This window comes from Pomacea canaliculata, linkage group LG3, assembly GCF_003073045.1.
Source record: "Pomacea canaliculata isolate SZHN2017 linkage group LG3, ASM307304v1, whole genome shotgun sequence".
In the NCBI taxonomy this organism is placed as follows: domain Eukaryota; kingdom Metazoa; phylum Mollusca; class Gastropoda; order Architaenioglossa; family Ampullariidae; genus Pomacea; species Pomacea canaliculata.
Genome location: NC_037592.1, coordinates 6180158 through 6303618, shown reverse-complemented (window position 1 = coordinate 6303618; position 123461 = coordinate 6180158). Strand labels below are relative to the sequence as shown.

The 123461-nt window shown below is 38.7% G+C and overlaps 9 protein-coding genes and 1 non-coding gene across 23 annotated transcripts; 2 read left to right on the top strand and 8 right to left on the bottom strand.

Moving 5' to 3' along the window:
• Nucleotides 1-10300: 10300 nt before the first annotated feature.
• Nucleotides 10301-10372, bottom strand: Trnae-cuc. Its single transcript has one exon. It is a non-coding gene; the product is annotated as a tRNA-Glu (tRNA).
• Nucleotides 10373-10566: 194 nt separating this feature from the next.
• On the top strand, nt 10567-20175 carry LOC112559888 (E3 ubiquitin-protein ligase Siah1-like). The gene is made up of 7 exons (XM_025231364.1): nt 10567-10652; nt 11697-11818; nt 12471-12629; nt 13069-13201; nt 13575-13681; nt 13958-14150; nt 14463-20175. Exons 2-7 carry the CDS (start codon nt 11716-11718, stop codon nt 14644-14646), a joined length of 879 nt encoding a protein of 292 aa, XP_025087149.1. The 5' UTR covers nt 10567-10652; nt 11697-11715; the 3' UTR covers nt 14647-20175.
• Nucleotides 20176-21375: 1200 nt separating this feature from the next.
• LOC112560516 (telomere repeats-binding bouquet formation protein 1-like) lies at nt 21376-31886 on the top strand. 8 transcript variants are annotated; one of them, XM_025232429.1, is made up of 15 exons: nt 21376-21543; nt 22449-22522; nt 23118-23178; nt 23477-23517; nt 23762-23872; nt 24281-24409; nt 24848-24976; nt 25242-25302; nt 25497-25606; nt 25870-25992; nt 26329-26481; nt 27585-27716; nt 28123-28245; nt 28628-28779; nt 29578-31886. In XM_025232429.1, the coding sequence occupies exons 4-15, from the start codon at nt 23511-23513 to the stop codon at nt 29803-29805; spliced, it is 1458 nt and encodes a 485-aa protein (XP_025088214.1). In that variant the 5' UTR covers nt 21376-21543; nt 22449-22522; nt 23118-23178; nt 23477-23510; the 3' UTR covers nt 29806-31886. The 8 variants fall into 8 exon arrangements, with proteins under 8 accessions (XP_025088214.1, XP_025088216.1, XP_025088209.1 ...); XM_025232431.1 differs by lacking the exon at nt 23118-23178 and having other exon boundaries at nt 25873-25992; XM_025232424.1 differs by lacking the exon at nt 23118-23178.
• Nucleotides 31887-34861: 2975 nt separating this feature from the next.
• On the bottom strand, nt 34862-53097 carry LOC112558726. The gene is made up of 3 exons (XM_025229330.1): nt 52821-53097; nt 46910-51692; nt 34862-43672 (listed from the first exon to the last, which is right to left on the bottom strand). Exons 2-3 carry the CDS (start codon nt 51668-51670, stop codon nt 36881-36883), a joined length of 11553 nt encoding a protein of 3850 aa, XP_025085115.1. The 5' UTR covers nt 51671-51692; nt 52821-53097; the 3' UTR covers nt 34862-36880.
• Nucleotides 53098-57496: 4399 nt separating this feature from the next.
• Nucleotides 57497-76411, bottom strand: LOC112558725. Its single transcript, XM_025229328.1, has 3 exons — nt 76317-76411; nt 69130-75987; nt 57497-63176 (listed from the first exon to the last, which is right to left on the bottom strand). Exons 2-3 carry the CDS (start codon nt 75648-75650, stop codon nt 57638-57640), a joined length of 12060 nt encoding a protein of 4019 aa, XP_025085113.1. The 5' UTR covers nt 75651-75987; nt 76317-76411; the 3' UTR covers nt 57497-57637.
• Nucleotides 76412-79736: 3325 nt separating this feature from the next.
• LOC112559066 lies at nt 79737-81924 on the bottom strand (the record flags this gene model as incomplete). Its single annotated transcript, XM_025229958.1, has 1 exon — nt 79737-81924. A coding segment is annotated over one exon (1347 nt), but the record flags the coding sequence as incomplete, so codon positions are not given.
• LOC112559062 (serine/threonine-protein phosphatase 6 regulatory ankyrin repeat subunit A-like) lies at nt 81839-86458 on the bottom strand. 3 transcript variants are annotated; one of them, XM_025229950.1, is made up of 3 exons: nt 86422-86440; nt 85471-85526; nt 81839-85297 (listed from the first exon to the last, which is right to left on the bottom strand). In XM_025229950.1, exon 3 carries the CDS (start codon nt 85273-85275, stop codon nt 82567-82569), a length of 2709 nt encoding a protein of 902 aa, XP_025085735.1. In that variant the 5' UTR covers nt 85276-85297; nt 85471-85526; nt 86422-86440; the 3' UTR covers nt 81839-82566. The 3 variants fall into 3 exon arrangements, with proteins under 3 accessions (XP_025085735.1, XP_025085737.1, XP_025085734.1); XM_025229952.1 differs by lacking the exon at nt 86422-86440 and adding an exon at nt 86026-86410; XM_025229949.1 differs by lacking the exon at nt 85471-85526 and having other exon boundaries at nt 86422-86458.
• A 1330-nt stretch (nt 86459-87788) lies between these two features.
• Nucleotides 87789-95124, bottom strand: LOC112559061 (putative ankyrin repeat protein RF_0381). 3 transcript variants are annotated; one of them, XM_025229947.1, is made up of 2 exons: nt 91949-95124; nt 87789-90857 (listed from the first exon to the last, which is right to left on the bottom strand). In XM_025229947.1, exons 1-2 carry the CDS (start codon nt 94620-94622, stop codon nt 90700-90702), a joined length of 2832 nt encoding a protein of 943 aa, XP_025085732.1. In that variant the 5' UTR covers nt 94623-95124; the 3' UTR covers nt 87789-90699. The 3 variants fall into 3 exon arrangements, with proteins under 3 accessions (XP_025085732.1, XP_025085731.1, XP_025085733.1); XM_025229948.1 differs by lacking the exon at nt 87789-90857 and having other exon boundaries at nt 91944-92136; nt 92348-95124; XM_025229946.1 differs by having other exon boundaries at nt 90717-95124.
• Nucleotides 95125-95134: 10 nt separating this feature from the next.
• On the bottom strand, nt 95135-97749 carry LOC112559065 (putative ankyrin repeat protein RBE_0921). The gene is made up of 2 exons (XM_025229957.1): nt 97397-97749; nt 95135-96600 (listed from the first exon to the last, which is right to left on the bottom strand). The coding sequence occupies exon 2, from the start codon at nt 96472-96474 to the stop codon at nt 95644-95646; it is 831 nt and encodes a 276-aa protein (XP_025085742.1). The 5' UTR covers nt 96475-96600; nt 97397-97749; the 3' UTR covers nt 95135-95643.
• A 7625-nt stretch (nt 97750-105374) lies between these two features.
• LOC112559060 lies at nt 105375-118114 on the bottom strand. Of its 3 annotated transcripts, XM_025229944.1 has the most exons (4): nt 117815-118114; nt 116869-116946; nt 116427-116534; nt 105375-114906 (listed from the first exon to the last, which is right to left on the bottom strand). In XM_025229944.1, the coding sequence occupies exon 4, from the start codon at nt 114867-114869 to the stop codon at nt 108012-108014; it is 6858 nt and encodes a 2285-aa protein (XP_025085729.1). In that variant the 5' UTR covers nt 114870-114906; nt 116427-116534; nt 116869-116946; nt 117815-118114; the 3' UTR covers nt 105375-108011. The 3 variants fall into 3 exon arrangements, with proteins under 3 accessions (XP_025085729.1, XP_025085728.1, XP_025085730.1); XM_025229943.1 differs by having other exon boundaries at nt 116869-118114; XM_025229945.1 differs by lacking the exon at nt 116869-116946 and having other exon boundaries at nt 117815-117825.
• Between the last annotated feature and the right edge of the window lie 5347 nt (nt 118115-123461).

Genomic DNA, 123461 nt, shown 5'->3' with positions numbered 1-123461 from the left:
GATCGATTCTCTTTCATATCCTGTAAGTTCATCTCTCGGCCACCTCCTGACGCACTGTGTACCCTGTCGCTGTAAAGAACCTGGATACAAACACAAAATTATTCTCAAGAGGAGGAAGGGTGTTGAGAGGATAATCTTTCAAAGACAAATACTTATCTGCAAGACTGGCTGACCGAATCTCCGTCACATCTAATAATATGACAAACACATTTGGAATTATGGTTTAAACGGGTATTTTACAATATTCTCAGCTTAACGCTCTACCACTTGTAACTATGTAAAAGTACTACTTAACCCTGTCTGCCTGTATCTCTCTAAGAGGAAAAATAAAATTTTCAAATAACACTCCAGCTTGTCCGATAATTAAATATATTTTGTCGATAGCTGTTGGGTTTTTTTTTTATCATAACAGCAAGTATGTCACAAGACTTAATATGTCAGATTTCTGGGGTTCAAACCCGTCAAACGCTTGCAATGTTATATTACTGAAGGTGAAACACTTTATCTGGTATGTTACTTGTTGTCTAGAAGTGTAAAACACTTTATTAGGTAGATCACTGGACAATCACAAGCACAAGATTCTTCACGGGTGGGTGACTGGGTGGCCGGCAGCGTTCTTCGTGACACGTACCCGATGGCAGTGCTTCATGTCGTCATGGAGGTCAGAACAGTTCACAGGTTTGTGAATCTGAGATGCAAGTTGTTTCTTTTTAAATTTATCAGTGAACACTATGTTCTAGTTTTGAATGTTTGTGTGTGTAGTAGAAATCTACAAAATACATCTTTTTCTTCATTTTTCTGTTTGTATGCACGTGCGCGTGCGTGTGTATGCAATCTCACAATGTCTTGTGAAGAAATCGTTGCACGTGTCCACTATGCCATCACTCTATTGCCAAACTATTGAATCCACCACTCATCACCACCCAGCCACTCACACCAAGCAGTGGGAGATGTCAACAATCCCTCTGTCTGTTTGATTGCTAATGCTCACCTCCCCAATTCCATCCTCACAACACCTCTTTACAAACTCGCCCAGCGTGTGACTATAACCACGAGGCTGTAATTCATGTCTTATCACGTGTTTGATCTTGCGTATCACTGGAGTGAGTCAATCTTGAAACAGCTGGAGACAGCAGCAACAGAGGCTGTTGTATACTCCTGTACGCTCCATTTTATTTTTTCTTTCTTTCCTTCCAGCGGACGGGGGACTTTCCAAGGTAAACTTATCAGGACGGAGTCGTTTAATTTATCGGCTCTTGTCATGGAGGCAGCGAGCAACAGATGTGGAAGATGACTGGATGTTAATCAGAGTGGGTGGAGGTGCGGCCGCGTGTCGTGCCTGCTGCTGCAGTGCGCGTGCGCAGGCACGCAGAACGTCTTCACGCACATGCACGCGTGTGTTTGCTCGCGCCATTTCTCGTATTGAAAGAGTTCGTCTCTGAAAGAAGGCGGGTGCACGTGTCCTGGATAGATGCATGGGTAGCAGGGTATGATTAATGTCCTGCGAGTAAACAGCGCAGGGAGGTTGGCCAATTAATCGGGTAAAATACGCCAGCATCAAGTGCTCCGAAAAAATAATAACAACCTGAGAGCGAACAGTAATGAATGTGCAGATGCGCGGACTAATATTAAGAAAATGTTGCTTTAAAATTTATTTCCTAGTAAAATTATTAAACACGGATAAAACATTTTTAATGTTTTCCAGCAGGCATGAAATTTTTATTATTTCGTATAATTAATAAAGCAGGATTAAGTTGTGAAAGATTTATTAATTTTTTTATTTAAATGTACAATCAATATCGTTGACTTTATTCGGTTGTTTCCCCCTCCCAAACAACAAATATCAGCGGACCAGGATATTTGTTCGTCAGTTGGTGGCAGACAAAGGATGAATAATGGCTGATGAAGATGGACATATAGAGTTTGTACGCCAACACTGTCAAATGTGGAGAAACCACAATTTCTTTTCTTCTCCTTCCTTACTTTCTCTCTCTCCACACACACTGTCGGTCGGTCGGTCGGTCGGTCGGTCGGTCGGTCTGTGTACTTGCCTTAATACACTTGTGAGTGATAATATGTGAAGCTTCATCGTTGCATGATGAAGGGTAGACCGTAGATAATTGCACCTTCATCCCTTTGAGTGCTCGGTCTCGTTCAGTAACTGTTTTTCAGAGATTGAAGCGAAGTTCTTCTCCTGTGTTTCGTTCATTGATAACAAGATGCTAATTTTCAAACAAAGTGTGCGTAGTTCTGTGAAGTTGTATTTCTTAGAGACTAATAATCTGGCAAGGAAAAATATTAAAAATAATGGTTGTCGCTTTAAATGTTATGCTACTCTAAAATTTTAGTCTATATCGCTATTTTTATAAAGTTTCCCAACCGTATCGGCACAAATGTGTCAAAAACTAGTTAAACAAACTCACATAAAAACAAACAAAAAATCCCAAAAGATGACAAAGCAAACACAAACTTAAAAATAAAAAGTATGAAATAATCAAACTAGAGGTTTTATGCAACAATTTTCAGGCATAGTCACATTTCCACGGCATCACATGTTCACATTCCCACATGCTACTTTATATGTGATGCTGCTCATGTGATCTTGCCGAATCATTGATGATTTGTGGTAATCTTTCTCAGATTCACCAACATGTTCCGCTCATATGTGATACAAATGCAAAATATCATTTAGTAAATCTGAGGCCAGTCCATTGTTGATAAACTTAATAATCTAGAATGCGCAAACAATAAATAATTGTAAATACTAAATACTACTACTACTACTTAATAATGAGTGATAAATATCCATGTTACATAGTTGATAACTAAACGTGGTATATTTAAATCCCATGTGCGGCTGCAGAATGGAAGATGAATATGTACAAAAGTGGTGATTAAGAAAAAATATATTATTTACAAGAGTCCTGGAGTGTTGAGCAGTGCTGTTGACTTGCTCCAATGCTCTTTGTTATTTACTCGTTCACTGACGAAGAGTTTTAAACAAGCCTCGTCACGTGACCGCGCGCACACGTGAGTTTTTCTTCGAACTTCAGCAATTTCATCGCCTGGATTCTCTTCGTGTTTAATTTTCAAGTCCCTGTTTCGTGCTGTATCCAGCACCTAACCCTTCTTTATCTTTCATCTCCCGTCCTTCTACCACCACAAGACCCTCCAACCCCCACCCCTCGCCACTCCACTCCGATGTCCCCCTGCTTTCCTCCCATGCCCAAACCATCCGGCCCCTATCGTCTGACCGGACTAGACACTCCCCCCATCTCTCCACTTCCCGCACCGCCACCAACTCACTTCTTCCCCAATCCACTAGAGAGTCTTCAGTGCCGACTCATCCCCCGAGAGAGAGAGGATGTTGCTACACCTGCATGGCTCCCACGGGTTTCCTCCCACCACGTCGCCGCCTTCGGCGCTGCGGCGACGGCGACAACAACTGCAACAACATTGAGGACGAAGAAGGCTTTTGTAAGGTAGATGGCCGCGCTAGGCAGACAAGCACAGATGGAGGGCGTGGGAGCGATCAGGGAGGGAAACCGGTGAAAGAGGCGACAGTAGATGAAAGACGGTGTCGGTAGCAGAGAGAGAGAGAAAGAAGTGCGCGCTCGTGCGTTCTTGCCTGCACGAAAGTGTCTGCTTGAGAAAGAGTGCATGTACGTTCTATGTACAAAATAGTGTACACCACCTGCAATATCTTGCTGTAGGCTCCTCATAAAACTTCTTATTCAGCGTTTGTTTCCTGATATGAATCTATTTTACACTTTAGGCGAGAAGGTCTTATTTATTTCGTCATCGTCGTCATCATCATCATCTTCCACCTTTATTTTTCAAGGAAATATCTTGCTGCTTTATAATAAGGATTCTAAACAACAACAACAACAACAACAACAACAACAACTAAAACAAAATAAAACAAAGCTAAACAAAGGGGGTCGTGTCGTAAAAGATGAAAGTACACTCATTGTCTCTTCTTTAAGCTTGCAAAATTAAAAAAAATGATAAACTAATGACGAAGAAAAATTAATTATGGAAGATGCCTATTATTTATTAATGGCAAACTGACCAAACAGCGAGAAAAGATCGATGATTGCTTTGTATTCACAACACTGACAAACCTCTACCACTAAGATTTTCCTCCCACGGGCATTTCAACGAAACTCAGAGACAGGTCAGTCCTCACCAACCAACCAAACAACAACAAACTCTGGAATGTTTTCTAGGTATGTTAAATTTTCTCTAGGCTGTTGAAACCAATATAAGAAACTTATTTTTCTAAACTGTGTAGAGTTTGTGCGTGATTTCCCACCCACCCTCTCTCACCTGTATATAAAAGAAGGAAAGATAACACCTGTCCGACATTTTCCAGTGCTCATTCCGTCACGTTAAGAGAGTTAAGTGTTCACGCTTCTTGTTTTTTGACAGTTCCATCAGGCGGATAATTCCTTTTCCTCTCCAAACCGTGCTTTGTGTTCCCGCAAATGGACGTCTGAAAGCAGACGTGGTGACGTCAGCCGCTTAGGAGGAGCTCACCTGTGAAGGGAGAGAGCCGGCTAGGTATTCAGAACATCCCTGGGTCTCGCAGCCCTGATGAGTCCTTTTAGAGTCTGCAGGAGATTTAATCACTCCCAGGAACTGTCATCTGGCCGCTAATTTGGCGATTTAGGCGACTAAATACTCCCAGCTGCAGAGCCGACGCAGGGACCGGGTGTTGCTAAAATCCATACCGGGCATCGACCCGCAACGAACTTTTTCTCCCGCCTCTCCAGAGTTTTAGTTTCTTCCTTCCTCCGCGCTAATACGGAATATCGGAAGCCTGCGAGTGGTCTTCGATCTTGAAATCCTGGTCTCTAAACGCTCCCCGCTCCAATTTGCCAAGGGAGTGTATCCAGAATCGATGAATTTTGAACGCAAGACCCCTTCTGTTCTCTCCCCTTCTGAATATGCGTGAACCTCTGTCTCCAGCAGCTTCTGCAAGGCTCTCTCTCTCTCGCCTTTCTCTCTCCCTCCCTCTTCTTTTTGTTCATTCTCTCTCTCTTCTCCCCTCCCTGCTTTATTGTTTCTTCTTTTTCTTCTGCGGGACTTCAAGTATCTGCTGACGCATTTTCTCCACGTCTCTTCAAATCCCCGCCCTCTTCAATTTTCTCTCTCCCTCCTCCCTCACTCTTTTCTCAGCTTCTTACTTTTACATTATTGTTGTAGAATTATTTTTATATGTAAATCATTGTAACCATCTCGGTCCTAATTTTCATAAACTGCCCATCCCTCTGTGTGTGGTAGCGTCTTTGAAAGTCTCTTTATCATTTATTCTCTCTTCGTGTCCATCGTTGTTTTCACCTTGTTTTTCTTTTCTTCTTCTTTGCGAGACCTTGTCCCGTGGTCTACTTTGTTGTGATAGATTCTTAGCATTTTTAATGAGTGTGTTGAATGAGGTTTACTTTATATATGAAAGGCGGCTTCGCAGTTTTTAAGTAATCCCTGTGGAAAAAAAAAAGTTTTCCTTACACCAGGTCTTGACCGGCTTCTTAGTAGGTTACTATGTCGAGGTAATATAAAATAACCCTGTCTCTCAAGCGCATTGAAAAGCTATCCCAGTTAGGTTTTCTGTCCATCGCCTTTACAGTTCAGGGTTTCCTGCTTCCTGCTTTCCTGCTTCCTTGTCTAAAAGATGTATTGTTTTTTTTTAAACTATAAACACGAGTAAATTAAATTACACTTTACGAAAAACAAAATGTTTTTACGCTCACGAGATTCAACCGGTTTGTGATGAAAAATAAACCCTACCATGCTAGAGACAAATCCATTATTTGCATCACAAAGTCATATTCTGCAATATATGCCATTTTTAGTACATAGTTTTCTCTACAAGTAAATGAAGCCAAAATCAGTTTTGATTTAAATACATTGTGTTGCAAAGAGAGAACTAGAAATGGAAAGCTCAACCAAAAACTGAAAGCAATCATACAAGAAGCAAAAGAAAACATTACAACAAATGTTCTGCCTATAAGGCTAGCTAGTCTTATGGCAGTTCCACCGGCATTGCTTACAGATTTATTCTCGCAGTCGCCACTCCCCCAGGTTCTAATGATCGTTTCGCTCCCGCGCCAACGGAAGAGGTCCACAATTTACATTTCCCCAATCTCTATTAAGACTTCCGTTTTGCCACTGCGCCGTGTTTTCGCGCCTTTATGCACTCCGGAAAGTTCTCACAGCGACAATGGCGAAGCCATGCATTAGTCGGGGCATAAAATTCCTGAGCGCCTGTCTGTGACTGAGGGTGGACCCGAATTTGCAGTACTCCCTCGTCGAGATCCACAATGAAATGAGCGATTCGCTGCCTCGGAACACCAGCTTGTGCTCTTGGAAATTCTTCGGGGAAAAAGTAGGACTGGGCTTTTTGCGGGCTGATCCGGCGTCTAAGCCTTTCCTTTAAGGGAATGCCACTAGCAGGTCAAGTTACTGCACTGTTCATGGAGTGACTCTGTTTCTGTAGTTATTTTATTATTTTATTTTATTTTATTATTAACAGTGGAACCTCGAACGACTTAGGAAATAAAGGAAATAGATTTAATTGGAACTCGCTAATATTTGAAAGTTACAGGGTAATGAAAACTGTGACATCTGGTGAGACCACACACACACATGCGCATGCATTGCCTATTAACTCTTTTCACAAAGACGTTATTATAAAGAGAGAAGAACAGCGTGCCGACAATAATCTTAATGATTTACTGTATATATGAGATGACAATAGACTATAAATAATATATCACAGAACTGGAAATAAATCCTTGAGAGAATAAAACAAAACAAAAATAACAACCCTTTTTCATCCCACCGAAAAGAGACCAAAAACAAAAAGGAACGAAAAGAGTTGGAGTGAAAAAAGAAGGAAGAAATGAGACAAAAGGAAAATACAGAAATGGGTCAGATGACTGCAGAAACTTAGCGCCTGCAGAGACCAATATGCAGATTGGCAGATCGCAATTAGTGCGGTTAAAGGAAGTCAAAAAAGGAATAATCAAAAGATTTGTTGAAGTAGAAAGTGATTCGATGAGCTTAGTCTGTTCTTCTAAAACATGATTTGTTTGTTTATTCATTCTTTTGTTTATTTATCTATACTTGTAATTTATTTTATAATACTTCCACAAAGTCATTTAACACCATTAAGTCAAATCGTTCTTGGTTACATGAAAGCAAAAAGAGAAGAGAGTGGGTGGAAGTCTCACAAACAAACAAATAAATACTTACAATCCAGCTCAATAAAAGGTCTACTACGGTATAGTCGTATGTCACAGCACTGTGGTAAACACATTGAGGTGCATCTAAGTCTGCTTTTCTGTTAACTAAAATATCAACAGGAATGATGAAAGAAAAGTTAATAAAGACACAAAGTAAAAAAAAATAAACATTACAACTGTAGAATTATCGTTTAATTTCTCATTTTGTTTGTTTGTTAATTCACATGTTTGCTTTGAACGCTTACGTTTCGAGAAGTTTGAAGCAGACAATAGCTATATGAGGAATATATATATATAGCTATATGAGGAATGTGTGCAAAAGAGATGTTATTCCGACCTTTTGACAGAGTTTTCCACTGCATTCTGACTTGTGGATGATTAAAGTGTGGACATTGAACAGTTTTTCTGTCTGCAAACTATTTTACAATCTAAAAATTTTCTCTTCATTTATTAACACAGAGTCGTTAAATGCATCTTATCTTGAAGCATCGCCATTTTTGTGCGAGCGTCCATTACCAAACATGGTCATCTATAAAACCTTCGTTTAATTCCTCGGCAAAGTTGCGAAAATGATAAAATAGTACGGCGACAGGCCTGAGTTCTTGTGAAAGAGTCGATGGCTTTGCTGGGTCCTTCCGGTAAGGTGCGCGCGCACCCTTTACCTGCGGCAAAGAATGTCATGAAACTGCAATTTCGTCTGCAAAGAAACTGGGGAGCAATGGAGGGTCTGGCCAATCGCCTTCCAAACTGTTGAATATTAAATCTAGAAATGAAAGCCCCACGAAGGGCATTTATTATTCACGGCTGCCGATAAAGGCAATTTTTATCCAACGAATTTCAGCACAGAGGCCATCTTTTGTCTCGCCCTCCACAGTGCGCATGCGCTGCACGTGCTGTCCACGTGCCTCAGCTCGCCATCTGTTCTCGACAGGAAGAGTAGGAAGATGAATGACAACAGTAGTGTCTTTCACCTTGCTGCAGGCTTTCCGGTCAGGTCGCTGAAAGAGACGCGCGTCTTTTAATGCCGGAGTTTGAGGTCTCTTTCCTGTCTCCTTTCTCGCTTCAGTTCAAGCTGGTGAGATTGTCCTCGCCCCAGTGAGCCCCACCGCTTCCAAAGGATTATTATTTTTTTTTACGATCTGACATTATTTTAGCACCATTTCCTCCTCGCCTCTCCATAACAGCTACTGCAGCAAACATCATTAATCCCAAACCATGGTGCGATTACGCTCACAAGTGCACGGTGTGTGTGACAGTGTGTATGTGTGTGCGCGCGCGCGTGCAAGAGTAACAGATATTAAATTGCAGTATTGATGCATTTTCGTAAGTTCTTCCTTAAGTATAGTTTAACCTATACTTAAAATAGTATGTTATTGAAACAACACAAGATTTATTTTCACATCGCCACTGAAGCCGGCAGCAATATAATTTTTAAAGGAGTTTGGCAGAATGTACAATTTATTTTAATAATATTCCTTGAGGTAATAATGTTTACAACTAAAACAGAATATATTCTTCATTCATTTTAGGACTTAACACACAACAAGTGTGTCTCCTCTTGCGCAAATAAAATAAATGATAATATTAGGATTACTAAAAAAGAGAAAGGGGAGATTTATTCTTTATTGCTGGCAAGTGCATAGCTGCAGCGAGGGTGTGAATATAGAGTAAATACACAGAATTATTATATACATAAACCAGTTATAAGTAATGCCAGTTAAAATCGACTTGCTTAAATATGTGCACAGTGAGCTCTACACATACGTATGAATAAACATCAAAACACAGCATCTAGGAATATACCCGCTCTCTCTCTCTCACACATACACTACTCATACACAATCACCTCAACAATATATATAACAAATCATTACATCGTAAAAGACTAAACATCCTCATGGCCATAGACCAACAAGAGAGAGAGAGAATTAGGTAGTCAGGCCTGACTAGAGGAGGAGGACAGGCGGGTCTGGTGTACCCGAGCCCGGCCTTGGTCAGTTGATTTTTGCTCCTTCTTCATTTTCTTTTAACGAAATGTTGGCGAAATATTTCTCACTGTGAATTTTTTTCTTTGGAGTGGATACTAGAAATTTCATTCTTTAACGCCAGTTTTCCTCATTTACTAACCACTCACGTGTAAACAACTCTATGTTCAAGTAGTGATGTAGATTCTGTTTGCAGTCTATGTTATTGAATGAAATGTAGATATTGACAATCGAATTGTAAGCATATTGTTATATACTGGGAAAATAATTTACTGTTAGAATTACAAGGGGCCCAGAGAGGTCGCCTGGCCTAGGACCCGTACTGGCTCTCGGTGGTCCTGTTAGTAGCAGATTGTGTTTAGGAGTTGTGCTCATGGAAAAGATGCATTTCCAATGCACATATAGAAGACTCAAGGGTGGGTACGTGGCGGATATGAATATATATATTGTTGAACATCTAAAGGCCCACATTGTCTTATTCGTCTACTCCTTCCAAACTCCTGCTTGAAAAAGACATATTCCAGCTTCATTGGATGTAAGTATTTGTCGCTTTAGATTTTCCGTGGTTTTTTTTAATTTTTATTTTTTTTATTTATTATTATTTTTTGTGTGTGACGCCGTCATGATTATCTGCTTAAAGTTGACATGCATGGACTGACTAGACTTGACAACTGCCAAGGAAAACCTTCACAGAATAGTAAGTAATGTAAGGGAAACTAACCAAGGAAAGAGAAAAGCTTAAAACGTTGTAAATTACTCTCCCTTTTATTTGTACGCATGCGCGCGCTCGCGTGATGTGAGTGAATTTTGTGCTACTGTACATGATTAGTATAGTAATAAATATTTTATATTCATAGTTTGAACAACGAGGAGCTCTTGTAATTGTTAAATTTTTTTCCCTCAAGCATGCTATCCTGTATTATTATTATTTTTTATTATTTTTTTTTATTTTATTTATTTTTATTTATTTTTTTTTTTTTTTTGTGGGGGTGAGGGGTGTGCGAGCTTGTGTGCGTTAGATAGAGAAAAGGAAAAAGATAACTTAAAAACTAAAACAAAAAACAGTACTTCCCAAGCGGGGAATCGAACCCCGGCCGTCGCGGTGAGAGCGCGAAATCCTAACCACTAGACCACTTGGGAGGATTGATCGTAATCGTCTTTATTTTGTATATATATTAGTATTCATATTTTCGTTCCTCATTTAATTCTGTTAGTTTCTACAGCCCTTTATTTACAAACTTTAGAATATATTTGTTTTAGTGAACTTATTTTAAAACTTTGTTTAAATATTACTCGACGTTTTGTCAAGTTTCTTCTTTTCCTCAGACAATTCACCAATATCAGTGACGTAGTACACAACAGTTAATGTCGATAGGAGTTGTTAAGTATCTCGAGTTGAAAATCCCAATTGGCTTCTCAGGTATTGCACTATAATGTAGTAGTACTGTTTGATCGTTAATTATTTTATCTCTAATGCAAAATCTAAGTTTTTGTATGGAAGACAACACATTATCAAACATGTAGGTTGAAGCATTGACATCCAAGAGTGTGTTGCCAGTGTTGTACCTCGGTTAAGTTACCAGCCGATGTCGATGTGGTGTTTTTTTTTCTTTCCAGTTTTAACGAATCATCCGATGTAGACAGTTGTGTGTAGTTAAAGATTGTAACTATTCAGTCGGAACAGTTTTATTTTGGTGAGATTTGAAAAGATATTTAGATAAATGGCAACACAATATTTTCCAGTTTCTTAGTTTGACACAGTGTTTCCGTGCACTCTCTTTCGTTTCTTGATGTTTTTAATGTAATTTTTTTCAAAATAAGAAAATAATAGCAAACATTACGTTATATTATGATCTGTCATGTTGAAGTCCCGATATTATGGCTTAAGACAACAAATTTCTTTGTGCTACATCGATACGTACAAAGACCTGCCTTCTGTTCTTGTTCTGTCCACTTTGTGTGTGGATATGTTAGTACACATGTGTTTATATATGCGTATGTGGATCTGTCATTATTATGTCTGAATTTGTATGTGTGTCTAGGTGCTTGTAATATGCTTATATCTCTGTGTTTGGATGTAATAATGTGTTTACGCATCACAAATCCAAAGACTATTCTTTGTTGCTTTACTGTACTTATTAACCATATTTCATTACTGTTATTATGGGCAAAAATTCAGTATAATCCTGACTATAGTATACTGACTTCAGTATAGTGCATGACACAAGAAGGCCAATGTCATGCATGCTAGCTAATCAAACCATGTCATGTCATCCATAATTGTCACCCTTTGCCTGTTTTGTCATGGAGTCATGACAGTAAAACTGTACTACCTTCGTGTCATTATTATTGTCCAGTCTATTTTCTTTTCCTGGGCCACCCAAGTGCATAGATGTGTTTATTCAATTGGAGGATATATGCAAAGGTTAATTCTTTAATCAGTAGGATTTTGTTTATTTTGCAGTTTGCCAACTATTTTCCAAATGAGCCGCCAGCCAAACAGCAATGTGAAAGGGAGGGGTGTGGTGCCAGTTCCTGGTGCTGGGGGCCCCAGTATGCCTCCTGGGGAACTTGCTTCACCAAACTGTGAGATTATGGTTTTGTTTATGATGTTATTAATGTTTTGAGGATGAAATCACCAGTATGATAAAGATAAAACTTTTTAAATTCTGTAAAATGTTCAGTGAATTTTTAATGAAGACTTCGGAAACTTAACGTTATAAGCTGATGCATGGTATTCTAGTGTGCAGTTGCTTAAGGAGTATTTTGATGATTTCACAGAATCCAGCTGTGGTGATAGCAGTAGCTGTTGTAATAATGAAACAATAAATGTTAAACATTTATGAACTTTGTTTTCAGTCTTGATATGATATATTTTGAGCAATTGTTAAAATATTTGATGCAGAATGCATCTGTAATATCCAATACTCTTTAACTTGTCTCATTTGAATTAGTAATTTATAGTTGAAAAACTTAGCAAGAAACCTTCAGCTATTAAGAGTTAAGTAATGGCTTAATGAAAAGATAAAATACTGAATTAATTTTCTAACTCAAGATAACCATGAATTGAAAGTCCTTTAAATATACAATTATTTGTCATCTCATTATCATGATTATCTTTTTGAATTGAGCTCTGTATTTTGGTAGGTAATATTTTTATATTATGATTGAGGGAACAGCAAAGAGTTTTGTTTGCCATGCTTTGTGGGTCACCTGAAACAATTGGTTTTCTGAACAGGGCCCACTGCTCCTAACTCAGATCTGGCAAGCTACTTTGAATGTCCAGTGTGTTTTGACTATGCACTTCCACCCATCATGCAGTGTCAGAGTGGACATATAGTCTGTCAGTCCTGCCGCCAGAAACTTGCAACTTGTCCTACTTGTCGAGGTCCACTTGGTGAGTACAGCTATGTCAACACTTTTGGTTCCCTCTGCTTCTCCCTCTTCCCATTTTGTTTCCTACATTGGACATAAGGGAAGGATTATTATTAAATGTTGATGTCTTTACAGTCCTTACTAAAAGACTGTGCTAGACAGTTCTTTTAGTATTTGAATGGTACATTTTCAAACTATGGTCAACACCATGCCTCAAGAGAAAGATGAGACTTCAAAACACCTTTCTGGAGTGGATCAAGTGTAAAAAAAAATTGAAACATATTAGGCCTTCTCTTTCCCACTGCTGTCTGTGCATATGTTGGGGAGGAGAGCATTATGTAGAGTTTAATTTTGTTTCATCATGTTATTGAGTGATTACTTGATGTATACAAATGAAAGCCAAAATATCAGTTTACAAGTGTCTACTTTTTAACCTGCCATTTCCATCTGTGCCCTTGTAGGAAACATTCGGAACTTGGCAATGGAGAAAGTTGCTGCCACAGTTCTTTTTCCCTGCCGATACTCAAATAATGGCTGCCCACAAACTATGCTTCATACAGAGAAAGGGGAACATGAGGAGACCTGTGAGTTCAGGTAGATGCTGCTTTTTCCCCCCATGGGTCAGCACTCATCATTGTGTGGACATATGTGATAATACAGGAAAGCAGTTTGGGCTGATGTTTCTATGTTTCTTCTTGTATTAGTGATATTTCTATATATTCATATTTAGATACATTAATACTTCCTGGTACTGTATGAAACTTTATTTATGAAAGAACTTTATTAGGTTAGTCATTCATAATAAAATTTCTGATTTTAAACTAAATTTCTTTCTCAAATCTCCTTTTAATGTACATATGCAGTTGACACATAGATTTGTATATCCATGTGCAATCTTCTGTCCTCATTATTAACTAATATGTTAATCATTTTTCCCATATTCTGAGAATCTCACATGTTCTTCCAGACCATACACATGTCCTTGTCCAGGAGCATCGTGCAAATGGCAAGGTTCTTTGGAGCAGGTGATGCCTCATCTTATGCAGTCTCACAAAAGCATAACAACACTGCAAGGTGAGAAAAATGGCAGATTCCTTTACTGAACTGTATTCATAAAAGTTTTATAAAGCTCCCTAAAATAAAGAAGAAAGTGTCTCATTTATATGTTTTCTTGTCTTTATTTTCATAGTGCTTGTTTATGTATGTAGGTGTTTGCAAACAGGCATACAATCATATAGTGTTGAAATTTGAAACTGATGTTGGAGTGATCATTCAGGACTGATAGTGATATTGAATTAATGTTTTGCTTTCCTACCTGCATAACAAAATCTTTTACTTCATATATTGCAGGAGAGGATATAGTGTTTCTTGCAACAGATATTAACTTGCCAGGAGCAGTTGACTGGGTGATGATGCAGTCTTGCTTTGGTCATAACTTCATGCTAGTCTTGGAGAAGCAAGAAAAGTTTGATGGCCTTCAAATGTTCTATGCAATCGTGCAGCTCATTGGCACTCGAAAACAAGCAGAGAACTTCATATACAGGTATCTGTATGCTGACTTCCTTCATCTGTGGTCTAAGTTAATTCTTGTATGCTGACTAATGCATGGCTTAAAATTTAAAACTAGGATTTTATGTCCAGTTAATTAAACTTGAGTCTGAATTGAGGGAATCCGTTGTTTCACGGCCAAGATTTGTTGTTGGTCGCCTTGCAAGATTTTCTTTTAAATTGAACATTTTGAAATTTTTTTAGTTTATTATAAACTTTTTATATGCAGCTTTACATCTCAATCATCATTCTGTCTGCAGGAGGAAAATGTTTGTTAAACAATTAATATTTATCTCTTTTGAAACAGGTTGGAATTAAATGGTCATCGCAGACGGTTGACTTGGGAGGCAGCGCCACGCAGTATCCATGATGGGATCCAGTCAGCCATAATGACCAGTGATTGTCTTGTCTTTGATACAAATATTGCCCAGCTGTTTGCTGACCACGGAAACCTTGGTATTAATGTGACCATATCTGTTTGTGAAAGATAAACCTCTAGAACTATGCATCCTTTCGATGACATACAGGTGAAAAGGGAGAAGGGCAATGTTTTGCTGGCAACAGACTTTTTCATGAGTAGGACTTTACATACAGAAGACTGGAGTCTGGCTTATATTGTTTCTGATTTTAGTCCTTGCATATTAGCATGACCATTGAACCCTGAGGAGTGATAGGAAGTCTTTGGGTTCCCAAACTCAAGCCTTTTTTTTAAGACAGATATGATCCAGAAAAGAGAAGAAATGCCTTTGTGGCAAAGACACCTCCTCCGGTGCTGACTGGGCTCACAGCGAGGTGCAAGACAAGAGGATGGAAATTTAGGGTCTAGAATGGACTGTCAGATGACCAGTAAATGGAACCGAGGGAAAATATGTGAAATGTGCTGATTTTTTGTGCACATTCTTCATTTTGATAATGTGTATCATGCTGCACAGAGGGGAAGAAAAGAGCACACCTAGCAGTGAAGATGAAGGAGGAAGATGAAATATTGGATTATTTGATTTAAGGATGTCTTAAAGAGGATGAATGATGCAGATTTTGGTAGTAAAAGAGCAAGTATCAGACACGAAAGCAGTGCAAATCATGACAGATCCTGCTAATGATATGTAGTGTATTTCAGATGGGTTTTTTATGGACAGATGCATAGGATTGAGGCTAGAAAATAAGTTTAATGAACTTATCATCAATAAGTGTATTGAAAAATAATGAGTGAAATGAATATATTGAATAGTTAGGTTTAACTGGTTTTGCATCCCTTTGGCATAGGGTGATTAAAGCATTTTAATGACAATGTAACTCTGCTATTTAAAATATTGTTATTTTATGATTGTAACTCTTTAAATGAAGTGCTTAGACTTTCTCTGTTTATTTTTTTCCTGCAGTATTCACTGTAATAATACTTCAGAGCATTTGTCTAACCGGGCACTAAACTATTTTTGGGTTGGGTCATGTGTCCATCATTATAGCCATCAGTATTTACAATTCTGTGATGGATGATAATTTGGTTTAACTCTTGCAAGTACCCAATACCACAGCAAGGTAGAAACAGCTGATTCATTCTTAGATTTTTTTTTTTAAAACAGCTGCCCTCAGTGTTGGTCACAAAGGAGAAGGCTATATTACCAGAAATTCAAGTAAAGCTTTAGTATTGGTCTTTTCGTTTGATTATTCCTCACATGAATGGAATTAAGGTAACAACTGTCATGATAATGTAAAGACAATGTCTATTGGTAAATGTTTATGTGGGTTTTCATAACCAAACATTGTGACAGTTTATGTTCAGAAACAAAATTAGGTTAAAGAAAATAACTAAGGCACAAAAGCAGAATTTGAGTTCATGATCTAGCAGTTTGCAGAGGTACCTTGATTTATACATTCAGTTTGCAATTTGTTCTATTTAATACAAAATTAAAGATTTGAGCAAGTACTTTTTTACTGTGTTATCCCCAACAGTGAAGGTAATGGGCATGAATGATAAAGGTGGTCATTCAGTGCACATAATATGTACTTTTCACTGCAATAAGTTAACAACAAAATGAAAACAGCTGTCCCACTTTTTCAATTGGATGCCTGTCATTGCTTGAAACGTTGATTGCTGTGCTTGTTTGGGTTTGAACATGGCTGATAGTAATATGTTTTAATTCTTAAAACGTGATCAGCTGAAAGCGGAAGTGGCTAGTTCAGATGATAATGATGATTTCAAGATGAAGATTACTGTTGTAACAGAGTCTTTACTTCAGGCTTCTTTGGTGTTAATGGAGAAAATTTGTGAAAAATCAAATTACAAGAAAATTCAAGGGGAAAAAAAGATTGGTCATTGTCTTTGAGCTCTGGGGTCAGTTTTAAATTGAAAACAAGTAAAAATGAACTATAGTGAGAGGTTTATTAGAGGGTTGAGTTTCTAAGATTGTCAAGACTGTTATTAAAGTCATCATCTTTGTTAGTTGAATGTTTAAGACTGGGGAGTTTTTGTCCTAGAAAATAAAAAGACTCTTTCAAACAAGACCACTGAATGCTGAGCAAATGCTATGTGTTATGTCTTTGAAATGGGTAATGGCTGCCTCATGAGCACATTTTACTCCAAGTGTTTTTATGCTCTTTCTCTCTCTCTCTCACATACACAAACAAGTACAAAAATATTTTTTCAAAAGCAGATTTGTAGCAAATCAGTTCAGAGTTTCCTAAAGTAAATGCTTGTGGATGTTATTTTGCTATCAAAATGGATCTTTCAGTGAGGACAAATCTATCACATAATGAGTGTTCTTTCTACCATCAACTGATCAGGTAACATTTTGCCTTGTTCACTTAGAAAAATATTCAAGCTAAAAGAATGCGATAAGCAGAAATAATATTAGGTTGATCAATTGAATATACAGTTTTGTACATATAAGATTTGTGCTAATCTGTTTATGTTCATTTGCTTCTTGAATTTCTGAAAATACTTTGCGTTTGCTGTGTAGATGCTAATGACTATATTTTGGGGATACTATGAAATGATTATGGACAGGGAAAACTTATGGGCACTGCTTACACTAAAAGTTTTACCAAGATTTCTTAATATAAACAGACGTAATGTTAATGCTTGCTTCTAACCAGCATTTCTTTTTTTTTGGAAGAAGGAAAATGACATGCAACAGGCATTTACTGTTCATGCAAAATTTACACCTGGTTTGAATGTTTATTAAGCATGAATTGTTTGGTAAGGTGAATTTCTGATGAACATTTACATGGTATGATTACATACCGTTTGATTAAATTAATTGATTACCAAGGTTGCACATTGAATACTGACAAGCATGGCAAATATTGTGCTTGTTTACTCAGAAATGCAGCATATTTGTGTATGCATGTATGTATGGCTGTCAGCTTATATATGCACATGTATGGTGTTCATGCACACACGTGCATACACACATTTACACATACACATACATGAGAAAATTCTAAATATTTTCCATTTATTTACATGATTAGCAAATGTTTGCAATTATGTAATTGTACATAGTGATACAAATTACTTTGTACCAAGTCCTATATTTCAGGATTTGCTACCTCTGTGTGTGTTGTACATCCCTTTTGATGTTCTAATCCTGATGGGCATCTAGAGGTTTATTGAGTCTGTATCAGGAGGCTTGTTCAGTCACTCAGAACCTAAAGACAGTGAATGTAAAAGCTGAGAAACCCTTTAGAGGATATGCTGAAATGGATACAGTATACAGCAGTTTTCTCAGCATGGTGGTAGACAAAGCATTTTATCTTCGGATTGTTTGATGGTATACTTTGTGTGATGAGTAATGAGTTGTGATTGTAAGATTCTGATTTATTGTTTCCATTGCCTTTGTTTAGATGCTTCACTTGCATCCAGAGTTTAGGTGTTGACCCCTTGAGGTAATTGCTGATGCTTTGCGGTTAAGATTTTTTTGTGATTTCCTCCTTTTACCCCTTCCACCATGTCTCTTCTATTTTACTTTTTCTCAAGTTTCTTTCAAATGTGATCGTTTCTGCATACCTTACTTTCACTTCTCCAAGTTGTGTACACAGTCTTGTTTCCTCTATAAGAAGTTTTATGATGGAGACTTTCACACAGTGTGTCCTGGACCATGAAGAGGTAAAGAGATTATCAGATGGATTAGGAGACAGGGAAATCTCACCGGACCATCCAGTGAAACTCACCACTTGAAAATCTTTAGAGATTTCTCTTATAAAGCCTGAGGGAAACTGACTTAAAAATTTAACTGTGAAACACCTTCACTGTAGAGCTAGAGCAGACCTGGGCAAAGGCCGGCCCGTGGCTGGATCCGGCTCGCCTCCTGTCTCTGACCAGCCCGCCCGCTGGCCTGCCCGCATACAGTATTGGGTAAAACTGAGTTAACTATATTAGTCCGGCCCTCTAAAACCATCCCAATTTCTCATGCAGCCCCTTGGGAAAATTAATTGCCCACCCCTGAGCTAGAGTATCCTTTTGTGAAACAGCTCAGTTAATGCTCATATCTTATATTTTCTTATAACTTAACACTCAGATTGTGCTGAAGATGGAATTGGATGTCACATCTACAGAAAAGACACTGATAACCTTGCTGTCAGAAAATTTGGTTGTTGATGTTCATTTAGAGTAAGCATTATGTTGGTGGGTGCCTGACAACTACACTGGTAAATGACCACATATTGGTGGATGTCAGATCATTAAGTCAGTGGATTATTGTTCATTGGCTCATTCTTTCAGATTACATCTGTCCAACCTAAGCAAGAGATATAGGTAGGCTTAGCCTTTTTTCAGAAGCTTCTGGTCTTCAATAGGAAGATTTAGTCTTAAGTTCTTTCAGTTAAAATCTGTGTGTAGCAGTATGTAATTAAGAACAACAGTATATTCAAATATAAAGTTGAGAAAGGTCTTATTAATGTAAGCTTTAGCTACATTGATCTTTGTTGTTATTGTACAAGACAGCTGATACTATAGTTTTAAAACTATAATAAATCTTTCTAAACATGTTTAGAGGATTATAAATTTATACAGCTGTAGATATTGGTTCTTTGGAATGCTGTTTAAATCACCCCTAAAGTCATTGATTTTGTATGTGATCAGTCTTTTGTTACTTAAAAAAAATTCACAGGCCTTTTTCTATCCCTTACTAGGATTTTGGTTACCTTCACATCCGTATATAAAATGCACTTGTATAAATATTACCAATAGATTCTCGTGTTGATGCCTTTGGTCCTGGTTCTTTTGTTCCATGCCTACTTGCATGAAACATGAATGAAATTTTTTAATTGTTTGTTCCTTGGTAGCCTGCAAAATCACAGCAAAAATTGACTGAAGGATTAAATATTCACCTATGATAATTGTACTCAAAAGTGGATGAGATTTCATGTTTCAATTTTGACACAAATATGTTATTCTGCCACTATCTGTCTGGCACATGTTGGGTGACAGGTGAGGATGACAACATAAACAAGAGACTATGGAAAAAATCATCTCCCACTAAGCATAACTAGAGGCAGGGTTTGGATTGCAATTGTACAGATTAAACTGGAAGAGTGTTTCCATGATATTCTTGTTACAAGTCCAAATTGTTTTATTTTTAGTTCATTATTTTGTTAGTCATGATTGATTTGGGTTAAACAGATTTGTGTAAACAGATGTAGGAATAGTCCTTTACATTTAGTCTTTTTTGCAAACATTTTAATGATGGATTTTGTGAAAGAAAATTTAGGATTAGAATTGGATCTGCTAGTGCTCTCACTGAAAACACTTTTTTTGTCTTTTCCAGACCAGATTTTGCGTCATATTTTACATTCATTTTATATTGTATATTATTAGCAGCGAGGTAGAATGGTAAACTATGATTTGTGATACTGTTGTTCTGCAATAAGTAATGTGCAAAATTGTGTTTACAATCATTTACAAATTAAGCCATATTAGTAATAAAAATCACACATAAACATGCAGACCTCGTGGATTTGTACAGATATTTTGGAATCATCTCTTTCCTTATGCTTCAGCATTAAAATTTGTTTTAAATTTTGTTGATGGATCTGTAAGGATGTTACAAGGTGGTGGTGTCACTTGTTCTGCCCTGTCACTCATGTAGCGTATGAAGTGAAATACCACACAGAATAAAGCCAACGGGCAGAAAATAAAAGGACATATGTTACATCACAGCTCGGGCCTCACATAGGCAACAGGTGTGATATCGCTTGTCGCATATAGAAAAATGTATTCTAAGCTCTGATAAAATCCGATCACAAGTGACTACGGGCCTACACCTAACCTTTGCAGACGAGACACGACTAGCCCGTGCTGGGGGTAATAAGCGTGACTTTACTTTTCGACTAACAAAGTCGAGGCAAGGACGTCGGAGGTGCGTGATAATTGGCCTCGATCTTTTGAGTAGAAACGAACTTTCAACCAAATGCGCAGATTAAAAGATGGGCTAAATCACTAATCAAATCTGCTGATGGCTACAACACCAGCAAGACTGTTACAGAGCCCTAATAATGTGGGGGAAAATATTGCAGTAACCTTTTTCTTTTTCTTCTTTTCTCTGAGTGACGAAGAGAGGGCCGGTGGGTGGGTGGTGGGATTGGTGTTTTACGCCGAGCCAGCAACTAAAACTATATCACGGCAAGTCAGCCAGCCCTGTAAACAGATGAGTGAGGGAGAGAAAGTGGCAATTGTCGAGAACATGCGATCTGCTGCGAATGTATCTTGCCTTAGCGCACGTACTTGTCCTATATAGCTGCGAGTGAATGAACGCACATTCGGTGAGATAATGTCATTGTTTCGAGTCCTATGTATTGTTTATGCAATAATAATAATACAATAATCGCACTCAAGATCACGCCAAAGAATTTTTATATACATTTCGTGTTCTCGCAGAATTGCCTTCCCTTGTCTTGTAACACACATGAATCTAGCTGTCTCTCTGGATGGTTTGCAGACGATTTTTTTTTTTTCAATTAACTCCTAGAACAGGGGTGGGCAATTAATTTTCCCAAGGGGCCGCATGAGAAATTGGGATGGTTTTAGAGGGCCGGACTAATATAGTTAACTCAGTTTTACCCAATACTGTATATATAGTATATATACTGGCGGGCGGGCCGGTCAGAGACAGGAGGCGGGCCGGATTTGCCCAGGTCTGTCCTAGAATGAGGTTATTTACAGAACAGCTTCCGGGTTTGCCTTGTTTCAGCTCAATTACTAGAACGAGGCTGGTGTGTACAAAGTTTCCGGTTTAGTCACATATTCATGCTTTAGGCTCGCCGAGACTATAGCCTTGCAGAGCCTGAGCTTTGGTCTCGGCACACAGTCAGCCGCCCACCTATACACGTCCGTGGTAACAGACGACAGCTTCGGCCATTCGACTTTTTTAAGCATTAAAATAGGATTGAAGGTTTGTCAAAGCTTTTTCATTGAATTATGGAGTTTTACAACTAACTTTTACAATTTTATATTGCGAAATTAAAAGTAGCATCAAAGCACGTATCATAGGGAATCGGAATGGGTTGATCGAATTCCGAACTGTTATATCACTGGTGGACTTGCCACAAAGTTATAGGCGCGGAATCTATGATTTTGAGCTGCTTTCACCTATAAAAAGTAGTCACACAACTAGAAAGAACAAACGAAAAAGTATTTGTAAATTGTGCATTGAACTCGAAGATTCTCTTACATTATTTTTTTTAAAGTTTAGGCGTGTATAGTTGCAGAGCTGTCAATATTTATCGCTAATAGTTGTCACTAGCTGAACGTGCTCACATACACATACACGTACCCAACCTGCTCAGACACGATTATTCATGCAAAGCAGCAAGTATATATTTCACATGATACACAAGCAGTGGCCTTAAATTAAAAGTATTAAAATAAATGCTGTTTCATATATATAGTTCTCACATAATATGCATAGATAAAAGGAGAAAATTGTTTCTTCATGACAGATTATACTAACATTTGGTTTTATGCATTGTAATGAACATTTTAAAATGAATAGTGATTGAGATAGAGATAATCAAAGAATATAAAAATTGCTCTTTGGCCATCAAATCAATTTTGATACTTTGCGAACTTTAAGTGAGGATCTTGTCACTTGAATATCATTAAAGCTTTTTTTAAAAAAAAATTATTCTATACATTTGAAATAGCAAATTTTATGCCTCAGTTGTGTATTGCTGACAAAAAGTTTGTGCTCAAACTTATGATTTGAGCTCTACTGTCATTGAGGTATAACAAGTTGATGTATTTTGAGTACATGCTGAAAAGTGTACGGTTTTTTGCTTTCTTAATTATTGTGTTAAGACAGATTACAAAAATACATTTTGAGACTTTGATGATTTTGCTGAAGTCTGATGAAGTCAATCACTAAAGTATCCGTAAGTTGAGTAAATTGTGTCTTACAGATGTGATTTGAATACCTCTTTAGAATAAAAAAAATATATCTAACAAAGAAAACATTTTGAAGATTTATGCATCTTACAAAATTTAACTGCAATAATCTAATTTAACAGAGCTCTTATATATTGTGTGGCATCACGCTCAAAGCAGGTCACAGGTAGTGACCTTAAAGGTGCTAGCTAACAATAACATGCTATGAGACACAAAGCCTTAGGCTAAAGATCGAATACACATGTAATAAAAATGAAACTTAGAAATTAAGTATAAAAGTACATTTGATTCATTAAATATGATGTAAAAATGAATTACATTGCTGTATAATACCAGCAAGATTACTACAAAAATATCAAACAATATTTTTTAAAATCAAAGTCAAATCAAATCAGACTTTATTGTCTGTCAAGGATACCCAAGGCAGAAATTTTTCTTTCTTTCTTTTTTTTTTTAAGGTTTTTGATGAGAGTTTGATATGGTAGAGTTTTATGTGTACAGTTACAGTTACTAAGACAGTTCTTAGTAGATGGAATGAATAGAATGCAAGAGTGAACTATTTAAAGATTGTTAATTATATAGCATGGACATCCAGCAAGAAGGGAGTTAACAATAGTCTAATTTGGATAGAAATAAAGAACATGTGAGTATTCTAGTAGTTTGGATTGTGAGAATATAAATCTGATGAGAACCCATGTAGAATGTGTAGATGCCCATAATCAGGTGGTTAAAAAAGGATGATTTGATGATTTTGCATATGGAAAAGATGTATTCAAAGGCTCATGCAACTCAGTACAGATCTAGATTACTTTTCGACCCCGTCACACAAAATATTACAAGTGGGCACTATACTTCAGAACTATATAGAAGAATATTTACTGTAATATCAGTGAAATTCAGGTGTCATTAAGTACTGATACTTTTTTTTTTAAACTTACAAGAAACTGAAGACGGAAAAAAGAAAATCGAGTGACGATGGAAGGTAAATCAACATGTTAGTAATAATATTAAAGCAGTAAAAATAATAATGCATTCAAAATGAGTAAAGTGTATTATTGTGCTGATTTCTTGAAGCATAGCAATAAGCTTTTCAGTCTTAAAAATGAGGTGTTTTTTGATGGTGACATCTGTAAGCAGTCTAAGCTTAATTATATGCAATAAAACTTAAGAATGTTTTTCATAGTCAGATATATGTTGTTGCTGTCAAAGTTTTTAATAATTGTCAGAGACAGAGACTGATATTGAAGTTTTACTGGAATGCCTGAAATGTCAGAGAAATGACGCCATTGGGTTAAAGAGAACTCTTTCCACCCTTTTATCAATATTAGGGTCAGATGGTGAGTGACCTTCGTGTATTTTTTTCACTCTGTTGAAAATAGATTTTAAAATTGTGTCAGATGTAAAATTTATTTACAGAATACAAATGCTTACTACATGGCAACCAGGGAACCTTGTTACCCACTTAAGCTGATACATTTTCTATAAAACAAAATCAGTATAGTATTACTCTACACAAGGCTATAATTTTTAATTTTTCAAACTTTAGAAACTCCTACTGGAGTGAACATAACTTCTCATTTATCCGTTTCAGAAAAGTGCTTGTTCAGTGTGTGGGAAGATTTTGTAATGCAGCAATTATTCTAAGATTTGTGCATAAACAAGAATGATAACGTCGCATAGGTTCTTTGTCATTTAATTATGATCATTGTTTTGGTTGTATACTGGTTTTTATTTCTTGAGCAAAGAAAACACCCAGGAATACTTCCGAGAATCTGGTGGGCTCCATGATGTACAGAATCTGTTCTCACAGAGTATTTCAACTGAGGTGCAGCAAGCTGCTATGCTCTGCTTGGCATGTGCTGTTGAAAATAATGGTTTGTTGTTTAGCATTGGAAATCCATGGTATAAAGTACAAGTATATATTTGTGCATGTGTGTGTATGCATTATCCTTAAAAGCATGTATGTGGACTTATTTATATAACGAACTGTTTTGCAGTGGTGAACAGTAAGTGTATGTTCTTCTCTTTCAAATAAAACAGAAATTTTGTATAACTTTGACTTTTGATATCTTTTTCCAGTTCTTGTAAAAGACTTTTAGTTTTTATATTTATCTTATTTCTTTACTAGTGCTATAAAACAATTGTGAATGGATCTGTTTTTAAATAGAAAATTCTGTGGCAAGAATGGCTATTTTGTTAACAAGTTTTTTGCCTGAATATCTATATTTTTGTCATGAATTTATTAGATGCTTGAATGAGTTGACAAAGTTTATAGATACTAATAGTGTCATTGCTTTAATACTATGTTGCAGTCTTTAGTCAGAATGCTTTGGTAAATGCTGAAACATTCTCCTACCTTCATCAATGCTTATCAGAAAAGCACAGCCGGCAGTATATACAAACAGCTTCATATTTTCTAATGTGTTTAGTTACAAATAACAGTAAGTTGTGTATAGTTTAAGGTCAGGTACATGTTGTACAAGTTAGCAGATGGCTATTTTAATTTTCATTTAAAGTATATATATTCAATATTGTGGTCTAAATTTATGTAAGTTGCATCACAGAAATACAGCATTTGCAGTTCAGTTTACACCAATGGCTGCTACATTCCAAGATAGCTGGGTCAGTGAGGAAGAATATTTGATCATGTCAGCTCTTTCTTGATTGCATCTATTTTTTATTTTGAAGATTGTTGTTTATTTACAGGTGTAGGTCAGAACCTTGCACGTGAATCTTCATGCTTGTCAGATGCCCTTCTTCTGTTCCGGTCAGTCATTTTTATGGTTCATACCTGAAAGACCTTGTCACATGTTGCCTTAATTTAAACACATTTTCTACCACTTAACATGTGTCTGGTTTATTTTTGCTGTCTGAGAAAGAGTGATAATATGATATACTATTATCTAATGTTATTAAAGCATTTTTTTGTATTTTCATGTATTGTCTATATGATCAATTTAGTCAGTGCTCAGAGGTAAATAGAATGACTCATGACTCTTATGAAGAAGTTCTGCTCCTTTGGACTTCACTAACTGCTGCACTTAATGGGTGTGTGAATAATCCACAAAATGGTAATATTTGTTTCCTGTATTTCCTCTACTTAGACAAAAGGTTTATCATTTGTACTGAAGAAAACAATTTTGTGATAATACATTCTTTTTGTTTAAATACTAAAGTGAAGTATTAAAATATGAAAGTCACCTCTTAAGTGTATGAATAATTGTGAACAAGGTACAATGCATGCCGTTTTCAACAGCTGGTGCTATTAGCACTGGTGATTTAGAACATCTAGTTTATTGTTTTAAAAAAGTGAACTAGAAGTAATCTGTTCCAGAAGCAAACCAGAGGTTGTGCTCCACTATTTTGCCATTGTGCTTCAAGATAATAGCTGAAGAAAACCATCATGAGTTGTGTGGTCCTTTGCTGTTATTTGTGGGACTTACAGTTTCTGGAAATAGTGCGTGCTATTCTCAAATAACATTTGTTAGATATCATGTGTTCTGAAACAACATTTCTTGGATTTGCTTTTTCTAGAAGTGTTGTATAATAAGTAATTCTTAAGAAAGATCTTAATCAGTTTGGTAAAAAAAAAATGTTGGAATTTGTTTGCACTCATGCTTTTTATGTGTGATTGAATCAACATACCAAATTGGATACTTAGCAGGAAATCCACAAAACATTTCTCACACACTAAACAAAATTTCCTTTTTAGGTAAGCATCATTTAGATAAAGAATATTGTGTGGGTGGGAAAATGACTGATATTGCACATGAAGCATAAGATTGTAATACAGAGTTGAACCAAGATCGTGTAAGGCAATCAGGTGGCTTGGACACCATGCTGAACCACTTGCAGAAAAGTCTCAATAGATTGGATCTTGGATGGAGAGATGAACAGCATGTGTTGCTGATTTCCAATGCTCTCAGCAGCAGTATGACAGACAATGGTTTGTACTTTCCACTCTAGGGATTTGTGTGTTTGTGTGCCTTCCACTTCTCTGATTGTCGTGCATCACAATCCGCTTATTGTACAGAATTAAGAGTCATTTTGTTAATTACATCATTCTGGATCCCTCCTTCCAGCTTTATTTCTTTTTGGCCCAAACCCGTTTTTAATTATTTTTAACGCATCTTCCCTATCAGCTCTGGGAGTACTGAGGTCACCATTAAGTCAATTGTCTCCCATATGGTGAGCGCTGCAAGTCCCTTTGCAGGATTTTTTTAGTTACCACACTCCTCATCCAGAACATTGTTGCCTATCTGATGTTCTAGATGCATAAGACTGATCACCAACCTCACCCCTTACACAAATGCAATTAACTTTGCTATAAATACCCTGCTCTAAATTTAGTTTTCTAAATATTGTCAACAAATCCATATTACAAAACTTAAAAACAACTTCTAAATGCTTCCCTTCTGTTCTCAGATAGTACGAAAGATACTATTTTCCCCTAATCTAGTTGAATATGCTTCTTCCATTCTTAAGACGAAAACATACCCATGCACAGAAAAAAGGTCAAAATCATTTGGTTTTAAAAAAGTTTACAGAACATATATTTCCAGCTCTCCTATTAGCTGAGGTCTTCACAACATAAACATATCCAATATGCACAATCCTGATGTCTGTGGTGTTGACCTTTTCAGTGCGTGGTGATGTTTGTAGGTGTTTATCTCAAGAACAGGAGATGAGTATTCACTTAGATTTGCACCAAGCTTTTTCTTTTGTCATGCTGTCTCTGAAACTAACTCAGTTGGGAAAGATGTAGAAAGTGATGCAAAGTTACTTGAGATATAAACGTTGTCAACTGCAGAAGAAAACTAGTGCTGATTTCGCTTTGTGGAAAGTACAGGATGTGGAAAAATGGAAGTTTTTTTTTCTGATTCCTCAAACAGAATAAGATGTCTAACCCTTAAATAATCAGTTCTTAACACTAAAACTTTTATTATGTGTAAGCAAAAATTGAGAAATTTATGAAATAATGTATGAATTTAGAAATCAGCAATGTCATTATTCTTGTGTTTACTCGAAGGCACATTTTTATTCACATAGAACGAAATATCCATTTCTTTTTGGAACATGGTGGTCTTCATGTTCTATTTTCTCTGTTGGAGTCACTTGATATGGCATGTGATGGAGTACTTGGCGTTGTCATTGCCATTGGGCATGTCCTTGAATTTGCGGGTAAGGTCATTTTTAAGCTTTAAGTAGATCCTAAGCAGAATTAACTAAAAAAAGTACAATGCATTGCTATTAATATTTAAAACATTTAGTTTCTATAGATAAAAAATTATATTAAAATATTTAAAACACTGCAGCTGATATTTAGCATTGCATAACTGTCATCATCATTGCTATTGTTGTCATCATCATCAAGAACAACAAGCATTAACTGCTTACATTTGGTATAAAATTTTTGAGGAACTGATCCACCAAAAGTAAATGTGCCAGAATAAAAGTGGAGAAAAAATGTAAACACATATGGGCAAAAAATAAGAAAAGTCAGAAAGCATTAAGCATTACATTTTCTGGGAACATAGGCATTAGTTAATGCACTAGCAAAAGACCATAAACTGTTGTCCTCATGCAGAGAACAGGTTTGCAGCTCTTACCTCTAAAGAGCAGGGGAAACTCATCAAGCTCTTGACTGAAACACAAAGTGAGGAACTTGTTCATGCAATAAAATATGTCCTCAGCCAGTGCCAGGAGCTTGGTATGTATAGTCTTTAGTGCTGTTAATGTACATTTATTAACTTCTCTCTACGCATATTTCAAGGAAAAAGGAGCCAGCAAGTAAAGTTTTGCGTTACCAGTATGCGTAATCTTGCTTCTATTGTATAGTTGCTGGGGATATTATGAATATTAAGATGCACAAAAATGGAATTATGTCGTAGTGTTGTATACCTTTAATACCTACTGTTACTTTGAAATTGTTTGTCAAGTACACATCTATCTTGTACAGCTGAAAATAGAGAGGAAGAGCAGATGAAGATCAGAAATAAGATTGATGAGCTTTTGGCTAGACTACACCATATAGAAGAAATGGAGTGTCCTAATGTTACTTTAATATTGTATGCCTTGTATCTCTATGATAGCTGATGGTGCTGAAAATAAAGAGGAAGAGCAGACAAAGATCAGAAGTAAGATTGATGAGCTTTTGGCTAAAATACAACATACGGAGGAAATGGAGTGTCTTGACGATGGACAAACTTTATGCAGAAAGGGAGAGACTGCTGAACTGAGACAGGTGAATTTGACAAAACTGAGCAAAAAATTGGAATGGAAAATAACGCTGTACACTTACAAATATTTCTTATTGAGTAATTCACCAGTTTTGGACAGCTAGAGTATCCATATATATGTATATATACATCTCAAGATAATTAAAATTCTGTCCAGCAATTTTTCAGCATACAGCTGGGTGTAGAATGAATATTCACATACTTCATTTATTGTTTATGTTTTGAAGTAAAGATTACAATATAAAATAGAATTACATTTCTTAATGAATTTTAACATTAAAAAGTAACAAAAAAATGCTTACAAAGTTCAGCGCTAAATTAGGAAAAGATAAAATCTCTTTTGAGATCCCTCTACAAAACTTTTGAGAAGTTTTTTAATGAAGATTTGCTTGATCTTTTTAATCTTTCTTATATATTTAGAGCAACATTGACAACAATGATGATGATGATAAGGAGGATAACAGCTGTAGTTTAATGCTTTATTATAACAGTAAGATAAAAGTGTGAGAAACTGATGCATCATCATACAGTGTCCTGTATTTCGCTCAAGGTTTTACCAAATATTCAATAGCACCTTCAGTGGTATAGAGACAAAGTGTTGGTATTGAAAGAAAATGTTCCTTTCAACATGCAGTTTTCACTTAATCAAGTTGCTGAGTGAATGATAGACAAGAATTGACAGTCTTACTTTTCATTCTTGGAAGAGAGCTGTTTTCAGTCGCAACTGGAATAAGCTTAGAAACTTATGTTCCTTTGAATTACACAGATTAACACAGTTTATGGTTTTCTGTTAATCTACACAGACTAAAGACTCTCTATCAAATCATTTACAAGGACCATCATCAAATGCTCAAGGACAAAGTGTAATGTCCAGGATCCATCAGCTCTGCAATGAGCATGGTAAATCATTAGCTGAAACGCTTCATGGGCAGACCTTGAATGGGCAGCTTTCCAGTACTTCAAACAGGTTATGTCTGAGAAATGCCCTCTCTTTGACCAAAAGGAAGGTGATGCCAGTCATGTCAGTATAATGTTACAAAGAGATGGTTGCAAGAATTCTGAATATGCCAGAAGTCTTTCTCATCAGCAGCCAAACGTTAATGACCAGACTGCAAAGTGTCGGTCAAAAGTGATGAAATCTAACATAATAAGAGAATGTGGCAGTTGTCGGCAAATAAAAAGTAACGGAATGATCAATGAGGAAAAACTCTGCAATGAAAAAGATAAAAACTCAATGTCAGGTAAGATTTCTGTTTCTGATGATCATGCAAAGTCTGAACATTCTTGCAGTTCTGAGAATACAGGGCAGACAAGACCATATTGCTCAAGAGATTTAGTACAGGAGGAAAACAGGCCTAGCAATTCTAAAGTGTATAGGAATCCCAAATGCAGATGTAGCATCAACCTTGATGGCTGTGTTATTAATAGAACTACAACAAAGTGTATCTATCATGATGGTGAGGCGCGTGCTGACACAGATACACAGATACTAGAAAATAACTTGTGCTTGGAAGATCACTCTCAGAAAGTTTGCTGTTTTGTTGATATAGCAAAGAACTATACAGGGTTTGAAAAAGAACAAACATTTCATAAAGTTATGAATTGTCGATCTAAAAAGACTGATCTGACTGACGTTAAATCTCTTTCTGGAAAATGTCCACACCAGGCTACAAAGGAGATTCCCCGATGTATCCATACGAAAATGCGAAACAAAGCAAATGCTTTGTCGCCTCATTGTATTACAGGGTATCTTGTTAGTAGCATTGGGAACTCAGAAACAGAGGCTGTTCTCAACGCATGCAAGTGTGCTGTCAATCATACTGGAAAGCATGTGTATTTAAGGGATGAGAGTCAACCATGCGACGAAGAATCAACATTTTATAAGTGCTGTAAATGGCATAAAAGTTCGAGAGAGTTGGGGTGCTTGAAGCAAAAGAACCCTCACGAGTCCTCACGAATACACACTCCTTGTAAAGAATCTGAAGCCGCTGGATCAGCAGAAATAGGATTGTTACAGAAGTTAAGCCAAGGAGAATTTCAAAGCAACAACGAATGTTCTGTTTACTTGATGAATCCCGGATGTCGTATTGATTCACACCATTTTGTACCTGAGACCTGCATAACACCACAAGGCGATAGAAGAAAAGGTGTGCAGAATGCTAGCTGTCCTTGTTCCTGTCGTGAATCTCAGCCTAACACTACCAGCATTCGGGGGAAACTGGACGTCAGCAATAGCAACTTCGAGTCTTCCGGCACTTCGGAACAGCGCAAGATGGTGAAGCTCAGGATGGTTTAATTGTCAGTATATCTGAGGAGAAGAAGGCGTCTCCTATCAATAACAAATCTTATGCAAGTAATCATGGCACTGAGAACCCTCAAACTACAGGACAAACACATTTAACTCACGAGGAAATACAGAACAGCATCTATTTTACAGAGCCAGATGGGGGAGATGCTGATATTCAGATTGGATGTTTGCTACCTAAATTTAAATCCAGAATTCAGAAGACTGAGAGAGATTCTATAAACAAAAAGAACTTACTGCGTAAAGCAACTTGCTCGGACGTCAATGTATCGTATCCCGTATATAACAACAATGGGACAGGTCGCGCAGAGAGGAAAGAAGAGCATGAACGGGGAACAGCGACAGAAACTGGAGACCATAAAGTCAGAAGTTCAGTTGATTTGCCGTCACTTCTCAAGATGCAAGCAGAATCTCCAGCACATTCAGAGTTTGATATAGCGCTGTTCAGAGCTACAGCAGCGACTCGCAAGACTGACAGCAAAAGTGCTGGAACCAAAACGGGGTTGGGAAGTATTTTGGATGTCAGGAGACCTGCTGTACGACCCTCACCAAAATGCTCAGCGATGGATGTTGGCCATGATTCGTTCTTCAGGGATAGCGACAGAGATTCGCAGCCAGTGATGTGGGCTCATGGCAGCGAAACTCGGCATGAATGGAGTACCGATGATGCAGAATGTGAGACGCGCAGTATGTCAGAAGGATCTGCTACGTCTCCCCTGGGAAGCAAGAATGGTAGTGGTCTGAAAACAACTAGAAGAGACAACACAGACGGCATTCCAACTGATGATAAAAATACAGGGGAAACTGCAGACACGTCGGACACATCTGGTAATTCTTCCAAATTTGTATTCATATTGTTTAATTTATTGTGTACACAATTTTATGTTGAGGTGGATGGGTAGGTGGGTTGTGCACGTGAATGCGTGTGCAAGTTATAAGTCTGAAAACCCAGTTTATCTTACTTAGAGGTAGACTTTTGATTTGGTATGCACATATCCTCGATAACAGTTCTGATGTTTATCGAAACCTACAAATGCAGAGTTCATAAACTTCTGATTCAGGGATAACAAAATGTATGTTTCAGAAGTTTACAGTATCTTGGAGGACAGTCCAGGAATGCGCCAGCTTGTACAGCATGTGAAAGAAAGAAAAGAACAGAAATGTCCAGGTTTTTTTAGATTCATATATTTCAAGTTACTTTTTATAAAACGACATTCGTACGTAAAATCAGAGTTGTTTTGAAAGCTGAATTTAAAAGCTAGCGGAAGATGGTGTATCTTTTAGTTCATATTTTAAAAATATGATTTATCATGTTTCAGGGTGCTGTCCATCTGAAAGTTCGTTAGCCTTAAACAGTCGTAGATTCAACATTGTCCTAGAAACTAGCAGCCAGACATGCCAGGGACACAGGAATATCCGCCAGGCAGAAAGGGACTTTATTCTCAAGAGATCGATACGGTTTCCAGCTCAAAACAAACTTTCCTACAGGGTTTGGAAAAAGAAACGGAGAGAGCGGGAGGAACCTTCTCAAAGCTCGGAGAAAGAGACTTTAGATTCCTTAATGCAAAATCACTACCGTGTATGTTCTCCAAGCGTCTACAACTTTTCCAGCTCAGATAGCAGCGAAAGTGGAAAGATAGTGAGTGTGAGACGATAGGCTCTAATTTTCTCGTAGTTTGTACTCGGGAGTAATCGGTAATTGACTTGGATGGAAAGCTTGTCCGCTGTTTGAGAGGTGAGTGAAGAAGGAGAGGGGGTTCTTAGACTGCTGCCAGTCCTCGAGTCCTTTATGCTTGTTGCGTCAGTCTTAGCGTTTGTCTTTTGCATATTAGCTATCGTTTTATATTTTTTTTCCTTGTGTTGGCTTTTGTTGTTAAGGAGGTTATATCACCTGTTTATGTAAAATTACCTTTTCTCGCCATGATATAGCCTTAGTTGCAGGCACGGCTTAAAACGCAAATCTCAGCATTCGTCACTACGTATTTCTGATGTATGAACGGCGCGTGTTGTGGGTGGATAATGATCTTGCTGAACTAATATTCGTTTTGGGCGAAGAACAGCAACAAAGAACTTGTATAAGTATTGTTTTTGATACACAACTGATGTTGATACACATTTCTGATACACAACTGTTGTTTTCCTTTATTTATTTCAGACAGCAGAATCTTTGAATTCTATTCAAGTGATATCATTTTCAGACGTGAAATGTCACGGCAGTTACGGGCTGTTCAGAAAACGAAGTATTTAAACGTAACGGATTTGTTTTCTTTTTGTAGATGGTGTCTCCGCCATCAAGAAGCTTGATTAGCAGTAAGGACAGACAGAAACATTTTTGGGAGAGTCTCTTCGAAGACAAAGAGTTGCGTATAGCGAAGAGGAATTAAAGTGGCTGGTAGACGGAGTGAAAACTATGGGCACGAGGTGGCGACAGATACGTCATACTTACCCCTTCCACCCGTCACGCACTCCAGCTGACTTGAAGGAAAAATACCAGCGATCAAGGTGAATTAGTGTGTTTTCATGTATGCCATAGTATAAAAAATATTATCCTAGTCGTAAACGCACAGAGGTAATTTACTAGAAATTTAAATTTATTTTAAAATGTTTGTATATCAGTGAGTTGCGATTAAAAGATAATGCTGAATATTTATGCTTGCCTGTGTACGTTCCTGTGTGCGCAGGATCTTGCATGGGGGCACGCGCATTTAAGCTTGAAAATTTAGTGGAATCTGCAACTTTTCAGGACAGTCAAAGGTCCACCTCTGGTCAGAAAGTGTTGACTCACAGCAGTACTCGGAGTTTACCTCTGTCCATGTGTGAAATCCGTCGTCTTAAAAGAGGGGTCGCGACCATAGGCCACAACTGGGCCACCATCTTGCGCTCACATCGATTCGCCCCAGGTCGTACAGCCGAAGAACTTCGAGAAAAGTGGCGTGTGATGAATAGGAAGAAGCACATGTAACTGAAACTATTTCAAGTCTTGAACACTGGTATGAACTAAAGAACTAAATCATTTATTTCTTTGGAACTAAAGAACTAAATCACTTATTTCTTTGTGATTACTAAATTTTAATTGCTAAATGTATATAAAATACGATCGAACCCTGTGTTTATGAATCTAAGAAGAAATATTTTCCAAGCCTTGCTTACAGATAGTCTGTAAAAAACTTCGACATGACAAAAAACAAAAAAAATCTGTGGTCTATTTCTGAATGTGCATCAATAAAACCCCAAAATCTCTAGTCAAAAAACAATATGGTATGCAGCTACATACATTAAAGTACAATAATAAAAAGTACGAAGAAGAAAATTATTAAGTATATAGATAAATCTGTTTCTTTAGTCGGGCTGAATCTGGACGTTCACACCCTTGCTGTAAATAAACGAAGGTTGAATTATATAATCTTTGCAGAGGATGGTAGAAGTTTAAAAGTAATATAATTCCACTCTCCTAGTTAATAATTTATTTTCAATAATAAATTGATATTTCGCTGGTGTAACGGGAGATGATTCTGTCAAACTGCTTCATGTCTGGTATTGTCTCCTTGTTTGAGTCCGCCTCATAATACTCATAAAAGTGTGTTGTTTTTTTTTTAAAAAAGTCTCTCCCCATCGGGTTCTTCTCCACACACACAAACTGTCTCTGCAAGTTGTCTTCACAATGCCGCGTTTATATAAAGTCTTTACCTTCCTCTCACAAAACGCACACACACGTATGTACACAAAACTCGCGCACATACGATGTTCACATAAAGTTAATGGAAAGTAAAGGAAATAGTAATGAACGTATTTTTATTTTTTCTCAAAAAGCGCTTTTCTCCCTAATGTAAAACTTACTCTGAGAAAATAAGCGATCTGAAGTGATTATTTGATTACTCTCATGATAAAGTACGTGATAGCATTCAAACATTCTCGCCTTAAACCTAAATATAGGAATTTGGTAACATTTGCATGAAAAAGAACAGCGTCATACAAATACACTTTTTCTCACTTCGACTAAAACTACATTGAAACATGTAGGTAAAGAAGCTGCATGAATGATTCTGCGAGAGAGAAAGAATAGGTAAAAAGTATTGGTAATCAATACAAGTAGAACATTTAAGGCAAATAATTATAAAGATATAAAGCAGAAAGGCGGAAGTTTGGTCATAATATTATAAACAAAAACGAAACACTCCTAACTGACGAGGCTTTTCCATTCACAGCCATTCGGAACAGTTATTAAATATTGCAATATGTTTGATACGCATCTTATATGTGTCCCCTCCAAATTGTCACGGACGCTGCCTCTCACCAGAGCAACACACGACTTCCATACGCGGTCTTTCAACACACAAAACGATTGTCTGACGCTGTCCACATCATGTTATCAATTTGCTCAGGATTTTACGGAATAGAACACAGATAAGTATATTCATACAAAAATACCTCACCACAGTTCTTTAGGGAAGATGGTGAAAACCATCAAAGATAAGTAAACGTATGGTAATGGGATAGTCTCTACTCTTAATTATATATATATATCAGTCCATCAGTTCATAGCTTACAAAAGTTTCCAATGTTCTAGTCCTCGATGTGTCAGTTCATGACCATGCATACTGACTCACCAACACGTACAGTCGTACACCCTCTCTAAACTTCTCAGTAGCTCTTCAAAATGCCTGTAACCATACAGTTCGGCGCCTAACTAGCGTAGGGTTGTCGCCCTTCGCGTCTCAGTCAGTTTGAATATGAATAACACAAATCACACTTGTAATCCATTCGAAGTGGTTTTTCCTTCCCCGAGGGGATAGGAAACTCTTTGGTCGCTCCTTGTAACTCAGCGACGGATGACACTCCAAGGCCGTACACAATAGCCGTGTCGGGGAAGGGGGGAGGGTCCCGCAGTCAGAGCAGCGGTACACCACGGTGACGTCACGAGGCCCACGCGCTGCTGGGTGTTGGACCGAAGGGATCGAGGAATAGTCTGGGGAGGTGATTCTTCCTCCTTCAAATGGGCTCCAACTCGATTAGCCCACACCGCACACAAAAACCTGTAACTCCAATTTACGCTATACTACTATTCTAAATGCTCACACAAGACGGCCAACACAATAGGCTTCAGAATTAGTAGACAAAATTGCATATAGGTGAAAACAGCTTGGTGCAGGCATAGGAGAACTATCCATGACACAGGTAAACTGTACAACAAGAAGCACAGATCAACAAAAGATAGAAAAATACTCCCAGATCCACGAATGAGAAATAAAGATACCAGTCCCGCAGAGTCGGTTAACGAAGGCCATCACACGTTCTTGCAATCGCTAGTACAAGAAAGTTTGCCATGAAACAGTATATGTAATGATTATGACGATGACGATAATGGATGGTGGTAGTGGTGGTGATGATGATAATAATAATAAGCAATGAAATATTCATAAATATTTTACAACGTGTACAATAATACGCAGCTGCTGGTATTTACACAGATGATCAAACGACCAATGTTAGTTCTATACACCTTTTTTAAAAAATAAAACTTCAAGTGCTTGCAGGGATTTTCAGCTTACTATCTTAGGTCACACGTAGCACGAACTTGTATCACTGGACTGCTGGCAAACGATTTTTTTCCAGTTAACTACTAAAACGAGGCAGGTGTATACAAAGCTTCCGGTTCAGTCACATTCTTTGTTTAGGCTCGCTGAGACTAACAGCGAAGAACTTCGCAAGATGCTAAGTGTTGGTCTCGGCAGACAGACAGGAGTGCGCCTATACATGTCCGTGGACGTAGCCTTATTGTAAACACTATCTCTTAGCGTTCGTTACGCAGTGACAAAGTTCTCTTCGCTATGATCACTCTCATTGTCACTATAGTCACTGCTGGTGAGCTCATCGCTACCATTATCTGATGAGCTGCCATCAATAAAGATATCTTCAGGCTCATTGAAGTCTGAGTTGCTTTCAGAGAGGGAGTCCGAGTAAAGGTCACGAAACAAGACGAGATCTCTCATTTTAGAAGGAAGCAGCGCATTGAGTTTGTCCGTCCTGTCAGGTCCACAACCAATGCAGCGAGAAACATTTAAACGACATAGTGATTGAAGTGAGCGAGGTTCACTGGCGGCCATGTTCAACACCTCAAGCAGCTCTCTAATATTGTCATCAGTGTCTGCCTGTCCTGCCAGCTTCACTTGGTATTCTGTGTTCAGGCGAAATAACTCTGCATTTAAGCTTGAGCCTGATTCTATCAACAGCTTGAGGGCGAGGACATTCCTGTCCAGGATGACCTTTTCTGTTGGCGAGGCGAGTGGCGACTGGATCATGGCTTTCGTAAACCTTGGCTGATGCGTCGTTACTCCAACCGGAAGAAGTTTGTTCAGTGCATTCAACGTACGTTGTCCACCAAGGTCTACTACCTTTCTGAGTAGTGTCATTCCATTAGAGTCGACTAGCAGAGGATTAGCTCCAAGTTCGAGCAAAGAATTAAATAAACAATTGTTATCAGAGTCTTCAGAGCCCAAGCTTTCGATTGTCGCTTCATGGAACAACACTCCTGATCCGTTTTGAAGCTTACTGTTGATGTCAAGTTGTTTTGAAATCAGTAAAGCAAGAAAAGAAGCCCATGTAGTGTATTTATCTTTCGAATACTTCGACATCATAAATTGTAAGAGTGGTTTACCTTGACAGACCCAGTTTACTTCCGCTCCACAGTCTATCAAGGCCTTTGCCATCCTCCAGTTGGAGTTTCCAACACACATCTGGAACGCAGTCTCTTCGCCACTCGATATCTGAAAAGTTCTGTTGATGTCAGAAGCATCATTCGTAATGTAATTTATAAAACGATTTAGATTCTGCTCTTCAACATCTTTCCATTTGAAGAGACGGAGATTTCCTAACGAACTATGCTTTTGGCTGTCACTTAGCTCACAAAAGCCCCCTAATTGAATTAGCCATCCGATCACTTCACAGCTCCCTATGCTATACGCTAGTCGTAAGGCATTTTTATTTTCTGGTCCTAGCCTGTTGACATCTGCCCCATAGTCTACCAATGTCTTTAATATGTTAAAGTATGATTCATCAGCTTGATCAAGCATTGCAAACTTATAAACCAGATAGTTCCCTTGCCTGTCGGGGGTATTTGGATCTGCTCCGTGCTCCACAAATGTTTTAACAATTCTCCAGTTCCCTTCGTCAGCTGCCACATGAGCAGGTGTATCACCAACTCTGTTTTGTAGGTTAATGTCCAAACCACGGTTAATCAGGAGGCGCGTCGTCTTTTCCACATCATGGTAAACGGCCTTAGAAAGTTTATGCAGAAATGCTGCTACTTGGACAGGTGTAATCCCAAAACTGTTTAGTAAGTCAATGTCCAAACGACGGTTAATCTGGAGGCGGGAAATCTCTTCCTCATCATGGCCAGTGACCTTAGCAAGTTTATGCAGAAATGCTGCTACTTTAGCAGGTCTAATCCCCAAACTGTTTAGTAGGCCAATGTCCAAACCACGGTAAATCAGGATTGGGGTAATCTTTTCTTCATCATGGTAAGTGGTCTTGCTTTTAGCAAGTTCATGCAAAAATGAGTTTCTCCGAGGATTGATGTTTAACTGTGCTCCACAATGTAGGAAATGTATGAACAGTTTCCATTTTTCATTTGAGAATGCCAACTCTGCCGGGGTCTTTCCATTTAAATCCAGCATATTTATTGAAACTCCTCTACTTATTAATAATTTCAATAACTTCAGTTGATTGTCAACATGAAATGTTGAAAGCGAACATTGTGTTAATTTGTGCAAGACATAAAGCTGTTCCAAAGCCGTCACATCAAAATGTGCATCGTTCCTCAACAGCAAGTCTACCACAGGCCAGTTGTTGCTTCTGACTGCAAGTTCAAGAGCTGAATGACCGTCTGTCGAGCGGAGGTTGATGTCGACACCTTTCTCAACCAGTCGTTTACAAAGAGAAAGACATTTTTCTGAGGGCGTTTGTGATAATCTCAGTAACACGGTAAGCCCATCGCTGTCTCTGGAGTTGAGATTTTGAACCTTGTTAATAAGTCGGCCAATGCCAATCAGCCTATGTTTTGCTGCAATGTGTAGCGCTGTGTTACCCCGAGGGTCTGTAGCGTCTACATCAATACCAGAAGAGAGGATGACATTTAGAGTGCAACTGTCCTGATTCCACCAGCTCTGAAATGTGTGCAAGATGGAAAAGCCTTTACTGTCTAACTTTCGACCACTTGCACCATTTTGTATCAAGTGCATCACCAACTGCCAGTTACCTTCCCTTGCTGCCAGGTGAAGTGGTGTATCACCGTCACAATTTTCAGCATTTACAGACAATCCTTTCTCAATCAGGAGATCACATATCACAGGGTACATGTCTCCTTGGTAACTAGCAGCCAAGCGATGCAAAAAGAAATTGTTGAGTTTTGTGATTTCAACCATGTCACACTGAAGTAAATAATTCATCAGGTACCAATTCTCATGTTCAGCTAAAATATCCAAAACGTTCTCACCACGTTTTGAAGGGATATCCCATAGAGCACTATTTTCACGTGAAGGTATAGATAGTAAATAATTTGCTTTTTGTACCTGTCTGTGGAGGATAGTGTATCCCTCGAAGTCCAGTTCGTTGACTGCCGCCCCACACTGTATGAGTTCTTGAGCTACATCCCATCTCTCATGTTGGACAGCAAGATGAAGAGCTGTGTTTCCATGGGGATCCTTTTGTTGGATATCTGCACCAGCATCTAAAAGTTCCTGAACAAGCTCTGATGGCTGCTTCGAACAACTAGCCGTTAAATTCGTGGGTAAAGTTGGCGGAATACTTGCTAATCTGTGTAAGACTGACTGACCATCCAAACCACATATATTAGCTCTAGCTCCGTGCCTCAGCAGCAGGAAGACAATCGACCAGTTGTTACATTTAGCCGCTAAAAGAAGAGGTGTTTCGTTGTCTACAGACATTTCATTTACATCTGCTCCAGATAGTAACAGATAGTTTACGATATTTTCATGCAGAGACACATCATCGTTGGGAATTATTTGAACAATGTTGTGCAGGAGAGGGAGGCCATCACTGTCTTTAGAAAAAGTTTGAACAAAGCAATGAAGGAAAACAATAAATAGAAGATTTCTCTTCTTGGCCGTCACTTGCAGTACAGAATTTCCAAGTTCATCTTTTGCTGTGACAGTGTGCTTTTTCTTGCTGATAAGTTTCAGGAGATAATCTGACTTCCTATAGTCCACAGAACTGTCTGAAGCTAATGCATGCAGGACACCGAGTCCTTCGTCGTCCACAAGATCTGTGTCAGCTCCACATTCCGCAAGATGTCCGACAAGCCACAGCTTTCTCTTAACTGCATGATGCCAGATTGTATATCCACAAATGTCTCGTGTGTTGATACTTGTGACTTTGGAATCCTCGTCTTGTAAAAGGCCATAAACAGCCATTTTATGTGCTATGTCTTTCAATGAGTACTGCTTCAACATGAAATCATGAACCACTTTTGAAGCTGAAGGCGGCTTTATTGCTATCATATATTCCAGTAAATGTTTGACGAAATTCCAATTGTTTTGTTTTGCAGCAAGAAGTAAGCAAGTATCGCCATCTCTACTCAGGCAATCTAAGAAAATGATTTTTTTCTTTAAATTTTTTTCTAGCCATTCTGAGCCGTTGTCAGATTGTGCCAGACTGTGCATTATGCTGTAACCATCGCTGTCAAGTTCGTCCAGGGAAGTATCGCCATCTCTACTCAGGCAATCTGAGAAAGGGAATTCTTTCTTCAAAATTTTTTCCAGCCATTTTGAGCCATTGTCAGATTGTGCCAGTCTGTGCATTATGCTGTAACCATCGCTGTCAAGTTTGTCCAGGTCAGCGCAATTGGTTTCTTCAATGATGTAATAAACAAAGGACCAGTTGTTGGCTCTGGCGCCAAGATGTAGCAGAGAGTCACCATTAGGACAACATATTGTAGGATCTGCACCCTCGTTCACAAGAAGCTGAATAGTATACTGATCAACATCTTTGCACATAGCCAGTCTCTGAAGGGCGAAGACACCATCACTGTCAGGACCTTTAACGTTTGCCCCTTGCTGAGCTAAGGCTGTGATCATATGTTGATTATTACACTGAAGAGCCAACTGCAGTGCGGTATTGCCGTTAGGGCATTTGTCTTCTAAACCTACACCCTTTGTAAGAAGATCGCTAATCAATTGTACAATGTTGAAATCTATCCCTTTACAATCTTTAAAACCTGCCCCTTTGGCTAAAATGTGCAAGAGATTAAAGCCTTGAAAGTCGTCTTGGTGGATGTTGACTTCTTGATTTACCAGATAAAGGACCGATTTCCATTGACCACATCTCACTTCATCACACAGAAGTGTATCAAGTACTTTCCTGCGGTTTTCGGTTTCTATGTTATTTATTATTTGTGTTAGTTGATAGTGTGTAAAAGATGTCCTAGCCATCATCTGAAGAACACTGGTGTTCTCGCTGTCACAGCCGAACACATCAGCTCCGTGCTCGATCAAGGTTGTGACAGTTTGCCAATGTTTATGTTGAGCCGCCAGATGTATGGCTGTGTCACCATGTTTTGTCCTCTTGTTCAAAACTTGATTATTGGCTAGAAGGAGACGAAGTATACTTGCATCTTGTATGCCCTGTGCTATTCTGTGAAGAATTAGAAATCCGTCACTATCTGGGGTGTCCGTCTCTTCCCCCAGTTGTACAAGATATTTGACAATCTTCCAGTGACCGTTTCTGGCAGCCAGGTGCAGCACAGTGTCGCCTTTTTTATCTCGACAGGTGTAGTCAGCGCCGAGCTCAAGGAGGCGACTGAATAATGGAAACTGTTCACAAGAGTTGCTGCTCATAACAAGTCTTTGTATAACAGTCAAACTTTCAGAGTCTACTTCGTCTATGTCCTCACTTGCTTCTGCCAGGCATTTGACCATTGACCAGTTGGCATGTCTAGCAGCCAAGTGTAAAGCAGTTTCTCCAGCCGGTGTTTTATTGTCGTAGCTGAAGCTGTTCATTGTAAAATGAAGAAACGTATTACATTTCCTATCTGAATCTGTTTGATTATCTGGAGGGGGCGAACAATTCCCATTCTCTACCATTGCCTCTCTGTGAAGAACATTAAAGCCATCGCTATCTGGTTCGTGGAATATTGCGCCTTGCTTTATCAGCAGGTCCACAACAAACCAGTTGTTATTTTTTGCAGCAATATGAACAGCTGTATCGCCGTACCGGCATCTTGAATTTAGATCCCCAAGTTTGTCTGAAAGCCGAAAAAATAAATGTTTATAACTGTTTGATGTTTCCATCGCAAATCTGTGCAGAATGTTGAAGCCGTCACTGTCGGGCTGAGAAATGTCATCAACATGTTTGAGCAAAAAATCTACCAATTGCCAGTTGTTATGTTTAGCTGCAAGGTGTATCGCTGAGTTGCCATCACTGTCTGTTTTGTGAACATCTGCACCTTTCTTCACAATCAACATGTAACAGGTTTCCCACTGCAATGAAAATGTCTGAGAATTCATCCCTATCATGTGTAAGACTGTCTTCTGTTGATCGTTAACACAATCAGCACGAGCACCGTGATATAACAATTTCTTTATAAATGTTATGTTACCAGAGACTGCTGCCAGATGTAAGGCTGTGTTACCTTCCTCATCTTTTTTGTTGAGGTCACTACTGTTACAAAGTAAAAACGGAAGTATCTTGTCAAGCTCAGACAAGCATTCAAAATCAGTGTAAGAAGCCAGAATGTGTAACACGGAGCGATGATCGTTATCAGCCACATCAGTGGTAGCCTGTCGACTTAATAAAGCCTCCATCATCATCCAGTTGTTGTGTTTTACTGCAATATGTAGAGGTGTGTCACCTGAAGTGTTCTGTAGGTTGATGTTTGCACCTTTCCTGACGAGGAGGTGCAGAAGACGGACATGGTCCTCGCTATCAAACGTGGCCACTCTGTGTAACACGGCCATCCCCTCACTGTCTACAGAGTTCACTTGTTGTTCTGTTACAAACATTTCACGTACAAGTGACGTGTGAAACGTGACTGCCAGCCGGACCAGTGTGTGGTGAAGCTGTTTGTGACAGCTGTGTAGTGCTGTGTCTTGTAGTCTGTCCCACAACAGTTTGACAACAAGCGCGTGCATATAAGGCGTCTCTTGTGGTTTCCAGTTGTTAGTCAGAGTCTGCAAGAAAGAACACACGTGTGTTACATTAGGTGGTAGAGCTGCCTGTCGGGATAGAAGCTCCATCACCATCTTTGTGTTGTCACATCTGGCAGCCACCACGACAGCTGTGTCATTGTTTGTATCCACCATGTTGATGTCGACTTTGTGTTTCAAAATCTTTGTCAGTATATCTCGTGCAAGTGAGAGGCTGACTTCTGGTGCTGCTGCTAGCTTGTGGAGAAGACAACTCTGCTCTATGTCACACCTAGTGACGTCACTCAGCAAGTCATCCACACAAGTCCAGTTTCTAGAGTCAGCAGCGGATTTTAGTTCTCTCCACATTTTATTTTTTGGATGTAGATTCTCCTGCATGCTGACGAAACCTGAGGAAACTTCATTGTGTTGATTGGTCGCCATATCTGTTGTTGACTACGATCTACGTTTTATGTCCGAGTGTAAGCTGTAAAACTAAAGGTAGTCACATAACCTTTTCAGGTCACCAGGGGCTTAACACTCGAGGTCAAGGAGGTAGGTGTCCATCTCGTCTCCCTAGCTACTGTCCAACCAAATTGAGGGTTGGGGAAGGTAGGCAGGCCTGACGAGAGGGGGGGGGGACAGGGGGTCTGGTGTACCCGGGCCCGCGGCTGTCAAGGGGGCCCGGCCTTGGTCAGTGGATTTTTTTTCTTCTTCTTCTCCTTTTCTTTGACTGGGAAAATAATTTACGATTACAAGTACAAGGGGCCCGGAGAGGTCGTCTGTCCCGGGGCCCGGGCTGGCTCTCGGCGGCCCTGAAGGTAGGCAACGATTCTAAGCTGTAGTCATCCCTGTTAATGAACGAAAAAAATAAATCAGATATTTACCCTTTGTTTGGAGTTCTAGTCTATATCTGTTACTTAATACTCTTTGTGATATTATATTACTGCATTGAGATACATTTAAAGATCTTGTAGGGTTTGTTGTTTGTTATTCAGAGAAAGAGGTCGAACGCGTGACCTCACATCTGTACTCAGGTGACTTATCATAATGGCCACAGCTCTCTTTGGTGCTCAAAAAGTTGACAATGCAATGTATCCACACATAATCCTCAGGTCTGAGTTGCTGACCTCTTAGTGTCTATGGTAAGTTTGAACAAATATCTGTACTTACGTTCTTAGATAATTTCATCTGACGAAAGACCTTCTCGGCTCGGCTGCTGACTCCTACGAAGTTTCTTTAAAATCAAGGACCACCTGAAGAAGGATTCCACTTTCTCTCAAATTAATTTTGAAGACAATTACAAATACGATTTACCCAAGTCACAAAGCACTAGTGCAGAAGAAACACTACTCTATATGCCTAGCGACCGTGGGCTTGTTGATTTGGTTGCTAATAGTAACGCCCACACCGTCAATCACCTTGAGGAGCAATGGCTCTATTCTTAGTCATTGTATTGAAGTCCATGTACACCTGCAGTTGGCATACATTTTACTGTCTGTACGATCAGCTTTATGATTAAATGTGGAATAGAATGTTTAGCTGATCTCTTCTCTTCAAAACCTCTTGAAAGTGACCAGTGATTTTGCACTTTGGCGAACATCAGTCTAGTGGGTTGTTGTAGGAAGGTTGTAAGATAACAGTGCACGTGTCCTTCCTTTCAGTGTTTCTCGAAAATTGACTGGTCTCAAGATCTTTTGTGTACCAGTGAAAACAAAAGTAGAAGCGGGTTAAAAAGAAAATACACAACAGTTCCAAGAATAATGTGCAGGTAACTTTCGTGTAGATTAGTGTAGTCTACTAATGTACAGAAATAGAGAAGGTTGTTTACAAGCGGACTTTGGTAGACACAAGGACTACTGCTGCCTGAAGACACAAATAGATATCTACAGATATAGCTTTGAAGAGATGTTAAAATGGAGGTAATGACCTTCTTTGTCAGGAATCGTTCTTTGTACCTCGTCGACAGGACAGTCAGCCATGTTTTGCAGACTATACCTGAACACCTGAGGTCAACGGCAAAGATCGTAGGCAGTTTTTTGTTTTTTAAAATCACAAATGATTGTTGGCCTGTAACTCGACTCGACTGGTGCGTGTGCATAAACTTTATCGTTAATTAGTAGTTGAAGAAGTCACTTTACCTGAATAGGTGAGGGGCTGCAGGTAAGTAGTGTTGTCATGACTACTGCCGACTGACAATTTGACAGAGGGCAGTAAAATTTAGTTTCGTAATTAACAACAGTAACTCAAAAATAAAGTGCCAGGTCCCAGCTGTAGTTCAAAGAGTGACCAGAAAAGGAAGTTGATGGGGCTGTACCTTTTACCCGTCAACCTTATTGGCTACGTAACATTTAGTTTTTGTTGTGTGCTGACGAAAAGAGGAAACCTGATTCTGTGGATTCGTCGTCATATCCGTTGTTGACAATTGTTTATGTGCTACATCATGGTTCCCAGTCTGAGCTGTAGTCACAACTGTTAATAAAAGAAGTTAACAAATCACATGCCTGCCATTTATTTTATGTTTTCTACCTGTTTCAGTACACTCATTACAACATTATACTGTTGCATTAAAGAACAGTAAAGATCTTATGAGGACCATTTCGATTTTAAACAGAATAAGATGTTAACTCGTGCGCAGATACAATGGCTACAGCTGTTAGTGATTTTGACCATGAGCGAGGTTCATTTTTGACAGACGATATCAAAGAAGGTTATAAAATAAAAACTTCTGAGAACGACATTTGCCCTTAGACATTCATCGCAAATCATGCAGCCGGGCTCAAATGAAGTGGCCAGAATTCACGTATATCAACATCGTCTACTATACCTAGTTGTAGGGTAAGTTTTTGTACCTCAAATCAAACATGAGATAAGTAAAACGTTTCTGCCAAAAATTAAAAAACATGAACTATTACACACTTGAGTAATAGGATTTTATTTATGACTGACAATTTATGCAGAATATGAAATACAAATTATCATTTATAAATGTGATTTCCATTTAACGCAATGCACATTTCACAGAAACTTCTGGAACCATGGATGATAACTGCCAATGATGGATCTGTCCAGTCTGCCCATTGCACATGCATGGCAAAACTTTCTGAGACCTACAGCCATGTAGGAGACATTCATTTGCATAGGAGCTTTCACCCAGCATAAGGAGGCAACTCCAACTGACCTGCATACATACTGGTTATTCCCAAGTTCAAAAAAGCTTGACACTGAATTTTTAAAAGTTATAGCAATAGACTTGATGTCTTCACAAGCCAACAAGAAGAAGCGGGAAAGTTGTTCGCAATAGCCACTTAATAAGGTTGCAGTGAACCCTCCAAAAAAGCAAGAACAGAATGATTTTTTTTGGGGTTAAACTACACCAGCACCATACAACTCCACAAATTTGTCCAATGATTTCCAAATATTTAAGTAATTTCAAAAGAATTAACTGCAAGTATGCCACTAGACCTAACATTGCTATTTGATAAATCATTAGTTAATATGAAGACTTTATTTATGATCATTGCAGTGATTGATGTGTTTCTATCAGATCAAGCAAAGCTGTTTGAGGAAAAAAACTTGTGACCAACATAAATCCTCCTTGTGGTGTAAGACCAGGGCTGGGAAAAGTGGTTACGTGCAGATATACTCAACCTGTCAGCTATCCACAGTCCAAATTATTTAATGATTTAATTAGTAATCATCATCACATGATGATGAAGACCAAATCTCTGAGTCAGAGTCATCAAAAATTTCATCTTTATAGTCACTATTGCTACTGAAGTCATTACTGTCTTCTGATAAACCAGAATGAACATCTTCATGTTTTTGTGACAGAAACTCTGGTAACAGTAAATCAATAAAAGAGATAAGACTTTTCAATGAAGAAGGAATTTTCAAGTGCTTGATTTTGTCTGGTCTGCAAGACCCACAACCAAGCAAATGAGAGACAGTCAAACGACACAGTGATGTGAGTGAGCGAGGTTGACTGGCAGCCTGGTCTAAGACTTCCAGAAGCTCTCTAACATCCTCATTTGCATCTGCCTGTTCAGCCAGCTTCACTTGATATTCTGTGTTCAGGCGAAATAACTCTGCATTTGAACTTGCACCAGATCCAATCAACATTTTGAGGGCACAAATATTAGAGTTTCGTATGGCCCTTTCTATTGGTGAGACAACATAGTTAGATGAGAATCTTTTAGATTGTAAAATGGCTTCTGTAAACTTCGGTTGATGAGTTGTCACCCCCATTGGGAGGAGTTTTATGAGAGCATTCAGTGTACCGTGCCTATAGAAGTTCATAACTATATTGAGCGGTGTAAATCCATCATAGTTCGGAATTGAAGGGTTAGCTCCCCTCTTGACCCATGCACAAAACAAACATCTGGAGACATCTTCTTCATGGATTAAACTTTCGATGACTTCATCACTGAAAAGAACTGGGGATTGATTCTCAAGTCTGGTGTTGATGTCAAGCCCTTTAGAAATCAACAAATCAAAAAACTGTGTCCAGGGTGTGTGCTTACTAATCGAAGATTTGGACATGATTAGCTGTAAGAGTGCTTTGTTTTCAAGAATCAGACTCACTTCTGCTCCACATTCCACCAAGGCCTTTGCCATCATCCAGTTGCACTTCTTTACACATTTTTTCAGCAAAGGGTTTTGGTAACGTCTATATATTTTTTTAAATCTATTATTTTCGTCAGATTCTGATACATTTTTTGTGATGTAATTTATGAAAACTTTCAGCTTTTTCTCATCTCTCCATGTCAGGCAATGAAGATTTTCAAAAACAGACAGCTTTTCCTTATTAGTGAGTATGCAGTCAGCACCTAATTCAACGAGGGCTACAACCATTTCCCACTCGCTGTTACTAGCTGCTAATTGCAAAGCGGTCTTACCATTGGGTCCTCTCCAATTTATCTCTGCACCATGCTTCACTAGAGCCTTTACAAGGGGAACACTATTTTTCTGATTAAGATTTCTAACAAATTTGTGAAGGAGACACTGTCCTTTCCTGTCAAGTATGTTTGGGTCAGCCCCATGTTCCACAAGGGCTTTTACAATTTCCCAGTTTTCTTCATTGAGAGCCACATGGACAGGTGTATCACCAGCATTGTTTTTTAGGTTGATGCCTGAAACACGGTTAACAATAAGATGTGTAACTTCTGCTGCCTCCTTTTCGACGAATTCATATTTAGCAAGTTCATGGAAAATTGAGCTTCCTTTACTAGGAGTGGGATTTAATTGTGCTCCCAATTCTAAGAGGTATTTCAAAAGTTTCCATTTCTCATGTTTGATTGCGAGCTCTGCTGGTGTCCTTCCACATGAATCTGGCATAGTAATGGAGAGTCCCATGTTTGTCAACAGTGTCATCAATCTGAGTTCATCACTACGACAATAGGCCGAAGTAGAACATTTTATTAGTCTATGTATGGTATACATCTGTTCCAAATCCTGCACATTTAACTGTGCACCTCTGTTCAGCAGAAACTCTACCACAGGCCAGTTGTTGCTTTTGATTGCAAGGTTAAGAGCTGATTCCCCATTAGTTGAGCAGGTGTTGATGTCAACACCTTTCTTCTCCAGGTGATAACAATGGGAAAGGCAACTTTTAGAGGGCATCTGTGATAATCTCAGCAAGAGAGTAAAGCCATCACTGTCTTTAGCATTTGGATTTTCAGCTTCATCCATAAGACGGTCTACAATGTAAATCAGTTTACGTTTTGCTGCGATTTGTAAAGCCGTGTTACCCTGAGGATCTGTTGCATTTACGTTGACACCAGATGAGAGGATCAGATATAGAGTATGGTGGTATTCTTCATGACCCAACACATCCCTAGTCACATCAGTAACAAATCTGTGCAATATAGAAGTTCCTGTACTGTCTAAAGTTCTGCCACTTGCACCTTTTCGTATTAATTGTTCCATCAATTTCCAGTTACTTGCCTTAGCTGTGAGGTGAAGTGGCGTGTTACCATCATGATCTTCAACATCAAGAGACCAACCTTTCTCAATCAGGAGGTCACAGACATCAGTATGCCTATCTCCATGGGAGCTGGAAGCCAAACAGTGCAAAAGATATTTGTATTCATATGCTTTAAACGCAGGTGTACCGTGCTTAAGTAAACACTCCATCATGTTCCAGTTTTCACTGTCAGCAATAATATCACAAATGGTGTCACCCTGGTATGATACTATATCACATCTAGCTCCTTTTTCGAGCAGAAGCTGAGCCAGCGACAAGCAAGCATCCTTCATCTGTACCAGTCTCTGAAGGATGGTGTACCCTTCAAGATCAAGGTCATTGACTTCTGCCCCACACTGAATGAGCTCTCTAGCCACGGCCCAGTTCTGATGTTGGACAGCAAGATGGAGGGGTGTGTTCCCTTGAAGATCCTTTTGTTTCATGCATGCACCACATTGCAAAAGCTTTTTAATATTAATAATATTCCGTGAGTAGGAATCCTTGCCTGCTAGTGCTGCTCTGTGAAGAATCGAAAATCCCTCACTGTCAAGCGTGTCTGTCCTTACTCCAAGCTCCACCAGGCATTTGACAACCTCCCAGTGGCCATTCTTGGTAGCCAGGTGCAGCACAGTGTCACCATTTGGATCGCAACGGGTATAATCAGCACCACGCTCAAGAAGATGATGGATCAAAAAATGATGCGTAGAATACATGTCAGTGACTTTCATAACTAATCTCTGAATAACTGTCAAACCCTCAGAATCTACCTCATCAATATTTTCTACATGTTTTACAATGCGTTCTACTTCAGACCGCTTACCATATCTCGCTGTCAGATGCAATGCTGTGTCTCCAACCAAAGACTGGGTGTTATAGTTAATGCTCTTTTCTAGAAAAAAGGGAAAGAAAAAATCTTGTGTATTTTCTGCCATTGCAAATTGTTCAAGAACATCATATCCTTCATCATCTATTTCATACCAAGTAGCACCTTCTTCTACTAATAGCTTCACAAGCCCCCAGTTTTGACCCTTAACAGCTAGGTCTATGGCTGTATCACCAGTCCGACTTCTTGCATTTATATCAGCGACCTTCTGAGACAGCTTGTAAAACAATACATTCATCCTGGCAAATGGCTTCTTCATTGCAAATCTGTGCAAAATGTTGAAGCCTTCGCTGTCAGGCTGAGTAGTATTGTCTACGTATTTCAACAAAAATTCCACCAGAACCCAGTTTTCATGGTTGGCAGCAATGTGCACAGCTGAGTTACCCTCACTATCTACTTTGTCAACATCTGCCCCTCTTTTTAAAATCAACATGAGAATGCTCATGCACGAATCAAATGTTAAAAAGATTTTGCTTTTGGTCATAGCTATCATGTGCAACACTGTCTTTTGTTCGTCATTAACACAATCAGCACAAGCACCACCATCTAATAATTTCTTCATAAATGTTATGTTACCGGCAAGTGCTGCCAGATGTAAGGCTGTATTACCATGACCGTCTTTTTTGTTGAGGTCATTATTGTTACAAATCAACAATGTAAGTATCTGGTCAATTTTAGAAAAGCATTCAGGATCAGTGTGAGAAGCTAGAATGTGTAACACAGAGCGCTGATCGCAATCAGCAACATCAGTGGTAGCCTGTCTTCTTAACAAAGCTCCCATCATCATCCAGTTGTTCTGTTTTGCTGCAACATGCAGAGCTGTGTCCCCTGTAGTGTTCTGTAGGTGGATGTTTGCCCCTTTGTTGATTAGAAAGTGAACAAGACGAACATGGTTATCGCTATCAAACATGGCCAATCGGTGTAATACAGCCATTCCCTCACTGTCCAGAGTGTTCAGTTGTAGTTTTGTTAAGAACATCTCACGAACAAGAGACACATGAAATGTCACTGCCAGCTGGACCAGTGTCCCATGAAGTAGCTTCTGACAACTATATAGAACTCTGTCTTTTAGTCTGTCCCATAACAGTTTTACAACAAGCACATGCATATAGCGTGCCTCTTCTTGTTTCCAAGTTTTTGTCAGAGTCTGCAAGAAAGAACACACATGTGTTTCATCCTGTGGTAAAGCTGCCTGTCTGGATAAAAGTTCTATCACCATCTTTGTGTTGTCACATCTAGCAGCAAGCACGATAGCTGTGTTTTTGTTTTTGTCCACCAGATTGATGTCAATTTTGTGTATCAATATTTTCGTCAATATATCTTTTGCAAGTGGTAGACTGACTTCTGGTGCTGCTGCCAGGGTATGGAACAGAGAGCTCCATTCTATATCACATCTGGTGATGCTGCTGGAACTCAACAAGTTGTGGACAAGACTCCAGTTGCCACATGCAGCAGCTGCCTTAAGTTCTGTTGCCTTTGCACTCAGCGGTGAGGTCTCTTCAAAGTGAAGTCTCTGCGGGCTTAAAACATGGTCAGTAGACTCCCAAGGCTCTGGATCGATATCCATGGCCATTACCAACATATCTTGCTTTTGGTCCACTTCCATATCTCAAGGCTGTTGCTTCCTTCTGATTATAAAATTTAAAAAATAGTTATTGTTACAGTAAATACATTTTTCATTTTTCAGTATTAATGAGCAGTATTCTAAAATGACACTGCACTAAATAGTCATATTGCTGAAGCAGACATCTGTACTTGGCTAAGATAACCATATATTTAAATTAACACAAAAGATGCTTACCAAGAATAACTTTTTATAGAAAAATCACTCCATGCTTTCATTCTGCTAAATCAGTTCTGACAAAAACAAAAACAAAAAAATCTTGGAATATAAAATACAACTTAAATTCTTTAGTTAGGGTATCCAAAAAAGGTGTATTAATGTGGCTTTAATAGAAATAGCAGCAACAGATGTCTGTGACATATCTGTAGAAGCCAGAGATTCGAGAGAACACATACTTCGAGGTAGTTGTGGACTGAAAACAGCTTGAAGCTCCTCTTAATGCAAAAAAGTCACAAACGCTGGGTTTAATTTGTATACTTATGACTTGCATTTGGTCCATCAGTACCTCTTCAGAGTGCTCCTTTTATAAGTTATACGATACAGGTATGGATCTTTTGGATACTTTCGCATTTTACATGCTGTCTTATTTCAAGTATGTATTACGACCCAAGGCATAACATATTAAATACAGGGTATTTTTAAAGTGGAACGATTTACAGAAGCAGAGCAGATGTTGCTTTGGGTTATGATTACTTAATACTGTTGGCTAAGGTCGTATTTCTTGAAATTCCTACAATACGTACAATTTTTTTAGAAATCCATCTGATTGTCCATACGGCTATGTAACTAATTTCGCTAAAAGGTCACAATTAACTGAACGGATAATTATAAACGTCGAATAAAATGAACATTTGAAAGATCAATGCAGATAATGTGAACACCACCAGACACACACACATGTGTTAAACTGAATTTTAAAAAATAAGTTAAAGGTAACAAAAGTAAAAGAAAAAAACGCCAATTACGGTCCCAGGTAATTAGCAGCGTGCGAAACGTATGTCTCAAAGAAAAATAATCTTGATTCTTTAGAAACTGTTAAATAATGAAGATATAAATTTACCATGCTAGGCGTGATACCTGTAATTAAAACAAACAACTAAATAAAAATAAAATAAAAATTTCTGGCACATACTTATAGAGTGGCGCGGAAGTTCAAGTTTCAAAGTTGAAGGACCTTGGAGATAACTCTAGTCAGATAAGAGATAACTCTGAATTGTTGGAGATAACTCTGATGTCAAATGTGAATCTTCATTACGCCCCCTGTTTCGAAAGACGCGAGCAGACTGTACTCATGTTCATATATGTGTGTGTGCAAGCACGTTTTTATGGATTCTGTTGGGATCGCAAGCACAAAGAGTTAAGCTCTTCCTAGCGGTATTTGCTTTCATTGTCATCCAGATAGTAAGTGCAGGCTGATTGACCATGAACGTTTTAATTAATTCAAGGAACGGTTATTCTGTTTGTTTCAGCACTCTGAACACGACAGAATGTTTATTTACTGTAGTGATGTATGAAATAAATTATTTTTTCTTTGTCTGCGTAGATCTTCGGGGGATACTATAGTCGAAATGATAGTTAGAGTCCAGACATCAAAGAGCCAAAAAAATCAATCTGAAGAAAAATAATAAAATTACAAATCTGCAGGACAGTCCAAAAGTAATAAATAAGCTTGAAGCTACCAAACTGTGTTATATTCGAAAGTAGTACCATTACAGTGATATTTTAGCTGGGATAATTACACACGTTGTGTCCATGACAAAGAAGAAGTTCCTCAGCTTAAGCTGTGTCTTAATATTTTTTTTTTTCACTAGCTGTGCCATGCGAAATCCCTGAGGAAGTTGCATCCATTCTGTTGTGAAAGAGTCTTTTCTCTGTATAAATTGGTGGATTTGAAAGAGTGGATTGAAGTAACATGTTTTCAAAACAGCTTTAGTGTAACTTCTGGTTTTAAAAAAGCCTACCTTGGACACAAACGTACTTGCACTCTCCATTTCCCTCCAAGTCCTTGAGACAGTAGTTCTTAAAGTGATCAATGATATCCCCTCTGTTCTGGATAAAGGTGACATCTCATTACTTATCAATTTAAACCTTTTTGCTGCTTTTGACACAGCTGATTGCACCACCCTCATTGATACTTTTTATGGTATCACTAGCTTGATTTCTGTCAGGGCTCAGCATAGTAGATGGCTGTGATGCACCAGTCCCCATTTACTCTGGAGTTCTCCAAGGTTTGGTACTAATCTTATTCCTTTTATCATGTATACCAAACCATTCTCTGCTCTTATTCTGGCTGTAGAATCTAATTCGTCTTGTCGTGTTATTTTCTTTCGATGTGTTACACGTGTCGACAGCCAACCTTGGAGTCCATAGAAAACCCTGCTTTATTCTAAAGTGTTCTCTTTGATGTGATGTTCAATTCTGGGATCAGATGACTTCTCAGTCTTGTCATGTGTACTTTGTGTTTCACAACTACCTCTAGTATGCAGTGGATGATACTGATATTGTTCGCCAAGGAACTGTGTTAATTTCTTTCATTCAACAAGGACAAACATGCAATGCACAAGTATTTGTGCTCTCTCTTTCACAGTGACAAAGAAGTATGCAATTTAAATTGGATTTATTTACATTATTTACACAGGTGTTTCATTTCTATGCTATTGCACATATATATATATATTGTTAGATGTCAAAGCAGGTTTTCATATTTATAATTTTAGAAACCTGTTGTATATTTGTTCTTCACAATCCACTGAATCACATCAGTGAGAAATGAGGTTACATACTGTAATGCTTATAAAACAACAAAGTGCTTATGATAAATTTTGTAAAATAAACATAAACTTTTAGATTAACATACACTTAAAAAAATAAATCCTCATAGATTATTCCCTCAAAATATATTTAAAACTAATATTTTACGTACATTTTACAATCCTGGACAAAGAGTTTTGTTGAGAAAGCTCATGAAAGACTCCTGCACAAAACTATAAAACAGAGGAATGAAGGAAACATAACGTTAATTAGAGAATCTTTCTTGAACATCCCAAATCAGAAGTCTAATATGATAAAATACATTAAATTACAACAATGAAATGTTTGCAGTTTCCTGTTTTTCTAGAAGTGAAACATCTTGCAGTAAGCTGAAAAATATATTTGTTAGCAATAGCACGTTAGTTAAATCTAAAAAAAAGTTATTATCCTTAGGTCAAACCTTTGAAGCAAGACAAAAAAAAAAAAGGCAACTTAACGGTATGGACAAATACAGACGAAAAGGTGACTTGTACACGCTTTCAGACACACACATACACCCTCTTTCTCACCCTCCTAATATAAAAAAAAAATGCAAACATTAATAAAAGTTGTTAGGAAATATTGTTTAAAGGTGTATCATAAACATGAGAGATCATGTCCAAAATGAACTTATAAAAGAAAAATACAAAACAATTTTCTCAATGTAGAAAATTAATTACAAATTAGTGTAAACAGCTAAAAACATTGTAAGTTCTAGAAAAAAACACATTTATATCTTGAATACATAGGTCTTAGATGAAAGATAAAAGTGTCTCGTCAATGTGTGTTGCAGTTTCGATGGTGTGGTGTAGATAAGTAAGCAGCGTCTGTTTATTTTCCTGCTGATACTCCATGTTAATATGCACTGTATAAATCTTCAATTATTATTAAAAAGAATATGTTGGTAGCCGTTGGGTTGAAAAGGAACTAAAAAATAAATAAAAGTAAAGTAAGTGCCAGAATATTTTAACTCAAGATTTTCATCTGATTATTATAAGTGAAGATCACAAAATTCTTTTTAACCACAAGAGATAAGCACTAGTCCTCCGTTAAAGAAAACAATATTCCTTGTAATTTTTACAATCCTGGTCAAAGGGGTTTGTTGACATGTCAATGCCAAGAAAGAATTCAATAAGAAGTATTCTGATTGCAATATTAAAGACTATACGAATAAGCGTTACTTGTCAATAAATACAACCACAGACACAAGGAAGTTCAGTGATATAGATTATAGATATACATACTGTATAAGAAAACAACAAAATAAGGCACCATTACTATTGAGAAGCTGTTGCTTATTTTGTTTTTGAAACTTGATGTACATACAGTTCTGTAGAGCTCACATTGCTTAGACATTGCGTAGACAAGCTGCAAAAATCAGATGTCACACTATGCACACAATTGTTGCCTTGTTATTTTCCCACCCAGGAATTTCAAAAAAGTCATCATAGTTTACATATTCAGTCACAGTGACTACAGGACAGTCATTATGGCTAATCAGAAATATATATTATAGACATTATAGTATTCAATATATAAGCCTTCTTTTTGTGACTTTTATCCATCCGTCTCTCCTGCCTCGTGCCCCAACAAAGGAAAAGAAAACAGTTCCGATGTTGAAAAGATTATACAAAGCAAACGTAATTTATTTGTTAGCTATGAATCCAAAGTAATGAGTAATGAGCGTAGCCAAGACATTTGAAAAATATTTTTGTGAACGAGTTAAAATTCCATAGGATATGATAAAAAAATTAAGCAGAATATAAACATATGTTTTTGATACGTGTGGTTATTTTTTTGCAAAAGAATTTCTTTTCTGTAAGGCAATATAACCACTATACTACATTTCTACAAAAAACTAAAAAGAAAATCAGTATATTTTCTAAAAAACGACTTAGCTAGGAGAAAGCTTGTTTCTTTGGCTGAATAGGTCTGTCTGTAGGAAAACTGGGAGGATCGCGCTCATGTTAAGGCTTTAGTTTGTAATTTAAGGCCACATATATTTTTCTCCTGTATCACTTTTTCTGCTGGCTAAGTTGTTGTTCAGAAAACACTATGATTGTAAAACATTCCTGAACCTTTGCTGATGTGAGGTCAGCCCACTAAAATGGAAAAACTTTTCTCAGAGCATGCAGCGTACGCTGTTTACTGAAGTCCACGACTTTCCTTTGTAGCTTTAGTTTTCGAGTCTACGAGAAGAGGATCAGCTCCTCCCTCCACAAATATATTAAGTAAACGATTGGAACTGTAATTTCCTCATGTAAGCTTTTCAAGTTTGCTTTGTGAAACAACACTCCTTGTGAGGCAGTATTGCTGAAAAATATATCAGATAAGTCTCCAACTTTTGCATTGGTGTCAAGTCCTTTAGAAATCATGAAATCAAGAAAAGACTCAATTCTGTATGAATATTTTGTGAATATCTGAACACCATAAGCTGTAGGAGTGATTGGTCTGTGTATCCAGGTCTACATTCGGCCAGTGCTTTTTCCATCTCTCAGTTAGACGTTTAAAAATTGTTTGCATTCCTTTTTGCGTGTGTAAATATCATTATATTATTCACAAGGTCATTTATAAAACTATATATCTTGATTCCTTCGACATTTTTCTATGAAAAAAAATGTAGGTTATTTAAGGCAGGACCGTCGAGAGCCAGCAAGAGCCCCGGTGTAGATCGCCATCTTTCCGGGACCCTTGTAATTGTAATGGTAAATTATTTTCTCAGTATATAATGATATGCTTACAGTTCAATTGTCAACATATACATTTCATCAAGTAACTTAATATAGACTGCAAACATCAGGACAATTTCACTAGGACCTACATCTCTACTTGAGCATTGAGTTGTTTACACCTGAATGGTTAGTAAATGAGGAAAAATGACGGTAAAGGATCGGACCCCACTTAATCACAGAAAAAGATTTCCCGGAGTGAGGAATGTCAATCGTATTTTTTAAAAGAAAAGAAAAGAATGCAAAAAAACAAACAAACAAACAATCAAACAAATCAAAACAAAACAAACAACAATCCACTGACCAAGGCCGGACCCACTTTGACATCCGCGTGTCCGAGTACACCAGACACCCTGTCCTCCCCTCTCGTCAAGCCTGGTTTAATGCAAAATGCACTTCTGCCTGAGAGAGTTCGTAAACAGCTCCCAGTTCAGTTGACATCTGCCTTGGACTGCACCAACGTACATAACAATGCAAAATTTGATTCACGATATTCATTTCGCGAAGGAGGGTGTAAGAGTTTATGGTGCAAACTGTACCCATTTCTGTCAGGTATATTTACATCTGCGCCGTGCTCCACAAAGATTTTGACAATGTCCCACCTGTCTTCGTCCGCTGCAACATGTACAGGTGTCTTACCATAACTGTTTTTTAAGTTAATGTCCAGACCATTTCTAATCAGAAGACTTGTCGCCTTTACACCATCGGAACTGTTTTTAGCCAGCTCGAGAAAAACTGAACTTCCTGGTCGTTCGCTGTTATTCAGACGGACACCTTGTTCTAGAAGGTACACCAGGACATCCCACTTTTCGTGTTTGAATGCCAGATCCGCTGGTGTCTGTCTGCTGGAATCTGACTTATTTAAGGACACTACGCTGTTTGCTAACAATGTCACTACTTTCAGCAAATTATCAAAAGGAATCGCTGAAGGGAGACATTTTATTAGATGATGCAAAACTTGAAACTGATCCATAACCTTCACATCAAAGTGTCCACCGCTGTGCAGTAGAAGGTATACCACAGGCCAGTTGTTGCTTCTGATTGCAAGCTCAAGAGCTGATACCCCACTGGACGAACAGGTGTTGATGTCAGCACCGGCCTCAACCAGACGCTGACACACGGGCAGACATTTTGGATGAGGTGTTTGTGACAGTCTCAGTAGTACAGTAAATCCTTCACTGTCTTTGATGTTGATATTTTGAACGCAGTCTAGAAGGCGGTCCACCATGTCAAATAGTTCACGTTTTGCTGCCATGTGCAAAGTTGTGTTACCCCGAGGGTCTGCAGCGTGTAAAACACCAGAAGTGAGGATAACTTCAAGACTAGGACCGTCAATCCTCTTAACATCACTAAAAAATCGGTGCAAGATGGAACGGCCATTCCTGTTTACCGTTCTAACACTTGCACCTTTTTGTATCAAGTGTACTACCAAGTACCAGTTGCCTGCACTTGCTGCGAGGTGTAGCGGTGTGTTGCCATCAGGATCTTTAGCATTAACAGACAACCCATTCTCAATCAGCAGTTGACAGACATCAGTGGAACTATTTCCAAAGGTACAAGAAGCCAGTTTGTGCAAAATAAATTTCCTTTTGAGTTTTGCTTTAGCTAACACTCCTTGTTCTAGCAAACACTTCATTATCCACCAGTTTCCATGTTCAGTTACAATGTCAAGAATGGTTTCACTGCTGTTTGAATAGATGTCACATCTGGCGCCTCTGTCAAGTAAAAGTTGAGTTAGTGGTTGTGGTTGACACTCGAGATCATGATTGTCCTCTATTTGTGCCATTCGGTGGAGGACAGTGTAGCCTTCAGAGTCGACTTCTCTGACATCCGCCCCACACACAACGAGCTCTTGAGCCACATGTAAGTTACTATGTTGGATAGCAAGATGAAGAGGCGTGTTCCCTTGGAGATCTTTTAATTGAATATCTGCACCAGCATCCAAGAGTTTTTGAGCTAGTTGTACCTGACTTCCCATAAGAAGAAGTTTTGACCAATCTAGACTCGCATATCTGTGTAAGACTGACTGACCCTCTGAATCACACATATTAGCCTGGGCACCGTGTTCTAGTAACAGCCCGACAACTGACCAGTTGTTAAATTTACTCGCAATTTGAAGAGGCGTTTCATTGTCCACAGACATTTCATTTACGCTAGCTCGAGACATCAACAGATATTTAACGATGTTTATAAGCAAAGACATATAAGGATCATTTAGGGGATTAATCTTCACAATTCTGTGCAGAAGAGGAAGTCCATCGCTGTCTTTAGAATAAGTTTGAAAAAAGTCACGAAGCAAAGTAATAAATAGAAGATTCTCCTTCTTGGCAGCTACTTGCAAAGGAGTATTTCCAAGTTCATCTCTTACAATGACATGCCTTTTCTTGCTTATCAATTTCAAAAGATAATCTGCCTTCCTATAGTTCACAGAATTGTTTGAGGCTAATGTGTGCAGGACACCGAGTCCTTCATCGTCGACAAGATCTGTGTCAGCTCCACATTCCGCAAGATGTCCGACAAGCAAAACTTGTTTCCTGACTGCAAGATGCCAGACTGTGTATCCACACAAGTCTCGTTGGTCTAGGTTTATTTTGTCTGTGACAAAAGGGTCTTTATTTTGTAAAAGACCTAGAAAAGCGATTTTATTTGTTATGTCTTTAAAAAGATCGTGTTCTGGCATGAAATCACGAAACTCTTCACAAGGTGATCGTGGATTTTTTCTTAAAATAAACTCCAGAAAACTTTGGACAAAAGTCCAGTTTTCCTGTTTTGCAGCCAGAAGTAAGCAGTTATCTCCATTTCGACTCAGGGTATTTAAATTAAATTGCTTTTTTAGAAATTTTTGTAACCAATCTGAACCGTTGTCAGATTGTGCTAGCCTGTGCATCACGTTGAAACCATCACTGTCAAGTTTGTCTAGGCCCAGGTCATCTGTCTCTCTGATGATGCAATGAACAAAAGACCAGTTGTTGGCTCTGGAACCAAGGTGAAGAAGAGAGTCGCCGTTGGAGCAACAAATACTTGCATCTGCCCCACTCTGGAGAAGAAGCTGAACAAGCTCAATCATGCTCTCATGAAAACCTTTGTACTCGGCCAGTCTCTGTAGGATGAAAATACCGTCGACGTCCGGGCCTTTGGTGTTTGCTCCTTGCTCAACTAAACATCTGACCATATCCCAGTTATCCAATTTAGCAGCATTCTGTAGCGCGGTGTTTCCGTTTGGACATCGATCTTCTAAGTCTGTTGCATCTGTACCTTTTTGGAAAATAAGTTGTTCAAGCTCAATCATATCTTTATGAAAGTCTTTGTACATGGCCAATCTTTGAAGGACGAAGACACCTTCGCTGTCAGGGCCTTTGCAGTTTGCTCCTTGCTCAGCTAAGCATTTGACGACATTCCAATTATTGAATTTAGCAGCCAGTTGCAGGGCGGTGTTTCCGTCTGGGCAACGATCTTCTAAGTCTATACCCTTAGTGAGAAGCAGATTAATTGCTTTACAAATAGTTTGGTGTTCATACCGAAACTGCCTCCCTTTAGCTAACATGTGTAACAGGCTTCCCCTCTCTGAGCCCTCTTGGTGCATCCAGACTCCTACACTCAGCAGATGATAGACCACTTCCCATCTTCCACATCTCGCTGCATCATACAGAAGTCTTCCAAGTGTTCTGTCGGTGTTTTGGTTTGTCGTATTTGATTTTGCTTTGTGAAGTATGCTTATGCTCCATTCTAAGGTAGATGGACTCTGAACCATCCTCTGAAGAACGCTTGTGTGCTCAAAGTCAGTGTCGAAGACATTGGCTCCGTGATTAATCAAGGTCATGACATCATCCCAATGTTCATTCTGTGCTGCCAGATGTACGGCTGTGTCACCACGTGTTGTTTGCTTGTGTATAATGGAACTGTTGGTCAGAATAGAAGGACCTAGATCACGAAGTGGAGAGAGTGCAGATGAATCTCGTCTGCTCGTAGATGCTGCTCTGTGAAGAATTAGAAAACTCTCGCTGTCAGGTGTGTCTGCGCTTGCTCCACGACTGACAAGGTATTGGACAATACTCCAGCGCTCATTTCTAGCAGCCAGGTGCAGCAAAGTATCGCCATTTTGATCACATGTGCTGTCAACGCCGAGCTCCAAGAGGTGACAGAATAATGAGTGTTGTTCACATGCCTTGTCAGTAGTGCTCGTCACAAGTCTTTGTATGACAGTCAGGCCCTCGGAGTCTGTCTCGTTTATGTTTTCACCTGCTTCTGCTAGGCGTTTGACCAGTAACCAGTTATTATGTTTAGCAGCTAAGTGTAGTGCGACTTCACCAGCTGGTGTTGGGATGTTGTAGCTGATCTTCTTTCTTCGAAAATGAAGCAGCAACACATCTTCAACGTATTCAGAATCACGACTGGGCAATGATTCATATTCAGGGGCCAAACCAGTCCAATTCTCTAACTTTGCTAGTCTGTGAAGAATGTTTAAGCCATCGCTATCTAGTTCTTCAAATATGGCGCCTTCTTTTAGCAATAGTCCTACAATCTTCCAGTTGTTATTTTTCGCAGCAAGATGAATAGCTGTATCACCAGTCTGACATCTTGCATTAATATCAGAAACATTCTGAATTAGTTCGTGAAACATATCATATTTACTTGAATCTGACCCCATGGCAAATCTGTGCAGAACGTTGAACCCTTCACTGTCGGACATATTAACATCGGAGTATTCTAACAAAGCTTTCACCAAGTCCCAGTTCTCATGTCTGGCTGCAAGATGTATAGCCAAGTTGCCATCTGAATCTTGTTTCTGAACCTCTGCGCCTTTCTTTATTGCTAATAAATAATTGTTGTTATGTGTTACAGACAGATCGCCACTTATCGCCAACATGTGTAACACTGTCCTCTGTTTGTCATTAACAACATCAGCACGGGCACCATGATCTAACAATGGCTTCATAAACCATGTGTTACCGGCGAGTGCTGCCAGATGTAAGGTTGTGTTTCCTTCTCTGTCCCTTTTGTTGATGTCGCTGTTGTTATGGATTAACAATGGAAGTAAGAGTTCTATTTTATAAGACTTGTCACGATCACAGTCAGATACCATAATGTTTAACACTGTTTGCTGTTCATAATCAACCACATCGCTGTTAGCCCCACTGAACAGCAAAGCCTTCATGATCGTCAGGTTTTTATGTTTTGCCGCAACATGTAGAGGTGTGTCACCTGTCCTGTTCTGTAGGTTGACGTCTGCTCCTTTACTGATCAGAAAGTGGACGACACGGACATGGTCCTCGCTATCAAACATGGCTAACCTGTGTAACACGGCCATCCCCTCACTGTCTAGAGAGTTCACTTGTTGTTTTGTTACAAACATTTCACGTACAAGTGACGTGTGAAACGTGACTGCCAGCCGGACCAGTGTGTGGTGAAGCTGTTTGTGACAGCTGTGTAGTGCTGTGTCTTGTAGTCTGTCCCACAACAGTTTGACAACAAGCGCGTGCATATAAGGCGTCTCTTGTGGTTTCCAGTTGTTAGTCAGAGTCTGCAAGAAAGAACACACGTGTGTTACATCAGGTGGTAGAGCTGCCTGTCGGGATAGAAGCTCCATCACCATCTTTGTGTTGTCACATCTGGCAGCCACCACGACAGCTGTGTCATCGCTTGTATCCACCATGTTGATGTCGACTTCATGTTTTAAGATTTTCGTTATAACATCTCGTGCAAGTGACAGACTGACTTCCGGTGCTGCTGCTAGTCTGTGGAGAAGACAACTCTGCTTTATGTCACACCTAGTGACGTCACTAGCACTCAGCAAGTCATCCACACAAGTCCAGTTTCTAGAGTCAGCAGCGGATTTTAGTTTTCGCCACATTTTATTTACAGATTTTGTTTCCAAAGCAGCTTCTGCTGAATGTTGACGAAACCTGAAGAAACCTGATACTGTGGATTGGTCGTCGTTTACGTTGTTGACAATTGTTTCATGTGCCAATCATAGTTCCCAGTCTAAGCTGTAGTCACAACTGTTAAAAAAGGAAATAAACAAATTAGATACTAATTATTTCGAGTTATAGCCCGTATCTGTTGCATTAAAGAGCATGAGATCTTGTGGGGAGCATTTTCTTTCTGTTTTATACAGAGAAACTCATGACCTCAAGTTTGTACCCGGATACAGATAGCACATACATATGTTCCTATATACCTGAAGTGGTCGAAGATTTGACAGTACAAGTATATGACAGTGTTACTGTATGCATGGACGATCCCCAGGTCTGTGCTGCTGACCTCTTTATGTCTATGGTGAGTTTTCAACAAACAGCTGTACTTACATTGTGAGATCATTCCATCTTCTGAAAGACTTTCTCAGCTCGGCTGCTGACACCTACGAAGTTTCTTCCAAGGGTCAAGGAACACCTGCAGAAAGATTCCACTTTTCCTCAAACCGATTTTTCAGTCACACCACAACGACCTTGTACCGCGGTCACAAAGGTTTTATACAGAAGAAACGCTCTTTATTTTTATCTTCTGGAGAATGACTGTAAGGAACATGCAAGGGTAGAAATGAAAGGTTTCCATTCCCCTAAAAATGATGTTTTGTCGTTCACTGTCAGTATAGAGTTTGCCTCCACCTTCCCCGAAACCGAGCATCTTACGAGTAAAGTGTCTCACTAATCTTACCTGCGGAAGTAGACTCTTGTTTCTCAAACGATCGTGGGTGTGTCGACGTCTGCGTCCGTAATTATGAAGCAAGAGTCGATCGTTTCCCAGGAAAAAAACGGAGAGCGCAAGGGAAAAGATCTTGTTTTCTTAGTTTCAATGTTATGCCGACACCCGGCAGATCATTAGTTTTTGTTTCTTTATTCCAGAGCATCTTTGCTTCCGCTTTATAACTAAGGCACGAGGGCTAAAACATCCGCAGAGTCTGAATACCGCTTTATAATTTCGGAAACAAGAGTCTTTTCCTGTCGTTCCCCACACGTAGTCCCTTACCTTGCTGCATAACGACCTGGTTGCTAATAGCAACGCACACGACGACATTCTCGTGGAGCAAGCGCGAGGTTCTTATTGAACGGAATGAATAATATACTATTGTGTCTTTGCTCTCAGCATTACTGATTCATGAGGCTTGTATTGTAAACCACTTGAAACATAATACAGCAGTTCGTGCTATTTTATATATTATATAAAACCTTACTTTCATGATAGTTTAAAAGCCTGCTCACAAAAGGCAATAAATACACGAGTATAAACCCAGCAAAGGATCACTAGGAGAGAGGATTACTTGTTGAAACCCAAGTTACATCTGCCACACGATACAAAAATCATTGTTACGGCGGAGATATACCATTATGAATGTGTCACAGTCGTCGGTTGTACATGACCAGTCAGTAAACACACTGACTATAGAAGTCCTAGGAATTCCAGGTAAACACATATCTGACGGAAGTCAGACAGAGCACACCTCGCACTCAAATTGCCCATTGGGACAAATAAAGTCGGTTATTGTATTGTATAGAGCAGTGTATACAAGTAGGTGTCGTAGAGCAGCATATCCATTCTCTCCCTGTGGGTAGAATAAAATGTATGCTTCGAGTATTAGCACATATCAAGTGTGGATGCAAGAAAACATGCGGGTGTGAGAGTGAGTGCTTAGCACATTTTTGAGATTGAATGACAGTAACACTGTTGCAAAAATATGACACAGAATGTATTAAACTAGCTACTGTGACAAAATACTCTTAAATATGAATAATTATTTCCCCCTGGCTCAATAGATGCAACGTTCTTAACAGTAACTGAATAACTGGTAACCCGTAGTTCCTTTATAATGATCAGAAAAAATATTTACTTTCTAAACAATATGCCATTTTTATATATTTGTATCTGTTTTGTAGTTTTAGAATTGCAAGAAACATCAGTGACCGACTAGTAAAATAAAATGACCTCAATAGGTATTTGAAACAAAAAATTCGGTTATTCTTAGTATAATAAAAACATTAAGCTCGTGAAATGTAAAAATTAATAGCATTATTAGCTCACCCAAGTACACTTCCAAGTTACGACTTTGAAAATCTCAAACTACACTGTCCTTGAGGCTGCATGTTGGTTGATTTAGTAATTTCCTTGTTATTCGCTGTTACTGGCAGATACTTTATAGCACCAGTCACTTGAGTCATTCTGAACAAAATTTACGACAGATGTAAACTTCATTGTGTCTAGTATGTAACCCTTGAGACTTGTTGAGTACCAGCAGAAGTGCACTTAAACTTGAAACCGTGTAAACGTGCGCACATCTCGTCAACAACTGACAAGCACCAGATGTGATGAATACCGAAGGCGGTTGTAGAGGAATGGGCCTCGATCGCCCGAGGGGAAAGGGGTCACTGTGGCTGGCTCGCTCCGCCCTCTTTCACCCTCACACTCAGACACCCGCCCGTTCACACGTCCACACGCTCACCGACTGACAGTCGCTCTCGTCGAGTGCGCAAACACACAACTGACAAGACAGTTGTACAGATTATATAGTTATAATTAAACAGAAAGCAAAACAAAATTTTAGGTTGACACAAATTTGAGCGCAGACTAAACTTTAGAGGTTAACTAATTGGTACATACGACAGTATCTGTTCATGTGTCCTTGCCTGATGACGTGAAGTAAGTGTGACTGGCTGTACACACCCGTGGACGTCGTCGCTTGTTGTAACGGTACTGACTTCTTAACTAATGTGTAACACTATTAGAACAACATATACATGTATATATATTGTGGTCGAGACTACTTAATATCTCAAAAAGTTCTAAAAAAGGGACACTAGTCAAGAAAATAGTTATTTTATTTCTTAGTGTTATTGTTGTCATTATTATTAGGAATATTAGTAGGAGTGGCAGTAAAAATAGTAGTATAGCCGTTGTATTGGAAGTGTTGACAATATTCTTGCGTTTGTCGTAAAACGCGAGACAGGACCCGGATGAAGGGGTCACGTAGGTGACAGTTATGATATAACATTCACCGCCCACGTCCACCTAATTCTACAGGGAATGTCATATAAATAATAATAATGTTTTTTTTATTATCACAAATTTATATGCGATGTGCTTTCTGGGTTTCGTTGGGGTAACGGGAGATGATTCTGTTTCTGATTCAAGTCTGGTGTTGTCTCCCTTGTTTGATTCAATCTGGTGTTGTCTCCCTTGTTTGATTCAACCTTTGTCTTTACCTTCCTCTCTCACAAACACAAACTCGCACACCTACGATGTGCACATAAAAAGTTAATAAAAAGTAAAGAAAATGATGACGAATGTGTTTTTTAATTTTTCTCGAAAAAGCACTTTCTCCATAATGTAAACTTAGTCTGAAAAAAGTGATTTAAATTGATAATTTTATTACTCTCAATAGTAAAGTACGTTGACAGCGTACAAACAATTCTCCCCTATATTTAGGCTTAAGGCAAATATAGGGGATTTGGTAAGATTTTGCATGAAAAAGAACAGTGTCATATAAATACACTTTTCATTTTTTTGCTTCCACTAAAACTGCATTGAAAACATGTAGGAAAGAAGCTGAATGATGCTGCGAGAGAAAAAAAATAAAAAAGTTAAAGGTGTTGGCAATCAATAATAAAAGTAAGTGGCACATTTAAGACAAACAATAATAAAGATATAAAGCAAAAAAGCTGAATTTTGAAACTATAAACCAAAAAAGAAGAAAAAAAAATAAAAAACAAACAAACAAAAAAAAAAAACCCACAACCCAACTGAAATATTCTTGAATAATGAGACATTTTAAGAAAGAAAGAAAAAAAATACAATTGCTTAATGCACCTACTAAATCCGTTTGCTCATGAAAATCAACAATAGCATTCCAGAAACAGCCATGATCTGAATATGAATGAAACGATTATTGCATGATATTTTCGGAACAGTTATCAAAGAAAAAATCGCAATCACTAAGACTGCCAATTGATTTAAAGTTTAATTACAATAGAAATAATTAATGTCAGAGGCTGCTTAAGATATTTAAGAATTTTCAGGAACTGGGTAAGCTGGATTAAAAACTTCAGTGCTTTTATTAAATACACATCGACATGGAAGCTGATTTATTTTTTTTTTAATATTCACTTTTAGACTTCGTATATGAAAAAATGTATCACCTTAAAATGCTGTTACTACATACCTTTCTAATTGCCCGGCGAAATATCAACAAGCTGGTCTTAAAACCTCAGTATATAGTGAATGGATATAAAAATCGAAATGAAAAAAAAATCTCACACATGAAAGTAATATTTTATTTAGTAAAGCTCCAAGCAAAGGAATTACAAGTTTGCGGGCCGAGGCCGGATCCAAAAGAAACATGGTTCTTAGCAAATTCTCGATAATTTATACTTTAATAGCAAAGAAAGTCTACATGAAAAAAAGTCTACAACCAGCAACATGAAAGTTGGTAAATAGAATGGTGAGCGAAATCATACTTCTAGAAAAAAATGTCCTTAAGACGGACATCACACCACTTGCAAATCAACACAACATTAAAGCAAACGAAGAACAATCTATCAAATAACACCGCAAGTAGGTTTTGTTGTTTCGTTTAAACAGAGCATTAATATCTGTCATATTTGAAAGCTATTATTTCGTTTCATAGCTCATATAGAATATATTACACAACAGATACCAGTTATTGCAATATGTTGATACACATATTGTACTGGGTGTACACAAATTTAAAGAAAAACTATATACAAATTTACATGCCGTGAAATTAATATCAGAATCTTCTTAGAGAACAACCAGCGAAATACGTTTTATTACCATCACCCTTCCCTTTATCATATGCAAAATGTTTAAACTTTTCTTTGATGATTATTCTTGATATTGTAACCAGCACTTTTTTGTCTGAGCACACTTCCCGAGTGTAACTGCCAGCTGGGACTAATAAAGTTGAACATTCATTGTAAGAAGCATTGAAAATTCTAGGAGAAAGGAAAGGGTGGTACAAAATATCTATCATTTGGAGTTTAGTCAATACCATTTTTATGACATAGAAATAGAATCAGCGAAAAATGGAGCAATAAACACATGGTCTGCTTACAAGAATAGTACAATCAGTAGAGATGATTCATCCACTAGACTTCAGAGTTAGTGGACAAAATTGTATAGAGTGGAAAACAGCTTGGTGTAGGCATAGGAGAACTATTTATGTCTTGTATGACAAAGGTAAACTGTACAACAAGAAGCACAGATCGACAAAAGATAGAAAAATACATGCAGATCGACGATTGGGAAATCAAGACAAAAGTACTGTAGAGCTGGTTAACGAAGGGCAATCGCCATGAAATAATTCATTTCCTACTCTCAATCAATAATTTCAGGGCTTCTGCTTACGCCAAAAATTGCGTACAGTACGCATTAAAAGTTCGGAGGACCCCTTCAATTTTCGTCAATGGGGTCCCATTCAAATCTGGCCGAAGAAAAGGGACCCCTTAAAAATCTGAAGAAGGGGTCCCTGGGACCCCAAAGAATTTAGCCTTAGCAGAAGCCCTGAGTCAATAGCTTTAAAATCTTAGTACCACATAACGATTAGTTTATGTGATGAAGAAGAAGAAGAAGATGATGATGACGACGACGACGACGACGATGATGATAAAACAATAAAAAAATTATAAATATTTTATAATGTGCGCACATGAGTACAGTAATATACAGCTGCTGGTATCTACACAGATTCCGTTAGTTTACAGATGATTATTAACAGAAGATCAATCGACCAATATTATTTCTATACACTTGTTTTAAAACTTCGATTGTTCCCAGCGTCTTTTAGCTTATTTGTAACTAAAGAAATGTCCATAAAATAGTGTTTGCAGTTCAGAAATACCTGTGTTGGAGTTAATCGGGCTGGGTTAGTATTATTGTGGAACCAGAAACGGAACTCAAATTTGTCAAAGAAGCATCATGTTAGACTTAGCTTTGATGTGCATCAAGTCTCTTAGCATTCGTAACGCAGTGATGGGATTCCCTTCGCTATGATCACTTTCGCTGCTACAATAGTTGCTGTTGGTGAGCTCATCGCTACCATCATCTGATGAGCTGCCATCAATCGAGATATTTTTAGGTTCAATGGAGTTTGAGTTGCTTTCAGAAAGGGAATCCGTGAAATGATCACGAAACAAGACGAGATCTCTCAATACAGGGGGAATATTCAAGCTATTGAGTTTTTCCGTCCTGCCAGGCCCACAACCAAGACAGTGAGAAACAGTCAGACGACACAGGGACTGCAGTGAGCGAGGTTGACTGGCGGCCATGTTCAACACCTCAAGCAGCTCTCTAATATTGTCATCAGTGTCTGCCTGTCCTGCCAGCTTCACTTGGTATTCTGTGTTCAGACGAAATAACTCTGCGTTTGAACTTGAGCCTGATTCGATCAACATCTTCAGGACAAAGATGTTCTTGTCCTCGATCATCTTTTCTGTTGGGGATGCAGTCTGTGCGGTGGAACCACTTTGTGACTGCAACATAGCCTCAGTAAATCTCGGCTGATGCGTGGTTACTCCAAAGGGAAGAAGTTTCTTCAGAGCATTCAGTGTACGCTGTCCACCGAAGCATACAACTTCCCTGAGAAGTGTCTGTCCTGCTGAATTTTCTACCAGAGGGTCGGCCCCCCTTTCCATTAGTGCATAGAACAAAGAATTGGCAAAGCCTTTTTCGTCGGAAGTTAAACTTTTGATGGTCTCATCGTGGAAAAGTACTCCAGATCCATTTTGAAGTTTGGAGTTGATATCAAGTCCTTCTGAAATCAACAAATCAAGGAAAGAAGTCCATTCCGCGTGCTCATTCTGTGAATACCTTGACATCATTTTCCCCAAGAGTGATTCTTGTGTATTCATTCCGCACCTTTCTCCTCTACACTCTACCAAGACCGTTGCCATTCTCCAATTGGAGCACTCGACACATTTCTGTAAAACTGTTTGTAGATCAGCGGAACGGCGGTTATCTTGAAAAGAATTATCAGTATCAGAAAGATCGTTTGTGATGTACTCTATAAAACTTTTCACCTTGTTCTCGCTAACATCGTTCCATTTGAGATTATGGAGCGAGTTCATTGTCGATTGCTTTTCCTGTTTACTAAGTGAATATTCAGCTCCTGTTTCAAGAAGCACTCTGACCACCTCCCATCTTTCTCTGTCGACAGCCATTTGAAAGACGGTTTTGTTTTCTGGCCCTCGCCAGTTGAAATCTGCTCCAAATTCTTTCAACGTTTTTATAAGTTTTACAAGTGACTTGGGCACTAATTCTGTTCTTTCTAAATTTTCCAAATTTGGATTAAATAGCGCCTGATAAAACATTGCTAAGTCTGGCTGAGAAAGTTCTGACGTCCAGTGAAGTATGAACTGAATGCCCGATTCAGGTGTTACAATTGGTTCCCATATGAGTTTATGAATAATTTTATAAAGAAGAGATTTTCCCTTTCTGTCAAGCGTGTTTGTATCTGCTCCGTTCTCTACAAATGTTGTAACAGTGTCATAGTTGTCATTATCAGCCGCCACATGGACAGGGGTATCACCAGCACTGTTTTGCAAGTTAATGTCTAAACCACGGCTAATCAGAAGTCGAGTAATATCTGTTGAGTGGGTGGAGGCAGACATGCATTTAGCAAGCTCGTGAAAAACTAAGAGCCTCTTAGTAGGACTGTTATTCAAACATGCTCCACATCGTAAAAGAAATGTGAGAAGCTTCCATTTTTTGTGTGTGAGTGCCAACTCTGCAGGTGTCTTTCTACAGAAATCTGGCATGTCCTTAGACACTCCTTTGTTTATGAATAATTCCATTATCTGCAAGTCATCAAAATCAGATGTGAATTTTCGACATCTTATGAGTCTATGAATGGCATAAAGATTCTGTAGAATATGGACATGGACGTGTGCACCCTTGTTCAACAGGAGTTCTACCACAGACCAATTGTCGTTCTTGACTGCAAGTGTAAGGACTGAGTCCCCGTCTGTCGAGCAGGCGTTGATGTCAGCACCTTCCTGCACTAAATGCTGACAAAGAGAAAGATTGTCTGGTGTTTGTGATAATCTCAGGAGCAGAGTAAAGCCGTCGCTGTCTTTGGTGTTGAAGTTTTCAACAGTGTCTATAAGTCGGTCCACAATATCCAAAAGCTGCCGTTTTGCTGCTGTCTGTATCGCTGTGTTACCACGAGGATCCTCAGCGTTTACATCGACATTCGATGAGAGGATCATATCTAGTACATCTAATCGACGACTGTCTGCATAAATGTTCATATCACTAACAAATCTGTGTAAAACAGAAAAGCCATTACTATCTAACGTTCTGCAGGTTGCGCCCTTCTGTAGGAGATGTTTCACCAAGTCCCAGTTACCTGCCTTAGCTGCGAGGTGAAGCACCGTGTTGCCATCATGATCTTCAGTTTCAGCAGACAATCCTTTCTCCATCAGGAGGTCACAGACATTAATCTGATTGTCTCCATCGTAACTAGCAGCCAAACAGTGTAGTAAAGAAGTGTTATGCACTCTGAGTGGAGGGGTGCCACGAGTAAGTAAACACTTCATGATGTCCCAGTTCTCATTTCTAGCGGCGATCTCGCAAATTGTCTCACCACGCCGTGAAAGAATATCACACTTACCTCCCTTTTCAAGTACAATTCTAGCTAGACAAATATATTCGTATTCATATTCTTGTGAAAACGATTCTTCAGAATCTTGTGAAAACTCTTCCTCAGAATCTTCAGTATCCTGGTGGTAAGGATTTTGTTTAGGATGTTGTATCTGGGCCAGTCTGTGGAGGACAGTGTAACCTTCGTAGTCGAGCTCGTTAACCTCTGCCCCACACTCAACTAGCTTTCGAGCCACCTCCCAGTTTTGATGGTGGACAGCAAGTTGAAGAGGCGTGTTTCCTTGGAGATCCTTTTGATTCATACTTGCACCACTCTGTAAAAGTTCGTCAACAATCGATATTGTTATGTCCTGAATTGCTAATCTGTGTAGAAGAGAAAGTCCTTCTGAATCACATACCTCTGCTTGGGCTCCGTGTGTTAATAACAGGCTGACAAGCGACCTGCTGTTACATTTACCTGCTACATGTAGGGGCGTGTTATCATCCCATGAAGGTTCTTCCACTTCTGCTCCAGATTTTATCAAACGTGTCACGACTTTTTCACATTCAGAACTTATGCTCTTACTTATCATCGGAACAACTCTGTGCAGGACAGGAAGTTCATCGCTGTCTTTAACACGAACATCATCAACATGATTTAGAAGTAAGGTGACCATTTGAAGATTATTGTTCTTGGCTGCCAGTTGTAGCAAAGTATTTCCGAAGTCATCTTTAATTGTGAAATCGAAACCTTTTTCTTTTAAAAATGTCGTCAGACATTCTTTACCCCGAACTGAATATTCGCAATCCGACGCCATTTTCTGTAAGATATTGAGTCCCTCATCGTCCACGTGTTCCGTATTTACACCACATTCTGTAAGTTCCCGGATGATGTCCCACTGTTTCTTCATGGCCGCATAATGCCAGACCGTATATCCACGTTCGTCTCTCTTATCTAACATGGGGAGACAATCTTGGACATTTTGAATACCTAGAGAAGTTATTGTGTGATGGATTCGTTCTGAAGATGTGTCAAGACGAAACCTGTGAAGATCATTATTACATGGCTGGCTGCTTTTGTTTAAGATATGCTTAAGTATACATGTGATGAAGACCCATTTTTCTTGCTTTGCAGCCAGCAGTAAGCAGGTGTCCCCATTTCCACAGGTGGCGTCTAGCTTAAATTCTTTGATCAAACCTTTCTCCACCCATTCTGCGCCTCTGTCAAACTGCGCTAATCTGTGCAGAATGTTGAAACCATCGCTGTCAAGTTCGTCCAGGTCATAGTTACTTCTCTCTTGAACGATATGAGAAACAAAGGACCAGTTGTTTACTCTGGCACTGAGGTGAAGAAGTGAGTCACCACTGGGGTGGCGCACATTCACATCTGCCCCTGCCTTGATGAGAAGCTGAAGAAGCTGGCGGTGACTATCATTATATTCACTGTACATGGCCAGTCGCTGAAGCACAAAGACACCCTCACTGTCAGGGCTCTGAACGGTCGCCCCTTGCAGCAATAAATACTCGACTAAACCCCAATTATTAGACTTAGCAGCCAGCTTCAGTGGAGTGTTGTCATTTGGATATCTATCTTCCATACTCATGCCGTTATCCAGAAGTACTTTCACAAGTTTATTTATACTTTGGTCTTGGCACAGAGACTGTTCTCTTTTGGCTATAATATGTAAGAGGCTCAAACCCTGGGAGTCGAGCTGGTGAATATTTACACCTTGATCCACCAAATATTGGACTACATCCCATTTTCCAGAGTTTGCTGCTTCAAATACAAGTGTATTATTTGCTAATACAAGTGCTTTATTTCTTTGGATTGCCATTTTAAGAATGGATGACTCCTGATCGGGGGAACACGAACCCTTGACCACTCTATCAAGTACGCTAGTACCCTCACTGTCACAGTCAAAGGGATTGGCACCGTGTTCCATCAGGGTCACGACAGTTTCCCATCGTTCATGCTTGGCAGCTAGATGTATGACTGTGTCACCAGAATTTGTTCGCTTGTTCAAGTCAGGATCATGTTTTAAAAGATACTGAAACACATATTGTGACATCGAATCTCTTGTGCTTGCTGCTGCTCTGTGAAGAATGACAAAACCCTCACTGTCAGGTGTGTCTGCTGGTAGTCCAGACTGTATAAGGTGTTGGACAATCTCCCAGTGGTCCTTTCTGGCAGCCAGGTGCAGCAAGGTGTCACCGTTTCTATCACGACAGGTGTAGTCAGCGCCGAGGTCTATGAGGCGACAGAATAATGGAAATGAAGGCGTGTGTGTCATGACAAGCCTTTGAATAATAGTCAAACCCTCAGAATCTACCTCATCAACGTTTTCCACGTGTTTTGCTAGATGGTAGACCATTGGCCAGTTATCATGTTTAGCCGCCAACTGCAACACCGTCTCTCCAGTCCGACATCGAGTGTTATAGTTAGTGCACTTGGCCATATAACGAGACAAATAATTATGTCCATTCCCTCCAGTAGCCATTCGATGAAGAATATGAAATCCTTCATGGTCTAGATCATCTATTATCGCACCTTCTCTTAGCAGTAGCCTGACGATGCCCCAGTTGTTACACTTGGCAGCGAGATGAATGGGTGCGTCGCCAGTCAGACTTTTTTTGTTTATATCACTAACTCGTTGAGACACCTGGTAAAACAAACTTTTGTTAAGTAAGCTCATTGCAGACCTATGCAGAATATTAAACCCTTCACTATCAGGCTCAGCAGCATTATCAAAATACTTCAACAAAATTTCTACCATGTCCCAGTTGTCATGTTTGGCAGCAAGACACAAAGCTGAGTTACCCTCAGTATCTCTTGCGTGCGTATCTACCCCTTTCTTTAAAATCACCAATAAAACTGGGATATACAGGCTAGTATCTGAAAATATATAACTATTCGTCATCGCCATCATGTGCAACACCGTCTTCTGCTCTTTGTCAACACCATCAGCACGAGCACCATTATCTAACAATGTCTTCACAAACCCCATGTTACCAGCAAGGGCTGCCAGATGTAAGGCTGTGTTTCCTTCGCCGTCCTCTTTGTTGATGTCGTTGTTGTTACGGATTAACAACGGAAGGATTTTATCAAGTTTAGGAAAATCGTTAGGGTCAGTGTGAGACGCCACAATGTGTAGAACTGAGCGCTGGTCACAATTAACTACATTACTGTATGCTTGTCGGTGTAATAAGACCTCCATCATGGTCCAGTTCTTGTGTTTTACAGCAACATGTAGAGGTGTGTCACCTGTCGTGTTCTGTAGGTTGACGTCTGCTCCTTTGATGATAAGGAAGAGCACAACACGGATATGGTCATCGCTATCAAACATGGCCACTCTGTGTAACACGGCCATCCCCTCACTGTCTACAGAGTTCACTTGTTGTTCTGTTACAAACATTTCACGTACAAGTGACGTGTGAAACGTGACTGCCAGCCGGACCAGTGTGTGGTGAAGCTGTTTGTGACAGCTGTGTAGTGCTGTGTCTTGTAGTCTGTCCCACAACAGTTTGACAACAAGCGCGTGCATATAAGGCGTCTCTTGTGGTTTCCAGTTGTTAGTCAGAGTCTGCAAGAAAGAACACACGTGTGTTACATCAGGTGGTAGAGCTGCCTGTCGGGATAGAAGCTCCATCACCATCTTTGTGTTGTCACATCTGGCAGCCACCACGACAGCTGTGTCACCGCTTGTATCCACCATGTTGATGTCGACTTCATGTTTTAAGATTTTCGTTATAACATCTCGTGCAAGTGAGAGACTGACTTCCGGTGCTGCTGCTAGTCTGTGGAGAAGACAACTCTGCTCTATGTCACACCTAGTGACGTCATAGCACTCAGCAATCATCCACACAAAAGTCCAGTTCTAGAGTCAGAAGCGGAGTTTAGTTCTGTACACATTTTATTTTTTGGATGTAGATTCTCTGCATGCTGACTGAACCTGAGGGAAACCTCATTGTGTTGATTGGTCGCCATATCTGTTGTTGACTATGATCTACGTTTTATGTCCGAGTGTAAGCTGTAAAGCTAAAGGTAGTCACATAACCTTTTCAGGTCACCAGGGGCTTAACATTCGAGGTCAAGGAGGTAGGTGTCCTTCTCGTCTCCCTAGCTACTGTCCAACCAGTACCTGACGCCACTGAGGGTTTGGGAAGGTAGGCAACGATTCTAAGCTGTAGTCATCCCTGTTAATGAACGAAAAAAATAAATCAGATATTTACCCTTTATTTTGGAGTTCTAGTCTATATCTGTTACTTAATACTCTTTGTGATATTATATTACTGCATTGAGATACATTTAAAGATCTTGTAGGGTTTGTTGTTTGTTATACAGAGAAAGATGTCAAACGGCGTGACCTTAGCACATTTGTACTCAGGTGACTTATCATAATAGCCCACAGCTCTCTTTGGTGGTCAAAAAGTTGACAATTGCAATGTATCCACACACAATCCTCAGGTCTGAGTGCTGACCTCTTAGTGTCTATGGTGAGTTTGAACAAAACATCTGTACTTACGTTCTTAGATAATTTCATCTGACGAAAGACCTTCTCGCTCGGCTGCTGACTCCTACGAAGTTTCTTTAAAGTCAGGGACCACCTGAGAAGGATTCACTTTCCTCAAATTAATTTGAAGACAACTACAAACACGATTTACCCAAGTCACAAAGCTCTAGTGAAGAACAAACACTACTCTCTATGTCTAGCGACCGTGGCTTGTTGACTTGGTTGCTAATATAACCCACGCCGAGACACCTTGAGGAGCAATGGCTCTATTCTTAGTCATTGTAGTGAAGTCCATGTATTCTTGCAGTCTTGCAATATACATTTACTGTCGTACGATCAGTCTTAATATTGTTTGTCTTGCGTATCTTTTGCGTCCTGACAATAATTAACGAAGCACTTCTTGTCATTGTTTGTACATGTTGGTGTCTTTCCCTTGCATATTCCAAACGTTCTCTTATGTCGACCAGTGCAGCAGCCATCGTCGTTCTTAGCCCATCGCACTGTGTGGTCATGGCCTTCTGTCAGGGACAGAGTACTAGGACTGGAGCACGTGCGAGGGCGATGTGAATGATGGACGTTTCCTGACTGCGTGCTTTTAGATGTTTTTTAACAAAATGTGATGGACAGCGATGAGTTGGGGGAGAGAGAGGGCAAAAGGCGATGGAGATTGGAGGCTTAATTGTTTAGAGGGGGATTGTGTTTTGGTTTTGGATGAGAAGTTGCATGCGAGACAGTGTACTTGAATAGGAAGAAAGATTTGGAGTTTGATCGCCTCAACTGGCGGTGATACACAATGCTAGGGAGCTAATTTCAGCGGTATACAGAAACTTTTAAAAAGAGGACCACCTTCGCGACCCCTGTAGGCACGTCGCGACCCCCAGGGGGTCGCGCCCACTTGAGAACCGCTGTCGTAGGGTTTGTTATGCAGAAAAATGTCAAACTCGGGACGTCACGTTTGTACACAGATGCAATAAACAGTTCCTAAACTTTTTTTTCTGCTCTTTAGCAGTTATACGATTTTAAATAAATTTTCGTAAAGTTTAGCACAGTTTTACCAAAAATTCATAAAAAATAACTAAGTTGATTTTGCAAATTCCTTATCTTGCGATTGGAGATATTAGTTTACGGTAACAATTTTCAAAATAACTTTGAGTCTACTCACAAAACTGACGGAAGTTATAAATTTTTTAAAATGCTTGTTTGTTTTGGGCCAATTTTAGGATCGTTCCATGGCAACCATAGCGTGACAAGTGCAGTAAAACAATTTTCATGAACTCTCATTCAAGGCAGTAGATGGTATAAAAAAATCAGCGATATCCTTTGAGCATAAATTTGTTTCTGGACGTGTCAGGCCTTTGGTGACATTCTGATTTGCCTGACAAAGAGGCGCACTGAATAAAAATCTTTTTGTGTGACTTCTATGCATGTACATGTAAATGGGGGAAGGCCTTTTTTTCAGCTCGCGTTGCTCTGTCAATCCAGGCTTGTGGTCCTGTAGTCACTTCAAGTTCAACATAAAATCGTTAAGGTCTAGTCGGGCTGGTGGCGCCTTACCTACATGCACCCCACCACCTGTACTTTGGGTTGGTGGTCAAGTAGGGTGAAATATTCCTGTTGTTCATGGTGACTAGTGGTTGGTTGAGGGATGCTGGATAGGCGGGGTTGTCCAATGGTATCCCCTGTATGAGTCTTAGAGAATAGTTTTATGTACTTCTCCTCACCTTTATGATTAAATGTGGAATAGAATGTTTAGCTGATCTCTTCTCTTCAAAACCTCTTGAAAGTGCTTCGAGTGACCAGTGATTTTGCACTTTGGTGAACATCAGTCTCGTGGGTTGTTGTAGGAGGGTTGTTAGATGACAGTGCACGTGTCCTTCCTTTGAGTGTTTCTCGAAAATTGACTGGTCTCAAGATCTTTTGTGCACCAGTGAAAAGAAAAAGTAGAAGCAGGTTAAAAAGAAAATACACAACAGTTCCAACAATAATGTGCAGGTAACTTTCGTGTAGATTAGTGTAATCTACTAATGTACAGAAATACAGAAGTTTGTTTACAAGCGAACTTTGGTAGACACAAGGACTACTGCTACCTAAAGACACAAATAGATATCTACAGATGTAGCTTTGAAGAGATGTTAAAATGGAGGTAATGACCGTCTTTGTCAGGAATCGTTATTTGTACCTCGTCGACAGGACAGTCAGCCATGTTTTGCAGACTATACCTGAACACCTGAGGTCAACGGCAAAGATCGTAGGCAGTTTTTTGTTTTTTCAAAATCACAAATAATTGTTGGCCTGTAACTCGACTCGACTGGTGCGTGTGCATAAACTTTATCGTTAATGAGTAGTTCAAGAGGTCACTTTACCTGAATAGGTGAGGGGCCTGCAATGGCTATGTTGACTGCAGGTAGGTAGTGTTGTCATGTGACTACTGCCGACTGACAATTTGATAGAGGGCAGTAAAATTTAGTTTCGTAATTAATAACAGTAATTCAATAATAAAGTGCCATGTCCCAGCTGTAGTTTAAAGAGACCAGAAAAGGGAGTTGATGGGACTGTGCCTTTTACCCGTCAACCTTATTGGTTACGTAACACTAGAGATAGTCTAAAGAACTGGCAGAAACTGGTTCTTGTATCCGTCTGAGTAGCGCAGAATCAAAACTGGTTTGTCATTGTTGTGGTGAAGATTATAAGGTCATGAGTTCAGACCTTATGGTGGAACACACTTCTTTATTTGATGTTACACCTGTTTATAGATTTTGTTGTCCATAAAAACTGTCTCCGGCTACCGCTTCTGAGGTTTTCAGTCACACCTAGTGACGTCACTAACTCGCAGCGGAAAGTTGTTTCCACATTTTATTTAGTTTTTGTTGTGTTGTGACGAAACGAGAGGAAACCTGATTCTGTGGATTGGTCGTCATATCCGTTGTTGACAACTGTTTATGTGCTACATCATGGTTCCCAGTCTGAGCTGTAGTCACAACTGTTAATAAGAGAAGTTAACAAATCACATGCCTCCCATTTATTTTGAGTAATGTTTTCTACCTGTTGAAGTATACTCATTACAACATTATACTGTTGCATTAAAGAACAATAAAGATCTTATGAGGACCATTTCGATTTTAAACAGAAGATATTAACTCGTGCGAAGATACAATGGCTACACCTGTTAGTGATTTTGAGCATGGGCGAGGTTCATTTTTGACAGACGATATCAAAGAAGGTTATAGAATAACTTCTGAGATCGACATTTGCCCTTAGACATTCATCGCAAATCATGCAGCCGGGCTCAAATGATGTGGCCAGAATTCACGTATATCAACATCGTCTACTATGCCTAGTTGTAGGATAAGCTTTGTACCTCAAATCAAACATGAGATAAGTAAAACGTTTCTGCCAAAAATTTTTAAAAACATGAACTATTACACACTTGAGTAATAGGATTTTATTTATGACTGACAAATTATAGAGAATATGAAATATAAAATTATCACTTTATAAATGTGATTTTCATGTAACGCAATGCACATTTCACAGAAACTTCTGGAACCATGGATGATAACTGCACATGATGGATCTCTTCAGTCTGTTCATTGCACATGCATGGCAAAACTTTCTGAGACCTACAGCCATGTAGGAGACATTCATTTGCATAGGAACTTTCACCAAGAATAAGGAGGCAACTCCAACTGACCTGCCTACATACTGGTTATTCCCAAGTTCAAAAAAGCTTGACACCGTATTTTTAAAAGTTATAGCAATAGACTTGGTGTCTTCACAAGCCAACAAGAAGAAGCAGGAAAGTTGTTTGCAACAGCCACTTAATAAAGTTGCAGTGAACCCTCCAAAAAAGCAAGAACAATATGATTTTTTTTGTGGGTTAAACTACACCAGCACCATACAATTCCGCAAATTTGTCCAATGATTTCCAAATATTCAAGTAATTTCAATAGAATTAACTGCAAGTATGCCACTAGACCTAACACTGTTATTTGATAAATCATTAGTTAATAATAAGATTATATTTATGATCATTGCAGTGATTGATGTGTTTCCATTAGATCAAGCGAAGCTGTTTGAGGGAAAAAACTTGTGACCAACATAAATCCTCCTTGTGGTGTAAGACCAGGGCTGGGAAAAGTGGTTACGTGCAGATATATTCAACCTGTCAGCTACCCACAGTCCAAATTATTTAATTATTTAATTAGTAATCATCATCACATGATGATGATGATGATGACCAAATCTCTGAGTCAGAGTCATCAAACATTTCATCTTAATAATCACTATTGCTACTGAAGTCATTACTGTCTTCTGATAAACCAGAATGAACATCTTCATGTTTTTGTGACAGAAACTCTGGTAACAGTAAATCAGAAAAAGAGATAAGACTTTTCAATGAAGAAGGAATTTTCAAGTGCTTGATTTTGTCTGGCCTGCAAGGCCCACAACCAAGCAAATGAGAGACAGTCAAACGACACAGTGAGGTGAGTGAAGGAGGTTGACTGGCAGCCTGGTCTAAGACTTCCAGAAGCTCTCTAACATCCTCATTTTCATCTGCCTGTTCAGCCAGCTTCACTTGATATTTTGTGTTCAGGCGAAATAACTCTGCATTTGAACTTGCACCAGATCCAATCAACATTTTGAGGGCACAAATATTATAGTCATGTATTGCACTTTCTGTTGGTGAGGCAACATAGTTAGAAGTGAATCTTTTAGATTGCAAAATGGCTTCTGTAAACTTCGGTTGATGAGTTGTCACCCCCATTGGGAGGAGTTTTATGAGAGCATTCCGTGCACCGTGCCTATATAAGTTCATAACTATATTGAGCGGTGTAAATCCATCACAGTTCGGAATTAAAGGGTTAGCTCCCCTCTTGACCCATGCACAAAACAAACATCTGGAGACGTCTTCTTCATGAATTAAACTTACGATGACTTCATCACTGAAAAGAACTGGGGATTGATTCTCAAGTCTGGTGTTGATGTCAAGCCCTTTAGAAATCAACAAATCAAAAAACTGTGTCCAGGGTGTGTGCTTACTAATCGAAGATTTGGACATGATTAGCTGTAAGAGTGCTTTATTTTCAAGAATCAGACTCACTTTTGCTCCACATTCCACCAAGGCCTTTGCCATCATCCAGTTGCACTTCTTTACACTTTTTTTCAGCAAAGGGTTTTGGTAACGTCTATATATTTTTTTAAATCTATTATTTTCGTCAGATTCTGATACATTTTTTGTGATGTAATTTATGAAAACTTTCAACTTTTTCTCATCTCTCCATGTTAGGCAATGAAGATTTTCAAAAACAGACAGCTTTTCCTTAGGAGTGAGTATGCAGTCAGCACCTAATTCAACGAGGGCTACAACCATTTCCCACTCACTGTTACTAGCTGCTAATTGCAAAGCGGTCTTACCATTGGGTCCTCTCCAATTTATCTCTGCACCATGCTTCACTAGAGCCTTTACAAGGGGAACACTATTTTTCTGATTAAGATTTCTAACAAATTTGTGAAGGAGACACTGTCCTTTCCTGTCAAGTATGTTTGGGTCAGCCCCATGTTCCACAAAGGCTTTTACAACGTCCCAGTTGTCTTCATTGAGAGCCACATGGACAGGGTATCACCAGCATTGTTTTTTAGGTTGATGCCTGAAACATGGTTAACAATGAGATGTGTAACTTCTGCTGCCTCCTTTTCGACGAATTCATGTTTAGCAAGTTCATGGAAAAGTGAGTTTCCTTTTCTAGGAGTGGGATTTAATTGTGCTCCCAATTCTAAGAGGTATTTCAAAAGTTTCCATTTCTTATATTTGAATGCGAGCTCTGCTGGTGTCCTTCCACATGAATCTGGCATAGCAATGGAGAGTCCCATGTTTGTCAACAGTGTCATCAATCTGAGTTCATCGCTACCACGATAGGCCGAAGTGGAACATTTTATTAGTCTATGAGTGGTATACAAATGTTCCAAATCCTGCACATTAAACTGTGCACCTCTGTTCAGCAGAAACTCTACCACAGGCCAGTTGTTGCTTTTGACTGCAAGGTGAAGAGCTAATTCCCCATTAGTTGAGCAGGTGTTGATGTCAACACCTTTCTTCTCCAGGTGATAACAATGGGAAAGGCAACTTTTAGAGGGCATCTGTGATAATCTCAGCAAGAGAGTAAAGCCATCACTGTCTTTAGCATTTGGATTTTCAGCTTTATCCATAAGACAGTCTACAACGTCAATCAGTTTACGTTTTGCTGCAATTTGTAATGCCGTGTTACCCTGAGGATCTGTTGGCATTTACGTTGACACCAGATGAGAGGATCAGATATAGAGTATGTTGGTATTCTTCATGACCCAACACATCCCTAGTCACATCAGTAACAAATCTGTGCAATATAGAAATTCCTGAACTGTCTAACGTTCTGCCACTTGCACCTTTTTGCATTAAGTGTTCCATCAATTTCCAGTTGCCTGCCTTGGCTGTGAGGTGAAGTGGCGTGTTACCATCATGATCTTCAGCATCAACAGACAATCCTTTCTCAATCAGGAGGTCACAGACATCAGTGTGCATATCTCCATGGGAGCTAGAAGCCAAACAGTGCAAAAGATATTTGTATTCATATTCTTTAAATGCAGGTGTACTGTGCTTAAGTAAACACTTCATCATGTTCCAGTTTTCACTGTCAGCAATAATATCACAAATGGTGTCACCCTGGTATGATACTATATCACATCTAGCTCCTTTTTCGAGCAGAAGCTGAGCCAGCGACAAGCAAGCATCTTTCATCTGTGCCAGTCTCTGAAGGATGGTGTACCCTTCAAGATCAAGGTCATTGACTTCTGCCCCACACTGAACGAGCTCTCTAGCCACAGCCCAGTTCTGATGTTGGACAGCAAGATGGAGGGGTGTGTTCCCCTGAAGATCCTTTTGTTTCATGCATGCACCACATTGCAAAAGCTTTTTAATATTAATAATATTCCGTGAGTAAGAATCCTTGCCTGCCAATGCTGCTCTGTGAAGAATTGAAAATCCCTCACTGTCAAGCGTGTCTGTTCTTACTCCAAGCTCCACCAGGCATTTGACAACCTCCCAGTGGCCATTCCTGGTAGCCAGGTGCAGCACAGTGTCACCATTTGGATCGCAACGGGTATAATCAGCACCACGTTCAAGAAGATGATGGATCAAAAAATGATGCGTAGAATACATGTCAGTGGCTTTCATAACTAATCTCTGAATAACTGTCAAACCCTCAGAATCTACCTCATCAATGTTTTCTACATGTTTTACAATGCGCTCAACTTCAGAGTGCTTACCATATCTCGCTGTCAGATGCAATGCTGTGTCTCCAACCAAAGACTGGGTGTTATAGTTAATGCTCTTTTCTAGAAAAAAGGGAAAGAAAAAATCTTGTGTATTTTCTGCCATTGCAAATTGTTCAAGAACATCATATCCTTCATCATCTATCTCATAGCAAGTAGCACCTTCTTCTACTAACAGCTTCACAAGCCCCCAGTTTTGACCCTTAACAGCTAGGTCTATTGCTGTATCACCAGTCCAACTTCTTGCATTTATATCAGCGACCTTCTGAGACAGCTTGTAAAACAATACATTCATCCTGGCAAATGGCTTCTTCATTGCAAATCTGTGCAAAATGTTGAAGCCTTCGCTGTCAGGCTGAGTAGTATTGTCTACATATTTCAACAAAAATTCCACCAGAACCCAGTTTTCATGTTTGGCAGCAATGTGCACAACTGAGTTACCCTCACTATCTACTTTGTCAACATCTGCCCCTCTTTTTAAAATCCACATGAGAATGCACATGCACGAATCAAACGTTGAAAAGATTTTGCTTTTGGTCATAGCTATCATGTGCAACACTGTCTTTTGTTCGTCATTAACACAATCAGCACAAGCACCACCATCTAATAATTTCTTCATAAATGTTATGTTACCGGCAAGTGCTGCCAGATGTAAGGCTGTATTACCATGACCGTCTTTTTTGTTGAGGTCATTATTGTTACAAATCAACAATGTAAGTATTTGGTCAATTTCAGAAAAGCATTCAGGATCAGTGTGAGAAGCAAGAATGTGTAACACAGAGCGCTGATCGCAATCAGCCACATCAGTGGTAGCCTGTCTTCTTAACAAAGCTCCCATCATCATCCAGTTTTTCTGTTTTGCTGCAACATGCAAAGCTGTGTCCCCTGTAGTGTTCTGTAGGTGGATGTTTGCTCCTTTGTTGATTAGAAAGTGAAGAAGATGAACATGGTTATCGCTATCAAACATGGCCAATCTGTGTAATACAGCCATTCCCTCACTGTCCAGAGTGTTCAGTTGTAGTTTTGTTAAAAACATCTCACGAACAAGAGACACATGAAATGTCACTGCCAGCTGGACCAGTGTCCCATGAAGTAGTTTCTGACAACTATATAGAACTCTGTCTTTTAGTCTGTCCCATAACAGTTTTACAACAACCACATGCATATAGCGTGCCTCTTCTTGTTTCCAAGTTTTTGTCAGAGTCTGCAAGAAAGAACACACATGTGTTTCATCCTGTGGTAAAGCTGCCTGTCTGGATAAAAGTTCTATCACCATCTTTGTGTTGTCACATCTAGCAGCAAGCATGATAGCTGTGTTTTTGTTTTTGTCCACCAGATTGATGTCGATTTTGTGTATCAATATTTTCGTCAGTATATCTTGTGCAAATGGCAGACTGACTTCTGGTGCTGCTGCCAGGGTATGGAACAGAGAGCTCCGCTCTATGTCACATCTGGTGATGCTGCTGGAACTCAGCAAGTTGTGGACAAGACTCCAGTTGCCACATGCAGCAGCTGCCTTAAGTTCTGTTGCCTTTGCACTCAGCGGTGAGGTCTCTTTAAAGTGAAGTCTCTGCGGGCTTAAAACATGGTCAGTAGACTCCCAAGGTTCTGGATCGATATCCATGGCCATTACTGACGTTTCTTGCTTTTGGTCCACTTCCATATCTCAAGGCTGTTGCTTCCTTCTGATTATAAAATTTAAAAAATAGTTATTATTACAGTAAATACATTTTTAATTTTTCAGTACTAATGAGCAGTATTCTAAAATACCACTGCACTAAATAGTCATATTGCTGAAGCAGACATCTGTACTTGGTTAAGATAACCATATATTTAAATTAACACAAAAGATGCTTACCAAGAATAACTTTTTATAGAAAAATCACTCCATTCTTTCATTCTGCTAAATCAGTTCTGACAAAAACAAAAACAAAAACAAATCTTGGAATATAAAATACAACTTAAATTCTTTAGTTAGGGTGTCCAAAAAAGGTGTATTAATGTGGCTTTAATGGAAATAGCAGCAACAGATGTCTGTGACATATCTGTAGAAGCCAGAGATTCGAGAGAACACATATTTCGATGTAGTTGTGGACTGAAAACAGCTTAAAGCTGCTCTTAATGCAAATAAGTCACAAACGTTGGGGTTAATCTGTATACTTATGATCTGCATTTGGTCCATGGGTGCTCCTTTTATAAGTTATACGATACAGGTATGGATCTTTTGAATACTTTCGTATTTTACATGCTGTCTTCTTTCAAGGATGTATTACGACCCAAGGCTGAGCATATTAAATACAGGGTATTTTTAAAGTGGAACTATTTACAGAAGCAGAGCAGATGTTGCTTTTGGTTATGATTACTTGATACTGTTGGATAAGGCCGTATTTCTTGAAATTCTTACAATACGTACAATTTTTTTAGAAATTCATGTGATTTTCCATACGGCTATGTAACTGATTTCGCTAAAAGGTCACAATTAGCTGAACGGATAATTATAAACGTCGAATAAAAAGAACATTTGAAAGATCAATGCAGAGAATGTGAACAACACCAGACACATACACACACACGCATGTGTTAAACTGAATTTTAAAAAATAAGTTAAAGGTAACAAAAGTTAAAGAAAAAACACGCCAATTACGGTCCCATGTAATCAGCAGCGTGCGAAACGTATGTCTCAAAGAAAAATAATCTTGATTCTTTAGAAACTGATAAATAACAAAGATATAAATTTACCATGCTAGGCGTGATACCTGTAATTAATACAAACAACTAAAGAAATAAAATAAAGATTTCTGGCAGATACCTATAGAGTGGCGCGGAAGTTCAAGTTTCATAGTTCAAGGACCTTAGAGATAACTCTAGTCAGATAAGAGATAACTCTGAATTTGTGTAGAGAACTCTGAAGTCAAATGTGTGTCTCCATTACGCCCCTGTTTCGAAAGACGCGAGCAGACTGTACTCATGTTCATATGTGTGTGCGCAAGCACGTTTTTATGGATTCTGTTGGGATCACAAGCAGATAGAGTTAAGCTCTTCCTTGCGGTATTTGCTTTCAGTGGCATCCTGATAGTAAGTGCAGGCTGATTGACCATGAACGTTTAAATTAGTTCCAGGAACGGTTATTCTGTTTGTTTCAGCACTCTGAACACGACAGAATGTTTATTTACTATAGTGATGTATGAAATAAAATTATTTTATCTTTGCCTGCATAGTTCTTCAGGGGATACTATAGTGGAAATGATAGTGGGAATCCAGACATCAAATACCCCCAAAAAATCAAAGTAAAGAAAAATAATAAAATTAGAAATCTGCAGGACAGTCCAAAAGTAATAAATAAGCTTGAAGCTAGCAAACTGCGTTTTATTCGAAAGTAGTACCATTACAGTGATATTTTAGCTGGGATGATTACACTCATTGTGTCCATGACAAAGAAGAAGTTCCTCAGCTTAAGCTGTGTCATAATATTTTTTTTTCACTTGCTGTTTCATACGAAATCCCTGAGGAAGTTGCATCCATTCTGTTGTGAAAGAGTCTTTTCTCTGTATAAATTGGTGGATTTGAAAGAGCGGATTGAAGTAATATGTTTTCAAAACAGCTTTAGTGAAACCTCTGTTTTAAAAAAGCCTACCCTAGACACAAACGTACTTGCACTTGCCATTTCCCTCCTTTTTGCTGCTTTTGACACAACTGATTGCACCACCATCATTGAGACTTTTTATGGTATCACTAGCTCGATTTCTGTCAGGGCTCAACATAGTAGATGGCTGTCATGCACCAGTCCCCATTTACTCTGGAGTTCTCCAAGGTTTGGTACTAATCTTATTCTTTTTATCATGTATACCAAACCACTCTTCTCTTATTCTGGCTGTAGAATCTAATTCCTCTTGTGTTATTTTCTTTCCATGTGCTACACGTGTCGACAGCCAACCTTGGAGTCCATAGGAAACCTAAAGTGTTCTCTTTGATGTGATGTTCAATTCTGGGATCAGATGACTTCTCAGTCGTGTCATGTGTACTCTGTGTTTCACAACTGCCTCTAGTATGCACTGGATGATACTGGTATTGTTCGCCCAGGATCTGTGTTAATTTCTTTCATTCAACAAGGACAAACATGCAGTGCACAAGTATTTGTGCTGTCTCTTTCACAGCGACAAAGAAGTATGTAATTTAAATTGGATTTATTTACATTATTTACACATGTATTACAATTCTATGCTATATGTATGTATGATGTTAGATGTCAAAGCAGGCTTTCAGTTGATATTTATAATGTTAGAATTCTGTTGCATATTTGTTCTTCACAGTCCACTGAATCACATCAGTGAGAAATGAGGTTACATATAATGCTTATAAAACAACAAAGTGCTTATGATAAATTTTGTAAAATCAACATAAAATTTTAGATCAACATACACTTAAAAAATAAATCCTCATAGATTATTCCCTCAAAATATATTTAAAACTAATATTCCACGTACATTTTACAATCCTGGACAAAGAAGTTTGTTAGGAAAGCTCATGAAAGATTCCTGTGCAAAAACTATATGACAGAGTAATGAAGGAAACATAGCGTCAATAAGAGAATCTTTCTTGAACATCCCAAATCAGAAGTCTAATATGATAAAATACATTAAATTATAACAATGAAATGTTTACAGTTTCCTGTTTTTCTAGAAGCGAAACATCTTGCAGTAAGCTGATCAATATATTTGTGTTAGCAATAGCACACTAGTTAAATCTATAACAAAAGTTATTATCTTTAGGTCAACTCTTTGAAGCAGGACAAAAAAGCAACTTAACGGTATGGACAAATACAGATGAAAAGGCGACTTGCACATGCACTCAGACTCAGACATACACCCTCTTTCTCACTCCCCTAACATAAAAAAAATGCAAACATTGATAAGAATTGTTATAAAATATAGTTAAAAGGTGTATCTTAAACATGAGAGATCATGTCTAAAATGAATTTTTAAAAGAAAAATACAAAACAATTTTCTTAATGTAGAAAATTAATAAAAAATTAACCTAAACTGCTAAAAATAAACAACATTGTATGTTCTAGAAAAACACATTTATATCCTGAATGCATACATCTTAGATGAAAGATAAAAGTGTCTCGTGAGTTGTTGCTGCAGTTTCACATCTGTGGTGCAGATAAGTAAGCAGTGTCTGTTTATTTTCCTCCTAATACTCTGTGTTAATATGCACTATATAAATCTTCAATTATTATTAATAAAGAATATGTTGGTAGCCATTGGGTTGAAAAACAGCTAAAAATTAAATAAAAGTAAGTAAGTGCCAGAGTATTTAAACTCAAGATTTTTATCTAATTATTAAATGAAGATCACAAAATTCTTTTTAATAACCAGAGATAAGCACTAGTCCTCCATTAAAGAAAAACAATATTCCTCGTACTCTTTACAATCCTGGTCAAAGGGGTTTGTTGACATGTCAGTACCAAGAAAGAATTCAACAAGAAGTATTCTGATTGCAATATTAAAGACTATATGAATAAGTGTTACTTGTCAATAAATACAACCACAGACACAAGGAAGTTCATTGATATAGATTATACATGTTTGCAGGAAAACAAGGCAAAATAAGGCACATTAACTATTGATAAGCTGTTGGTTCTTTTGTTTTTGAAACTTGATGTACATGCAGTTCTGTAGAGCTCACTGACATTGCTTAGACAAGCTGCAAAAATCAGATATATCACTCTATGCACACAACTGTCGCCCTGCTATTTTCCCACCCAGGAATTTCAAAAAAATCCATCATAGTTTACATATTCAGTCACAGTGACTACCGAATAGTCATTATGGCTAACCAGATATATATATATAGACATTATAGTATTCAATATATAAGCCTTCTTTTTGTGACATTCATCCATCCATCGCTCCTGCCTTGTGCCCCAACGAAGAAAAAGAAAACAGTTCTGATGTTCAAAGGATTATACAAAGCAAATGGAATTCATTTGTTAGCTCTGAATCCAATCTAATGAGTATTGAGCGTAGCCAAGACATTTGAAAATAATTTTGTGAATGAGTTAAAATTCCATAGGATATGATAAAAAAATGAAGCAGTATATAAACATTTGTTTTTGATACATATGTGGTAGCTTTTTTGCAAAAGAATTTCTTTTCTGTAAGGCAATATTACCACTATACTACATTTCTAGAAAAAACTAAAAAGAAAATCAATATATTTTCCTAAAACCACTTAGCTAGGAGAAAGCTTGTTTCTTGGGCTGAATAGGTCTGTCTGCAGGAAAACCGAGAGGATCACGCTCATGTTAAGGCTTTAGTTTGTAATTTAAGGCCACATATATTTTTCTCCTTTTTATCACTTTTTCTGCTGGCTAAGTTGTTTGTTCAGAAAACACTATGATTGTAAAACATTCCTGAACCTTTGGTGATGCGAGGTCAGCCCACTAAAATGCGAAAAAGTTTTTTCAGAGCATTCAGTGTACGCTGTTTACTGAAGTCCACGACTTTCCTTTGTAGCTTTAGTCCTCGAGTCTACGAGAAGAGGATCAGCTCCTCTTTCCACAAATATATGAAATAAACAATTGGAACTGTAATTTCCACATGTAAGCTTTTCAAGTTTGCTTTGTGAAACAACATTCCTTGTGAGGCAGTATTGGCGGAAAATACATTAGATAAGTCATCAACTTTTACATTGGTGTCAAGTCCTTTGGAAATCATGAAATCAAGAAAAGACTCAATTCTGTATGATTATTTTGTGAATATCTGAACACCATAAGCTGTAGGTGTGATTCGTCTGTATCCATGCATGAATATTCAAATGATATATTTCCCTTACATGTTTTTTTTCTGAGACAAAGCACACATATAGTTATTGTGACATAATCTAAGAGAATAGAAAGCAATTATTACATTTGATACATTATACTGACAACAACCTGACAGGTTCCTAAGCTTAACTTAAAAAATTTAAATATAATTATGATTATAATATGAAATTATGATAAATTCTGCTGCGATTCAAGTGGCAGGTACCTGTCACTATTATTAAACCTGATACATTGTACTGAAGTTAAATTGACCGGTCTCTAGTGCTTATAAAATGATGACATCGGGTAAATGTTTGTTGTTTTCAGTGATGAGTTCGGGCCAGTGATCAGCAGGCTGCTGTGAGAAACCAGATGGTTGGGTCTACAGTGATGTGGTGTACGGCTGACCACTTGGTGCCAGCAGCCAGAGGGGATGGCTGTCAGGCGAAGTCGGAGAAATGTTTATTGTAATTACAGTCAGCAGTCGCTTTCACGCGCAGTAAGTTTTCAAGACTGTACAATAGCGTACACTAAGTTCTCTAAAACAACAAGCTCAAAAAAAGGACAGAAAAATCAGACACATCATCGTGTCACCATCTTTGCCCGGAACCAACTTTTTTAAGGTTATATTATTATATTAACAGAAACTTTCATTAATGACCGATGTTGGACATTCAAAGATCTCCGAGGATTTCTGACGGTAAAAATGAAATGAAGTTTCATCTATGTAACTGCTTCATCAACCCGTCAGGTAACGACAACCAGTCAAAGGTAGATCATAGCGGATAGGTCTAGTTGGTGGATGGATTTTTTTTTTATCAACTAAAGACCCCAGAGAACCCATGCAAACCGTTACCTGTCACTTTTCCTTACTTTTTTCCACTGTTTAACATTAATAAATGTATCCATACCACTCATGCTTATTTTGGTGAAAAGGGGACTCAAACACGTGTCGACTAATATCCACACACCCTTGGCAAACAACCAAAGAACTTCAAAATTTAGCGACACCGCAGTCGTATTATTAAAACTTTACAGACCTAAAGATATCATTATAGTAAATTATCATGTCATCGCCTGGTTTACATACAACATGAACTGTATACCTGTAGATACCACTGTTGTAAACTGCCATGACATTTAAGTTTTACTGAAAGTTGGAATCAAAACTTCTCTTTTTGACCTTCGAGATCCTGATCTTCTAGAGTTATATCACTAAACAGAAAATACTTCTTAAGCAGCAAAGGAATGGGAAGAGCCATCAATCTGTGTATCCGCTGGGGACCATAGCCAACAGCCTCCAAGACAGTCAGGCGACACAAAGACTTGAGACTTCGAGGTTGGTGAGCAGCCTGGCACAGCACCTCCAGCATCCGTCCATCTTTTCTGGTCTTGCTGTTCAAAGTAGACTCTGTCCGAGTTGCGAGTTCCACTAGTTCCTTATTGGAACTCGCACCAGATTCTACGAGCAGTTTAAAAGCAAAAACCTTCTTTGTGTCAAATGCTATCTTAGTAAGGGAACACTCACTTGTTTGCTGACAAGACGAGCGTGTTGCAGCCCTCGGTTTGAAAGGTTTTGTTAGCCTCGCTTGAATGGTTAGCTTACCAGTTTGTACGAGAAGTTTGAGAAGGGTAATACCAACGGTATCCTCGAGATTCAAATAGTGTCTGAACAGAGATATTCCCGCACGAGGTGTATGTAAAGGATTGGCTCCCCTGTCGATTAATGCATGGAAAAGCAAGTTAAAATCATCGTTACTACATTCCGCACTGCAGTACACGTCATGATAAAAAAGAACTGTTCTTCCGTCTCCATTCTCACAGTTTATATCGAGACCACGAGCCAGCAAAGCATCTAGAAAAGACAGCCACATCTCATGATCTTGTCGCTCATATTTAAACAAGACATAATGAAGCAGAGGTTTACCCTCAACACTGCTGCTGATGTCTACTCCACACTGGACAAGTACTGTGGCTACAGGCCAGTTATACTGTGACAAACACTTTATAAGTGCTTTGCGTTTCAACATTTCTATTTCGTTTTGTCCATTTCTGGAAAACAAGTCTTTATCTGTGACATATAACATAAATTTTTTAACGTTATCTGCCTTAATCATTTGTCTTGGACACTGAAAAACGTTTTCCAAAATGTTTTTCTTTCTACAAAAGAGAAAACGGTAAGATGCCCCATACTGGACCAGACACCAAAAGATCTTCCACTCGTCCCTTTGTAACGCTAGCTGTAAGGCATTCTGTCCAGCTCTACTTGCCTGGTTGATATCAAACCCATTCTTTGTCATTAAGTAGATAAAGTGATTTACTTCAGAAAAGTTACTCTGACCACTGTCCATCAGAAGTCTGTGACACACAAACAATCCCTCGCTATCTACGATACTTGCATCAGCCCCATGTTCCAGAAACGCGCGCACGACTTTCCAGTTTTGATATTTAGCTGCCAGGTTCAACGGCGTGTCGCCCGTCATCTCGTTGATATTAAGGCCACGCCTGACCAGTTGACTTGTGATTGTTGTTGCCAAAACAGCATCTACGCTAGTGTCCTTGGCTAGTTCATGAAAAAGGTATGGTGTGTTTATTGGGACTGTAGCCTCACAAAGAAGAAGAAATTCTACAATGCTCCATTTTCTCTTAATGACAGCGAGCCACACCGGCGTCAAGCCATTCGGACCTGTAGAGTTTATTTTGGCACCTCTACTAACCATTAGTCTTACTAGGGCCAGCGATCTTTTCTCACCATTGAACAACCAACAGTCTGAAAGCTCACAAGAAGAACCTTTCATTTGAGATGGTGTTAGGAATCTGTGTAAAACCGACATCCCTTGATTGTCAGCGCTGCTAGCGTCTGCTCCATTCTCGAGCAACATTTGCACGACAGTCCAGTTCCTGCTATTAGCAGCCAGATGCAGGGCGGTATTGCCATCTGGACAGCGACATTCTATGTCCACCTCTTTGTCAATTAAGGTCTTTACGATGTGCAAAGACACCGATGGGTTACACAGCACGGCTCTGTGCAGAATAGTAAAGCCACTACTGTCAATCATGTTGATGTCCTCCACGGCATCAAGAAGTATATTCACGATATCTAAATTTTTGTTTCTGGCAGCAACTTGTATCAATGTGTCCCCGAAGTCATCTTTTTCATCCAGGGCTACACTTGAGATTTTCAAGCATTGTAGAACTTTCTTCCTCTGTCTGTCATTTGCAATCGTCGCATGGTCTTCAGCCGCTAGCCAGTACATGACCGTGTGGCCTTTGTCATCAGTTAACGTGGCATCTGAGCCAAGCATCAGCAACTTATGAACCAAATCCCATTTCCCTTTCTTGGCGCTCAGATATAAAACTGTGTTTCCAGAATGATCTTTTAGGTCTATATCGAAATGTGCCCTTCCTGCCCCATCTGTGTCTGTGGTGTGTAATATGTGTTTACAGGCACTTGTATCACCGATTTGACAATCCGTTTCAGCAGTGGTCGGATCTGAATGGGGCTTAGTCTCACTTGCAAGCAACTGTTCAATTATATACCAGTTATTTTTCTCTGCAGCCAAGTGCATGGCGCTATCCCCCCTAAAATTCAGCGTGTCACATCTGGCTCCTTTCTCCAAAAGAAATTGAAGAAGATGAATATGGTAGGCACTTTCACTACTGGCCAGCCTTTGAAGAACTGTAAATCCTTCATCGTCTTTTGTATCGACGTCTTTTATATCGAGGGTTACATGAACAACCACCTTCTCCAATATCTGCCAGTTGCCGTGACGGGCAGCTAACTGAAAGAATGAGTCCCCGTTCGGACACCTTACATTAAAGTCTACATCTGATTGATTGAGAAGAGTTATGAATGAAATGCAGCCATCAATCTGATCATCACTGATATTTTGTGTAGCGATCATTTGAAGGATGTGACGTCCTCCCGGATCTCGTTCATGAACATCTGCCCCAAGGGTGACCAGAGCTCTAGCAAACTTCCACTGTTCTTGCTTTACAGCCATCTGTAGAGCTGTTTCGCCATGTTTACACTTACAATCGAGATTTAAACCTGCTTGGAATAAGACCTTCAAAATCTGAACCTTTTTCTTGTGTGTGACTTTGAATTTTGTAAGTCTGTGAAGTATGTTGAATCCCTCTCTATCAAGCTCGCTTAAAGGTTTTCTTTGTTGCGCATATATACTCGCTATTGTTTGAACCATTTTCCAGTTTCCACTTTTAGCCGCCAAGTGGATGGCAGTGTCACCAGCTTCACTTGGAACTGATACATCTGTGACATACTGGAGAAGTGTGGGAACAAGGAGCGTCAATTCGTCTTCCCTCCCTTTGTTCGGAAGATATCTGTAATTTCTTTGATTGGTTTGTGCGAGTCTATGAAGAATATTCAATCCTTGACTGTCAGGGATATTTATGCCAAGATAGTCAGCAGAACCGTTTGTTTTGATCTTATGTCTGTTTTCCAGTACAATCTTTACGACAAGCCAGTTCTCGTGTCTGGCTGCCAGATGTAAAAGACTTTCACCGTTTGGAGTCCTAACAGTGACATCTGCACTTCTATTAAGTAGAAAACAAAGAACATTTTCCAAGCTTTTGTCTGCCCTCACTTGTGCAATTTTATGTAGTAAAGTGTAGCCATTTTTGTCAGGATTGTTAATAATCCTTATGTTTTTTTTAACCCGTTGTTTAACATATTCCCAATTTTTGTTCTCAACAGCTTCATCTAACGGGTTGGGATCAGACGAAATGAAGCTACTGAATGATGAAATCCTATTGCTTTCACGGGGAGAGAAGACGCTGAGAACATCTTGTGGCATTTCCCCTGAAGCCACCCAGTCACAGGCCATACTCCTTTGATTGTCAGAGTTCACAAAGTCAAAATCAGCCCCTTCATCCTTTAACTGTTTCACGTAGCTCCAGTTCTTACATTTCACGGCTACTTGTGCAGCAGTATTTTCTTCGAAATCTTTAGTTTCTAGTTTAGCCCCGTTTTTTATAACTTGTTTCAAAAATCGAGACGAGTATTTCAAGTGTGTGTACGTCGCCATTAAGTGTAGAACAGTCCGACCATTTGTATCAAGCAAGTCGGAACGAGAACCAAAGCTAATTAATTTGTTAGCACAAGTAATGTTTCCTGATTGAATTGCTAAGTGTAAAGCTGTGTTTCCTCTGGCGTCTTGCATGCTTATATTTTGACATCTAGTCTTCAGTAGTTTATAAACAGAACTAAAATGTTTCCTGTGCTCTTTTGTTGAAGAAGTCGAAAAAGCTAAGATGTGGAAAAACAGTTTGCTTTTCCTTGTTGCAAATGGCAGTGTTTGCATTTAGTAGCAACAAAGACGTAAACATTTCCCAATTGTTATTTTTGGCAGCAACATTTAAGGCCGTGTCTCCGTGGCTGTTTGGGAAATTAATGTCTGCGCCACTGTCAAGCAATTTCTGCAAAAGAGAAACATCCGAATGGATATAATTCCTAGCAAGCCAGTGCAAAACTCCATAGCCATCTTCGTGTAGAGTGTTAAGGTCAAGATCAGCAGTAGCTAAATCACGAACGAGCCACCAGCAGCTGACCTTTGCAGCAAGGTGAATCAACATAGTGCGTATAGTTCTTCCACCTCCATCAGATGTTTTTCGCTTAAGAATGTTCCATGAATATCGCAAAATATCCGCAGTTAACATGTAGCTGTCCCTGATGTTTTCACTACAACTGAGAGTACGCAGGAAGACGATCACGTGATCTGTGTTGTCAGGTAGGGCTGCCTTCCTAGACATCAGTAACCTCACAATCTCCCAGTTACCACACCTTGCTGCCGCCATGACAGCAGTGTCACCGTTGTCGTCGGTCAGGTGAAGATCAACGTGACGTAAGCAAGCGTTTTCCACAATTTCTTGGACCAGTGACAAGCTGATGTCGGTCCTGGAAGCTAGTTTGTGTAGAACAAGCGATTCTTGAATCTCGCGATCTGTCACATCTTCTCTGCACAACAATTCTTTGACGAGGGTCCAGTTCCCTGAACAGACTGCTTCTTTCATTGCTGTCTCTCGTAGCTGCTCCATGTCTAAAACACTCGGCTAATGTATGCGACATCAACCACCATCTCAGTGGACGGGCTCTCAGCATTGACCTTTTGTTTTCATGATAGCAGAATGCCCGTGCTAATGTATGCTAAGGTCTTCGTATCCCTGAAATTGGAGAAAAAGAGGTTTTTGACATGGTCCAGCACTGTAGAGTAATTTCACGTGCAGTAGTTAGGATCAAAAGATATGTAGGTGCTACTCTGAGACTTGAAAACAACAAAGCAGCAAGTCATTGAGTATCAACAACACGTAAGGACACCTCTGCAGAGAGATTACTCATTCCCAACTGGGTTAGCGATTCCAGTAGCAACCACCAACACAACACCAAACAAACCCAGACAAACTTTGTCATAAGACCACAGTCACACACAACGGCGTCTTCTGTTTGGCTAGCGTAATATCTGAATGGGCTTACACAACCGAAAGTAGATAAGCCTGACAGCCTATAAGACACCACATAGCACACAGCAGGTTTGAATTTTTGTGGGAAAATTGTAATCTCTCTTTCTTTATATGCACACACACACACATGAACACGCGCGGACTTAAACAAAAAAAAAAAAAGTAATTTACCGGAAAAAATATACTACAGACGACATAAAATAGTGAAAAATATAAAGCTTTGTCAGGTTTGTAGTAGCGAGTGAAAAATTTACAAATGTGGGATCTTTAGGAAGTTATATATACACACTTAAAATCTCAAATACTGCACAGTAACGCTGGCGAATCTCTGACAGATGGTAAACGTTCAGCCTAAGTCAGTAAAGTATTTTACATTATTCTCAAAATAAACAAACCATTACAGGAAAAAGATAAACCTAATGCTGAATAGACATAAAAATAATGATTACTGCAACCTAAGATTTGCTAGACAACAACGAACAGCGAAATGTTCGGTTACCAGAAGATTGCAGACATCTGTAAGAGGACGAGAAGACAGGTGCTTGCTGGGGACGAGTCTCATGATCTGAACACACAGGTGGACACTACCATTGAATGTATGTTGAATATGACTCGGGAACATTGCCAAGTGAAGTCAGCGCATGCAACAGAATTATTTTTGTAGTCCACAGGAGTTCAAAGTCTTTATACACAGCTCTCGCACAATGTTTATTTGACTGTTTACTAAACTTGCATGTTGTGACAGTTTAGTGTGTGTGTACATTTGTACATGTCAGTGCACGCAGGTCCATACTTGCTTCGTTACTGGCTGAAAGGGTAGTAAAAATACAGACTTCTACATAAATCGCGCTTCTTGTAAAATGTTGGAGTGGTGTGTATAGAGCAATATATTCGTTTTCAAAATTAATCTTACTTTGTTAAAGATTATGAGATTAGCTTCTATACAAACATCACAAGAACTATTTTTACACACTTTCATTTCACTCATTATGTTTGTATGTACAGTATGTGTTGGGTCGAATTTTGTAAAAAAAAAAAATTCGTTTACTATCTTTCTATAGGCCTAAAGTCTTAATCATTACTCATTTATGTTTCAATACAGTATTAAATCAATTCCAACTGTCCAAAAGTAGAAAAATAATTTATTTTTAATTTTGTAAACCGAAGTAGGGGAGATAGGTAACTGCTGATCTAGGACTGGCAGACTATCTCCCCTATTTCGGTGTATAAGAAGAAAATAAAGTCACAAAACGAAAAAACTCTATAACCCTGTTATGTAGAGAGCGTGTAAAAATACAAGGATGCCACAAGCGGTCAGACAGCCGGACAGTGGATTAGCAACCGTCACACTGCGATAACACTCCATCCTCTGACAAGAGACAAAGAGAACACGGATGGGTGAAACACAACAGAAAGAAAAAGACACAAGAGTTATAAGCACCCGGAGAAGTTGTGATTAAAATTGACAAAAATCATAACAGCAACGGCAAAGAAAACAACAACACAAACAAAGCAAAACAAAAAAGTTTACAGAAAATAAGTATTTAAAAACGTTTTTAATTGAAATAAGTTCATAAGGGTAAATAAATTTTTTCTTAGTTTTCGAATTTTGGGTTGAATATATATATAATTTAAAATTTAAAACTGTAAGGGACGTTTTTATCAGAAACATTCAGTCAACCATGTCTTCCCCTTTTTCTTACTCTCTAAAGGAAGACTGTCTACACAACTTTGGGCATCGATAGGCGAGTTGGCTCCCTGTTGGTATTTGCCGCAGTCTAACAGTTCTCGAGTACGGAAGAGAAACCTCTGAAATGTGTAAGAAACAAAATTTTCTTTTTAATTAATATTAAGATTGTCATGTTAATTTAGACATGTTGTCTGTGTGCTGAAAAGTGGCTAACGATCAACACTTAGATTGGTTGTGCCTCCTGCAGTACAGAGGAGACAGCACTAGTCTCTGATGGTAGCAGCAATGGGGATTCAACAATAGGTGCTAGTGGAACGGTATTAAAAAAGAAAGTTTGATTCAGTGGCTTGTACATCAGTTTTCCCCGTAGTCACTGCTTGGTCATCCAGATGTTTCTGCACAGGGTGGTAAAAGCCTTTTGTAGCTCCTCCTCGCCAGCTGTGATCATCTCCGCTAGGAGATTGAGGCTCAGTCATGTCGTCCGACATGATGTCGTGTCACACAGTCCCGTAAGGCGACGTTGAAGGCGGTCAACTGTGTGGAAATCAGACTGGTGACTAACATGAAGATGTGAACAGGCTGTTCACTGGAGGACCTTCTCACGCGGGTAGATGACCAGACTCGCTGGAACGAGTCCACATCTGCTGCGCTCCATGAGACAGCTCCCCTACGAACATCAGCTATGGGACAAACATCATTTTTAGTTTATCTTCTTTTTTTTTGACAATCTACACAAATTTTTCCTCCATCCCATCATACCCTACCCTATTTTAAGTTTATCTCAGTCTACTTACCCAATTCATCGTCTTAGAAGAAGGTGATCAGTACGCAAATGGACCATGATTGTGCGTTTAGGTTGGACAGTCGTAGACTAGAGACAAGAGGAATGTGATTATACAAAAGAAATACAAATACTACACTTCTGGGGGTGAGCGATGATCATGGTCGAGGTAGGACGCGTCTGTACCTCGGTGTAAAAGAATGCATTTATTTACCTAAACAAAATCTTCTTATGGCCTGTGTTGGTGGATCAGCACATCTGGGATACAAGTCTGTAGATTGTGTCTAAGAAAATCCCATGGATAATATTGTTTCAGTGAAATTATTGTAAAAAAAAAGTAGAAGCTGGTGAAGACAGTGAAATTGGCGGCGAATTGTGATCACCTCAGTAGAGCGCTGCAGAGCAGTGTGGGGTTACCCTGTGGGGTTTCTTACTCCTGTGGTTTAAAATTATTTGTTTGTACGAAAGACTAATGGGTCCAAAAAGATAAACGATGATAAAAAAAGAAAACAGGTAACCAGCCCTAACGAAAGTATTGTGAACACGTCTGCTCAGAAAACTGGAGAATTCGAAGGAAGAGAGAGAAGACAACGAGAGAGGGCAAACAGTGTCAGTCAAACATGTCGATCTCAGTCGAGTGACCGACAAACCCTCCTGACCCAAGTTTTCCCCGCTGCCAACATTACAAACAGTGAAATAGCAGACCGACTGGGGAAGTTACAAAGAGTTACAGAAGTTTTGTGTAAGCAAGTGGAGGAGCGAGGGCAACCCGCAACGCTTTCCTCAGGATACCCTTCAGAGGCAGCATGTTCACCGGCCGCAAATTCATCAGCAGCCGACCCATAAAGAAAAAGCTCAGCGGGGACTGTCAACACCTCCCTCTCAGCTCTCAAGATCCAGCCATTCTACCCCAATACACCTACATCAGCCGCGGAGGCAGGTTCGCCCCAACCAGATCAACAAACCGTGAATGAAGTGACTGAGGTGTGCAGGGGAATGAGCAAGTGTGTATATAAAGGATATTACTTGTGCAAAAAACAATTCTATTTCTCAACACCAGCTTACTGGTAAGTGCATCAACATTAATGTGCACACCCTTATTTGAGATACGCCTTCAGATTTCCTCTGATTCCCTTTCCTTGCTTCCAATGATATATGGTTAAAATGTGGCTATTCCTTGTGAAATATTCTACTGGGGAAGGCATGCACACACCCAGACACATATAACGATTAATTGTTAAAATTTGTCCAACCAATGTTGTAGACATGATTTGTAAAAACGCATGTACTCAAACCTGAAGCTATTTGTATTAGATTCTTCCAATATTTAGAAATTTCCACCACCAGTGCCAGCAAACATGATCACGCCTATGGCAATTAACGGTGACTATGATAAGATATGCCAACCAATAATAAGGAACTGTCTGTTTATTGTGCTTGTTTGTTTATTTTTTGTTCATATTTTTTGCTATGTTTTTTGTGCTTTTTGTCTGAGTTCTTGTCAAGCTGGTTTTTTGTCGTGCCTGGGCTTGCCCCACATATGTCTTTATGGGTATGCTTTTTTATTATAAGTTTACTCACTAATATTCATATTTCATCCTTGTTGCATTATATGCTGTCACTTTTGGTAAATATATTTAGCCACTGCTGATTACTGTATTATTTTACACCTTCTAATCATAATATGAATTTTAGAGCAGGTTTGCAGAAACAGTTAGTAGAGGCAGAACAAAAAGCACAAAAAGGGAGCTTATATTGGTTTAAGTACCTATTAGTTTTAGCTGCTGCTAAGTGTACCTTTCTATTCACTCAATATGAGTACAGACTACAACTCACTTTTGCATCAATGAATTGTCAGGGACTAGGGGACATGCGAAAAGGAGAGATGTGTTTCATTATTTACGGAATAAGTCTTATTCAATCTACCCTGTTACAGGACACACATTTTGAACATAAACAGGAAAAATGATTGCCGCAGAATGGGGCACTCCTGCATATTCGCATCATTTACTTCTTCCTCCAGGGGGTTAGCAATTCTGTTTAATAATAACTTTGAATTTTCAATTAAAAAAGTCTATAAAGATAATGGAGGAAATTATGTGATGGCAGTGATAAAAACATTAGAGAAAGAGTTTTTAATTGGTAGTGTTTATGGGCCAAATAAAGACGACCCAAAATTCTACTCTCAGTTAGAAGAATATGTTAAACAGATAGGAGTAGAAAATATTGTTATTGGAGGAGATTGGAACATTGTTTTGAACTTTCAACTTGACTGTCGTAATTACAAACATAAAAATAATATTAAAGGGCAAGAACAAGTTGATAAGATGATGACAAACATGGATCTAGTAGACATATGGCGTGAACTAAACCCAGAAGCACTAAGATATACTTGGCGTAGGAAAAGACCATTCCAACAGAGTAGATTAGATTTTTTCCTTATGTCAGACTTGCTCTCAAATTTGGTCATGGATGCAAATATTACTCCGGGCTACCGTACGGACCATTCACTGATTACTTTGTCATTAGCTACAGAACAAGAGGAAAGGAGATTTAATCTATGGAAGCTAAACTCTTCACATCTGAAGGACAAAGACTATCTAACCCAAATAAACACTGTCATTAAAGAAGTGACAGAAGAGTACTCAGTGTTCCCATATGACAGGGAGAATTTAGCAAATATTCACCCAATGGAAATACAGTTTGTAGTGTCTGATCAAACATTTCTAGATACTATGCTAATGAAAATTAGAATGAAAACAATGACCTACTCTAGCAAGAAAAAGAAAAGAAATAATGATAAAGAAAAAATATTAGAAAAAGAAATTACACGGTTAGAGATCAAAGATAAGTTAAAAGAAGAAGAAGTCCTTGAACTTGAAAAGAATAAAAGTGAACTCATTAGTTTAAGAGAAAAAAGAATGGAGGGTGTACTGATTCGCTCCAGGGCAAAGTGGATAGCAGATGGAGAGAAAGTAAGTAATTATTTCTGTTCACTGGAAAAACGTAATTATGTAAGTAAGCAAATTCGGAAATTACAGAAGCAAAATGGGGAAAGTATTAGAAAAACTGAAGAAATAAGAGCAGAAGTGCGAGAATTCTTTTCCAACCTGTACGCAGAGAGAGCTGTTCAGGACTTTAGCTTTACTAATATCCAAGAAGATATACCAAAACTTACACAACTTGAACTCAATTTGTTGGATGGAAATATCACTTTAGAAGAAGCGAGCCAGGCAGTTAAAAATATGGGTAATGGGAAAAGCCCAGGGAGTGATGGATTCACTGTGGAATTTTTTAAGGTCTTTTGGAAACAACTTGGACCTTTCATTGTTAGATCTCTAAATGAAGGTTTTAGTAAGGGTGAATTATCCTCTACACAAAAGAAGGTGTAATCATATGCATTCCCAAAGTAGATAAACCTAGAGACCAAATTAAAACTGGAGACCAATTACTTTACTAAATGTGGTATATAAGATTGGCTCAACATGCATTGCAAACAGAATGAAAAAAGTTTTATCATCCCTAATTCATGAAGACCAATCTGGTTTTGTCCGCGGGAGATACTTAGGGATAATGTTAGGCTGATATACGATTTGATTGAACATTTGGATAAAAATAAAGAACCTGGTTTGTTGGTATGTCTTGATTTTGAAAAAGCGTTCGATAGTATCAGCTGGAGCTTCATGCTGAAAGTTTTGAATTTTTTTGGTTTTAGTTCACAGTTTTGTAAGTGGATAAGCACTTTCTACACAAATATCAAGTCTAGTGTGTCAGTTAATGGCACATTGTCTGAATGGTTCTATGTTAGAAGAGGATGCCGTCAGGGGGACCCAATTTCGCCTTATATATTTATCTTATGTGTAGAAATTCTAGCTATTATGATTAGAAAAAATACATACATAAAAGGTATAAAAATCCAAAATAGCGAAACTAAAATTGTACAATATGCAGATGACACAGAATTGACTTTAGAGGGTGATAGACAGTCTTTTGAAGAATCAATGAATACATTAAAATTGTTCGAAAAAATATCTGGTTTAGTTCTGAACACTGAAAAATCAAGTGCAATATGGCTGGGAAGCAAAGCAAATTCAACAGCTAAGTATTTACCCCATTTACAGATGCAGTGGAACCCAGGAGTGTTCAAAATTCTTGGTATTTGGTTTACTAATAATCTAAAAGCATGTATAAAGTTAAATTATGATAGTAAGCTAGTCGAAATTAGAACATTGTACAAGATTTGGCTGAAAAGACAGTTAACTCCATTAGGAAGAGTAGCAATACTCAAGTCCTTAATCTTGTCAAAGTTAACACACTTGTGGTTATTGCTGCCAAATCCCCCAGATCATATTGTTAACAACATTCAAAAATCTATATTTCAGTTTGTGTGGGGTGGAAAAAAGGATAAAATTAGCAGAAAAGTGTCGATTAAAAAAGTATATAATGGGGGGATTGACATACCTGATGTTAGAACTTATATGAATGCCTTAAAACTAACATGGTTGCGGAACATAAAGAAAACCAGTCATAGTTGGAAAATGATTATTATGTCCTCACATAAAATGTTAAATTACCTAGACAAACTTGGCCCAGCAGTTGGCTCTTTTGTAACTGTAAATAGTTTCTGGACGGATGTTTTAAAAGCGTATGAGATATTTGGAGAAAGTGTTGTGTGTAAACATATTGAAGAGATTATATCAGAGCCTATTTTTTGTAACAATAAAATTAAGATTGGGAATAAACCATTTCTGTATAGAAGTTGGGTAGACAAAGGGATATATTTAATTAAACACTTGCTGGATGAAAGAGGTAATTTTCTATCATGTCAAGATGTTAAAAGGATATATGATGTAAACATTAATTTTGTCTCTCTAAATGGTTGCATAGATGCCATAAAGGAATATATGCATCAAGACAGAGAGAATGCAACTGATCCATCACCGCTTGCCTATGATACAAATAAAACTCTTAGTGTAATTCAATCTGTACAGAAAGGTGCAAGACTGTACTATGATAACATGGTAACTAATACACATGTGCCAAACTGTTGCTCAAAATGGGATACAAGACTAAATAGAAATGTAGATTGGCACATTATCTTCAGGAAAGTAGCCAAGATTAAAGATATTAAATTAAAATGGCTCCAAATCAGAGTCTTGCATAGAATATTGGGGACAAAAATAGCTTTATTTAATATGGGTCTAGAAATTGATGATTTTTGTAACTATTGTAGATGTGAAAAAGAAAACATTCAACATATTTTTTGGAAATGTAAATGTGTTCAAGATTTCTGGCAAAACTTTCAAAATTATGTGTCAAACAAATGTGGGATTATGACAAGGATGATATTAAGTGAACACCTGGTTTTATTTGGATGCAGTAATAACTTTGAGACAGATGATGTACTGGATTTAATCTTACTACTTGCTAAATTATACATATACTCTTGCAGATTCAAAAAAACCACACCTCAATTGCAACCATTCATTCAGATACTGCAATATAGATATAAAATTGAAATTTTTAATGCACGCCTGGAAATGAAAGAAGAAAAAGTTGTACAACTTTGGCTACCTTATATGCAACTTGTTGACCAAAACTTAAGCAGTGACTAGACTTTCATACATGTTGATATACACTACCTTATATGTCTTTTATATTGTTATATATGGTATAGTGCAATGGAGTGAATGGCTTAAACATAGAATATGCCATATGATTAATAGGTAAATGAAGAATAAATGTTTATATATTCAAAAATAAATAAATAAAATAATGTGCGAATAATAATAAGGAAAAAATAAATGTTTATATATGTTAAAAAGAAAGCTAGTTTAATTGTTAGATACTAGATAGTATATTGAAATTACTTTAAATCAGAGTCCTGCACAAAAATGTTGGGGGCAAAAATGTCTGGCACTATTTAATGTTTGTGATATTGTTATGTATGCTCGTTATAATTCAAGGAATATGATTTGGATGATTTTGTCATGTAATGTAATGTGTTAATGGAAAATAAATGTTATTTAAAAAAAAAAAAAAAAAAAAAGAAATTCTGAACAATGCTACAATTATACACAAAACTCCAAACTTTTTTTTGCAATATAAAAATTTATGAAACAAGGAAAAAATATATCCTAAAATCTTGGACATTTCATGATAAGTAAAATAACTCAGAATAAAGTCGTTAAAAAGCAAAAAAAAAAAAAAAATAATAAAAAAAATACTACACTTCTGGCTCTATTGTCAGCGATCATTCTACCAGGGATGTTTTGTTGTTAGGAATTCAGAAAATAGAATCTTTTAAACTCTTGGAATCTTTTGCGCGTGTGGAGCAGTTTACATTTATGCTCTAGATCACCGCCAATAGTTTGTTGTCACTTTGTTGGTTTTAGATATTTCATGCAAGCTTCATTTTACTCTTTATTTCATGATTTTAGTCTCAGATCCCTTTATTTTAGTTCTAATGCATGCATTTCATTCCATGGTTCGTCAGCTGACAAACTAATTTGAGCATTCTTTTAAATGAAGGTATGTCCAAAGCTTGAAATGATATATTTGTAATTATCTATAGCAACAAAAAGAAGTCAGATGTGTTTGTGATTTAAAGTATGAAAACTTTGACACCGCCCTCTTTTCTAATGTGAAGAATTTCAATTAGTCACCAACGTTTTGCACATCTTAGTCAAAGAACAGCAACATATAAATCATTTATTTTCACTTCATTCGCAATGAGACCTCTGTTCAAAAAAACAATGTAATATACTGAAAACAATAGAAAGTCAGTTTTTTTATTACATAAAGATTTTAAAGAATTAAGAAAATGTAACACGAATAATAACAACTATAGCTAAAGTTTGTAATAAAGGAGAAAACAAATTATGAGAAACACTTCCAACACATGAAGATAAAGATTCTGAATGCAAACGAAATGTACAACGAAACCAATTGTTCGTAAACAAAGGTAAAAAGAGAGTAGTACAAAAAAATTATTATTATTATTTTTTTTTACAAATTTCCAACCCAGTTCAGTCCTTTGACAGCAAGTAGATGGGTTAGGTTACGGCCCCTAGTTACTAGTGAGAGGACCTACATCATGGCAGAGAAGAAATCTTCGCCAGGCCACAAGCCAATGAAGGATTAGCTTACTTGCAAGTGGAGATTACAATATCAAGCTCTTGCTGGTCTACCACTCATTGAATCCACGAGTTTCATTGTTATTTGTTGGAAAAGTTGATTAAATTCTACATAAGACACAATGTTAATTGATCTTTATAGGGATATTTTTTGTGCGGAACGGATAAATTGGGAAATTAGTTTCGAGGTTCAAGTTTTTAACCATACGAGCCTCGTTATGGAACAAATTGAGGCGCGAGTGGGATAGTTTTTTCCGCAAAAAAATTCATATTTAGAGAAATACTGTTCAGACAGAAACAACGAGACTTGCTAAAGCACATACAAACACACAATCGGAGCAGGAAGGGAGGAAGCAATAAGACTTCTGGTGTCATTCAATATCATTAAATCTCCAAAAGACAAAAGTTTAACATTTTCATTTCCACACAAAATGTTGCCAAAATATCACAGATTAACATCTTGACAGCTAGGGAGATTTAATGTTATGTGTAAAGTTTAAGAATATTTTCGTACGTTTAGATACAACTTAAAGATATACTTACCTAAACAAAAACAAAAAAAAACCCAAAAATCAAACAAAAAAAAAAAAAAAAAAAAGCAAAAAAAAAAAAAAAAAAAAAAAAGGAAACATGATTCATTTATCAACAAAAACAGTTTATAAATTGTAGTGTTGCAAATTAACAACAGCGTTTATACACAGAATACTATTTACAAAGTTTATACCTTGCGTATCTCACCTCCAGTCTGTCATTCTTCATTTATCACTACTTATCTGCGCAGAGTTCCATCTACATCTATCTTGGTCTTCATGCTGTACTGCGTTACAAGTACCCATTATTATTATTATGATTGCTATTATTAATATTCTTGGATGATTTCTCACTTACATATCATTAGACACAGTCCATCATTCCACTTTACACATCTTTTCACATTAATTATATTTACAAAAGTAAACATATACATAAAGAATATTGAAAACTATTGTGTTGTACTTAATATTATCCTTATTATTATTATTATTATACGATATGAACAGCCTGGACATGACAGTTGATTTTGTCAACACAGCGGCATCACGTGACCCCCTTTACTACACCTACAAGTTTGCTGAAGCATACAGCTGTTTAAAGACACCATTTGTACAACATGTTAGAATCTAATTACAAACAGTAAACGAAGTTTTCGAGTTTAGTACCATACAATACAAGGATTGACATGTGCTGAGCACTTACAATTTAGTCTCTAACAATGTCTGTCTGACAAAACAAGTATAGCAAGTGTCGGTAGTCTAAAGTACAAGACTATGGGAACACTGTGTTGTTGTTGAATGAAGACGACTTAAGTTTTAATTAATTTCGTACCAATACGTACATTACATGTATGACTGAGAATACAGTTAGGGACTAAAGTCAATGAAGGTCTCAATAACAACATTCTGAACTTTTTTAGATGTGTTAAGCAATAAGTTTCATCACTGATACCGCTACCAGAAAAAAATTACCACTAATAATATTTATCACCACTGATTGACGAACTCGACGAGTCATCTTTATCGATCTGCAAAAAAAAATCTTCGGAAAGTAAGTCGTTAAACGAGACAAGTTCTCTTAATAGAGGACAAATATTCAAGCTATTGAGTTTGTCCGTCCTTCCAGGTCCACAACCAAGACAGTGAGAAACAGTCAGACGACACAGAGATTGCAGTGAGCGAGGTTGACTGGCGGCCATGTTCAACACCTCAAGCAGCTCTCTAATATTGTCATCAGTGTCTGCCTGTCCTGCCAGCTTCACTTGGTATTCTGTGTTCAAACGAAATAACTCTGCGTTTGAACTTGCGCCTGATTCGATCAACAACTTCAGGACACAGAAATTCTTGTCCTCGATCATCTTTTCTGTTGGGGACACAGTCTGTGCGGTGGAACCACTTTGTGACTGTAACATGGCCTCAGTAAATCTCGGCTGATGTGTCGTTACCCCAACGGGAATAAGTTTCTTCAGACCCCTTAGCATACTCCTTCTATCGGATTCTAGTACTGTTTGAAGTAATGTCTGTCCCCTAGAGTCAACAATCAGAGGATTAGCTCCTCTCTCCAACAGTGAAATAAACAAACGACTATTAACTTTATCTCCACGAGTTATGCTTCTGATAGTCTCATCGTGGAAGAGTACTCCAGATCCATTTCTAAGTTTAGTGTTGATGTCTAATCCTTTTGCAATCACTGAGTCAAGAAAAGACATCCATGCTGTTGTATTACTGTATGAATATGCAGACATCATAAACTCTAACAGAGTCCGATGTGTGTACAGCTGAAACACGTCAGCTCCACATTCTACCAACGCCTTTGCCATAGGCCAGTTGGACTTTTTTAGACACATCTGCAAAATACTTTTCTTTTTATCACATTTGTCTTCTTTCTGGAAAGAATCATTGGTGTCAAAAACTTCATTTGTGATATAATTTACAAAACGACACACCTTTTCCTCGTCGACATTTTCCCACCTAAAGAGATGAAGTTTACTAAAAGCCGACTTCTTTTCACTGGGAGTGAGTTCACAATCAGCTCCTAATTGAATGAGCGCTCCCACAGTTTCCCAGTCATCTCTCGCAGCTGCTATTTGTAAAACAGCTTTGTTGTTTTGACTTCGCCTGTTAATGTCTGCCCCATGTTCTACCAAAAAGGTTAGGAGTTGTAGTTTGTTCAGCTGCCTACTATCTTGCGAGCTAAGATGACCCACAACTGTATGAAGCAGGCTGCGCCCATATCTGTCGAGGATGTTTATATGTGCACCGTTCTCTACAAATACTATAACAGCGTCCCAGTTCTCTTCATCAGCTGCCACATGAACAGGAGTAACACCAAAAATATTTTGTTGGTTAATGTCCAAGCCATATATAACCAGAAGTCGTGTAATATCTGTAAAAATGTCGCCAGCGATACAGTGTCTAGCAAGATCATGAAAAAATGAGTCTCTTTTGCTAATTATGTGTGCTTTTGATTTCAAAAGATATCTCAACAGTTTCCATTTCTTATGTATGAGTGCCAGCTCTGCTGGTGTCTTTCCACACTGATCTAGAACGTTTATAGACAATCCACTGTTTGACAGCAATGTCATCAGCTTCACTTGCTTGTCCTCGACAAATGTCGAAGAGGAAGACTTTATTAGTCTATGAATAGTGTGGAGCTGCTCCAGAGTCTGTACACTACACTGTACACCCCTGCTGACAAGAAATTGTACCACAGGCCAGTTGTTGCTTTTGACTGCAAGTGTAAGAACTGATTCACCTTGTATCGAGCAGAAGTTTATGTCAGCACCTTTCTGTAGCAGACGGCGTAAAACATGGAGACATTGTGGATGTGGTGTTTGTGCCAGTCTTAGTAACACAGTAAAGCCATCGCTGTCTGTGGTGTTGAGGTTGTCAACGATGTCTATCAGGTGGTTCACAATATCAAGCAGCTGTCGTTTCGCTGCGATATGTATCGCTGTGTTACCCCGGGGGTCCGTAGCGTTTACATCAACGCCTGAAGAAAGGATGACATCTAATGTGTCAAGGTACTCTTCCATGTCCTCATAATCATCCTCTTCCATGTCCTCATGAGACGTGTTCACAGAAGTTACAAATCTGTGCAAGATGGAAAAGCCGTTTCCATCTGGCTTTCTTCCACTACCACCCTTTCTTATGAAGTGTGCTACCAAGTCCCAGTTGCCTACTCGAGCTGCGACATGAAGTGGTGTGTTGCCTTCACAATCTTCAGCATTCACAGACAATCCTTTCTCAATCAGAAGGTCACAGACATCAGAGTGTAGAGCCCCATTGTAACTGAAGACGAAACGGTGCAAAAGAAATTTGTCGTCGTGTTCTCTGATTACAATCATCTCCTGAGTAAGTAAACATTTCATCATGATCCAGTTTTTATTTTCAACTACAATGTCAAACAAAGTCTCACCGCGCTTTGACGGAATATCGCACCGAGCACCTCTCTCAAGCAGTAGTTCAATGAGTACTACACACGAGTGTCCATGTCTGAGATATGGTACCTGTGCCAGTCTTTGGAGGATGGTGTACCCTTCAGAGTCGAGTTCATTAACCTCGGCCCCAAGGTGAACAAGCTCTGTAGCTACATCCCACTTCTGATACTGGACAGCAAGATGAAGGGGCGTGTTTCCTTCGAGATTTTTTTGATGTAGACTCGCGCCACTCTGTAAAAGTTTTTTAATGAACAGTGCTTTAGTGACAAAAAATGTAGATTCCTGCCATAAATATTTTCTCACTGTCACATACTGAACAAATCTGTGTAAAACGGTGAAACCTTCGAGATCACACACATCAGCTCGTGCTCCGTGCTGCAGCAACATTTTGACAGTCAACCACTCACTACACTTCGCCGCTAAATGAAGAGGCGTGTTGCCATCCCAAGATATTTTTTCAGGTGCCTTACATGATATCAAAATATCTTGTATTATGCGTGCAAGCGTCTTTCGAAAGTTTAAATCCTCTTTGGACTTATTTAGTATGTCGACAAGTCTGTACAAAGGAGACAGTCCATCGCTGTCTGTGGAATTGAAGTCTTCACCACCTTTATAATGAAAATAAAGACAGATTACCCCCAGAATATTTTTATTCTTGGCGGCTGTTTGAAATGGCGTATTTCCAAGCCCATTTTTTTGAGTGAATATAAACCTGTTTTCTTTCATGCATTTTAACAATCTGCACCAGTTCCGATGGGTTTTGAGCTCAGAAGCATTATCTGATGCCATTGTCTGCAGGAGATCGAGCCCCTCGTTATCAATGATGTCCATGTCCATGTTGTAGCCCCATTCTGCCAGTCGTCGTAGGAGGTCCCACCGTTTTCTTATGAGTGCAAGATAACAGACCGTATATCCACGTAGGTCTCTTGTATTAAGATTTATTTGACTTATACTTCGAGCATCTTGCGCAAAACTGGGAGAAGTATTTCTGCTGAACACGGGACCCAGTACACGCGTTACAAAGGTCCAGTTGTCTCGCTTTGCAGCTAGAAGTAAACAGGTGTCGCCATCTCTACTCAAGGCCTCTACATTACATCCTTTGTTCAAGACAGCCTCTACCAACTCTGAGTGCCCAGATTGCGCTAACCTGTGCAGAATGTTGTAGCCATCACTGTCAAGCTCGTCTGTAATAAGGTCACCTGTCTCTTGGATAATCTGACGAACAAAACTCCAATTGTTGGCTTTGGCGCTAAGGTGTAAAATAGAGTCACCATTGCAGTCAAGTATGTTCACATCTGCACCATTCGTGATGAGAAGTCGAAGAATTTCAATGTGTTTCTCACCATACTCACTGTACATGGCCAATCTCTGGAGCACATAGACGCCGTCACTGTCAGGGTCTTGAATGTTTGCCCCTTGCTTCACTAAATAATTGACTAAACCCCAATGATCAGATTTAGCAGCCAAGTGTAGAGGTGTGTTGCCATTCGGACATTTATCTTCCAAGCCAATGCCCTTATCCAGAAAATATGCAGCCAGAAGCAAACAAGTGTCGCCATTACCACATAAATTAAAGTTTTTGTTCAAAAGTTTCTCCATCCAATTTGAGCACTCGTCAAACAGTGCTAACCTATGCAACAAGTTGAAGCCATCATTGTCAAGCTCTTCTGGTTCTAGGTTATTAGACTCTTGTATGATATGTAAAACAAATGACCAGTTGTTCGCTTTGCCACCAAGATGAAGCAGAGAGTTTCCGTTGGAGTCACGCGCTTTGACATCAGCTCCTTTTTTGATGACAAGTCTTAGGAATTCCCGCTGATTCTCATCATAACTGCTGGACATGGCCAGTCGCTGGAGAACAAAGAAGCCCTCACTGTCAGGGTCTTGAATGCTTGCTCCTTGCTCCACTAAATAATTGACCAAATCCCAGTTATCAGACTTAGCAGCCAAGTGTAGAGGTGTGTTGCCATTCGGACATTTATCTTCCAAGCAAATGCCCTTATCCAGAAAGTATTCAAGATGTTCAGTCATGTCGATCGAGAAATATTCTCTTGTTTTCGCTATGTGATGTAAAAGACTAAGACCTTCCGAGTCACGTTGGTGTATACTAACCCCTTGATCCAACAGAAATCGAACTACATTCAGTCTACAGACTTGCGCTGCTTTTAACAAAAGTGAGTTGGTCAACTGTTGAGCTGTGTATGTTGCGGTTGAATTTTGTAGAATTGATAGCTCGATTCTGATTGAAGAGGGACATCTAATCATTCTCTGCAGAACGCTTGTGTTTTGACTATCGTAGTCAAAAATGTTTGCCCCGAGTTTAGTTAAGGTCTTGACAGTCTCCCATTGTTGGCATCTGGCGGCCACATGTACGGCTGTGTCTCCCTGTCTTGTTCGCTTGTGTAAGTCAGGATTCCGTTGTAGAATGTAGGAAAGCACATCTCGTGCTATTTCTGTATTTGCTTTTGCTGCTCTATGAAGAACTGACAAACCATCGCTGTCTAGGTTGTCCGTTCCTTCTCCAAGCTCCAAAAGGTATCGGACAATCTCCCAGTGGCCATTTCTAGCCGCCAGATGACACACAGTGTCGCCGTTTGCGTCACGACAGGTGACGTCAGCGCCGAGCTCAAGAAGGCGACAGAATATATAAGTGTGGAGTTGACCTTCTTTGCTCATAACAAGTCTTTGAACGAGAGTCAAACCCTCAGAATCTACCTGGTTTATATTTCCCATGTACTTTACGATAACTGACCAAACCTGTTCGGTAGTGAGTTTTCTGGCTTTATACAAAAAACGACTGTTACAGTACAATTCCTGCTCTTCCCTAAGCAAACAGAAAGCCAATTTCTCTATTTTTCCTGCCTTAGCTAATATCTGAAAAAGGCAACAACCTTCACTGTCTGGTTCGTTGATTAGTGCGCCCTGTTGGACCAGCATCTGCAGTGTGTCCCAGTTCTGATATTTAGCAGCCAGGTGTACCGCTGCGTCACCGCTTCTACTTCTTGCATTTATATCACCAACCTTGTGACACAGCTGGTAAAACAAATGAAGCTGTTTGGAGGATGATTGTATCGCAAATCTGTGCAAGATATTGAATCCTTCACGGTCAGGATGAGAAAGGTCGCTTAAATATCTGGACAGAAATTCTACAAAGTCCCATTTGTTATGTTTTGCAGCAAGATGTACAGCTAAGTGCCCGTAACAATCGGTCCTGTGAACATCTGCTCCTTTGTTTAATATGAGTGACAAAATGTTCCTACATGAGTCATTACTCAAAAGATGTTTACTTCTACTGATCGCCATCATGTGTAGCACTGTTTTGTTTTCGCCATTAACACCATCAGCACGAGCACCATGATGTAACAATGTCTTCACAAACCCCATGTTACCGGCGAGTGCTGCCAGGTGTAAGGCTGTGTTTCCTTCTCTGTCCCTTTTGTTGATGTCGGTGTTGTTATGGAATAACAACGGAAGGATGTCATTGACTTCTGAGAAGCATTTAGGGTTAGCATAAGAAGCCATTTTGTGTAAAACTGAACGTTGTTCACAATCAACCACATCACTTTTGGCTTGTCGGTGTAACAAAACCTCCATTATCGCCCAGCTCTTGTGTTTGGCAGCAACATGTAGAGGTGTGTCACCTGTCGTGGTCTGTAGATTAACGTTGGCACCTTTGCTGATGAGAAAGAGCACAACACGGACATGGTCATCGCTATCAAACATGGCTAACCTGTGTAACACGGCCATCCCCTCACTGTCTACAGTGTTCACTTGTTGTTCTGTTACAAACATTTCACGTACAAGTGACGTGTGAAACGTGACTGCCAGCCGGACCAGTGTGTGGTGAAGCTGTTTGTGACAGCTGTGTAGTGCTGTGTCTTGTAGTCTGTCCCACAACAGTTTGACAACAAGCGCGTGCATATAAGGCGTCTCTTGTGGTTTCCAGTTGTTAGTCAGAGTCTGCAAGAAAGAACACACGTGTGTTACATCAGGTGGTAGAGCTGCCTGTCGGGATAGAAGCTCCATCACCATCTTTGTGTTGTCACATCTGGCAGCCACCACGACAGCTGTGTCACCGTTTGTATCCACCATGTTGATGTCTACTTTATGTTTCAATATTTTCGTTAAAATATCTCGTGCAAGCGAGAGACTGACTTCCGGTGCTGCTGCCAGTCTGTGGAGTATGTAGCTTTGTTCTACATCACATCTCGTGACGTCATCGGAGCTCAGCCAATCGTCGAGAAGAGTCCAGTTACCAGACTCGGCGGCTGCTGTTAAGTCCAGTGTCTTACTTATTAGTGACATGCTTGTGTCCGAGTGAGACATGCGCGGGCTGATGACAAGTCCTGAAGACTCAGGTTGTGGATTGCAGTCCATGGGTGTCGAGGACATGTCCTTTTGGTGTTATTAACGGTCAATGTCGCTGCTTCTGTTAAACAGTAAATATGTTTCAGTATGTTTATTTTAAACTCATTATTTAACAATAGCTTTCCCATGAACTATAAATCATGACAATATCTTGTCTACTGAGATTCTTAAAATTAATAGTCTACAATTTGGAAAAGGTTTTTCTATAATCTCATTGCATTTGTTAGTACTATGCTATAGAAGGGGTTGTTTGGATAGAACAATATTTTTGTCTTCGAAAGTAATCCCACTGAGTCAAAGATTGTGAGTTCTGCCTCTGCATAAACCTCACAATAAATTTAAGCTTATCTTTACCACGAACTTGTGTTACCTATACACTTCTGTGATTTTTTAATACTTTCATTAAAGTTATATTTGTATGTACAATGTGTGTTGTTGTTACAAACCTGCTGTTTTATTTCAGCTGGGGAAGGGGTAGGAAATGAAGACGGAGGGGAGAAGGTGTGAAAGGCACCGATGGGGTGTGTGGCTGACAGTTTAATTCAGGGCTGTTGAAAGGTCGAAATGTGAACAAAGGGACGAATGGAAAAGAGTGTTTTGTTGTGGTTTTTTTTCATTCATGTGTTGGTTTCTCCCTTGACTGGGTCAGGGAACGTGAAAGTCTCCTGGGTATTGTACAAGTCCTGACCAGACTTTGTGTAAATGTCCTGATAACATGTTCTGAGAAAAGTTGTCAAGAGGAACCTGTTGAGACCAGTCTGTGTCTATATCAATTTTTGTCTGAAAACGGTGGTTGGTGTATTTTGAATGTTGTGAATTAACTGTGGAATTTTTGTTGTGAGATTGTGATTTATAGTATTTTTTGTTTGTTTGAGGTAAATAGCTGAAAGGTATTGTTGGTTGGGAAGATGCTTTCGTAAGTGAAATCTTTAGTATCGATAACTTTCTTTAAAAACGCATAATATTTTAATTAATTGTGGTTGAAAGTTTTTTTCAAATTATATTTATCTTTAATTTCAACTGTTGTTGTGTTTTATTATTGTCTTGTCTGAACGTGACTGGAGTGCAGGTGATTGTTGTAGGTCTGAAATTTTCAACATTTACTCATTTCAGGTAATAATACACTATTACATTATTTGCAGCAATCTACAAGTAGAAAAAAAATTACAAGTTTGTTCTAATTTTTTAAGCCGAGTTAAGTGAGATAATTAACTGATGTTCTACTAGTCTAGTAGACTAGGTTATCTCCCCTAAATCGGCACATAAGAAGAAAATAAAACGAATAAAATAGATAAACACTGGTATGCAGAAAGAGTGTTGAAGTAGAATGCTGCGTACAGCTGGACAGTGGATTTATTCATATTACGACGACACTCCGCCCTAGAGTGTTACTGATGCCTTGTTACCCATGATATTCGGTACGAGAGAGCGCATGCGTGACAAGTAGATGCTAGATGGTTCTACATACTTGTAATGCAAGACATTGTATATAAACATCTTATACAAAACCTGAGTGTGAGTGACAAAATATCAGCAGTCGGAGAGCTAAGTGTGGTAGAGACAGACAGAGAGCAAGAGTACCTGAGGAAGCATCGTCCGGCGTGTGCCATGTTCAGCCAGCGTGAGTCACTGAGGCAACAGTTGTCAGGTGTGTCTCACCGCTCGATCACTGCTAGGTGAGCTCTCTTTCTATATATATCATTAATAGAGAAGATTATGGAAACAGAAAGTAGCTCCTGTTCTAAGAAGAATAACAAACTTCTTTCGTTTCATATCTACATTCCTGTAATATATAGCAACATGGGCGTTCAGCATTTAAAACCAAACATTTCTGAGAGATTAAAGTTAGCTTTTTTATGATGCCTTCATATACATATATAAAACAATGAAGAATATTTATCTTTCTTTGAAATGTACCAGTGATCTAATGTAATTAATTTGTGGTGCACAGTCAAATGTAACATATTTAAACGAAGCAATGAAACAAGAAATCTCAAAAGGAAAGCTGTTTTAATCATGCTACCTGTGCAGGTGAGACGACTCTGTAGCTTCCCTGCCTGCTGACTGCAGTGATAGACGTGCAGCTCTGTAGGTATGCGTCCTGGTAGAGCAAAAGCAGGCCCGTGGGTGATGGTTAGTATTAAAGAATGCTTGTACTTCCAGAAAATTAAAACAGATAAGTTGTGAAATGTTAAATGCGATGCTTATTGTCCATATTTAATGTCGACAAAGCTGACCGAGGCATTTCAGCAGGATACCCAACAGAATGCCAACAAGTAAAGATGATGACCACTAATGCTACAGTTAGCTCAGCACCAAGTGTCCTGCATTGCACTAGTTCCACATACACACACACTGTTATTAGCCGTCCAAAGGCTGTAAACACTTTAATTAATATTGATGTAAAGCAGTGTGTCTACAGAGGCATATCCTCATACATGCTGCACATGTTGCACCCATTATGATCAATATTACAATACAGATAGACCAACCCGCGCTTTAGAGGACATACAACGGTTGATTTCGACACCGTTTATTGAACTTTCAAAAGATGAAACATTTTTGGAAGCTGAAGTAGGCAAGGAAAAATATCTTAGGTTTAATGTGCCTTAAAGCAGGCTGGTTCAAGACCAGAACCAAACGGTCGAGTCAAGTATTTAATTAAAGGTAAACTTAGCGGTCACTGAGGTTTTAATGACTGACAGGCCACCATATGCGGTTGACCGTGAGCTACAGATGGGAAAAGAGAGAGGTAAGGTATAGAGTTATTAGGGCAAAGGTAAAAGTAGCGGAAAAGTTTTGCTTGAATTGTGAAAATCTCATCGAACCAAGTTTAAACAGCATTCCGTAATGTATTAATGTAATTAATTCTAATGTAATTGATTTGTGGTGTACAGTCACATGTAACAAATTTGATTGACGCAATGCAACAAGAAATCTCAAAAGGAAAGCAGTTCAAATCACACTACCTGTGCAGGTGTGACGTCTCCGTAAGTTTTCTGCCTGCTGACTGCATCGGCAGATGTGAAACATGCCAGTCACGTGAGTCAAAAACAGCCCTGCCCTGCGTACCTCCTCTACAGGAAGTACGCCACGGGCGCAAAGATGGCCGCCATGGTTGTAAAGTTTAGGCGTGTCGATAATATTCACTGTGGATCTTCTAATAAATATTTTGCAACAGATAGATATATACGACGACAAAGAAGTGTATTAAAAGTTCAGATTTCATCGTCATGTCTTTCTAGAGATGGTAGATGAATTTGCCTTCGATCTTGAAACTTTGAATCGGGACGACAACAACAGAAAGTCTACTCGTCGTTTGTTTTTACGTGCTATGCTTGACTACCGCATTGTTCTTTCTTTTTAATTCTCATGGACTTTTTCCTCTTTAGTTCCCACATGAATGCCACTAGAAGTATATTGTTTGGCGCTGCAATAGATTGCTTCTATTAATTCGTCGTCGCTGTCAAATATGTCCATCAACAAAATTATATTCTCTACTTCACTGTCAGCCGCCATTTTAACAGGCGCCCACGGTGGGCGAACGGTATCACAGGCTCTCACAGGCGTGAGTGAGCGCCCGCGTTACGGTAAGCAGGGCTGGTCGTTGCCAGCAGAAAAATTATATGTTCAGCCTTTCATCTCAAACTTTTATGGGCTAGAACTTTTCGCTGTGTATTTTATAAAAAAATTTTTTTGAAGAAGAGAAATATATGCATTCTATATTTGTATTTAAAAGAAGAAAGGAAAGTAAATCAAGTAAACAGTTGGGGTGACCTTATTCTTCATGCTTCTGGCCCAGTGTCACAGGGAGTACAACATGATAGTACACTTGACAATGTATACTGCAGATATGTAGCATGCTCAACGCTGGGGCTTCACTGATGCATGCATACATACTGGACAAATAAAGGTGTGCACCAAATCTTAGTTTTATAATCTAAAACAGGTTAGCGATAGGCGCCATGCTTCGTGCTCCAGCAGAAGACAACCATCTCTGATTCAGGACTATGAGAAATCCTGATACAGATACTTTTACCTTTGAATGGTCACAACTTTCTCATTCTCTTATTTATGTTTAAATGCCTATTATAAAACAAATACATTTCATTGTGAAATTTACTTGTATTATACGCTTGTAAACTTTGTTTTGTTGCCAATACCTGAGCACCTGAGGTCGACGGCAAACATCGTTGGCAGATACTTTTTTTTTTTAATCACCAGTGATTATTGATTGGCCTGCAGCTCAACGTGGAGTGTGACGTGTGTTTAAACTATAAATCGCTAATAAGTAGTTGAAATCAGTTTACCTGAATAAGTGAGACGTCTGCTATCACCAAGTTGACTGCTGCGACTGGTAAGCAGCGTTGTCATGACTACCCTGAACAGACCACTCCGACAGAGAGCAGCGCCTTTTATGCTTTTTTTGTAATCAATCACAGTAAATTCGCAATGACGCGCAATGTCACAGCTGGAGTATAAATAAACATCAGAAAAGGACTTCGATCCATTTCTGTCCGTTTGATTGAGATGGAGAATGGCTTATGTAGCGCGTGGTATTATTGATAAATGACTTACAGAAACTGATGGTCCTTGTGCCGGTTTGTGTACCTGGTAACACAGTGGTAAGACTGGTTTGTCATTATTGCGGTGAAGATTATAAAGTTATGAGTTCAGATCTTCTAATGGAACTTACTTCTGCTTTTGATGTGACCCCTGTTTATAGTTTCTGTTGTAAGGAAGCTTTCTGTGTGCCCAGCCAGCTCACACGTTTCTTCTATAAGGAAGAAGGTCAAAGTCACAAGTTAAGGAAAGTTAAAGAGAAAAAAATTAATTTCATGAGCAGAAGAAAACAGCAGTAATTGTTACGTCCAAATAAGAGTTTTTAATCTACAATTTCCTGGGAAACAATAAATTTGACACAAACTACAGAGAAACTATAGCGCTTGGACTCTAGTGGTCATATAATTGTTTATAAATAATTCATCTACGATACAAAACTGCAAGAGTACATAAATACACAACTGAGTGTGTGCAAACAAGCACAGATTTCAAAGGTGATAGCATATTGATGACTATTGTATAGATGTAACTTTTATATCCAATAAATCAGGGATGCCCAACCTACGGCCCGCGGGCCATATCCGGCTCGTGACGGGGTTCTATCCGGCCAGCGAAACTTCTGCCCACAGTGCAGGAAATCGGCATGTTAGTAATAAAAAAAAAAAGACCTAAAAAAAAAAAAAAAAAAAAAAAACGAAATAAGGGAAGAAGAAGTATTTATCCCTGCGTAGGGGCGTCTCTCAATCTTTTTTTCGATGAACGAACATTTCGATTCAGTGCTCCGACTTGGTGTCCGATGCAGTGGGTGTCCATATTTGTGAGCTTCCACGACGAAATGATCGAGTATCAAGTCGCGCGGAACAGTTTTGTGCTAGAGACCCCGAAAGGTGATAGGGGTCAGTTTTGTACACTTTGACTTTTCTTTAAAAATGGATTTTAAACTATCAGGAAAATACACTGCTATGTTAAAAATAAAAGTTAGAAATTGACTTAAAATACGTTTTAATCGAGGTACCCCGTGCGATCCGTACCGATTTCAGACAAAATTCAAACGCTGTGTCGATACTGTTTCCCTGTCATAATCCCATCGTGTTATACCTTGACAGAAAGCGCGGAGTCACTATGCTCAACTTCTTCAAAGAACGATTCAAACATTAACAGATCACAAGATTTGTCTGCAAAAGTTTAGGAGTAAACAGACCCGGTCGGCCATCTTGACGCTAATCTTTGAACCCGCTAGACTCAAAATGGCCGCCATCGTACTTTCACACTTCAAACGTTGATAACTCACTCAATTTTAAGGCTAGAAGAACAACTTTTGTATCAAAACAAAGTTCACAACCTCTACTTTTTAAAAATATGCAATTTGGCAAATCTGAAATTCGCGATTTAAGACTTATTTCGCGGTGGAGGGTCACAGTCTCAGAAAACTTTGATTTCAAAGTATTTTTATAAGACAAGACTTTATTTGTCCCAGAGGGCGATTCCGGTCCAGCTCGATTAAAATTAAAATTCATGTACAATTGCATGCACAAAACTATTCATGTCTCATTCATAACCCATTCAAAAGTCGATTTTTACGGACTTATAAAAGACTTATATTTTTGTATAAGGACTTAATTATGTCCATATATACACATACTATTTATACATATATATTCTTCTTTAGAAAATTGACAGTTGGTATATTTAATGTCATTTGCATCATCATTTTGATATCAAGGAGATATTAAAAGAGCAAAGCAGTATATAAAAAACAACATGTAAGAATCAACATTTTCATAAGGTTAGAAACCAGAAATGTGTCTGTGACCATCTTGCACTATAAGCTTGATCTATGGCCAGTACTTGATCAACTCGACTGGGCATGATCTTTGTACTAGCCCAAGGAGACAAACGGTATCTATTGTTGCTGGGAATATGTGTATATATATATACAGAGTGTGTGTGTGAGAGAGATAAACTATTTCAACATTTATATGTATTATCTCTAGACACTACTAGAAGGAGCACTATCAGGAATTGTTCTTGTAGATTGATAATGTTATGTATTATAGTTATACTTTAAAGGGATACTAAAGGGTAGTGATAAGGCTGTGGCGACAGTCAAACGTTTCAAAAATAGATTTAGTTAGAATTACAGAGCACGAGAGCGATACAGGAGAAATAAAGGATTCGTTTCTCACTTAATTACCACTTATTAGCACTATTTCGGTTGCCGATGTTTATAAAAATCGAAAAAATCCAGTGAAATCGACCCTTGTGTCCTTCCGCCGAGTAGCTACGATAGCTTCCCGAGATGAGTCAAGCAGACGAGTCTTTTGTGACGTCCACAAACGACAGGAAGTGTCTGTGGTCATTGCTAGGATAGTGATCGGTGGTGTCTCTTAGTTGGATTTGTGATCTCCAAAGTCATTAACTATCGAGATGGCCATGAATAATGTTCAATTTTACCAATTTGAACCACTTGCATCAGCTCACAATCGACTGCACATCCTCGGAGGACGAGGAAAATGTTGCAGCAGTCGAAGCACAAAGCAGGTACGTAGGACCAGAGATCTGTAGGGACAGATCTCTGGTAGGACTATAGAAGTAAGTCATACTGTGTGCACGGGAACAGAAAGTGAACGCATGCTTTACCTTCAAGCACTTTAAATAAACATAATGCACTCAAACTCTTTACACTGGGCATTGTTGTTGACGAATTCACTTCGTAGTGTATTTAAAAAATAAAATTACATTTGGTATGCTAATTATTTCCTCACACACACCGGAATATTCACATTGTATATGATAATTTGGGTTTTAAGTGAACTTTCCTAAGGAGAGTTTAAAAAATTAATAGTTTGAAATATCTGTATTTAAATATTTTAAACAGACTTTAATATAATACTATTTGCAGCCTTTTTTGGGGGATATAGTTTGAATAATTACACTAATGACTTACTTTATAACAACGATGGATAGAATTCAAGCAGAGACGTTTGCTTTATATGTTATTATGCTGTGCTTTTAACTTATATGTTTGTTGTTTAAATGTGTATTTACATAGATTCATTTATCACAGTTTCAGACTGGTGCATTTGTGAGCATTGTGAGGAATGGCCACAAGAAATGTTGAAGCATAAAAAAATGTAGAGTAAAAGCTTAAAAGTGAATTGTCAAGAAAATGTTCCCTATACATCATGAAAATTGTTACATTTATCCATATCCAGTTATTGGACACACTTCATATCAGATGCATCATGTATCTGACATGAATTGTAAAATAAAATCTTCCCTTTGTTAACATTAATTTCTTTTATTTGTTCAAACTCAGGTATGGGACATCCTTTATCTTTATGTCCAAAACAAATCTTGCATGCATCTGGCATTTTTATTTTACAAACATCATTTCTGAAATACTTGGTGCTGAATTTACCTTTCATTCTTTATTTTCTTACAAACAATAACAATGCAAGGAAAACTGTGTGAGAACTGATTTCTTTCTTTCACATAATATACAGACATGTGGCTTAATCTTTTTTATTTCCTCAAGTTCCACTGCATGTGAATTTTTCATTTGATTGCTCTGTAAGCATTTAAAACAGTTTCAACAATGTATTTTGTCATAATTTTCTTAATTCTTGCACAGTTATGGATTCCAATAAACCAAGTGGACAATTTGAGATACATGTGTGTTTGTTTACTTGTCAAAGGTTGAACATTTAGGAAGCCTAAAAGAGTGTGGCTGTGATGTCCAGGAGTAATGATGGCCACAGGAGCTGTCTTGGCATATGGTTATAAATTTGACTTCTATGTGACACTCATCTATAGTTGTGATAGAGGGTTGCTACACTGCCTGCAGACACTCAGCAGCTCCTCCAACTTCTTTTCGTGAATGATAAATTTTCTTTCCAGGAAGGGATTTGTGCCCAGTTCATCTTTCTGAGAATTCCTAGAGACAAATATCGAGACTAAAATCATAGTTAAAACCATAAATCATTTTTTATAGCTAAATATCAGCTTAAATTCTTGTGCTAGCATGTTTCTGATATAAACTATCAAGTACTG

What these genes read in the sequence shown, in the direction of transcription:
- LOC112559062 (XM_025229949.1), bottom strand. Translation starts at nt 85,275, where the DNA reads ATGGAAGTGGACCAAAAGCAAGAAACGTCAGTAATGGCCATGGATATC.
- LOC112558726 (XM_025229330.1), bottom strand. Translation starts at nt 51,670, where the DNA reads ATGGAAGTGGACCAAAAGCAAGATATGTTGGTAATGGCCATGGATATC. An exon ending in CATCATGTGATGATGATTAC is followed by an intron (nt 43,673 to 46,909) that starts TAATTAAATCAT and finishes CGTAGATCGTAG; the next exon opens with TCAACAACAGATATGGCGAC.
- LOC112558725 (XM_025229328.1), bottom strand. Translation starts at nt 75,650, where the DNA reads ATGATTGCTGAGTGCTATGACGTCACTAGGTGTGACATAGAGCAGAGT. An exon ending in AAAGCTAAGTCTAACATGAT is followed by an intron (nt 63,177 to 69,129) that starts GCTTCTTTGACA and finishes CTGGGAACTATG; the next exon opens with ATTGGCACATGAAACAATTG.
- LOC112559060 (XM_025229943.1), bottom strand. Translation starts at nt 114,869, where the DNA reads ATGTCCTCGACACCCATGGACTGCAATCCACAACCTGAGTCTTCAGGA.
- LOC112559888 (XM_025231364.1), top strand. Translation starts at nt 11,716, where the DNA reads ATGAGCCGCCAGCCAAACAGCAATGTGAAAGGGAGGGGTGTGGTGCCA. An exon ending in TACTTGTCGAGGTCCACTTG is followed by an intron (nt 12,630 to 13,068) that starts GTGAGTACAGCT and finishes GTGCCCTTGTAG; the next exon opens with GAAACATTCGGAACTTGGCA. An exon ending in GAGGAGACCTGTGAGTTCAG is followed by an intron (nt 13,202 to 13,574) that starts GTAGATGCTGCT and finishes ATGTTCTTCCAG; the next exon opens with ACCATACACATGTCCTTGTC.
- LOC112559065 (XM_025229957.1), bottom strand. Translation starts at nt 96,474, where the DNA reads ATGGAGCAGCTACGAGAGACAGCAATGAAAGAAGCAGTCTGTTCAGGG.
- LOC112559061 (XM_025229946.1), bottom strand. Translation starts at nt 94,622, where the DNA reads ATGGTTCAAACAATAGCGAGTATATATGCGCAACAAAGAAAACCTTTA.
- LOC112560516 (XM_025232430.1), top strand. An exon ending in GTGTTTAGTTACAAATAACA is followed by an intron (nt 24,977 to 25,241) that starts GTAAGTTGTGTA and finishes GTTTATTTACAG; the next exon opens with GTGTAGGTCAGAACCTTGCA. An exon ending in ACTTACAGTTTCTGGAAATA is followed by an intron (nt 25,993 to 26,328) that starts GTGCGTGCTATT and finishes ATTGTAATACAG; the next exon opens with AGTTGAACCAAGATCGTGTA.